At 41.6% G+C, this 132,629-nt stretch overlaps 2 protein-coding genes, 1 non-coding gene and 1 pseudogene across 7 annotated transcripts in view; 1 reads left to right on the forward strand and 3 right to left on the reverse strand.

Moving 5' to 3' along the window:
* The window catches only part of MCTS1 (MCTS1 re-initiation and release factor), an 11,953-nt gene extending 6,050 nt beyond the window's left edge, over nt 1–5,903 (reverse strand). The window contains exons 1-3 of the mRNA XM_004762056.3: nt 5,703–5,903; nt 4,366–4,518; nt 3,724–3,821 (exon numbers count right to left, since the gene is read on the reverse strand). Of these exons, the coding sequence (XP_004762113.1) occupies nt 3,724–3,821; nt 4,366–4,518; nt 5,703–5,713 (262 nt within the window). The 5' untranslated portion in view covers nt 5,714–5,903. The remainder of the gene's footprint in view (nt 1–3,723; nt 3,822–4,365; nt 4,519–5,702) is intronic.
* A 5,141-nt stretch (nt 5,904–11,044) lies between these two features.
* On the reverse strand, nt 11,045–11,634 carry LOC101673218 (annotated as a pseudogene).
* Nucleotides 11,635–24,473: 12,839 nt separating this feature from the next.
* Nucleotides 24,474–76,253, forward strand: CUL4B (cullin 4B). 5 transcript variants are annotated; one of them, XM_013061238.2, is made up of 22 exons: nt 24,474–24,609; nt 25,389–25,466; nt 39,799–40,341; nt 42,428–42,543; nt 52,725–52,828; nt 53,689–53,758; nt 54,556–54,629; nt 55,475–55,637; nt 55,780–55,869; nt 56,170–56,252; nt 57,743–57,810; nt 58,954–59,072; nt 59,677–59,869; nt 65,125–65,229; nt 65,718–65,828; nt 66,260–66,351; nt 67,799–67,906; nt 68,771–68,884; nt 69,711–69,816; nt 71,122–71,294; nt 72,800–72,952; nt 75,094–76,253. In XM_013061238.2, the coding sequence occupies exons 2-22, from the start codon at nt 25,406–25,408 to the stop codon at nt 75,187–75,189; spliced, it is 2,742 nt and encodes a 913-aa protein (XP_012916692.1). In that variant the 5' UTR covers nt 24,474–24,609; nt 25,389–25,405; the 3' UTR covers nt 75,190–76,253. The 5 variants fall into 5 exon arrangements, with proteins under 5 accessions (XP_012916692.1, XP_044924178.1, XP_004762114.1 ...); XM_045068243.1 differs by having other exon boundaries at nt 66,260–66,345; XM_004762057.3 differs by lacking the exons at nt 24,474–24,609; nt 25,389–25,466 and adding an exon at nt 34,698–34,950.
* Nucleotides 62,507–62,610, reverse strand: LOC123388575. Its single transcript, XR_006603050.1, has one exon. It is a non-coding gene; the product is annotated as a U6 spliceosomal RNA (small nuclear RNA).
* Nucleotides 76,254–132,629: the final 56,376 nt, after the last annotated feature.

Consider the following 132,629-nt stretch of genomic DNA (forward strand, 5'->3'; position numbering starts at 1 on the left):
CTTTGGTTAATAATAATGTAAGAACATTGGTTCATCAATAGTAACAAATGCAGTACATCAATATAAGATGTTAATAACAAGGGAAGGAGGGTAGGAAGTACATGGGAACTCTGTACTTTCTGCTCTATTTTTCTATAAACCTGCAACTGTCCTAAAAAAAAAAAAACAACTCTATTAATTAAAAACTATTTAACAGAGTGCACAACTTCAAAAGGAAAAAAATACATACGTTTATACATACATAGCAAATAGAGGTACCTGGGTGGCTCAGTCAGTTATCCTTCTGCCTTCAACTCAGGTCATGATCCCAGTGTCCTGGGATCAAGCCCTGCATTGGGCTCTCTGCTCAGTGGAGAGTCTGCTTCTCCCTCTGCCCCTCCCCCTGCTTGTTTTCCCTCTCTCTCAAATTTTTAAAAAAAGAAATACACTGATATACTAGCTATGGTTATCTCTAGGTCATGGAAATACAGATGATTTCATTTCTCTATTTTCCAACTCTCTATGAACATGAATTCCTTTTGTAATCTCAAAAAACTTATTTTTGTGTGTGTATGTGTGTCTACTAATAGTTCACAATCTAAGAAGTAAAGGCTTCCTGAAGGATTCAAAACTTTTTAGACCTCTCGGGGTTTTCTGGAAATAATAATTAACTGGTAAAATTTATTCACTTTTTAAAAATACTTTATTGGGGCGCCTGGGTGGCTCAGCAGGTTAAAGCCTCTGCTTTCGGCTCAGGTCATGATCCCAGGGTCCTGGGATCGAGCCCCACATCAGGCTCTCTGCTCCGCAGGGAGCCTGTTTCCTCCTTTCTCTCTGCCTGCCTCTCTGCCTACTTGTGATCTCTGTCAAATAAATAAATAAAATCTTTAAAAAAAAAATAAATAAATAAAAAATAAAAAAATAAAAATACTTTATTCATTTAACAGAGAGAGAGAGATCACAAGTAGGCAGAGAGAAAAGCGGTGGGGTGGGGAGGCTCCCTGCTGAGCAGAGAGCCCATATTCGGGGCTCCATCCCAGAACCCTGGGATCATGACCTGAGCTGAAGGCAGAGGCTTATCCCACTGAACCACTCAGGTGCCCCTCAAATTTATTCACTTTAATGCCCTACCACTAGCCCTCCTACTAGTTAGAGAACAAGTAAGTCTTCTTCCAACCGAGACCATATATTAAACATGGATTCAAATTTAAACATCTTATTTAAAAAAGGAACCTGAATGAACGCATTTATACATAATTTGCTTTCCAGTTCTCCATCCTCATTAGTACCTGCCCTTTAATAATATGATGATGATGATCCTGATCATGGTAAGGACAATAATACACAGTAGTAGTGGACGGTTTTTGCACAATTACTATATCACTACAGCGGCTATCTTATATTAAGCCATTACTGTGTTCCAAACACTGTGTTAGATGAATTATATGCACAGTCTCATTTAATGCTCACAACCCTGGGAGATAATACCATATATCCTTTTTCTTGAAGACTTTATTTATTTATCTGAGAGAGAGAAAGGGAGAATGCAAGTACACACAGGGGAGGAGGAGGAGGAGGAGAAGGAAAGGGAGAGGATTCCAAGGAGACTCAGCGCTGAATGTGGAGGCTGATGCAGGGATAATATATCCATTTTAAAGATAAGGCAATAGGGATGTCTGGGTGGCTCAGTGGGTTAAGTGTCTGCTGTTGGCTCAGGTTGTGATCTCAGGGTCCTGGGATCTAGTCCCAGGCTCCTTGCTCCTCGGGGAACCTGCTTCTCCCTCTGCCTGCTGCTACTCCCTGCTTGAGCACTCTCTCTCTCTCTCATCTTCTGACAAATAAATAAATAAAATCTTTTAAAAAATAAGGATAAGGCAATAAAGCTTAAGCACGTTAAGTGACTTGACCTGTTTAAGTGGCTTGGCAAAAATGACATGTGCTGGGAATTGAACCTGGTGTTCCTAACTCCAAGTATGCTTTTAACCACCATATTACTGTGCTTCTTGCAAATCAATAACTTTAGGATGTCCTAAAAGGTTGGTTCCTAGCAAAATATCATTAAATAGGGACATTTCTCTCTTCCAACTTATTATGCAAAGTCTTAGCATAGAGGAAAACCATAAGAATAGTTCAATGAACACTTGGACACCATCCACGTAGATTGAAAAACTCTTCATTAACCCTTTGCTCTACTTGCTCTATCTCTTTTTATTTCTACACACATATTTTGTCCTCCACCATTTGAAATTTCAGACATAATGCTTCACCATAAGTACATATCACCTAAAAATAAAATCATTCTCCTAAATAACCACAATATTATCATACCTAAAAATTTAACACTAGTTGTACAATATCATCTTTAGCCAAACCATGTTCAAATTTTGCCCCAAGGGTCTAAGAAAGTGTTTTATTTCTTTTGAGGCAGGGGAGGAGGGCTTGAATTTTGTTTTTCAAACCAGGACCCAATCTAGATTCATGCAAGACATTTGAGCATTTTGTCTTTGTTCTCTTTTAGTTAAAAAGGAATTAATGTCATCAAAATGTCCTAATGTCACCAACATATTTTCATTTTAAACTTTTCCCATTGCATCAGGACTCAGTTTCTCTCCATTGTACTTTTTTAATCCGAGGAAATCAATACTTAATCAAATAACTGTAAATAATCCTTCCTAATCTGTAAATAACCTTCCTAAATGATAAAATGCTTCACCTCTTTTAAGACTCGCCTTACCGCTCCAGACCTCCATTCTACCAGGTAATTCAAAATTGATCTCGTCTTACCAAAAACCAAACTCATTAAGTTACCACTACCATCTCTAGAGCCCTCCAGTTGCTCCCTTCCTTTCTGCCTCTTGGCTGGAATGCCAGAAATATACTGGTTTGAAAAGCGGAAATTTTGACTTCACAGTTAAAAACCTCTTGCGCATGAAGATTGTATCTCCTTTGGATTTTCTTTTGTAATGTACTCAGTCTAATAATAATGTAGGTATGTAAGAAACATTATTTCATAACACCTGAGCTTGGCACTCAACTAACAGTAACTGGGACTCCCACAATTAGTCAGTCCTTTCCTTTATACAGAGTTATCTCTACAAGACAAATCTACATACAAATTTAAAAGAAGGAAGTGCTCATAGCACTTATCACCGTTTGTGAATATTTATGTATTTATCGAATGTATACATGTATACATGTGTACATATATATATATGTAATTATCTAATTGTTATCTATTCTTCCAACAAGACTGTTAGCTTCATAGGGACAGGAACAATGTCTGCCTTTGATTCCTGTCATATTCTCAAGTAGCTAGTTCAGAGCCTGACACATGGTAAGTTCAATAAATATTTGCTCAATGAATGAATGTTCTTTCTTGGCCTTTCTGGAATGCCTAATAAGAAAATTTGCATTTTTTAAAATTTACTACAAGATGGGGATTCATTTTAGTTTTATATCCCTTATCACCTAGTATTAATAAGTTAACTTCCAGAAATCACTTCTAACTTTCCATGTCCCCAAATACATATTTTCTTTTTTTAAAAAAAGATTTTATTTATTTATTTGACAGACAGAGATCACAAGTAGGCAGAAAGGCGGGGGGGGGGGGCTCCCTGCTGAGCAGACAGCCCAATTCAGGGCTCGATCCCAGGACCCTGGGACCATGACCTAAGCTGAAGGCAGAGGCTTTAAGCCACTGAGTCACCCAGGTGCCCCAAATACATATTTTCTAACAAGACTTACATTTGTGAAGTAACCTTAGGGTTGGATAAAAAGGCCCTTCTCTTTGTCTAAAAAATAGTAATTCTCCATTTACTGTAAGGATTTCTACATGTTCATGGCTGTAAGACAAATGTCACAAAGTACCAAGTTAGATATTTTCTTTCTAAAATGAATATGTCAAACATCCTTTAGATAACAAAAAATATGAAACATACATCTACAAAGATACAGTAACCTCTTTTATATTTCATTAAATATCCAGGAAAAAAAATCACCATTTAAATTGTTTCACCTACCATAACAGTCCAATAGAGGAATAAAAAAAAATATGACCTACTACAATTTCATTTCACATCTTATTATCTTAATTTCATCATTAGGTAATTCAATAAAACAAATATCTACAGTACAAACTGAAATAAATTCAAGTTTGAATAAAAACACTTAACTCTAATAAAACAATCAGTACACAAAGCTACATTTTTCAGGAACAAAGAGAAACACTTGAAAATACAAATACTGATGTTTTAGTTTTTCTATTTATCTACTTCTATAATTAATCAACCAATGGTTAATGTGAAAATAATTCCATTTATTATGAGTGCAATCTAATCATACAATATTCAGCTACTCTGAGCTTTATATAGAGAAAAATAGACTTACCATCGCACTATTTTGACAGGATCTTTCTTAGGCATGATTTGATTAAGCCATGGTTCAATACCTGGAAATTGTTCTATCAACTGGTTCTTAATACCCTTTATAACTGAGGTTTTCAACTGGATGCAGTTGGACACATTTTCTTTTTCATCAAATCTGTCAAATTATTTTTGCAAGAAAAAGGCATTTTCAAGCAGACATATCAAAATAGCTAAAGGTATTGTTTTCATTAGTCATCTATTCCCAAGTAAGTATTTTAGATGTCTAAAATAACTATGAAATAAATTGTTTTTAAAAATATCATTTCCCTTTAATTCTGTCCAGCGCAAAACCAGTGTCTTAATACAATATTAAACTGTCATGTATACACAATGGAGGGGGGTGGTGGGGGTGGGGGGAGGATAGGAGGCATATTTCACATCCTAATCTGTAATCAGCTACACAAATGCCTTTCCTGGAAAACCCTTCTCAATTCTACCCAGGAAGAAACAGATCCCCACCTATAACAAAACCTGTGTGAAAAAACAAAAGTAAACCAAAACAAAACAAAAGCCTCTCAGGCGCTGAAACACAAAAGACCAACCCAAATATAACACAGAAAACTGGCCCCTGCTAGGCTATGCAATCTGCTGAGGTTTTGTTTTGTTTTGTTAAGTGATGATGAGGATTATTTCTAAGATCCCTATTTATTTTTGTTCAAAATGTCATGCACAAAACCCACCTTCCTTTGCCCATGTTCCCCCTTTGCTTTTTATGTCTACCAAGTCTGGAAGAAAAACCCACTAGGTAGGTTCCCAAAGAATTTTTGTCTTCCTTACACTGAACTGCCTATGGGGCAATCACGCTATTTTCAAGACAAGGTTAATCTGGCAGCTAGGCAATAGACATGACAGGCCGCTTGCTTCCTGTCACCCAGACTCCTTCACTCCCAAGACCCAGGAAGTCAAGCCTTCCCTTATTCAGTTCATAACTAATAAACATATGGCATTGAGTGCAGGGCTCTCCTCTGAGATAAAGAGGATATACCCTTAAATCACAGTGCAAGGATGTGATTGGTAGAACCTAGGAACAGGGATAGGATTGGGAGAGGGGGCAAAAGAGAAAGAGGGCTAAGGAAAAAGAAAATGAGGGTGGGAGGATCAAAACTCGATTGAAGATTAGGGATGGAAAGGTTACAGTGTTGCAAGTTGCGAGTGAGAGCCTAGTACTACAAAAACCTTAGGGAATAAGGATGGCAGGGGTGGGGGAGAGAGAAAGAGGTTCTTTGCTCTCGCCCTCTTCCCCACCCCCACCCCCACCCCCTTTGTGAGCAGCCGATGGAGTCCACAGCATGTCCTTACTTCTTGAACATGATCCAAGGTGAAGGGGACGACGATAGGGAAGGGCCCGGAATGGGAAAAGAGAATTGAAATAGCAAGGGTCCGGCAGATCCTCGTTACACGAGGAAGGCCGGCACTGACAGTCTGAGCTGTTGTCGTTATCCGGAAAGGGAGACAGCCAGCCGCACTTTACGGTTCTCAATGAAATTTGACTACTTCCGCTCCTCTGAGCACGTCGGCGCTTTGGCCGGCCCTTTTTGGGCTACAGATTACCCTCCAGCGAGGAGAGCTGGAAGGGCGGGGCTACAGAAGGAAGAAGAGATAGAGCAATCACTCTAGCTGCAGGAAGAGGAGAATGAAGGGGGTGGAGTAATCGATCAAGGCAGCATTTATGGCAGTTGCGTCAGTTACGGGCTCCTCAAAGGGCCAAGATTATTCCGTGTTTGGTTGCCACCTGCTTATCCACCTAGGCAATTTTTCAGTGGGAACGTTTTTGTTCCAAGAGACACTCGAACGGATCGGTGCTTACCAAACACCGTGAACCCAGGAAAACCTCATGGCATCTTGTTAATGTATTCGTGGGCTTGACCACGTTTCGCAAGCAATAATACAGGATATCCAGTTAACTTTGAATTTCAGATAAACAATGAATGTATATTTTTCAGTATGTCTACACCTCATGCAATATTTGGGACATACTTATATTTTTAAAATTTCCTTGTTATCTGAATGTAATTAGGCGTATGGTATTTTAATCTGACAATCACATTCACCGGCCACAGTGAGGTGCCCCCATAGAATTATTCACTAGGTTGCTGTCCCCTGACTCAACATACCTACAAGTTGGGCTATAACTCAAGGGAGCTAATTTCCCTGACGATAGAATGGCCTCTAGGCAAGCTATACAAGACTTATCTGACCGAAGAGGTAACAGTCAAAGAAACACGTTTTATTAGTTAATTTTAAAAAGAGCGAATCCAAAGTTTTGATCAGCAAAGAAACCATAGAAAAATACAAAACCTAACTAAACAGGCACCATCCAGGCAGTTGAGTGGATGAGCACTCATCTGTAAAACAAATACACCAGCCTCTCCGGAGAGCAAATACTCTATATTGGGGAGATGGGTGTTTGGAGCAATCATAATAAGCGCTATTATGTATTTGAATTGTACAACAAACTCACCTTGCCTTTATTCTATGGTAGGGACACTCTTCTTCTTCTTCTTCTTTTTTTTTTAAAGATTTTATTTATTTGAGAGAGAGAGAGAGAGAGAGAGAGAGATCACAAGTAGGCAGAGAGGCAGGCAGAGAGAGAGGAGAGGAAGCAGGCTCCCTGCGGAGCAGAGAGCCGGTCGCGGGGCTTGATCCCAGGACTCCAGTGACCTGAGCCGGAGGCAGAGGCTTTAACCCACTGAGACATCCAGGCGCCCCTGGTAGGGACACTCTTCTGATTATAATTTGGTTTGCCATAAAGATCTCCCTGACAAGAATTTGCCATTTTTAAAAATTCTATTTATTTATCCGAGAGAGAGAAAGAGTGAGAGAAAATGAGCAGGGGAGGCGCAGAGGGAGAAGTAGACTCCCATCTGAGCAGGGAGCCTGAGGAAAGGCTCCACCCCAGGACCCTGAGATCATGACCTGAGCCAAAGGCAGGTGCTTAACTGCTGAGCCACCCAAGTGCCCCGAATTTGCCATTTTTAATTCAAATCCTCATGAACAATTGTTTGTCTTTGTAAATTAATAAATTGCCATTCTGGTTTATACCTGTCTCTTATGAATGTCCTTAGTGTGACATTTAGAATATTGAATTTATGAACATACAAAACTGAAGCCCAGACCCCGAGCTGTGGTTGGTGGTGCTACACTGTCAGGCTTCTTGCCAAACAGCTTTCCTCTCCTGGCACATCACCCTGGGAGCCTGCCATGTAACAATAAATACATTATAACAACAATAAACAATTATTAAGTAGCTTGAGATGAATGGAAAAAAGAACCCATTGAATCTATACATGTTAATAGCATAGTAGTAACTATATATTCCACTAGTAAATAAAATTTAACTTGATAGACCCCAGAGTTAAGAATACCTAGATGGACTTTCTACTTTCTACTTACTTTTAAGAAAAGTAATAATTCAAAAGTCAAATATTTGCAGCACTAGAAATAATAACTGACTTTTAATTCTACAAAATCATGCATACTCTATCCAAATTATGACAAGTCTCATATGCATGAGACTAGATATATAGCAAGATGTACATACATGTTTTAATCTAATTTCATATACTCTGATGATCATAGAAACTGAATCTGAATTATGACAAATGCCAAGTTAGGTCATCAGTATTAATGAGGTATTTAGTTTTGTATGTGAGCATGAATACCTTCATTCATAACCCACCTACACAAATACATAAGCAGGGTCCAATTTTCACTGCAATGTGTTTCTGGTTTTATGTTGTAAATGGTATCATCTTAAAGTGGATTTTTTTCCCAAGGTTAATTGGGGCTTTGCTTCTGACAAAGGACTCATCTTCAAGTAAATCATTGCTGTAACAAACTATATATCATAAAAGAAGAAATACCCCAAACTAAACCTCTTCAAAACTTAAAATAATGAAAAAAATTAAAATAGTGGTGGCACCTGGATGGTACAGTTGGTTGAGCAACAGACTCTTGGTTTGCACCCAGGTCCTGATCTCCAGGTCATGGGATTAAGCCCCACATTGGGCATGGAGTCTTTTTTTTTTTTTCAGTGTTCCAAGATTCATTGTTTATGCACTACACCCAGCACTCCATGCAATACGTGCCTTCCTTTTTTACTTTGTTTTTAATTTTTATTTATTTTTTAAATTTCTTTTCAGTGTTCCAGAATTCATTGTTTATGCACCACACCCCGCGCCGGGCATGGAGTCTTCTTGAGGATTCTTTCTCCCTCTGCCCCTCCCACTCATGTGCTCCCTCTCTCAATCTCTCTCTCTCTCAAATAAATAAATACATCTTTTAAAAAATTAAAATAATGGAGTGCCTCGGTGGCTCAGTTGGTTGAGCATCTGCCTTTGGCTCAGGTCATGATCCCAGTGTGGGGCTCCCTGCTCAGCAGGGACCATGCTTCCCCCTCTCCTACTTCCCCTCCCCCGACTTGTGCTCTCTCTCTCTAATAGATAAATGAAATCTTTTAAAAAATTCAAATAATGAACTTCATTTATTCATGCAATAAGTAGTTATGAAGGACCTTTCTGTTTTAAACATACATGCTCTCTGTACTATAATTTGTGCATAAATATTCTGTGCAACCTAGAAGGTTCTTCAGTGCACATGCAGCATGGAACACAGAAAACCCAAGTCTATCATATATTTTACTAAAATATATAACCTAGCTATAAGAAACATTAAATGTTCAACAATGGTATTTGCTTCCTTAAACTTTTGAAAGGATTTTTTAGGGTCATCTTGACACAAGGCTCTAATATGCTGCCCAGGGAAATTTGCTTTAGAAAGACTGCCTTTTCATCTCCATAAGCTTCCTTGAGCAATAAGTGTGGCACCAAAACCCTTTAGCACCCAGTAAAGAGAGGTTTCTTTAGGAGCTAGGCCACAGCTCTGAACACTGGAGGAACCGCTTTCACTGCAAGAAAGAATTGGGCCACTGCCAGACCCCTGCTGGGCCTCACATCTCTCAGAATCTACAGCCTGTGATGTCTTACATTAAGGTCAATTCTCCCACAAATTGCCTCTCAGCCTTACACCTTAGAGCCCTCTGCAGCCCGGCTTTCTATCCCCACAAGGGCAAGGCATACCTAAGAATCACACCACTACCCCCACCACCAATCCCTCTGCAGAGCATAGGTGAGAAAATGCTCTGGGCCGGCCATTGCCTGAATCTTTCCATATGGAGCAATATAAAGAACACCAACAAAACAGCAGCTCCTGCCTCCGGTGCCAAATACAGCTAAATTTGGGGAGAGCTCAAATCTTCCCATGTATCTGAGGACTGTAAGGACTAACCACCCTGCCAAACTTGGGACAAGTTGAACTCACTCACCATGCTCATTCACATCCTTGTTTTTCTCTTTCACAGCCCAGTATGCAAGCGCCCAGTTCAACTTATTTGCTATGTGACCTTGGGCAAGTGACTTGAATTCTGTGCCTGTTTTCTCATCTACACAATAAAGGCTCTACTTTATGAGGGTGCTACAAGGATTAAATGAGTTAATGCATGCAAAGCATTGTTACTTTTTTTTTTTTAAGTAAGCTCTACCGCCAGTGTGTTTCTTGAACTCATGACCCTGGGATCAAGGGTCCCACGTTCTACCAACTAAGCCAACCAGGTGTCCCTATTATTGTCACTACTAAATTACCGTATTGTTATTGTTTTCCCAATATCCCTCTGGACTTCTTCTCCCCCCACCTGACCTGTCATTTCTACCTTAACTTCCAAGTGCTTCTGCTGCGCCTTCTAGAACACCACTCTATGATTAACAAACTCTCCTACCATCCTCCAACTCATCCCTGAATATTCATGGCTTTCCCGTGAGAATGGAGCTTCCCTTGCAGATCTTTCAAGTGAAAGTGATTTATACCAATACATGCATATACTACCCAGTCAGGAGGTGAGGTGGGCATCCTCTTCCAGCCCCATAACAACTTCCAGATAATTCTTCCTTCACCCTCAGGTGAAAAACCCCAATTCTTCCTTTAAGTTTCATACCATTTGGTTACACCTCAACACCTTTACTCATTCACTGAAGATCCTGGCATCCGGCTCACAGCCTGTCCAGTCCCCACTCCACCCCCATAAAGCATTGTTTACAAAAAGAAAAAAAAAAAACCCTCCACAATATATTTCACCCATAAAGTGAAAAAAGCAAAAGTAAAACTGCATGCATTGTATGGTCCTACCTATGTTCTTTAAAAGCACATCTGTACGATATATATGTAAATACACCAAAAAATTTCTGGATGAATACACATAAAACTATCACTAGTTATTAAAGTACTGGCAATGGCAGGGAGCTGGGGCCAAATGCCCTGGTCTCAGGCTTTGGGAACTCTTTGAGTTCCCCAAAGTTAGGGGTTCAGAGGGAACAGGGGTTAACCAAGACAGAGGAAGCAGCGGCAGGTTATAATTTCCCCTTCCCCCGTGGTTCATTCACAGCCCACCTGGCCCCTCAGCCAGGCCCTGGGAAGGGGGACAGGTGGTGGCACGGCTTCTTTGGGGCCAGGACAGGGGAGAGACTTGCCCTCCCAGCGCCTGGGTCTGGGGCCCAGCCAGAAGGGCCGGGCTGGTCCTGGAGAACGGGTGAGCTGCCTCCCTCTGTCTCGGCAGCTCCAGGGCTGAGGGGGGCCATGGCCTGGGAGCTCGGAGGCTGTGACAGCTGAGCGGGGCAGGACGGTGTGGGCACACTTCAGGAAAGCCTCTTCCCCATGAGGACGCTAATGGCCAGGAACATAAGCTCATTTTCCTGGACAAAGCGGGAGGCCTCCAGGAAAGTAAGATTGCGCTCAGGGTCCAGGTCTTTTTTGAAGCCACAGAGATGGGCCACGATGTGGGGACTAGCCAACATGCCGGCGTCTGCTGGCCAAGCGGCCAGCGAGTTGTACCAGGCACCGATGCAGGGCTCCAGCCACCCGTCGGCAGCAACTCCATGTCACTGACCCAGAGCGCCCCTGGCCGGCTATGGCCCAAACCCGGAGTGTCACAGTCTCCCCACCCACATTGACCACCCGGGGGCCAAACTCCTGGCCGGCTGTGTGCTCGGAGCCCTGTTTGAACTTATTCTCAATGAACTGATGAAGCAGACATGATTTGCCAGTTCCCGCACTGCCGATCACCAGGAATTTGAAGGGGAGGTTGGAGGTCGCGCAATAGGGTACCGTGGCCCAGCCTGCCCCCGAGGGCATCCGCTCCACTCCAGCTGCCTCCTGGATGCCTTCCTACTGCCAGGCCGGCGCCGCCACTTCATCTAGGGGATTTTTCTATGTGGGATCATAGATGAGAGACAGATAGATGTGCTTCGATGCCTTTGATGGCTATAGAGCATTCCATTGTATGTGCGTACCATAATTTAACTAGTCTCCTTCTGATTGTCACCTACAAGAGGACTGAAGGGTAGAATGGAGCCATAGAACTCCAAGCCTCCTCCACCTTCCACTGGCTTCCCATCATCAGAGGTCAGGGTCCTATGCTCTAACACTTGTCTTAACCTCAAAAGTCCTCAACTCAACTATACCAACAAGAGGTCACTGAGGACCCCATACACAACGCTGCCCCTGGCAGAAATTAAGAAAAAACTCATACACTGGGACTAACCCCTCCTAGAGGTTTTCATTCACCGTAACAGCAATCAAGAGAGGGCCTAGAGTGGGGCAAATTTCAAGCCTCCCGAAACTTCCTCGCCTCTATCTACAAGAATCCAGACATGCAGTGCTCCCTACAACCTCATCATTCCTACCTACCTTGAGTCCACCAGGGACTGCTTTGATTAGAACATCCATCTCCAGGATGGATTTTTTTTTTTAAGTAAGCTCTACCGCCAGTGTGTTTCTTGAACTCATGACCCTGGGATCAAGGGTCCCACGTTCTACCAACTAAGCCAACCAGGTGTCCCTATTATTGTCACTACTAAATTACCGTATTGTTATTGTTTTCCCAATATCCCTCTGGACTTCTTCTCCCCCCACCTGACCTGTCATTTCTGGGTGGCTCAGTGGGTTAAGCCGCTGCCTTCGGCTCGGGTCATGGTCTCAGGGTCCTGGGATCGAGTCCCGCGTCGGGCTCTCTGCTCAGCAGGGAGCCTGCTTCCGTCTCTTTCTCTCTCTCTCTCTCTCTGCCTGCCTCTCCATCTACTAGTGATCTCTCTCTGTCAAATAAATAAATAAAATCTTCAAAAAAAAAAAAAGAACATCCATCTCCAGACGCACCTGGGTGGCTCAGTGGGTTAAAGCCTCTGCCTTCGGCTCAGGTCATGATCCCAGGGTCCTGGGATTGAGCCTCAGGTCAGGCTTTCTGCTCAGCAGGGAGCCTGCTTCCTCCTCTCTCTCTGCTTGCCTCTCTGCCTACTTGTGAGCTGTCTCTCTGTCAAATAAATTAATTAAATAAATAAATAAAATAAAACAAAGAACATCCATCTCCAGTTATATTAGTCCCATAAGAAGCCCCAGACTCTCTAGTCAGCACCCCTCATCTCACCCAGTCTCATCTCTATGGCTCTCTACATCCCCCATTCTGTCTCTATCTCCCAACCTGCTATCTTCCCATCTCAGGAAATGGCAATGCCATCCACTTATTTTCTTGGGTCAAAAATCATCTGTGTCGTCACTCTCACATCCTACATCTAGTCCATCAGCAAATACTTTCACCTTTACTTTCAAAATATATCCAAACTCTGGGGAGCCTGGCTGGTTCCAGTCAGTAGAGTATGCAACTCTTGATCTTGGGGTCATGAGTTCAAGCCCCATGTTGCACCTAGAGCATACTTTCATATACATATATATGAAATATATATATTTTTTATATACATATATTTATTTATTTATTTATTTATCCAAAATCTCAGTGCTTTTCACTTACCTTCACCACTGTGACCTAGTCAAAACTGCCATCATCTTTCACCTTGACTACCAAACTAGCCTCTTAAATTTGACTTCTGGCTTCCATTCATGTGTCTGCCCCAACCTTTCAGTCTATTTTTGACAGCAGATGGGGTGAACCTTTTAAAACATAAGTCAGGCAGGGGCACCTGTGTGGCTTAGTTGGTTAAGTGTCTGATGCTTGCTTTCAGCTCAGGTCTTGACCTCAGGGTCATGAGTTTGGGCCCTGTGTTGGGCTCCACACTTAAAAAATAAATAAATAAAGCATAAATCAGATCACGTAACTCTCCTGCTCAAACCCCCCAGTGGCTTCCCATCTGGGTTATGATAAAACCCAAGGTTATCACCATGACCTAAAGACCCCACACAATCTGGCCCTCATCTACCTGTCTACTTCATCCTGTTGTTCCATAAGAATGCCAAGCATGGTCCCTGGCTTCTCAGAGCCTTTTTTCATTGGCCCTCAGATGAACAGGATTAAATTAATCATAGTCCTTGATTAATGAGGCTTCCTCATTATTAATCCAAGTATAGCTCATTTTTAGTGAGTAAGTATCCATGAACCCAATAACCAAATCTAACTACATGGTCTGCAATCTCATTCCCCTGCCTATCCCCCACCCCCCATTCTGGCAAAGAACCATCATCTTGGATCTGGTGTTCATCATTCTGTGGCGCTCTGTTTAATACAATTCTATCACACGTATGTATGTGTTTGTGTGCGTTTATACATACATATATAGATATATTTTTCTTTTTTTAGATTTTACTTATTTATTTGACAGACAGAGATCACGCAGGCAGAGAGGCAGGCAGCGACAGAGGTGGGGGGGAAGCAGGCTCCCTGCTGAGCAGAGAGTCTGATGCAGGGCTTGATCCCAGGACCCTGAGATCATGACCTGAGCCAAAGGCAGAGGCTTTAACCCACTGAGCCACCCAGGTGCCCCTAGATATATTTTTCTTAAAAGTATATACTTTTATAATAATTTGCTTTAACTTTATGAAAAGGTTATTCGGCTACATGTACTCTTTCAGAACATAATTTTTCTCCTCAATATTTAATTTTCTATGATCCGTCCAGGTGTATTTGCATGTTGCTGCAGTTCATTTATTTTGATTGTTGTATAATATTTCACTGTGTATATGAACAACACTTCAGGGCCCTTCTACTTTGTTCCCTCTAGAGTGTGCTTCTCTCAGATATTCACATGACTCCCTCCGTCACTTTATCCACGCCATTACTCAGATATCACCTCATCCTTGTACTATCTAAAATAGCGCTCCATTTTACTCTTTCTCTTTTATCTTTCTTTTGCCCATAGCACTTATCATCACTATGTTGAATATTATCATTTGGTCTGTCCAGACCCACTCTATCCATTCCCACCTTGCTCTGAGCCCTGCAACAGTAGGCTTCCTTGCCTTCTGGCTTCCCCTTTGGGTTTTGCCTAGGAGAGATACCCTAAGGAGATAGGAGGGTAGGAGAGACTGATGTTGTGGTATTTATTTCCCAGCTCCGTCCTTACCATGATTTTTTCAGGACCTGCCACATTTCTATCTAGTGAGTCTCTGCTATTGCTATATTTCTCTTCAGGTCTCAGTTAACTTCTCCCTCCCCTTGCCTCTTAATGCCAAGCTACGGTAATGTCTCCCGATCGCTCTCCTATCCTGGGTGCTTAATTATTGCTTGTCATCTCCCTTAACATTGTTCACAATTTTGTAAATACTCTTTCATTAAACTCATCAATTCTTTTTTTGTGGAGCCCAACATGAGGCCCGAACTCACAACCCTGAGAATCGAGACCTGAGCAGAGATCAACGAGTCAGATACTTATTAACAGACTGAACCACCCAGGGACCCCTAAACTTATCAATTCCTCTTTTGCCAGTATCCTGACTGACAGGACTGCCTTACAGTAACATTACTTATACATATTTGTTTTGTTGATTGTTTCTCCCACTAAGTTGTAAGCTCCAAGAGGGTAGGGACTTTGTCTAATTCCCTGCTGTATTCCCAAGGTCTAGAATAGTGCTGAACTCATGATAAGCATGCAAGAAGTATTTGTTAAATGAATTATTAACACATACAATAATACATTTAAAATGCTTACACACAAAAAATTGCTGGCGCATACCTCTTTCAAAACATTGCTATTATTTCTTTAAGCTATATACCTAATAGAATTAGAAGGTTGAAGTTTAAATGGATTTTTAATTTAATAGCTATTACCAAATTTCCTCCATTCTCCGAGGAGAACTGTTTGCCTCTAGGACTGGAGCAGGAAAATATAAGATCAGCCTGGGGTGTCAGAAATTTTTCAAATTTTCAAAAACTGAACAAACACACAGACAAAAAAACCCACAGCAATCCTGCAATGACAGGTATGTCAAAGGGATATAGGGGTTAACTCAAAGATCCCAATAGCCAAATTGGATCAACATGAGCAACAAGAAGATGGGGCTGCCCTCATCTTCCTGTTTCCGAACAGAACTTACAACCATCTACCCCATCCCATTCCATTTAACTTTTCTCATTCTGATAGCAATGCAAGAGCTATTCCTCCTTCTGAGAGGGATCTCTCCACATAATGAGTTACGTACCTTTCTGCTTTCTCAGAAATCTTACCATATCAATTATCCCTTTTCTCTCTTGATTTTTCAGCCTTCTTCCCTCCCACTCTCTCCTCCATTGCTCCCTCCCTTTCTTGTCTAATTCCCCTCTTCCTGAATCTGGACTGGTCTTAGTGACTTGCTCAACCAAAAGAATGCAGCAGAAGTGATGTTCTGGGAGTTATAAGGCTAGGTCGTAAGAAGCTTTGCAGCTTCTACCTGGGCTTCTTGGAACAGTCACCCTTGGACTCTTGAGGCATCGCTTAACAAGTCTGCCTACTCGGAGTCTGCCATTCTGTGAGAAAACTCAAGCTAACTGTGTGGAGGCTGTCTACAGAGAAAGATGCCAACCTTCCCCCAAATATCCTAGTTCCTAACTATTCAAGTCACCGCAGCTGCGGCCCCAGACATCAGTAAGCAGAAATGAACTGTCCCAGATGTCCCTTGTCTGAATTCTTAATGCAAATAATCATGAGATATAATAATGATAACTAAATTTTTGTTTTAAGCCACTAAATTTTGGGATTGTGTGTTACACAGAAACGAATGACCAGAGCAGTCAAAAATGACCTTCGTGTCACTAAATGTAAGATACGTTTTCATCCTCATTTATTTGTCCTGAGGGCAGCTCTTGTCACAGGTAACCATTCTCTCTCTCTTTTTACTTTTTTTTTTTTAAAGATTTTATTTATTTATTTGACAGAGAGAGAGAGAGATCACAAGTAGGCAGAGAGGCAGGCAGAGAGACAGAGAAGGAGAAGCAGGCTCTCTGCTAAGCAGAGAGCCCGATGCGGGGCCCGATCTCAGGACCCCAAGATCCTGCCCCCTGAGCCGAAGGCAGAGGCTTTAACCCACTGAGCCACCCAGGCACCTCTCTCTCTCTTTTTAAATTGAAGTCTAGTTGACACACCAAAGCCTATTGGTTTCAGGTGTCCATCATTTTGAGTCTATATTTTTATACATCATGAAACAATCCCCACATTAAGTCTAGTTACTGTCACCATACAAAGTTATTTTAATATTATTGACTATATTCTCTATCCTATAATTTACATCCCTATGACTTATTTATTTTATAACTGGAAGTTTATAGCTCTTAATCCCCTTCCCCTATTTCGCCCATCATCCAACCTTGCCCCTCTCTGGTAACCAACAGTTTCCTGTATCCATGATTCTGCTTCTGTCTTGTTTTGTGTTTTAGGACCCACAAAGAAGTGAAATCATATGGTGTTTGCCTTTCTCTGTCTAATTTATTTCACTCACCTTAATACCCTCTGGGTCCCTTCATGCTGTCCCAAATGGCAAGATCTCATTCTTTTTTATGGCTGAGTATTATCCGTGTGTGTGTGTGTGTGTGTGTGTGTGTGTGTGTGTGTGTGTGTGACGTTTTCCTTATCCTTTCATCTATCAGTGGACACCACTTAGGTCATTCCCATATCTTGGCTGTTGTAAATAATGCCCCAGTGGGGGCACCTGGCTGGCTCCACCAGTGGAGCACACAGCTCTTGATCTCTATGTTGTGGATTCGAGCCCCATGTTAGGTGTAGAGATTAATAAATCTTTTTTAAAAATAATACTTCAATGAACATAGAGTGCATATATCTCTTCAAATTGGTGTGTTTGTTTTTTCTTTGGGTAAATACCCAGAAATGGAATTGACTGGATCATACGATAGTTCTATTTTTTATTTTTTGAGGCATCTCCACACGGCCATTCCCTTTTTTTGAAATATTCCCTTTCCTTGGTTTATCTGACACACCACTCTCCCTGCTTTTCTACCTCTTTGGTTCCTCCTTATCCTCCTTTTTTCAACCACTAAATGCTAACATTCAACTTAGTTTAGCCCCTCTTCTCACTTTAAAATCTCATCCAGGGTGAGATTAAAAATCTTTCAATTTAAAAACATTAAAGTTTAGGGGCACCTGGGTGGCTCAGTGGGTTAAAGCCTCTGCCTTCAGCTCAGGTCATGATCCCAGGGTCCTGGAGTCGAGCCCCGCATGGGGCTCTCTGCTCAGCGCAGAGCCAGCTTCCCCCTCTCTCTCTGACTGCCTCTCTGCCTACTTGTGATCTGTCTGTCAAATAAATAAATAAAATCTTTAAAAAAAAAAAAACAAAAATAAAAACATTAAAGTTTAGAAACTTTAAAACCTTACCTGGATGGTTTGGACGGTTGGGCATCCGACTCTTGGTTTTGGATCAGGTCGTGATCTCAAGGGTTGTGGGATCAAGCCCTGAGTCCAGCTCTGCGTGCAGTATGCAGCCTGCTTCTTTCCTTCTCCCTCTGCACCCGCACCAAGAATAATTAAGGGGCACCTGGCTGACTCAGTTGGTTAAAGAGCTGCCTTGGGCTCAGGTCATAATCTTGGGGTCCTGGGATTGAGCCTGCTTGACCCTCTCTGTTTACCACTCCCTCTGCTTATACTCTCTTTGTGTGTTAAACAAATAAATAAATAAAATAATTTAAAAAATAAAAATAAATTCTCATCCAAATCCGGGACTTCAATCACCAGCTGTTCATATATCTCATAAATTCATATCTCCAGCTTTTCTCTGTGCTCCAAACATTTTTATCCAAGTGCTTACTATACATCTCCTCTTGTATGTCTCAAAAGCACCTCAAATTCAACATATTCAAAACCGAACTCTTCTCTTCCTCTTCCCCTTAAAAGCCAAAAACAATAATCTGGTCCTCTTGCAGTGTTCCCTATCTCAGTGAATGGCACCATCATCTATCCCTTTGCAAAAGCCAGACACCAGGGAGTCATCTTTGCCATGTTCTCCCTTTCTCTTATTTTCATGCACAACCCATCCTGAAGCCCTATCAATTTTGCCCACTAAGCATCTTTTTTAAAAATGTATTTAGACCATAGAGTGCTACCAATGTTACCAATTACGGATTTTTCTTTTCTTTATTTAAAAAAAATATTTTATTCATGTATTTGTCAGAGAGAGAAAGCCAAAGCATGAGCAGGGGGAGCAGCAGGCTCCCCACTGAACAAGGAGCCCCACGTGGGACTTGATCCCTCCTGGGATCATGACCTGAGCCAAAGGCAAATGATTAGCCAACTGAGCCATCCAGACATCCCACCTGTTAAGCATCCCTTAAAGCTCTCTTCTCTTTCGATGTCTACCACTCTCCCCTACCACTACGGTATCTTCTTTTCTCACCAGAAATGTAGTTGTAGCTTTCTAATTGAGCTCCCTACTTTGATGTTTGCCCCTCATCTAATGCCTTTTACAGACAGAATAGTCTTTTTCACTTTTAATCTTTTCAATAATCCCTACTGTGCTTAGAATAAAGACACAAATCATTAGCACAGCCTCTGAGGCCCTGCGCAGCCTGCCAATATCTATCTCATCAGTGTCATTTTTTTAAAAAAGATTTTATTTATGTATTTATTTGACCCAGAGAGAGAGAGAGCACACAAGCAGGGAGAGTGGCAGAAGCAGGCTCCCTGCCCAAGCAGGGAGCCCAATGTGGGGCCCAATGTGGGGCTCAATCCCAGGACCCTGGGATCATGACCTGAGCCAGAGGCAGACGCTTAACGGACTGAGCCACCCAGGCACCCCCGGAGGCTTCACCTTAAAGTGGGTGAGTATTGAGGTGATAGAAAGTCTGTCTGTTCCCCTGGATCCCCGCAGGACTTGAGGGTATTTCTCTCCTGGCCAGAGGAGCTTCTTTCTCTTTCTCTCTCTCTCTGTATATTTTGTGAAAGTCTAGATTATACATACCAAGGTCTGCTCTGTTTTTTTTTTTTTGTTTGTTTTTTTTTTTTTTCTTTCTAGAATCCTATACTCACAGAAGCCAAGTTTGGGAAGCACGTAGCTCCCTTCAGCGTGAAAATTTAGGTTTTTGCTTTGGAATGAGTGGAGGGATGCAGGGGCAGGGCTGGTCACAGAGGGGCCGAGCTGATCCTTCTTTTCTGAATGCAACTCCTTAATTGACTGGAGGGACCACCCCCCTACCACCGCTTTTTCTATTCATTCTGAGATTTGATTTTCTCTGCATTTGCTCCAGCAGTTTTTTCTTGCATGTTTGAGACAGGGCTCCTCCTCCTCTCATCAATATGACTACATCTGATTTCTATCCTCAAGGGATTCTTCACAATTTCTGAACTGTTGATGGTACACTTTCCTTTAATTACACCACTCTCGGTCCTTTTAAAAGATTTGGGGCAGAGAAGATAGGGATGAAGTTACCAGTGCCGGTGGCTGCCCTCTTAGTCTAATCTGACCAAAGTAATTTTCTTACGTCAATTTGCCTGAGGCAAGGAGAGTGGCTAGGACTTGCTCTGGGAGACAAGGGGAAATGGCCTCTTGCAGCCCAGGCTTCTGATTACTCAGGACTACTAATTAAGGCCCATTAGGATTTAGAAACCTAGTATCTGCATATCAGTGCTTCTGAGAGAGCCAAGCTGGCCGCTAGTAGTCAGAACCCTCAGAGTAGAAAAATTGCGCGCGCGCGCACACACACACACACATACGTGCCCCCTCAGGATAAATTAATTAGAAGGTGGCGCCCCCGGGGCGCCTGGGTGGCTCAGTGGATTAAGCCGCTGCCTTCGGCTCAGGTCATGATCTCAGTGTCCTGGGATCGAGCCCCGCATCGGGCTCTCTGCTCAGCAGGGAGCCCGCTTCCCCCTCTGTCTCTCTACCTGCCTCTCTGCCTACTTGTGGTCTCTCTCTCTGTCAAATAAAATAAATAAAATCTTAAAAAAAAAAAAAAGAAAAGAAAAGAAAAGAAAGTGGCACCCCTTTGGATAGGCCAATTGTAAAAAAGCTTGCCCTTCTCTGCTGATAGGGGCATTCCTGCATGAGGGCACAAGGCTGGCAGACTACAGGCTCCTCTCAGACTACAGGCTCCTCTCACCCTCCTCCAACATGTACCTTCAAATATGCACCCTGGGCAGGACATATCCTGCAGAACCGCGTACAGCAAATGGTAGCCTCAGCTAATGTCAATTACATCGCCCAGAGACAAAAAGCCTCCACCCTCTGGGGCTTCTCCCAATTCCACCCACCCCCACAGGGCTGAGAGGTCAAGTTCAAGCTCAAGTAGGCCTCTTGTGCCAGCAACCTCTGCTCCCCACCACCCTCTGCTCCAAGAGACGGGTTTTTGACTTCCCTAAGCCCTTGCAAATCCTACATTGGGGAGTAGCCAGAGATCATGCCTCCAGCAGCTGGGGGAGCTCTGGTTTTAAAGACTAGGCCCTCTTTCTGGAGACAGATCCACCCTCAGCATCAGGAGGAGAGGTCTTTAACACAAATGCCACTAACAGCCCTCAGAGACCATCAACCACCACCACTAGGCCTCTCCAGGAGTCATCCCCAGGAACTAGGGACAAGGCTTCTAATGACCATGCTAGAGGGCCACCTCCCTCGCCTGCCCCCACAACCTACCCACTTATCCAACCTGGATAACTTTCACAAGAAGAACCAGCTCTATCATGAGCATCCAGATCTCTCTCTGGTTCAGTTTCTACAAATAATAAACCTCTTTGCAGGAGTAACGTATGTGCAGCACTTAGAACAGTCCGTACTACGCTGCGAGTGCTTCTGCTAGTGCTAGCTAGCATCATTCAGTTAACCTGTCAACCTACTTCCCATTTTCACAAGTTATGCTTTCATGTAACACTTATCTCTTAGTTTCATGGAAGGTGGAGTCTACATTCCAGTTTTTTCCCCCTTACTGTTTTCAGGTGATTTCTGTATTTTGCTTCTTACCAAAAAAACATTATTTTATGTAGTCTTGTCTGTCAATGGATGGCCAGAAGGTATTAGATAAAAATCAGAAGCTATTCCTTATAAAAATTCTTTTTTATAAAGATTTTATTTATTTATTTGACAGACAGAGATCACAAGTAGGCAGAGAGAGAGAGAGGAGGAGGAGGAAGCAGGCTCCCTGCAGGGCAGAGAGCCCGATGTGGGGCTCGATCCCAGGACCCTGGGATCATGACCTGAGCCCAAGGCAGAGTCTTTAACCCACTGAGCCACCCTATTCCTTATAAAAATTCTAAATACAGGGGGTGCATGGGTGGCTCAGTCAGTTAAGTATCTGCCTTTGGCTCAGGTCATGATTCTGGGGTCCTGGGATTGAGCCCATGTCAGCAGAGAGTCTGCTTCTCCCTCTCCTTCTGCCCCTCCTCCCTTCTTATGATCTCTCTGTCAAATACAGAAATAAAGTCTTGTTAAAAATTCTAAGTACAGGGGCGCCTGGGTGGCTCAGTGGGTTAAGCCGCTGCCTTCGGCTCAGGTCATGATCTCGGGGTCCTGGGATCGAGTCCCACATTGGGTTCTCTGCTCAGCAGGGAGCCTGCTTCCTCCTCTCTCTCTGCCTGCCTCTCTGCCTACTTGTGATCTCTCTCTGTCAAATAAATAAATAAAATCTTTAAAAAAAAATTCTAAGTACATTTAAAAAAAAATTCTAAGTACAATAGAATAGAAGAGAACTTTCTAAACATAGGAAAGAGTATCAAATAGCCATGTGTAAGCATCATGACCAAGTTATCTCCCATCAGATTCAGGAATAAGGTACAGATGTCCTGTATGGTGTTTTGAAGATTCTAAAATGTAATAAACGGAGAAAATGAAACAAGTTGTATAAATCGAAAAGGAATAAAGAGAAGAAGAATAATTATTTACAGATGATAAGGTTATATACATTGAGAATCCAAGAAATGCAATTTAAAAACTATTAAAACTAAGAAGTCTGTAGAGTGGACATCTGTTGTTTTGGCTTGCCCAGCATTCTTTCTTCCGATTCTAGTAATAGCACTCCTCTTTCTTTAGAGAGCTCTTCCTCCTTCACTGTCCTTTCGGTATAGTCCTGGTGGGACAGGTAATGATAGTACCTTGCCCCATTCACCCTCCACACACATGGCTGTGTACCTAACCCAGGATGGGTTAATCATAATATCAAAGTGTGCTAGACACAGTGGCAGCTCCAAGGGTGTAGGCATGTGTCCCAGGCCAGAGGTACAAGACCTTCCTTGTCATAATCTAAATCAGAGGTAAAGAACTAGCTTTCTCTTTTCTTTGGATATTAAATTGTAAGGATGTGACCCCAAAGCAGTTGGCTTCCATGTCTCTACAACATGAAAGAGTCTTAGAGAATGAGGCAATACACAGAAGAGAGAGGCAGAGAAGAGAGATGGAGAGATGACTGAGAATCTGGCCATTGGAGTCTCTGGAACCTGGTGTGTCTGAGATCTGTCCTGTCCTTCCCAGATACAGAAGCCAATAAACTCCATTTTCCTCAAGCTTATTCAACTTGGGTTTCTGTCACTTGCAAACAAGAATCCTAACTAATATAAGTGGTATGTAAGATAAATATACCGGATCCCATAGCTTTTGTTTTTTTCTTTTTCTTTTTTTTTTGAAGTATTATAAAACTACTCCCTCTTGTTTTATTTTCCATCATTTATTATAAACATTTTCAAATGTACAGAAAAGTTTAAAGAATTTGAGTACCAATATACACACCACCTAGATTTTATAATTAGCATTCTATTATTATATTCCAATAGCTTTATTTTAACAATAACAAAAATAGAAATAGGAAAAAACCTATTCCATTCACAAGAGTAGAGAAAGATGTATGTGAAACAACAACCAGCAGAGACAAATAAAGCCCCCACAAAATTCTGGATTTTTTCTTTTCTTCTTTTTAAAACTTCATTTTTTTAAAGATTTTATTTATTTATTTGACAGAGATCACAGTAGACAGAGAAGCAGGCAGAGAGAGAAAGAGAGGGAAGCAGGCTCCCCGCTGAGCAGAGAGCCCGATGCGGGACTCGATCCCAGGACCCTAAGATCATGACCTGAGCCGAAGGCAGCGGCTTAACCCACTGAGCCACCCAAGTGCCCCTTAAAACTTCATTTTTAAGTAATCTCCACACCCAATCTGGGGCTCCAACCCACAACCCCAAGATCAAGAGCCCGAGGCTGGCTAAGGCGGGCTGGCTTTGGTTTTTCTAGACAAAGGACCAGGAAAGGCGTAACCCGGCAAGATAGAAATTTTTAGATAGATCTCCTCTATCCAAATGTCACGGAAAAAAAACCTATGGCTTCACCCTCACCCACGTCAGCAATGAGCAGAGTGGGGAGTCTAGGCGTCCACCCTTGCCGGTTTGAAATGAGGCTCCCATCCTTACCCACTTGCCCCACCCCTCGCGCCTCAGGGGAGACCACCTGAGGAGCTTGACGCCCCTTCCCCCCACCCCACCCCTGAGGTGCTGTCAGAGACGACCCAGCGGAGAGTCAAGATTTCAGTCACTGTAGGTTTTGCACAGAACAACCTTGGCTCATCTGCTGATGTTCCCTGAGTGGTATTTTTAAAGACAGAGAAACTCGGGACTTTAAGAAATGTGTCAAAATCAGCGGGCGGCCTGGGTGGCTCAATCGGTTGACATACTCATCAGTTATCAGACAAGAGCGAGTTTTCTGGTTTCGCTTTTGGCGCCAACTAGGCCCCTGTTACGTGAGTGGGGTTTTCCCTGAAGGGATTGGTCAGATCCACTGTCAATCAAGGATGAGCCTCCCTGAAAACCGTTAAATACACCGGAACTCCAGGTTGGGTGGGCAGAACTTAGAAGAAAGCCCACCAGTTGCTAGCTTGACCAACGGCTTCTAGTGACCAATTGTCCTACATATTCCAAGCTGGCGGGTTCCAATAATAATAGATGGAACGGCGGTAGCCAGAGCAAATTCTCTTGGTCCTGGGACGGTGAGTTAAACAGCCCCTCAGAGATGGTGGAAAGCAGAGAGGGTATCCTTTAGGAGCTTACTGGCTTGAGATCCTGTCTTCGAGCCAAGAGACCCGAAAGCCAAGGCTCGCCTTTGGCAATTTTAAGTTATTATGCTGTACTTCTTTTCGTTATTCCGCAACATTTAAAGGAGGTATGTTGCTATAGAAGTTACAGCCTTTACTCACTGGCGACATGGAGAAGTTAAGGAAAAGCATGTTAGAGCCATGGTTACCCGCTGAAAGAAAATTCTCAGCAAGGTGGTGACAGCGATGGGGCGGGGACCCCAACAACCGTGGCTCTGTAGCCCGATGAAGAGGCCCATATAGAAGATAGAGACCTGGTTCGGATTGCAGTGAGATTAATGAGACTCTCCGAAATAGCAGGAGGACACCCTGATGGGAGTCTGTTGGCTTTGAAGCCGCCCGCGGGTGGGAGGGGGGGGTGGGCAGTGAATGGGGGAGCACCAGCCATAGTAATTTAAGAGGGCATGGCGGATTTCCAATTTAAGATGTTAGCCTGAATAATTGTGTTTCCCCCTAAGTTAGCACTAAATTAAATTAGAAAACTAAATATTAGAGCTGTAACCATAAGGGATAACAGGTAAGGGTGTGACTAGCTGGCCAAAATTGTAGGATTTTCTTGAAGTTATGAAACAAATAGGATGCAATTGATTGAGAAGCCAGCGTCAATTAATCCAGAAAACTGATCAGATATGGGAGTGGACTGCTGTAAACATGAATTCTGTTTTTTAATGTAGCCTTTCACAGACCGACTATGTCACAATCCTCAGAATTGGGGAATGCGAATGATGATGCAGCCATCTCAGAAGATAATGGTGAGTAAATGAAGTAGTAAAAGTGAAATACAGAGTTAAATACAAATAATTGTTAAGAATACATCTAGGAAGGGGTGGCTGGCTAGTTCAGTCCGTAGAGCACGAAGCTCTTGATCTCAGGTAGTGAGTTCCAGTCCCACTTTGGGCATAGAGCTTACTTAATTAAAAAAAAAAAAAAAAGAACTGGGACACCTGGGTGGCTCAGTCAGTTAAGCCTCTGACTCTTGATCAGTTAAGCCTCTGACTCTTGATCTCAGCTCAAGTCTTGATCTCCAGCTCCTGAGTTACTGCCCTGCCTTGTGCTCCACATGGAGCCCAACTTAAAAAAAGGAAAAAAAAGAAAATCAAGCACAATGAAACCATTCATATGAAAAATTAATAGCAAGGTGGAAATAAATTTCTGGAGAGAGGATGGTGGTAAAGAGAGCATTTCTGCTTTGTCATGGTTGTTTTACAGTGAGAATGAATTCATGTTTATTTTGGCAAAAAACCTGGAAGTTTGATAATACTTAGTGTTGCTGATGATGTGGGCAATCAGCAGTCATTTTGAAGGTGAGAGTGTATGTACTACATTTCTGAAAAGTAAGATGGCAATCTATCAAAATTTCCCTTGGTTCTACTTCAAATATATCCGCAGAAATACTTTTCCACGTGCATAAAGATTTATATTACAGGATGTTCGTTGCTGCATATTTGTAGTTGAAAAAAAACTGGAAATAACCTCAAAAATAAGAAAGTGGTTAAATAAGCATGGTATGTCTTTACTATGAAATAGTTTGCAGCCCTTATTTTTTTTAAAGATTTTATTTATTTATTTGACAGATAGAGATCACAAGCAGGCAGAGAGGCAGGCTGGGGGTGGGGGGAGCAGGCTCCCTGCTGAGCAGAGAGCCCGATGTGGGGCTCGATCCCAGGACCCTGGGACCATGACCTGAACCGAAGGCAGAGGCTTTAACCCACTGAGCCACCCAGACGCCCCAGTTTGCAGCCCTTAGAGAGAGTGAGATTTCTACGTACTGTCATGGAAAGATCTCCGAAGTATATTAAGTTTAAAAAGCAAATTGTAGAGCCAAATGTACAGTAATGTTACCATTAAAAAATACCAAAGCTCCATATTTGTATATGTACAAATATATGTACATAAATGCTGAGAAATGCTATGCACCAAACCTAACAATGAAGGGACTTTTTTTTTTTTTTTTTTTTTTTTTTTTTTTTTTTTTAAAGATTTTATTTATTAATTTGACAGAGAGAAATCACAAGTAGACGGAGAGGCAGCCAGAGAGAGAGAGAGAGAGGGAAGCAGGCTCTCTGCCAAGCAGAGAGCCCGATGCGGGACTCGATCCCAGGACCCCGAGATCATGACCTGAGCCGAAGGCAGCGGCTTAACCCACTGAGCCACCCAGGCGCCCCTGAAGGGACTTTTTATTGTATATTCTTCTATATATCTTTTTAAAATTATTTATTTATTTGACAGAGAGAGATCACAAGTAGGCAGAGAGGCAGGCAGAGTGAGAGGGGGGGAAGCAGGCTTGCCGCTGAGCAGAGAGCCCAACGCAGGGCTCGATCCCAGGACCCGGGGGTCAGGACCTGAGCTGAAGGCAGAGGCTTTAATCCACTGAGCCACCCAGGTGCCCCTTCTATATATCTTTTTTACAAGAATGTGTTTGTTAAGTCATTTGTATAAGTTAACAAAACTGAAAGGTAACCAATAATAGAATTTAGTGTGTAGAAGTTTGCAACCACGAGTAGTTGAAAAAAAGCTAAAAAGGAAATTAAGTCAATCCAGTAAGGAAAGGGAGAAAAGAAACAATAAAGCGATAGCTAGATTTTTGTAAGTGATAGGAGTATGTATATTCATATATAGTATACTATGCTGCCCTTAAGAGTGGTAAGGCAGATTTATGTATACTGATAAGGAAAGATGTCCATGATATAATAGTAAACAAAATAAAGTCACAGAACAATTCATGTAAGTATGATCTATTTTTTTAAAGCAGTATGTTGCTAAATGTATCAAAAAAGACTTTAGGGGCACCTAGGTGGTTCAGTTAAATGTCTACCTTCAACTCAGGTCATGATCCCAGGGTTCTGGGATTGAGCCCCACCTTGGACTCCCTGCTCAGCAGAGAGTCTGTTTCTTCCTCTCCCTTTGCCCCTACACCTGCTTGGGCTCTCTCTCTCTTAAATAGATAAATAAAATACTTTTTAAAAGAAAAAGATTTTATTTAAAAAAGATTTTTATTTACTTATTTGACAGAGAAAGAGAACACAAGCAGGGCAAATGGTAGAGGGAGAAGCAGGCTTCCCGATGGGCGGGGAGCCTGACTTGGTGCTTGACTCGGGGGCTCGACGCTGGGCTCGATGCCCGGCTCAATACAGGGCTTGATCCAAGGACGCTGGGATCATGACCCAAGCCAAAGGCAGACCCTTAACGACTGAGCCACTCAGGCACCCAAAGATAAAGACTTGGTGCTTGACTCGGGGCTCGACGCTGGGCTCGATGCCCGGCTCAATACAGGGCTTGATCCAAGGACGCTGGGATCATGACCCAAGCCAAAGGCAGACCCTTAACGACTGAGCCACTCAGGCACCCAAAGATAAAGACTTGGTGCTTGACTCGGGGCTCGACGCTGGGCTTGATGCCCGGCTCAATACAGGGCTTGATCCAAGGACGCTGGGACTTGGCTTAACGACTGAGCACTCAGGCACCCAAAGATAAAGACTTTAATTAGCAAACTATTAACTGAAATTAGCTTTAGGGAATGGGTTTAGTTGGGGAATAGAAAGGTGAGGTATCACCTTATTTTGTGGTTAAAGGTTCTTGAGACCTGGACATCTCACAAAGAAGGAAAGAGGCAGAGGGAGAGGGAGAAGCAGACTCACCACTGAGCTGGCAGCCCAGGGTTGGGCTTGATCCCAGGACCTGGAGATCATGACCTGAGCCAAAGGCAGATGCTTAACCATCTGAGCTACCCAGGCGCCCTGAGACCTGGATATCTCTAAATGTACAGCTGATCATATTATTCTCTTCCCTGCTTAAAGCCCTTCAGTGGTTACCCATGACCTACTGGATCAAATCCAAACTCTGGAGAATGGCATGTAATGTATGATCTGAACTCCACCTGCCTCTTTGTCTTCATCTCTCACCATCCCTCCATCAAAGCCTACTGCACATCAGTGTCACAGTGTGGTAATACCTGCATTTGCTTAAATGATTCATGGTTTTTCTCATAGATCCGTACGTTTGTACACACTGTTCCCTTTCCCAAGTAACCCATAGGTTTCCAGATCTTGCCATCCTGATACTACAAACTAAGTTCAGATTTGTATAATTAATAAACAATTACAATAACTCTAAGTCCCCATCTTGCGGACCATGGAAAGTCTGTTCTTTCACTGGGTTGCATGCGGATTCCCCCAGGTTTCCAATGGAATCCATGAGAAATGCCTAAATGTTCCAAAAATCAGTCCCAGTTGTCATGCCATCTCTGCCAGCTATTCTTTCTCCAAACTGCTATGCTCTAGTGTTCAACAACTCACCACTTGGTCTTTATACTTTATTATTATTATTATTATTATTATATTTAAACTACCTTTTTGGGATACCTGGGTGGTTCAGTGGGTTAAAGCCTCTGCCTTCGACTCAGGTCATGATCTCAGGGTCCTGGGATCGAGTCCCAAGATGGGCTCTCTGCTCAGCAGGGAGCCTGCTTCCCCCCTCTCTCTGCCTACCTCTCTGCATACTTGTGATCTCTGTCAAATAAATAAAGAAAATCTTTAAAAAACAAACAACCAAAAACCCCTTCCTTTCCCCCTTTTTCTTTAAAAGGATTTCTCTATGCCCAGGGGCATCTGGGTGTCTCAATCAGTTAATCGTCTGACTCTTGCTTTTGACTCAGGTCATGATCTCATGGGCAGTGACATCCAGCCCCATGTCAGGCTCCATGTTCAGCAGGAAGTCTGCTTGAAGATTCTCTCCCTCTACCCCTCTCCTGTTCTCTCTCCCAAATAAATTTTAAAAATCTTAAAAAAAAAAATCTCTATGCCCAACATGAGGCTTGAACTCACAGAGTCGCATGCTCTACCGATTACGCCAGACAGGCATTTTGGTGCCTGTCTACACTTTAAACTAACTTATTATGGGTCACCTGGGTCTCAGTCGGTTAGATGTCTGACTCTTTTTTTTTTTTTATAGATTTTATTTATTTATTTGACAGAGAGAAATCACAAGTAGATGGAGAGGCAGGTAGAGAGAGAGGAAGGGAAGCAGGCTCCCTGCTGAGCAGAGAGTCTGATGCGGGACTCGATCCCAGGACCCTGAGATCATGACCCGAGCCGAAGGCAGCGGCTTAACCCACTGAGCCACCCAGGCGCCCCTAGATGTCTGACTCTTGATCTCAGCCCAGATCTCGCTCTCACAGTCATGAGTTCAAGCCCCATGTGGAGGCTACTTAAAAAATATAATAATAAAAATAAAAAATGTTATTATATAATTTTAATACATACAGAAGAACATATGTAACATGTAATTTATGGAGCATAATAAGAAAACAAACACCCATGAACCCACCATCAACCTAAGAACTAGAATATTACCAATGCTTTTGAATCTACCTAAATTCTCCCCCTTGCTTACCCCAGAGCAATCCCCTATCCTGGATTTTGTGTTTATTTTTTCCCTTCTATATTTTAATGGTTTTACCATATTTTCTACCCCTTATTTTTGAGCTTTACAAAAAGTTATCAACTGTATATATTCTGTAATTACTGCTTTTTTCATATAATTATTTTTGTGATTTATGCACATAGCTGTAATTAATTTTTTTAAAAGATTTTATTTATTTATTTGACAGAGAGATCACAAGTAGGCAGAGAGAGAGGCAGAGAGAGAGGAAGGGAAGCAGGCTCCCCGCCTAGCAGAGAGCCTGATGCAGGGCTCGATCCCAGTTCCCTGGGATCATGACCTGAGCTGAAGGCAGAGGCTTCAACCCACTGAGCCACCCAGGTGCCCCTGTAATTAGTTTTTCAATGTTGTATAGTAGTTCATTGTGTGAATATACCCCAATTTATTTAGTCATTCTATCAAAGAATACTCTCTTGCTGTTTTCTGAGGTCTGTATCAAAGGTGGTACAGACTAGGAACAGAAAATCCTTAGGGTGTTGTGCTACCACTATACGGTCTCCATATATCTATTATATACTTAGTATATTAGAGGGCAAAGGTCAGCATTTCTTTTTTCTGTAAAGGACTGGACAGGAAATATTTTAGGCTCTTGCTGGCCCTATGGTCTGTCCAAACTACTGAACTCTGTTGTTTTAGCACAAAAGCAGCCACAAAAAATATGTAGATGAATGAGTATGACAGTATTCCAATAAAACTTAATTTAAAAAAAAGATTTCATTATTTCAGTGAGAGAGAGAGAGAAAGGGTGAAGTGGTGAGGGGCAGAGGGAGAGGGAGAGAAACTTAAGCAGACTCCATGCTGAGCGTAGAGCCCGATGCGGGGATCAGTCTCGCGACCCTGAGATCAGATCTGAGCTAATACCAAGAGTCAGATGCCAAACAGACTATGCCACCCAGAAGCCCCTCCAATAAAACTTTCTTTATCAAATAGGCAGCTGGCTGGGCTCATTCCACTGACTATCCTTTCTCAAATTCTGCTCTAGTTCATCTGAATTCTGGTAGCATTGTCCAGTATTGTGGTCACATGTGCATCTCATTTCTTTCTCATTACCCTATTTCCCATGCTTATCTGTCCCCATGCAAGCTCTCCCCCCAACCAACTCCTGAACCACTGTGGCTCAAAGCAAGAATTATCATCAGTAGCCACAGCTCCAATGGCAAGTATGGGATAGGAGGAAGGCCTGGTACTAAGAGGCCTAAGCATTATTATACCAGTTTGAGACTGGGATGGTGCCTTGATTTCCCTCCTTAACACTCCATGGGTTCCAGTTAAGACAAACAATTCCCTGAGAACTAGTTCCCTTGCAGATCCTGCATATGTCTTGGTCTTTCTCATCTTCAGGATTTATTTTTTTTAACCTTTTTTTAAGATTTTGTTTATTTATTTGACAGAGATCACAAGTAGGCAGAGAGGCAGGCAAAGAGAGAGGAGGAAGCAGGCTCCCTGCTGAGCAGAGAGCCCGATGTGGGGCTCGATCCCAGGACCCTGAAATCATGACCTGAGCCGAAGGCAGAGGCTTTAACCCGCTGACTCACCAAGGCAGCCCTCACCTTCAGGATTTAAACCTGCACCCTGTTTTCCTTCTTTGTGCCCCTTGCCCGCCCCCCATTCTTCTTGCCTGGTTAATTCCCACTTACCCTCACAGATTTAAATTGAATTACTTTCTCTGGAAGCTATTATTTTCTCTGGAAGCAATTTTATTTTTTTTTTTAAAGATTTTATTTATTTATTTGACAGAGATCACAAGTAGGCATAGAGGCACAGAGGCAGGCAGAGAGAGAGAGAGGAGGAAGCAGGCTCCCTGCCAAGCAGAGAGCCCGATACGGGACTTGATCCCAGGACCCTGAGATCATGACCTGAGCCGAAGGCAGCGGCTCAACCCACTGAGCCACCCAGGCGCCCTGGAAGCAATTTTATAACTCCCCACCCCCACTTTTTCTTTACCCCACCCCACCTTCCTAGGCTGTGCAGGTGTTCCTGTGTTCCTGTAGCAGCTTTTATCAGTCTGTCCTCTAATTTTCTGCCTCACCCACTAGGCCAATTGAGAACTGTTTGAGGGCAAGGGTTGTCTTTGTATACTCAATGAGTGTGGGTCATAACGGGTCCTCAGGCAAGTTAGTGTTTGTAGGGATTTGGCTAATAGAGGGAGCTGGTTTCTACCTCTGGTGAAGATCAGCCATTGGCTTAGCGTCCAGCCAAAGAATGGACTGATTATGATTCTCTAGAAGCAAATTGCTACTGTCTCCTTGAATGTGCATTGCTTGATGCTGGGTCCTGCCTGAACTGAATCCAATCTTGGTCTCCTATTGGGCACTATGTTGGGTCATCTCAGTAAATGAGTAATTTTTTATTCCTCCTCTTTTTTCTCTCCTGGTGAGTGGGGCTCTGAATGTCTTTTCCTAACTTGACTATTACTTGAGACAATTTTATGGCATGTCTTCTTACTAAACTGGAAATTATGGGAAGTACCATATTTGGATTTGGAGAAAAAGTGGGTTTGGTTTAAGTCTGCATGCTTCTTGTCTTTGGAAAGTCATTTTAACCTCCTTCCCTGAGCCTGTTTCTCTCTGTAAAATGGGGATGGCACCTGACCTATCTCAGTGTGGTTATGAGGATAAAATAAGATTGTGTGTGAAAGTGCTTTGAAAAACTGTAAAATCAACCACAAATGGAATTTTGTATTAGTTCTGTATTCCCTTATGACATCTAGCACCATGCCTTGCCCAGAGTAGTTGCTCAATACATTTTTGTTGAATGACCAAATGAATTGGCAAGAAAAATAATGCTATTGGTGGGAATAAAGGACATTTAGTGGAATCAGGAAAAACAGAGCACTTGGCAATAGAAACATCCATATGGCGAATAATTAAGAGTTGGGCATTTATAGATAGCATCAAATCTACATTCCCAATGTCTGGTCTTTGTTTTGCTTATAAAAAATATTTAAATTTCTTTGAATAAGCTTTTGGCAGCTGAGATAAACTTGACTAGATCTTAAATATGCAGTCATCACAAAGCAGGATTGGCCCCAGGCAATACTGTGAGGTCAGCAAAATGTACTCTCAGAAATCTTACCTCCCTTGATGGTAACTTTACCCCCCACAACCCCCATCGTAAGGCCTAATCCAAGTTCTGTTTACCTCCAGGCACTTAGGACTTTTGTATTATCCTTTGTTTAAGGAGCATTCACCTTAAAGGGTCAGGAACTGAGCCTCCCTGACTAATCTGTATTTCAAAAAAAAGGAGTCTGGGAGGAGGAGACTATTTTTATCAAAAGGAATGAATAAATAATTGTGAAATTTCAGGCATTAAAGGGTACATAGGCTTATCAGCCTCATTCAAATCATGACGGTGCTTAGTTCACCTACAGCTAGGGTCTCAGTCTTGGAGGTATATTGTTCACCCTGAGAACTTCTTAGAAATAATGATAATCGAGGGGCGCCTAGGCGGCTCAGCTGTCAAGTGCCTGCCTTCAGTCTGGTCATGATCCCAGGGTCCTGGATGGAGCCCCACATCAGGCTCCCTGCTTGGCAGGAAGCCTGCTTCTCCCTCTCACCCTCCCCTTACTTGTGTTCCCTCTCTCACTGTATCTCTCTCTGTCTAATAAATAAATAAAATCTTTTTAAAAAAGAAATAGTGATAGTTGAGGCCCTTACTCAGAGGAGCTGGGAACTACTGATTTAAGCCTAAAATGGCCTTGTTCTTGCGAAAAAAAAAAGCAAAATGCCATTGGAAGATCAAATCTTTTTTTTTTTTAAAGATTTTATTTATTTATTTGGCAGACAGAGATCACAAGTAGGCAGAGAGGCAGGCAGAGAGAGAAGAGGAAGCAGGCTCCCTGCTGAGCAGAGAGCCTGATGTGGGGCTCAATCCCAGAACCCTGGGATCATGACCTGAGCCGAAGGCAGAGGCTTTAACCAACTGAGCCACCCAGGCACCCTGGAAGATCAAATCTTAAAGCATGGTGGGAGGGACTGTGAGAGTCATTGATAAAGTGAAGGGAAGGTTAAAAATAGGCCCAGCTACTCCACAATAAGCAAGTGCTAGGCAGCACCAAAGGAAGTAATCTGTGGCTGATCTAGTCTTCCACCCCAAACCCCAAGGAAAACTGCCTGGCCCTAATTGTTAGTCCTTAAATCTGCTTTCCAGATGGTTCACAGTTATGACTGTAGGTAAAGTCTCTGAACTAAGGGGCTAAGTCTTCAAATGTTTGATGTACCCAAGTCAGTAAGTCGTCAGTTGATATTTTATGTAGAGGATAAATGATTTTGTTAAAAATATGACATCTGTGTCATTTATTTACATTGTACTTAGCACCATGGGTTTAGCATTTGTTATCAAGCTCCTTGCTTTAAACTCTATGATGGGCAAAAGGTGAATTCACCTTGTGTAGCTGGATCATCTTTGCTTAAGCTCTGACCACAGTCATCCCATAGCCATCCCTTGCTGTTGATAGCATCACAAAGCCCTCATTATGACGTCACATTGGCTCCCTCACCCCAGCTTGCTTTGCCTTTCCTGTCTTTCCCTGCTTCAGAGATGGTCCTTCAGAAAGACAGATAGGGAGCATGGACTACCTTTCACCCACCAGCTGTGTTTTCTAGACACATCCCTAAACAATGCTTGCTGGAGAAACATTTTTAGTATTCTAAGCAAGCAGTGCCTCCTACTTCTAAGGAAAATCCCATCTGTGGATAGCAAGGCTTCTGTGTCCATTGACAAGCCCCTGCTCCGAGATGTCTGAAGACTCAGAATCAAACACCTCGGGGAATCCCCGTGATCAAAAGAAGGAAACAGGTCAAATTCTTTTTAGAGACATAACTGTTGAAATAGGGGAATGGAGATAAGAAAAATTAGTCCTGTCTTTGTATTTCTTCCTGTATGTGTATATTTACTTTTATAAATAGCTACATATTTTATTTGCTTGATTAAAAGAATACCAATAATAACTATACTTCATCTGGCAGCACTGTAAAGTTTAATTAATGTTTCTAAGGTATGAGTTGAACTCACAAGATGAAAGTATCTATATATGGAATATGTGTTAAGTGCCCAATCTGGTTTAGTCTGATAATGGCCATAATTGTATGGTGTCCTACATAGCATCTCTTGATTATTGTGGTTTCAGTGAGTTCAACTTTGAGAAATGTATTTTAATGTTGAGAATTTGTTTGACGTTGGTTGGCAAATGTTTAGGTGTATAGAATATATATGCTTCTGTTTTAATTAGCCCAATTATTTTATTCTTGATTTACAAGGTGTTTTACAAAGAAACATGGAAGGTTTTTCTTCTTTTTAAATTGGTCCAAGGGTCCAAGAAGGCACAAAGGTCTGGCCCTCACACATCATATAGTCATATCTAAGTTGGTTTGTGTCACAAAATCTAAATGTTAAATTTAAAAATTATTAAAATTACATATCCATATTAAGACATGCTAAATATGTAAGACATGCTAAATATTTTGTGACCTGTCACAAAATAAAGTAAGGTTGTTAGGATATCAAAAGAAGATTATTATTAGTTGCCAAGATAAAAAAGAAAAATATTTTTTCCACAAAACTCATTTAAGGAAAACTTAAATAGTAAGTTAGACTACCAGGTCATTCAAAGTGAGCTAGCACTTAAGAGCCAAGAATCTGTGCTTTTAGAGACAACATATAACTTGGAAGACTGAAGGCCTTTGATAATCATGTTGGATTGGGAGATATTATTATTATTAGAATGTAATTGAATATTAATTCTCAACTATACTTTATGTTAGTATGAAAGTTTATCTTTGAATGGCAAAAGCAGTTTTCTGTTTGTCCATTCCCTTTGAGCTATAGTAATATTTGTAATTTTAAAAATATCTAGTACTTTTATATACCCTTTAAGAAATATCATTACATGAATTAGAACAGGCCTTATTTTTTTTAGTCTTGAGAAGTCTTTGGTTAAATTGCCAATCCTTCTAGAAAAAGTATCAGTTTGAGCCATTATCAGCAAGCCCAGCCATACACCCTTCCAAGGAGTATAACTATACAAATTAGAACAACCCTATTCATTAAATCTGGAAAATTAGCCAGTTAATCCTCCCCTGTAAAGACATGGCATTATTTTGAGTCTCGTTCAAAGACATATTCAATTCAATAAGTATCTACTCTGCATTTACAGTTATTTAGCATCGTGTGAAATATGAGACACCATAAAGGAGAGTTTAATGTTTTAGGATAAGAGTTACAGTCTCATTTTAGGCAGCAAGAACAAAATGGTATATTCAAAACATAGTAGTCCATCTTCCCCCTTTTTCAGTGTCTAAAACAGTTCTCTGTGGCCCCAGGGCTTAAGTCCATCAGAGCCTTGCTCTCAGCCAGTTGTCACCAAACAGCACAAAGCTGATAGTGGCTCAAGGTGGTACCTCTTTCTAGGAGAATTTGTATTTTTTTAAAGATTTTATTTATTTATTTGACAGACAGAGATCACAAGCAGGCAGAGAGGGCAGACAGGGGAGGGGGAGCAGGCTCCCCGCTGATCAGAGAGCTCCACTTGGGGCTCAATCCCAGGGTCCTGAGGTCATAATCCCAGGGTCCTGAGATCATAATCCCAAGGCCCTGAGATCATGACTTGAGCTGAAGGCAGAGGCTCAACCCACTGAGCCACCCAGGCGCCTCTAGGAGGATTTACATTTTAACCAAGGACTTTTGAAGACCTAAAACTTTAAAAATAAATGAATAAAAAGTGGGCTTGTATAAACAGCTAGAAATGGATTTATTCTTAGAGTTCTGATGTGTCTATCACAAACTATACAATAGAAACTGCTTTTACACCACCCACCATCCTGTTACTTTCCTGCTTTTACTAGCCCAGCCTGTTCCCTCCTCTCCTTGCTATCTATCCTAGGGTACAGGGTAGACCAGACTTTTGGCTTTGTATGCCAGAGGAGGAAAGGAAACATTCTTCCTCTACCCTTCAAGGTCTCCAATCTGGATTAAGAATTAAATTTACACGAGATAGATTAATAGGAGGAAAAAAACCAAAGTTTTATTATGTGGCCACAGAGGCCTAATTCAAGAAATGACTAACACAGGCGGTTGCCATATATTATAGACAATGAGACAACGAATTTGTGAGGAACTGACAGGATAAAGAAAACAGGTGTTTGGGAGCTTTAATTAGTAGGGAATTCTAAGCAGAATTTAGACTGAGGTGAATTAGAAAAATATTTCTGCAGCTTTCTCAGCATTAAAGTCTCTGTCTCTGGTGATAAGGATTTTTTTTTTATATCATAGTACAGGGAGGATATTTTTCTTATGGGGAATTTGTTTCTTGATTTCAGTGGGACAGCAGGGGGTCTTCCTGTCCTTGCACCAGTTGCTTCCTAAGTAGCTTCTATTCAAAATAATCAATATGCCACTATGTTACATTTTGGGCAACCTGCTCTGGCCTCTACCCAGGCACTCTTGAGCCTCATTTTCCTTACTTCCAACCAGACATCTTACTTTCTAGCTTCGCTGCACTTTCGGTATTTCCATGAACAGGCCAGACCATTTCACAACTCCCTGCTTTGCCCATTTCCACTGCCCAGAATGCCTTTCACATTCTCCCCTCTTGTCTTTTTGGCAATTCCCACTTTGGGACCCAGCATAAACAATTCCTCTGTGAAACTGACTATTCAATAATTCCTCCAAATCTCTTGATTCATCTGTTTCCAGAGCACTTGGTACATCTGTTATAGAACTGTTACAGAAATTAGTTTTGAAACTGTCTTCCCTTACTGTCTTCCCAATGGCAGGGACCTGGGTATAGTGTGTGGCATAAACTCTTTCAGTATATGCCTGTTTAATGTTTCTGCAGTTAGAATGATCAACAGGTTGGCAGATCTAGTTTTATTTGACATTGTGCTGCCCCCCTCATGCCCTCAGGTTAAATTTAGGGCAGGAAATTTACAAGGTTTATTGTTGCTAACTTAACCAAATTTAGAGGTTTGTTCTTATGAGTTATCCATTTTGAAATTTGAGCTTGTGTAATACATTGGTAGAACACATTGATTTTTGCCAATGTCATTCTCCTAAAATGTGTTCTTCCAGTATGAACTGAGATTTGGTAAAAGAGGCTATGTTTACCCTGTAAATTGCTGGATTGATGACGGAGGAGATCAGGGTTGGGCTTGGTACTGGGAAGTGTGTGTGTGTGTCTGTGTGTGTGTGTTGGGGGGAGGTGTTAGTTACCTTCCTGTTTCTTGGGCCTTAGAATGCACCCGTAACTCTGGCCAGCCATCTTAGGAAATGCTCCTGTTAGGAAGGTAGAAAGATTTGCAGCTACATTGCTAAGAAAGGTATCAAAACTCAGGCCCTATTCATATTGGATCAGAGGTGTCTTTGACATAATTTATAGCTCAATCAAAGCAAAAACTCATTTTCTTTGTATCTTAAGATCTTTTTCTTTTCTATTTTAACATGACATTTCTGCTTAGCACCAGGCATAATGCCATGATTATGTTTTCCTCCATTCCGGGTTATTCCCCTTGCCTTACAACCCCTCCTTATTCCTTTATCTCTTTCAAAGTTTCCATTCTCGGTTCCCTAACTTTTTACTCCCTCCCTTCCTCTCTTCCTCCTCCTCTTTTTTCCCAGCTAGCTCACCCCGCCCCTCGCCGTCACCACCTTCCCTCCCCTTCAGGCTTCTTCCCGCTGCTTCTCCCGCCACCTTCCCCCCACCCGGCCCGCCTCGCCTTCAGAAAGCTCCAATCAGGAGCTCGGGAGGTGTCTAGAAAGCCCGCCCCCTCCTCCCTTTCCACTTCTCTTCCCCCCCCCTTTTCTCCCTCCCCCACCCCCCCCACTCAAGTCCTGCGGACCTGGGGGCTTCGGGATCTGGGCGCTATGAAAAGTGTCTGCCCAGTCACTTCCGGTAAGGGCGCTGCAGCGCGAAGCTCCCCGCGGGACCGTTAAGGAGGGGGTGGGAGTTACCGGCGGGCCAGGGGAGGACGGTGCTGCCGGGGAAGGGGAGCGGAAGAGGGAGGGGGAAGGACAGCGAGAGCGAGCGAAGGAGCACGAGTGTCTTGGGCGCCTTAGTTGCCGCTTTCCCGCCGCCTTCCCGGGAGTCAGCTCCCCCGCCCCCCGGGCGCCCGCAGTGTTCTCTCCACCCCCCACTTCGGAGGACCGACGCTGCCCCTCCTTCGCCGCCGCGTGACCGGAAGTGGCGCCATCTTTAGCCTCTTGTGCTATTGACAATAACAAGCCCTGGTTCTCTCCCCCTCCCCCTTCCCCCTCCCCCCAACCACGGCATCTCCCCTCCCAGAGAGAGGGAGAAAAGGAGGAGGAGCTGCAGCCTCACAGACTCACTGAGTCGCTCCTGCAGAGAGGGGGGAGAGAGACCGAAAAGCAGGGGAGGGGGACGGCACAGCCGTTTACCTGTCTGCCTCCTCATTCGCTCTCCCCCCTCGTTCTGCTCACTCCCGGTGTCAGCCTATCCGCCTTCCCAAACCCTCCCATTCCCCCGGTGTAGCCCCCCCTTCACTTTCCTTCTCGTCCTCTGTGTTTCTCCTCTCTTTCTTCCCTTCCCCCTCTAGCATTGCCACCTTCTCTCCTACACGCACGCAGGCATATAAACGTAGGTTTTTGATGCTCCTCTGCCTGTTGACCCCGCTATTTTCATGTTTCCAACAGGTTTTTCTTCCCCCAATCCCTCAGCTGCTGCTGCTGCTCAGGAGGTCAGATCTGCCACTGATGGTAATACCAGCACCACTCCGCCCACCTCTGCCAAGAAGAGAAAGTTAAACAGCAGCAGCAGTAGCGGCAGTAACAGTAGTAACGAGAGAGAAGACTTTGATTCCGCCTCTTCCTCTTCCTCCACTCCTCCTTTACAACCCAGGGATTCGGCATCCCCTTCAACCTCGTCCTTCTGCCTGGGGGTTTCAGTGGCTACTTCCAGCCACGTACCGATACAGAAGAAGCTGCGTTTTGAAGACACCCTGGAGTTTGTAGGGTTTGATGCGAAGATGGCTGAGGAATCCTCCTCTTCTTCCTCCTCATCTTCACCAACTGCTGCAACATCTCAGCAGCAGCAACTTAAAAATAAGAGTATATTAATCTCTTCTGTGGCTTCGGTGCATCACGCAAACGGCCTAGCCAAATCTTCTGCCACCACTTCTAGCTTTGCTAACAGCAAGCCTGGCTCTGCTAAGAAGTTAGTGATCAAGAACTTTAAAGGTAACCAAGGCCAAAATCCATAATCACCTACTACGGATTTGACACTTGAGCGGTCACGTGCTCTATTTATGTTAATATATTAAACAGTATAGAGGTGGCCTAATGTTTTATGCATAATCAATGAGGTGGAGGGAGGTCCTTTTTTGGGTGGAGGGTTCATTTTCCGGGGGTGGTTAGTATTCTTGTGCTGAAGCATACACCGAATGTTTCTGTGCAATATTTTGATATCTGGCTCAGCTTATATCTAATCTGTTATTATAACATTGACAATCAATATGATTGATCTGGATTATACAGGTGAGAAATTTGTATTCTAAAGAGGTTTATTTATTTCAGGTGCATAGTGAGCCCAGGCACTGCTGGGATTTTTATTTTATGCTTCGGTAGGCCACATTCTCTAGTCCCTAGAAATGCAGGTAGCAATGGTGATCTTTTCATGCTCAATGATGATTTATAGTTAGATTGATAATGTTGGGTACTATATTCTTGAAACTAATTGTGTAAGCATTTGGAGAAAAACATTTATGATCTCTGCATTTCTTTTCAAAGGTAAGGTTTGGAAGTGAAAAATACTGTGTACACAGAAGTAGTAACTCTGTGTACACTAGTCTAAAGATAGGAACAATTACTACATCTATTATTTTTTTCACTAAAATGGGTTTTAAAGTACTGACCTGCAGTTTTTAGGAAAATTTGTTCATTTTATGTTTGAGGTACGTGATCTAGAGTATTATGAATGTATTGGTGCATAGAAAATCAACAGTTTTTAAAGCGTAAGTGAGCTGAATTACTTTTTTCTGTTGACTGTTTCTGTTTTTCTGACTTAGTTTTTCAGCATCCTTAACTGGTAGGTAATAGATGATGTTTATTAAATGGAGAAGTAAATGAATGAAGTGAAGTAATATTTACCAGATAAGTGTCTTGTGGCTAAATATTAGTATTGAGAAAATTAGATTCTCAATGCTTGTGTTTTCAGCATTAGTGTGGAAATCAGAAACATGCTTAATTTTGTTTAAAGCCGAGGATTATAGTGTTTGTTTTTAACCTTCTCTTTTTTTCCTATCACTCTTCTCCCATCCCCAGGTTCTTAAGTGTTGTAATCTTTCTGATTTAATTAGACCTTTCTGAAGTAAATGTGTATTGTAATTGACTAGCGTGTTCACTGTTCCACTCAAAGTGTATCGATTTAATAGCCAAGAATTTTTAAAGAGATGAGCTATGATCCTAATTTCATTTGCATACTGGTCTCTGAGATTTTGTTTGGGTTTTTTCTTTCCCTCTTAAACTAAAAACATATCGTTAAGGTATTAGGATGTTTTAATTAAAAAAAAATACTCGTTGCTGGTCAATGAAGTTTAAAGCCTGGGTTAAGAGAGTCTTTTCCATTCTGAAAATGCTACATAGGTTCTGGAGTCATTTGGATGTTCTGATTTTTTAAAATTTCACTCTCCTCGTAGATGTAGTTTAAATTATAACCTGGGTGAAGATGTTTCTCTCCGTTTGTGGATGGTACATAAATGTGAGGGTCAAGCGGACTTGGATTAGAATCCTAGTTTTGCCATTAGCTGTTGATGACCTTGGGCAAGCCTTACTAAATGAGTCTTAGTTTTCTTGGTTGCAAGATAGGGATAAATAATACCTTCCTTAGAGCATTGTTAGGGAGATTAAGATGTTTGTAAAGTGCCTTGTGCATAGTAGACATTCAGTGTTTTAAATCTCAGGTGCTGAATTCATGTTGACTAACTTAGGTTTTACATGTGATGGAATAAGATCAAGATTGTTATTTTTTATTTGTGATTCTTGAATTTTTATTTTTTGAAGCAATACAGTCAATTGCAAAAAAAAAACAAAACCTCACCTTTCATTCTAATAGGTGAGTCGAAATGACATAAACAGTATTGTGGCATTTCAAATTTTATTCTTTCTGCTAAGCCTAAATACAGTAGCTACTTTAATATTTAGATGTAATAATTATAAAAATCACAATTTACCCTTAAAAAGCAGTAATACTATTATTTTACCTTAATGGATCCTTTCCTTACTGTATGCTACATATTCTGATATCAGCCTTGTACATATTATCTAGATAAGCCCAAATTACCAGAGAACTACACGGATGAAACATGGCAGAAACTGAAAGAAGCAGTGGAAGCTATCCAGAATAGTACTTCAATTAAGTACAATTTAGAAGAACTCTATCAGGTATGTATTAACATGGATAACCAGATTTGGCCAGCGTAAATTGAGGTGGTATGTATATGGATTTTACTTTGAAATGAGTCTTTATATAGACTTACAGTTTTCTTCTAATGAAAATTTCTTGATGAATTTGTGCACTCTTTTATAATCAGACTACATATTCTGACATACTGACATTCTGACAAACTATGAGTACGGTCATATTGGAATATATTAGGTTTATCTTAGACCCTTATTAGGATTTACAGTGAGGAGTACCTCGGTATAATCAAGGTTTTACCTATAATGGAGTCCTACAGCCCGGATCCCAAAGATAATTTCTGGTGACATGTCATTCCATTAGGTTACTTCTTGCTAAGTGGTGTTACTTGCCTATAGGAAAGACCTCAAGAAATGCAGATATTCTCTGTATACTTTATCCTCCCTCCTCCTTATTAGTAGTCCTTTGCTGTTTCTTTTTCTTGCTCTTTATGTTTGTTTTATTTTCTGGGCTACAAGACAGTCCTTAGCCAAAAACTGGCATCAGATTGTAATCCAGTGAGGTTCAGGTTTGTTTTTTTGCTTAACAAATGGGTCTATACTTGAATTGTTTAGTTTAAATATACTATTAAGAACAATTACTGATTTAGACTGCTTACTACCATGATATTTTGCCTACTATATATTTTTTTAAAGATTTTATTAGGGAGCACATGAACAAGCAGGGCTGGGGGGAGAACCAGAGGGAGAGGGAGAAACAGATCCCTGCTGAGCAGGGAGTCCAGTGCAGGGCTTGATCCCAGGACCCTGAGATCTTGACCTGAGTCAAAGCTAGACGCTTAACTGAGCTAACCAAGGACCCCGTCCTACTGTATTTTTGACACAACCACTTCAAGAAGTTACTTTCCATTGTAGCACAAGCAGTTTCATATAAAAAAAAAATTCGGAGTACCAGTAGCTTGTGGTTTTTTTTTTTTTTTTTAAAGATTGATTTATTTTAGAGAGCGAGGGCATATGCGATTGAGCAGGGGGAGGGCAGAGGAAGAATGAATCTCAAGCAGACTCTGCTGAGTGGGGTCGTGAGGACTCGGGGTCGTCCCCAAGATCATAACCCTGAGCCAAAACAAAGAGTCAGAAGCTTAACCGGCTGTGCCACCCAGGCACTATGTTTGTGTTTTTCTTATTGATAAGTACCTTCTAAGAAATTAATTTGTTTTGATTGATGAGAATTTGTTGTTTTTATCTATTCATTTCAGTTGCAGAGGTGGTATGGTAATGGGCAAACCCAACCTGGATTAGGAGTCCGAAGACAGATTTGGGATCTTCTTTTGGTGGCTATTACCCTTCTGATCTTGAGCGAGAAACTAGACCTCCCTTACCTTCAGTTTCCTCCTCTGTAAAACAGGGAAAAGAGTACTTGTCCTACCTACCTCACGGGGTTGCTTCTAAGAATCAAATTAAGATGTGAGAAACCCCTTGAGGCACCATGTTATAGAAATATAAGATGATGTTATCACTAGTGAAGCTCTTTCATAAGTCACAGTGTGGCTTTTGCACTTGTAATAAGTCAATTAAGATCACCAGTTTCTGTTGCTGTGAGAACTGAACGAGTCAGTGCATGCGAAACACTCAGAACGATGCCCAGCACGTAATAATGTCATACAATATTACCGCTATAACACAATGTGTCAGGTAGTAGCTGTACTAAGCTATTAAGGAGAAGCCCACCTTAGATGGCTGTGTTGGTATATTGCATATGTGGCTCCTGGGCTGTATAGTAATAAAAGTAGAATTACGGAATTAGAGTTGGAAAGGCCTTAAGAGATCATGTAGTCCCGTGGCGTTTCTTCATATAGTGCAGATGGTCCTCTACAAATCAGGTTTATCTTTTACTATCTTTTAAGCATTATAGAAACTGTGAAGTAGACATGGTAGCAGTTATTATTCCTCTATTGATCAGGAAACTGAGTGTCAGGGAAGTTAAATAATGTGCCCAGACTCCCATTGAGATGCCCAGGTTTCAAGCCAGTGCACTTCTCCTCCTGTGCTGCTTCAGTAATATGCTGTGGCACTTTGAGTACCTCTGTAGAGCAGTGTTAGAGGCAGACCGGTTCACTTTAGGGAAAAAACTGTCCTCAAAGAAAGTAATTTTTTCCTTCACGTGTGTGTATGTACGGTGTTTATTTGGGTATGGTGGTATACAGCAACTTTAGTTTCAATAATGTTATTTTATGTTTTATGTTTATAGCATATTGTTTTAAAGGATCACTTCTTTAGGAAGCAGGAAGAGCTTAGGAAAGCTCTCTGCTGAGCAGAGAGCCCAATGCGGGGCTCGATCCCAGGACTGTGGGATCATGACCTGAGCTGAAGGCAGAGGCTTTAACCCACTGAGCCACCCAGGTGCCCCCTGTTTATAGCATATTGATTGTGATTGTTACTGAACCCTATTTACTTTACCTTGAATATTTTCCTAGAGCTTTTGGGTTCAAAAATATTTTTCTGCTAAATTGATTCTCTTCAATTCTTTTATGTTTCAAGAGTTCATAGCTTACATTTTTTTTTCATTTTCTTCTACTTCAGAATTATTACCTGCTATTGTTCAGTTGCATTTCTTTAGCCTAAAATCAGCGTTCTTTCTGCTCTCTGCACTTTTCACAGTATTTTACTGTTACTGCTGTAATAAATTCAAAAGCATTTGTTTCTAGCTCTTTTGTTGTTTTTGACCTTAATCTTTATAAATGCTCCTCTGGATTATTCTCAGAAAGTTTATTTTGGAAGTTCAGGTTCAAAAAGGGATAAAAAGATAAGGGAGTAAAATTTTTTCATACCATCTGGGTTTCAGGTGCTTGTTGAATTTTGACTGGTTGAGATGTAAATGAAAAGTACTCTCCTAAAGAGGGGGTAGGTGAGGGAGGGAAATGGCCAAAAAAAAAAAAAGTATTCTCCTAAGTCTCCTAAAATCGAAACTATAGAAGTATGTAGTATACCAATGAAAAGTTCACCAAACCCCTCATTCCCCCATCCTCCCTTATATCTGAAGTAAATGCTTATTTGGCATATGTCTATGAAGAACTTTTTTCTGTGCATGCAAAATCGTTGTTTTAAATCCTAAGCATAGAAGTCCCTAGTGCAGATTGCTTGTACTGCCTTCCTAAGTTTTTAATTTATAGAAAAGAACATGTCGAGTGCCTGGGTGGCTCAGGGGGTTAAGAAACTGCCTTCGGCTTGGGTCATGATCCCAGAGCCTTGGGATCGAGCCCTGCGTCAGGCTCTCTGCTCGGCAGGAGGCCTGCTTTCTCCTCTCTCTCTGCGTGCCTCTTTGCCTACTTGTGATCTCTGTCAAATAAATAAAATCTTAAAAAAGAAAAGAACATGTTCTGAGTGCATTTGCAAGAAAAGTGAAAGATATTTTTTCAATGATTTTTATTTTTAAAAAATGGTCTTTTTGAAGATTTTATTTATTTGAAACAGAGACAGACATCGAGAGAGGGAACGCAAGCAGGGGGAGTAGGAGAGGGAGAAGCAGATTCCCCGCAGAGCAGGGAGCCCATCCTGAGCAGGGAACACGGTTCCATCCAGGACCCTGGGATCAGGACCTGAGCTGATGGCAGACGCTTAATGATTGAGCCATCCAGGTGCCCCGTTAAAAGTGATTTTATTTATTTATTTATTTTTTTAAAGATTTTATTTATTTATTTGACAGAGAGATCACGAACAGGCAGAGAGGTAGAGAGAGAGGGGGAAGCAGGCTCCCCGCTGAGCAGAAAGCCCGATGCGGGGCTCGATCCGAGGACCCTGAGATCATGACCTGAGCCGAAGGCAGAGGCTTTAACCCACTGAGCCACCCAGGCGCTCCAAAAGTGATTTTATTTATTTATTTATTTATTTTTAAGATTTTATTTATTTACTTGACAGAGAGAGATCACAAGTAGGCAGAGAGGCAGGCAGAGAGAGAGGAGGAAGCAGGCTCCCCGCTGAGCAGAGAGCCCGACGCGGGGCTCGATCCCAGGACCCTGAGATCAGGACCCGAGCCGAAGGCAGCGGCTTAGCCCACTGAGCCACCCAGGCGCCCCCAAAAGTGATTTTAAATGAGAATTGTACTTGAGTTTAAAAAATTACCTTTCCTAGACAACCTTGAAATCCCAAAATACGAGGAAGTGATTAATGTTTTGATTTGGGGGCACTTTTTTGGTTTGTTTGCTTGTTTCTGATTGACTACAGGTAGTATAGTTAACTGCACTGACTTTTGAGTTGAGCTGCCTTAGATTAGAGATCTGGTACTCATGATAACTTTGGGCAAGTTACTTCTCCACGCCTTGTTTTCCTCATTTGTAAAATGGGAAGACCAACATTACCTATGTAGCGGGATTGTTGAGTTGTAAACAAAATGCTGCAAAAACTACTTATTGTAATGTCTGCTACTTATTGGTGTCATCAGTGATGATGATAATAATAAGTGAGCCTTTTTAAAAGATACCTTTATTTTAAGATTGTACTTTATTATACAGCTCTAAAGCCACACATGTTTTAAAATTCTAAATCCACACTGGGTCAGAACAGCTGGCCGATAAATAGATTACATTCCAAATATGTGTCAGTAGATGCCATTAGCCAAATTGAAAAAAATAATAGAAAAAGGAGCTCTCTAGGAACAGTATCCTTTACTTCTTAAGAATATGTCTTGTTTTTTACATGTGGTATCTTATAATAGTTGGAATTTTGGCTATTGGATTATTTTCCTCTTGTTCTCAGCCTTTATATAAGTAGCTGTGTAGTGTTTTTAAATCAGCTACCTTTTTTTGGAGCTGGCTGGTTGTTTAGATATGAAAGTATAACATTTATTCTTAGTGTAAATGTCTAGCTATTTTCTTTGAAGGCAAGCCTAGTCCATATTTCAATTCTAATGGAAATAGTTTTATTTATTATTAATGGGAACTCTTGTTTGGTTAGCTTTTTGTGAAATAAATCTTAAATGATGAACTTTTCTGCTAATACCTCATTTATCAAGTAGATGACCGTAAGACTGGAAGCAAGGAGTGTGTCCATCTCAGCGTAGGTTATTACCCATTGTAAAATCTGGTAGTTATTTTTAATTTTTTTTTAATCTGGTGGTTTAAACAGAGGTTACAGAAGACCTGTTAGATTCTTAGCAGCGATGAGTAGCTTTTGTATTCTATATACTTTTTAAAGGTTTTTTTTTTTATTTGAGAGAAAAAGTAAGTGATAACACAAGCCAGTGGGGAGAGGCAGAGGGAAAAGCGGACACCCTGCTGAGCAGAGAGCCCAATGTGGGGCTCCACGTGGGGATGGATCCCAGGACCCCGGGACCACAACCAGAGCCAAAGGCAGACACTCAACCAACTGAGCGACCTAGGTGCCTCTTTTGTATTCTGTATTGATGAGTAGCTAATTGTGTTCTATGTAAGGTTGCTTAATTATCGTCCATCTTGATTTTTTTTTAAGATTAGTCTATTACATTTTGTAGTGCTTCTCTCTATTGAGTTAGTACTTAATATTATTCCTGCAATTTAAAGCGTGCAACTACAAATTCTTAGTCCTTGGTAATTTTCAGCTAACTTAAACCCTGTTACTAGATGTAAAAAGAAAAATTAGAGGGGCGCCTGGGTGGCTCAGTCGTTAAGCGTCTGACTTCGGCTCCGGTCCGTGATCCCAGGGTCCTGGTATTGAGCCCCACATCTCCCAGGGTCCTGGTATCGAGCCCCACATCGGCCTCCCTGCTCAGCAGGAGGCCTGCTTCTCCCTCTCCCACTCTTCCTGCTTGTGTTCCCTCTTGCTGTGTCTTCTATCAAATAAATAAAATCTTAAAAAAAGAAAAAGAAAAATTAGATTTCATGTCTGGCTTCACTGCTGCAAGTTCTTAGTTTCTGATATTTTTCAAGTATCTTATTTCAGCCATTTTTACTAAATGTAAAAAGATAATTTAGAGTTTATTGCCGTATTATTTCTTGAAACTTTATGGTGTGCTTTCCTTTCTTTAAACATATAGTTTGAAAAATAAGACCCAACCCATTAGGCCAGTGACCAGAGTTCAGGACCCTGATGAGAATTTATCTTTCTGGGTGTCTATTATTAAGTCAGAAAAGTTTCTAGATTTCCTGCCTTAACCATGTTTAATTATGTTTGTAGTCTTTGTGTTTTTTAATTCTTATTTTAATCCTCTTCATTTTTTATTCTAGCCATACTGCTCACCCTCATTTCCATTCCCTTGTCCCAGATCCAATCTTTTGTGCCTTTGCTGTTTCTTAAATCCTGTATTCCCCAAAGCATCAAATTTCAGGAACTATAGTTTTACATTTCATTTGCTACATGTTTACATTTCTTTGGAGTGTATGGTTTTGTTTGTATCAAACAAACATGTGTTTCTTTTTTCAGACATGTTTTTTGATGTGACATTTATGGATTTTGGCAGATAGGGGCTGGGATTTAGAGGAATAAAGGTTAGAAACTTGCTAGAATGTTTCTATTTTATATCTGATTACCTTCAAGAAGGGTTCAAGGCTTAGTCAAGGCTTAGTATTTTACCAGTAATGATTGGAAGTTTGAGTAAAAAGAAAGTTTTATTTAAGAGACTTATGAAACTATGTAGAGTCTGTTTGATACAAATAGTTGCATGTGAAGTGAGATACAAAATAGTTGATACTAATAGTGCATTTTAAAGATCTGGAATAAAATAGAGCTTATCCCAAACTTTAAGTAATGATTCAACACCTTCCTAGTCTTGTTTCTGTCCTAGCACCTAACAGGGTACAGAGTACTTACTTAGTAAACAGTCCTTGTTGAGTCAGTTACTGCTTCCTGTGTGCAAAGCTGGGTGGATGCCATGGGAATATAGAGATCACTTAGGCCTGACCCTGAGGTGCTTATTATATTCTAGTAGGTTCATGAAATTAGTAGTTTGTGACCAGCATTTTTCTGTTATTTTTAAAGAGATTTTATTTATTTGACAGAGCACACAAGCAGGGGGAGCTACAGAGAGGAAGGGAGAATTAGGCTCCCCACTGAGCAGGATGTGGGGCTCTATCTCAGGATCCTGGAATCATGACCCAAGCCAAAGGCACACGCTAAACCAACTGAGCCACCAAGGCACCCTAATAACCAGCATTTTTTTAAAAGGCAAAATAGAAAATAATCAGAGATCTTCGCACATAGTAACGATAAGCGTAGTCTCATGAAGATTTTGTTTCAGTTACATAAATTTTTTTTACGTACAATAGATTGTGACATAAAATATACTTCTTGTTGTGGCTTGTCAAAAATTTTTGGAAGCCCCTGTTTTAGGCACACATGACTGCTTCAAACAAATCTTGCTTTAAAAAGTAAGTAAAGCAGAGTGTTTAGATCATGGTGTGTATGGAAGATTATAAACAGACATGAGACTACTAAAATGGTAAGAATGAGCCTTGAATGCCATGCTGAAAACTGTGGTGGTGGGGAAGATAGAAAAGGTTTATTGGGTGAGGTGAATATTTAAGTTTTTTGAGTATTTAATGTATTCATCTGGTTCAAAACCCATAAAGTATTACAGAGCATGTAGTGAAAAGTTTCACTTCCACCCTGTTTTCTACCGATCTCCCCCCAGCTAGTTCCTCTATCCACAAACATTAGTTTGGGGAGTATCTTTTTCAGTGGTGTAAATAACTGTGTGTTTTTATTATTTTGTCTTTTTTACATAAATGATATTAGACCATGCAGCACATGGTTCAGTCCTTTATACTTTTTAAAAGATTTTTTTAAAGAATTCTTTTTTTTTGAGTAATCACAATACTCAGCACATGTCTTGAACCACAATCCCAGGATCAAGATCGCATGCTCCACTGACTGAGCCAGTCAGGTGCCCCAGTCCTTTGTATTTTTTAATACCTATTATGGAATTTCTCCATAATAGTATTTGAGGAGCTTAATGAAGGGTTGTTAAGGAAGGGAAATTACTAGATCTGGTCTATATATGTTAAGAAGCAGTCAATGCTAACTAGAGAAGCAGAGTGTTCAGTTCCAGTTTGACCTTCAAGACTCACCTTAGATGCTCCCATTCCTGCTTTTCTTGCCTCTAACATCTTAAGTAACTCTCTTAACTAAACATGGAGGAGATTGCATATAAAGCTCAGCTTAATTCTCTCTTTGTCATTATTCCCACTAGCTCTTCATTTTCCTCTGGTCTTTGGGATTCTACCTTTTTACCTCTGCTCAGGAAACCTTTCCTGACTTGCTCCAGTCCTAAAGAGACTGGGTTAGGGCCTTTGCCTCGATGCTTACCCTCATCATAGCACCTAACACAATGTTTTGTAATTCTGTGTTTTCTGATCAGTTTTCTCCTTACACTATAAGCCTCTTCTATGTGTAGGACACATTGCTGGTTGTAAGTACATTAGTTTTTCGGGTATTTAACCATATTGCCTGGTTTAAGCCTCCAAAAGCATTAAAAGAATATGTGGGTACATGAACGAGCACATAGGGTCTTTTTCTCATTAAGGAGAATTGGGGGATGAGATATACACAAATGGAGTATTTAAAATAAGATACAGTATTGGGACGCCTGGGTGGCTCAGTTGGTTAAGCCACTGCCTTCAGCTCAGGTCATGATCCCAGGGTCCTGGGAGTCCTGCATCCAGCTCCTTGCTCAGCAGGGAGCCTGCTTCTCTGCCTCTGCCTGCCACTCTGCCTGTTTGTGCACTCCCTCTTTCTCTCTCTGACAAATAAATAAAATCTTTTAAAAAAAGATACAGTATTGACTCGGTGACAAGTCAATGTGTTATGATTGGTGATAGTGCCAGGTGAGGCAGTTAAACAGAGCTTATTGGAAGAGGTGGAACCTAGCTGAGTAGTAAAGGAATATGGTATCTTGTGTGAGAAGATAAAGAGAAACACAGCAGAAGAGAATGGGAGAAGAGGGAACTGGAGAAGTACTGAAGTGGGAAATGTGGTTGAGATAAGTACAAAGACAGAATCTAAGCAGGGAAATGAGAAATGCTGAGAAAATGAGTCCTTCAAAAGGAACATTGGATACAATGAGAAGAATACTAAAGAAGGAAGGGGAAGAGTCCATAGAGAACCAGTGTGAACAGAAAGGCTCAGAAATAAGCATAAATCCACCCTTTAGGTACTTGGGGCCTAACCTAACCCCATGGAAAGTGGCCAGAGGAGAATCAGTGGTCTTATTCCTTCCTCCTTAGCTACTGGATCTAATTGGCCTGCTGTTCCTGGTGAGGTGCAGTGACTTTTCTGCAATGATATAAGTGGTTTTCTTTAAGCTTTCTTTTCATTTGCTAATTTGTTTACTGGCCCTGCATGCTGGGAATGTGACTTCCGAGTAGGTAAGTATTTATAAAATTCCCACTAACCTATGGAACTTGGATCCTCCCTTAGAGTCAATTTTAATTGATTTTCTGCCTTTTGTTGTGGTGAGGAAGGAATCCTGGTGTTAAACTTAAGTCATTACTAGTTGGAATTATAGATTGTATCAGAGTTCATCCAAAGAGTTTTACCATGCATGTTGTCTTAAAATTGAAAGTCTTTGACACATGTAACAAGAAACTAAAAGAAATCTGAAGTTTGTCCTTTTGGGATCTGGGTATAAAAGAAGACAAGTTAAAATATTAGAATGAAGTAAAAATAGTCATTTCTGGTGTAATTAATGTTTACTTAATTGTACAAATTCTCAAACCTTTATATTTAAACATTCATAATCTGAAATATTAGAGAAAAATACTTGGTGTTTACATCATATTCCTAATACTGCTAGCAAGAATCCATTGTTCAAAGAAAACCAAACAAAGTGTAAGTTTTAACTCAGTGGCAGTCAGACTGCCCAATCCATCGGATAAACATTGGTGAAACTGTTTTTTAAACTCAGAATGGAATTCTGCTTATGAAAACAACATTTTTAAGAACAAGACAGCATTGATGTGTAGTCATGTTATAAATTGAATGTCTCCACAGGGTAGGACTTGGCTTGATTCTGTCCATCCTTAACCTGAACAGCCATAATAAATGTATTAGTTGGTTTTTTTTGGTACATCGGTTATGAAAAAGTTCACTCACATTCATATTTTGTTACTTTACTGTGTTTTAAATGGTTAAATACCCTTTTTAATAAAACAATTTGAAATATTAAAATAATAAGAATTTGATATAAATTATCAATAACCCCATTTTCTCCTTAAACATATATGTGTTTAATCTTGCAGGCTGTAGAAAATCTCTGTTCCTACAAGATTTCTGCAAACTTGTACAAACAGCTGAGACAGATTTGTGAAGATCACATCAAAGCACAAATTCACCAGTTCAGAGAATATCCTTTTAAAAACCAAAAATACTATATTTTTATCAGTTTCCTCCTTCCTTATCCCTCACTATTTAACCCAACTTGAAATGAAGTTGCCTGTGTTTTGTAGATTTGTTACTGTTCCTTACAGTTCTGGAGAAATAAGAAAAGAGTTGTTGACTTTTCAACTTTAAGTTCCAAGTCTGCATTGTGATGTTAGTGCAAATAAGATGTCCTTATGTCTTTACCCTTTTTGTCCAGACAAATTTCCATTTAAGGAAAAATAATCTAAGGGAAATCGTAACCAACATAATGCTCTCTTATGTGTAAGACTTACTCTAAAATGTATTTAGTGGAACCTGAAACTTTTTTACAGTTTAAGGAATAGCATTTTGTTCTGTAAGTGCTATTTAGATTTTTTTTAAAGATTTTATCTGTTTGCAAGAGGGAGTGAGCACAGGCAGGGGGAGAAGCAGGCTCCCCGCTGAGCAAGGAGCCCCATAAGTGACTTGATCCTAGAACCCTGGGATCATGATCTGGGCTGAAGGCAGGCACCTAACTGACTGAGCCACCCAGGCGTGCCTATTTTTATTTAGTGTGTGATGCTCCCTATTTAAGACAAATATGCTCTTACATTTCTTTTTCTTTTTTTTAAAGATTTTATTTATTTATTTGACAGAGATCACAAGTAGGCAGAGAGAGAGAGGGGGGAAGCAGGCTCCCTGCTGAGCAGAGAGCCTGATGCGGGGCTCTATCCCAGGACCCTGGGATCATGACCTGAGCCGAAAGCAGAGACTTTAACCCACTGAGCCACCCAGGCGCCCCTGCTCTTACATTTTTTATATTATTTGTACTAAGCACTTAAAAATATCCTTGACGTGTCTCAGGGATTCATTGGATAGTGTTCTTTTTCTAAAGAAAATTGATAGATGCTGGCAAAACCATTGCAGACAAATGGTAAGCTGGAAAAAGTATTATGTTTCAGCTAAATATTGTAGTTAAATAAATTTTTTCAAATACGTGGATGTTAGTTTTAAAAGCTTTGCAGTGTGGTGGGGGGTAGTGCCTCAATATCCACTCTTTTTCTGAATTGAACACTAATTTGGTTTAAGTTTTCTAGTTTAAAACTGTAGGTTATAGGGAAACCACCATTTTAAATTGACTTGCACCTTAGGATCATTTTTGTCACACTTAACCAAAAAGTACCTCATTTTTTTAAAAGTTACATATTTGTCTGTTAGTCGTGATGGATGTCCTACCCACCTACTCCATTGCCTGTGAAGGTACCTGGTGGGTCCTGCCTAGTTCTTCACATCACCACTTTTTCCTTTCTCCTTAATCTGGTATTTTTTTTAATACTTTATATTCTGCAAACTAAAAAAAAAATCTAAAAATCCCCCTACCCAAAACCACACATGTACAATTTAGGGCACCTTCATCCTGAATGAGCTTTGTTACTGAGGAAGAATTATATATGTGTCCCCTTAATTCCCTGTTTTTATTTTCAGTTACATCTCAAGTTGCAGAGAAGTCTTAGGACCATTTTAAGTGTCCCTCTTCTAGAAACTACAGCAAGGATTAAGACAATAGAATAGTTTAATAAAAATGATTTGGGCATATTCTCAGGTAGATTTCTTTATCTGTATGTAGTAGTCTAGTATATGTAAAAGTAAACCCTGCAATTTTATTATTTAATCAAGAGCAAATGTTTCAGCTTAACAAAATATAAAAATCGATTTCTTTTTTGTTGGCAGATCATGATCAGGAGCATTTTTCTGTTTCTGGATAGAACTTACGTTCTGCAAAATTCAATGCTACCCTCCATTTGGTAAGGATGCCAGAAAAAAATGCAAAAAAATTTGTTACAAATCATAGTCAAATCTTAATTACACTAATGGAAAGAGAGTAAGTGGTACTATGAATATTCTCCCCAAAACTCAAATTTGGCTTCTAGACTTGTATTTATAGCAGTTTTACCTAGTTTTGCCTAGTCCAATACTGGTGATAGCTAACATTCCCTGAGCATATAATAACTTAATGAAGAAGTTTTTTTGTTAGCTAAGGGGATTAAAGTTTGCTCTGGACTGTCTAAGAGTGTGCATTATTTTGTTGCTTATCAAGAGTTTGCTCATTATGTGCTAACATTGCTATGGATTTTGTTGCTTACCAGGAATTTGCTCATTATCTGTTAACATTGCCATGGAAAATTCCATGTAAACACAAAAATAGAATAGTATAATGAGCTCTTTCCCCCACCTTGTGCCTATCATCTACCTACAGCAATTATCAGAGAGTTTACTGATTTTTGAGTACTGAAGCCAGATGACAAATGACCAATTAAGCCTTCATTACCAGTACAGTGAAAGCCATTTTGTCTTTGAACTAATTTTGTCTCATGATTTGACCAAGGAAGAAATCCACCAAAGGAAGTAATACAAAACTTAGTTATGGAGAAAGACAGGAATTTAGCTTCAGTTCTCATTAAAGACTAAATGAGTTTCCTGTATACTTTAACTCTAATAATGTGTAAAATTTAATTTGTGGATTTTATCTTTTTACAATTGCTGCTTCAGATCTCAAGCCCTAATTAACATGCAGTGAGAAGTTAAGCAGACCTCTCTAGAAGTGGTATTGTTGTCAATTAATTTTGATCCTATATATTTTTTATTTTAGGGACATGGGACTGGAGTTATTTAGGGCTCATATTATAAGTGATCAGAAAGTCCAGAATAAGACAATTGATGGCATTCTTCTCTTGATTGAGAGGGAAAGGAATGGTGAAGCAATTGATAGAAGTTTACTCCGAAGCCTTTTAAGCATGCTCTCTGATTTGCAAGTAAGTTAACTTCAATTACAGAGCTGATTGCTATTCCTAGTTTGGTGTTTAAAAAACAGATTCATAGTGCTGTTCATATAGAGGCAATTTAATAAATATTTATTGAATAAATGAACTCCTTTATTTTCATCCCTCCTCCCAGATTTATCAGGATTCTTTTGAACAACGATTTTTGGAAGAAACTAACCGGCTCTATGCAGCTGAAGGCCAAAAATTAATGCAGGAAAGAGAGGTATTTAAAAATCATGATTAATAAATCCACTATGTCTCACGATAGACCTTACATTCTAGAACACAAGCTGCCCTTGGCATTTATCTTGACAACATTGTGATGCTTTTTTTCTCATTTAGGTGCTCCTTTCTTTTCTCTCTTCTTAGAGGCTATAATTCTGGATCATAAACTATTTATAGTTTATATATGATTCAACCCTGTCACATTGGACAGGGCTGCTCCCGGGGTCTTTTGGACTTGACATTTTCTGAAGGATTTATGGGGAGGAAAACAATAATATAAAAAAAACTGTCTTTGTAGGTTCCTGAATATCTTCATCATGTTAACAAACGTCTAGAAGAAGAAGCAGACAGACTTATTACTTACTTAGATCAGACCACCCAGTAAGTATTATATTAGCCTAATAGACTTTAACCAGTGTCGTTGAATCACTTAAGGTACTTAAATTTTTAACAGTTATTTTCTCTGTACAAATTTTGTTTGCCCCAGTTAATTAGATTTAATCAGGTAAATCTAATGTGTGTATGTGTGTGTGTTTAAAAATTTAAATATAAAAATTTAAATTTAATATTACTACAGGAGCACCTGGCTGGTTCAGTTGGTAGAGCATGTGACTCTTGATCTCAGAGTCATGAGTTCAAGCCCCATGCTGGGGGTAGAGCTTACTTCTGTAAAAAATGAAAAAAAAAATTATATTAGAACCTGATGTGATCTTTGAAATCTAAAGGCTGTTTAAAGTTCAGTAGATGTTTGGAGGAGAAACTGTTTCTTTGCTTTCCTAAATATTACCGACCAAGGAGTTCCTGTAAGCAGCATAGATAACTACTTTCCTAATAAAAGCAGAGAAACTTGGAAAAAGCCAGCCACAGCAAGACCATGGAAATACTTATTTTTTAAAAAGATTTTATTTATTTATTTGACAGAGGGAGAGAAAGAGATCACAGGTAGGCAGAGAGGCAGGCAGAGAGAGAGGGGAAGCAGCTCTCTGCTGAGCAGAGATCCCAATGCAGGGCTCAATCCCAGGACCCTGAGACCATGACCTGAGCCAAAGGCAGAGGCTTAACCCACTGAGCCACCAAGGCGCCCCCCCTTCTTATGGTATGAGTAAAGTAATTCTGAGCACCAATACATTTAAACAGAGGATAGGGATATTGAAATTGACATAACACAAGCTATTTGAGGGGTGCTTGGGTTCCTCAGTTGGTTAAGCATCCCTGCTCTTGCTTTTGGCTCAGGTTATGCATGATGTCAGAGTATTGAGATGGAACCCTGAGTCAGGCTCAGGCACTGAGCGTGGAGCCTGCTTGGGATTCTTTCTCTCCCTCTCCTCCCCACATCTCTCTCTTTTTTTTTTTTTAAGATTTTATTTATTTATTTGACAGAGAACACAAGTAGACGGAGGCAGGCAGATAGAGAGGAAGGGAAGCAGGCCCCCCGCTGAGCAGAGAGCCCGATGTGGGACTCGATCCCAGGACCCTGAGATCATGACCTGAGCCGAAGGCAGCGGCTTAACCCACTGAGCCACCCAGGCGCCCCCCCATCTCTCTATTTTATTTTTTTAAAGGATTTACTTATCCATTTTAGAGAGAGAACTGGGGGAGAGGGAGAAAGCAAATCCGAAGTACACTCCCCTCTGAGTGTGGAGCGCCATGTGGGAGCTTGATTCCACAAGCCCGAGATAAATGACCTGAGCCCAAATCGAGAGTCAGGCACCTAACTGTCTGAACCAGCCAGGCATCCCTTTGTGCTCTCTCCTTAAAAAAAGGTGCAGCAGCATCAAGCTGTTTGTTCCCCCACCCCCCCCCCCCAGAAAGACTTTTAAGTTTTCAGCAAAGTCAAATGTCAGTAATTCTAAACCTTTTTTTCCTTGTAGGAAGTCATTAATTGCCACTGTAGAAAAACAACTTCTAGGTGAACACCTAACCGCAATTCTTCAGAAAGGTAATTGACCAGTTGGTAAAGAGATCACTTTTAAAATGGTAGCAGCAAATAAGTAAAAAAAAAAAAATTCTTAAGGATTACCCTTTTGAGAAGTTTGATACTTGTGGCTGCTTTTCTGAGAATGGACATAACCCTTTCTCCCCATGTATCAATGGTAAACTTTGAGGAGATGGTTCTTGGCTTAACTTAAAGATACAGGAACTGAAAATGAGAGGGGTCCACTAACACCAATAAAAAACCCCAAAAGAGGGAATGTGGGAATTCTTTCCTTAATTTGTAAGACCACAATAGAGAAAAGAATTTCTTCTTACACTAAAATGTACTCGTATAAAACCAAGGACTTCTTTTTTTTTCTTTGCTATATTTTTTAAATTTTTAAATTTTTTATTTTTTATTAACATATAATATATTATTAGCCCCAGGGGTACAGGTCTGTGAATCACCAGGTTTAAACACTTCACAGCACTCACCATAGCACATACCCTCCCTAATGTCCATAACCCAACCACCCTCTCCCTACAAAACCAAGCACTTCTAATCCTGAGTGATCATAAGGGTAAACCCTGAATTTTACTTTGACAGTGCCAGAGATAGGCAGAAACCTTACTTTCTGTCCAGCCATCTTTTGTTTTATATAAAATGGTATATTTTAGAACCTTAATGCAGAATACTATTAGTTCGTTCTGAAAATCAGATACATTGAATCTTGTTCAGACTTGGCTTATTAATGCATGGTTTTTGAAATACTACAGACCATATCCAGTACTCTGAAATACAGTGATGTATATACTAATTAGTGCCAGATGTAGTATGGCCACTGCACATACGAGTGAGTTATTTATAATGTGTATTTGAGTAAATAGGTTTTTACAAATTGGTTTATATCTGAGCTACCATGCTCAGTGGCACAAATAATTATAGAATTGTTCTTGTATTTATATAAACTAAGGCTTCCTATATTTAGTTTTCATTTGGAAAGGTGATTTATCTGTTTGGATTTAATAGAGAACAAATCTTTATATTAAAATTCGTAGACTAGTAATAGTTTAGATCAGTATCACAATAATAATTTAACTTAATTTTCATTAAAATGCCTGGCGTTTTTGTTCACTATTTTTAATGGCAAAATGTTTGAAAATCCAGGCTTAAATAACCTCCTTGATGAAAACCGAATTCAAGATTTATCTCTTCTGTATCAACTCTTCAGTAGAGTTCGAGGTGGGGTTCAGGTTCTCCTGCAGCAGTGGATTGAATATATTAAGGTAATAACAACCTGTCATTTTTTCTCTTATGTCTTAAAATCTATACACTCAGTACATATCAGCAAACATTTCTTACATGTTAGACCCAGTTGTTTTTTTTTAAGTAATGGGAGTTTTGAGGACAGTCAACGTGAGAATGATAGCTGTGTGACAGATCCACAAAAAAAGTTATCTTATTGATGTCTGATGGGATTTCTAGCTCTAATATTTAGAACAGTGAATGTGGGGGGACAAAAGAGGACTTTTTTGGGGTCCAAAATTTCTTTCCCTTCTTCAGTCTTACACTGAAGCCAGACTGCCATTAAAAAAAAAAAATTAAAACCTGACTAATTTAAAAGTAGGGACAAAAGCCTGGAGGCTCATAATAATGCCCCATTGTAATGCTGTACACCCAGTAGGGGTCATTCCTTCCTTTGTGATTATAGACAAATGGTTATTAGTCTTGATGTTTAATGATTTTATTTTTCTTTTCCAGACTTCCAGAACAGTTTTATTCTAACATTTTGAATTTTAAAAATATGTATACCTACTTAAAATGTGATTTGGGAATTGTTTTCATCAGAGATAATCCCAATTTTAAAAAGTGGTCATTTTTGTTTTTTAGGCATTTGGCAGCACTATTGTAATTAATCCTGAAAAAGATAAAACCATGGTTCAAGAATTGCTGGATTTTAAAGATAAGGTTGACCATATAATTGATATTTGCTTTCTGAAAAATGAAAAATTTATCAATGCCATGAAGGAAGCATTTGAGACATTCATTAACAAAAGACCGAACAAGCCTGCTGAACTTATAGGTATTTTTCCAGTCTTTTTTTTTCCCAGCTATTTAATGTTCTTTTACTCATAAAATTTCAGTCAGTTTGAAATTTTGACAAGGGTGTGTAGTTTAACACCTTTATTTGGGGTTGCTTAAGAGGTAGTTAGTTTCTAAGAACCTAGATATAAGAAATAAGTCCTTCAACGTAAAGAACATCTCAAGTTCACGTGTCAAACATAATGTTCTTTATAAGATAATACATTAAACCCTATTTGCTCTTATTTATACTAAGCTGGATACCTGTTTTCTAAGCCTGTAGCAATTTAGAGGTGGGGCAGGGTGCTACTTCTAGAACCCCACACTTCATGCTACAAGAGAGGGTAGCAAGAAATTAGTTTCTAGCCTGCAAGGACAAACGTCCAGGACAAAAAATAAGCTTAATAATTTGGGCCCATGTAGTATAAGGCTATGGTATACAGCAGTGTTTCTCAGATTTCCCTACTAAACTACCCTTTAATTTCAGAAAGAGAGGTACCCTGTGATGAAAGTCTAGTGTCTTCTGCCAGAAGGATGAAATTTCATTGGTCTACTATTTACCCTTTAATTTTTTAACAAAATTTGCCTTTTACTCTGTGATGCATCTGGTTTGTTTTAATAAGTAGTGTTTAAGATTGCTTAACATCAGTGTGAAATGGACACCCCAGAGGATGGGCGAGGTCTTTCAGTGGCTTTTTTTTTTTTTTTTGAGATGTACTTGACATACAATATTATGTGAGTTTCTAGATGTACAACATAGTGATTCAGTGTTTGAATGCATTGTGAAATGGTCACTGCAATAAGCCTAGTTACCATCTGTCCCCTTACGGAGTTAATACAATGTTTGTGGACTGTATTCCCTATGCTGTATATTACATCCCCATGACTGACTTATCTTATAGCTGAATTTGTACTTTATCACCTTTATCCATTTTGGCACCCCAACCCCCCTTCGCTCTGGCATCCACCAATCTGTTGTCTGTATTTGGGTCTGAATTTTGGTTTTGTTCTGTTTTTTAGATTCCACATGTAAGTGAAATCACGTGGTATTTGTCTTATTTCTCTTTCTTCATTTCACTTAGCATAAAACCCTTAAGATCCATGTTACTGCAGAAGGCAAGATTTCTTTCTTTTCATGGCTGAGTAGTATTCTGTTACACACACACCCACACACACCCTTCTTTATCCATTCATCCATTGATGAACACTTAGGTTGTTTCCCTACCTTGGATATTGTCGGTAATGCTGTAGTGAACATAGAGGTGTGCATGTTTTTTTTTTTTAAAGATTTTATTTATTTATTTGACAGAGAGAGATCACAAGTAGGCAGAGAGGCAGGCAGAGAGAGAGGAGGAAGCAGGCTCCCTGATGAGCAGAGAGCCCAATGCAGGACTCAACCCCAGGACCCTGAGATCATGACCTGAGCCAAAGGCAGTGGCTTAACCCACTGAGCCACCCAGGCGCCCCTAGGTGTGCATGTTTTTGAATTAGTGTTCGCATTATCTTTGTAGTGGAATTGCTCAGTCATATGGTGTGGCTCTATTAATTTTCTGAGGAACCTGCATAATGTTTTCCACAGTGGCTGCACCAGTTTGCATTCCCACCAACAGTGCACAAGGATTCCCTTTTCTCCACATCTTCACCAGCACCATTTTTTGTCTTTTCCATACTAGCTATTATGACAGATGTGAGTTGATACCCCAGTATGATTTTGATTTGCATTTCCTTGTTGATTAGTGATATTGAGCATATTTTCATGTGCTTGTTGGCCATCTGTTTGTCTTTGGAAAAAGACATTTATATCTTCTGCCAATTTTTTAATGGATTTTTTGGTTAAGTGAGTTGTATGGGTTCTTTATTTTGGGTTCTTTATACCCTATAGGATATATGATTTGCAGATATCTTCATTCCATCTTTTCCCAAAAAGGTTTCCTTTTCATTTTGTTGATGGTTTCCTTCTCTGTGCAGAAGCTTTTTAGTTTGAAGTCCTCTGTTTATTTTTGCATTTGGAGTCAGATTTAGAAAAAAAAAAAAACACTGCTTAGACCTATATCCAGGAGTCTACAGCCTGTTTTCTCTTCTAGGAGTTTTATAGTTTCAGGTCTTCATCCATCCATTAAAAAGACATTCAAGTCTCTAATCCATTTTGAGTTAATTTTTTTTGTATGGTGTAAGATCCTGATCCAGTTTAATTCTTTTGTGTGTGGCTGTCCAGGTTTCCCAATACCATTTATTGAAGAGACTTGACTTTTTTCCCATCGTATATTCTTGCCTCCTTTGGTATAAATTAATTGACCATATAAGCATGGGTCTATATCTGGGTTCTCTATTCATTGATATGTATGTCTCTTTATGTGTTAATACCATACTGTTTTGATTAGTACTATAGGGTTTTTTAAAAATTTGTTTGTTTTTTTAAAATATGGAATGTGGGGCTCCTGGGTAGCTCAGTCATTAAGCATCTGTCTTCGGCTCAAGTCATGATTCCAGAGCCCTGGGATTGAGCCTGACATCGGGTTCCCACTCGGGAAGCCTGCTTCTCCCTCTCCCACTCCCTCTGCTTGTGTTCCCTCTCTCACTGTCTCTCTCTCTGTCAAATAAATAAATAAAATCTTTTAAAAAATAAAAAATTAAAAAGATAACTATGAAATGCTTCATGAATTTGTATGTCATCCTTGCAAGGGGCCACTCTAATCTCTGTATCCTTCCAGTTTTTGTTATATATGCTGCCAAAGTGAGCACTGATTACTACAGTTTCGTAGTATAGTTTGAAATTGGAGCATGATACCTCTGGCCTTATTATTTCTCGAGATTAGTTATTTGGGATCTTTTGTGGTTCCATTCCTACTTTTAAATTACTTGTTATAGTTTTGTGGAAAATACCATTGGAATTTTAATAGGGATTGCATTGAATCTGTAGATTACTTCAGGTGGTATGGACATACTAACATTAGTAAGTCCTCTGATCCATGAGAATGATATATTTTTCCATTTCTTTTTCTATCTTCAGTTTCTTTCATCAGTATCTTGTAGTTTTCCATGTACAGGTCTTTTACCTCCTTGGTTAAATTTATTTTTAGGGTGGGCACCTGGGTGGCTCAGTCAGTTAAGTGGCTGCCTTTGGCTTAGGTCACGATTTCATGGGTCCTAGGATCAAGCCCTGTGTTAGGCTCCCTACTCAGCAAGGAGTCTGCTTCTCTCTCTCACCCTCTACCCCTCCCCTGCTTGTGCTCTCTCTCTCAAATAAACAGATGAAATCTTTTCAAAAAATTTACTTTTAGGTATTTTATTATTTATTTTTTAAAGATCTATTTATTTGAGAGAGAGCAGTGGAAAGGGGCAGAGTGAGAGGGAGAGAGAGTCTTAATGCAGACTCCACGCCGAGCATAGAGCCTGGCGAGGGATTCCTTTTTCCGAGCCTGAGATCCCGAGCTAAGCTGAAACCAAGAGTCAGATGCTTAATCCACTGCTCTTGTATTTTATTCTTTTTGATGCAGTTGTAAATGGGATTGTTTTCTTGAGTTCTCTTCCTGATAGTTCATTATTAGTGTATAGAAACACAACAGACTTTTGTATATTTTGTTTTCTGCAACTTTACTGAATTAATTTATTCTAATAGCTCCTCGGTCTTTAGGGTTTTCTTCTAGTGTCATGTCATGTGCAGATAGTGACAGTTTTACTTCTTCCTTTCCACTTTGTTAGGCCTTTTATTTCTTTTCCTTTCCTACTTGCTGTGATGAGACTTCAATACGATGTTGAGTAAGAGTGGAGATAGTGGGTATTTTTGTCTCATTCCTGATCTTAGAGGAAAAGCTTTCAGCTTTTCTGTTGAGTATGAGATTAGCTGTGGGTATGTCATATATGGCCTTTATTTTGTCGAAGTATGTTCGTGCTATACCCACTTTGTTGAGATTTTTTTATCCTAAATGAATGTTGAATTTCATCAAATGCTTTTTCTATGTCTGTTGATGATCATATGATCTTTATCTTTAATTTGGTTAATGTGGTATATCATGTTGACTGATCTGTGAATATTGAACCATCCTTTCATCCCCTAAATAAATCCCACTTGATCATGGTGTATGATCCTTTCAGTGTATTGTTGAATTCAGCTAGGAGGCTATGTGGAAAGTGCTGTGGTGGTATCTGCCAGCACCTTGATCTCTAGGGAGCATATTAGCTGTATCCTGCCTCTCCAGCTGATACGCCCTCAGGTCAGCAAATGTATCTTTCACACATAGTGTAGGTCCTTTTCAAACTGCTGTTTTTTCACTGGGTCTTGGGGTGAGCCAGGCAATAAGAGGGTCCCCTAAGAGTGGACTCTCCATTTCCTTTAGCACTTTGGGATCCCCGGAAATCAGTTCTGTTGGTTTTTTAAGTCAGATGTTTCAGGTGCTTCTTTCTGTGGTGCAGATCACTGGGGCCAGGGTGCCTGAAGTAAGACACCAACCCCTTATTCCTCCAAGAGAAGCACCTGTCTGGTGAAATCTTTCCCTATTGTGTGTTGCTATACCTGTGTGGTCTCTGCCTCTCCTACCTATCTTGAAGTGATCTTCTTATCCTTTGTTGTGGAGAACAGTTCATCTAGTTTTCAGATGTTTTTCCAAAGAAAATGTCCTGGGGCGCCTGGGTGGCTCTGCCTTCCGTTCAGGTCATGGTCCCAGGGTCCTGGGATTGAGCCCCAGAGCCCCACATCGGGCTTTCCGCTCAGCGGGGTATCTGCTTCCTGCTTTCTCTTTCTCTGCCTGCCTCTCTGCCTACTTGTGAACTCTGTCTGTCTAATAAATTAAAAAATCTTAAAAAAAAAAAAAAGGAAATGTCCCATGTAGCTGTAGCTGGGAGTGTGTTCATGGGAGGAGGTGAGTTCAGGCTCTTCCTGTGCTGCCATCTTGGACCTCCTGACCATCTTCAGGGGCTTTGATGACTCCAGCATGGTTCTGTATACACTATCCCCCCTCCCAAGATACCACTACCCCATTTTAATATGCATCAAGATAGTGGAAGTGGAAAGTACATTATGGGATCCAGGAGACTTGGGTTTGAGTTCAGGCTCTGGTATTTATTAGCTCTGTGGCAGTGAATAAGTCACTTGCTGTCCTTGACTTTAGAGACTTTAAAAAATGTATGTATACCTCTGGAACATTAAAAACTCAGTGTATCACACTCCTATTCAGGTATATATAGTGTCTGGTACCTTATAGATACTCATGATCCCTAAATATGATCACTAAACAATGAACTTTCCCCCCATTTTAGCTAAGTATGTAGATTCAAAGCTTCGTGCAGGCAACAAAGAAGCTACAGATGAAGAACTTGAAAAAATGTTGGATAAAATTATGATCATATTTAGATTTATCTATGGTAAGTGTTTTTTAAAATTTTTCTTTTGAAACAGAACACTCAGCAGAGAAACTATCAAGTATAGTCAATCAGGAGGGACAGTTTATTTGGGAGTTAGATATTGAAAATTGTATTATTTTTGTTGCATTTAATTCATTAGGGTACTTGAGGAATATTGCTTAATTGCCTTATGCTACTACTTATTCCATTTATTAAGAGCGTTGATTTTTGCTACTTGTTTTAATTTCTGTTGATGCTAAAGCCACCAACTGACTAAAGTTTTTTTTTTTTAAAGAAAAGTTAATGCAGTCTTAATTCTTTACAGCAAAGAACTTTTGGAATAACCAACATAGTATCTACCTTTAATGTCTGTTGCATAATGAACTAGGGACAAATGTATAAATTTAAATAACTTGGAGTAATGGTGTGATTTATTAAGCACATTAGAGCAATTTTTGTCAGAACTTTTTATTGGACTCTTATGAGTTGTATTTTATTATTTAACATAGGTAAGGATGTTTTCGAGGCCTTCTATAAGAAAGATTTAGCCAAGCGGCTGCTAGTTGGGAAGAGTGCATCTGTAGATGCTGAAAAATCGATGCTGTCCAAACTTAAACATGGTATGATTGTCATCTTTCTGTTCCTTTTCTTTGATCTCTGAGGGAAAATGTTGGCTTAATTTTTGCTCTTTAATTGCCTCTTTGATTAATCATTGTTCATATGATGAAAATGTAAATTGAGTAAGCTCATGAGGTTTCCAACCTAGTGTACATATCCAGAGCTGCTGCAGTTTTTTTAAAAAAATAAAGCATTGTTCTTGTTTTTATTATTTGTATAAATATTTCCATTTATCTTAAGCCTAAATAGTAGATAAGGTTACTGCAGGATTAAAGAGTTTGACTCTGAATTAGTGGGGCATATACTTTAGGGTAAGGATTTTTTCATTTTTGTGATAATATTTCATGCTAAAGTAAGTTTTATATTTCTCATTTTCAATATTCTTTGTTTTTACCACTTTAAAATATTATAAATGTATAAATATTTTTAATAGAATGTGGAGCTGCTTTCACCAGCAAACTTGAAGGAATGTTTAAAGACATGGAGCTTTCTAAAGACATCATGATTCAGTTCAAACAGGTAAAAGTGAGTTAAACTCTTAATTTCTCAAACTTAACTATATTTAGTTATCTTCTTGTGATTTGCACTGAAGAGGATAAATAGAAACCTGTATTTGTAAATACGTTATAGCAGCTTAGATGATACTCACATTAGAGCAAAAAAAATCACCAACAAAATGATTTGACCTACTTCAGAACTTATTCCCAGTATGTCTAGCCACAGTAACAAAAAGCAAAATGTGTTGACTGAAGTCAGGACAAGAAAAACTATAGCTAGATCATGAGAACAGGGCTTTTGCTAGCATCTAGTCGCTTTTGGTGATTGGTATGTTTAAAGCTGTCAGTAGGGAAGGAGGAGAGGTGATAGAATGTTTGTATAAGGCCTTTGGGGGACATTGAGAATGAAAAGCTAGATCTGTAAGGTGGTTTTGAAATACTTAAAAGCATAGGTAATAGTGATCACAAATTAGATTTTCCTCTCAGGGTTTTAGTAATGACTTCTTTACCACTATATTGCTGCTATGGTAGGAGCTGAGAGTGGGCCACACAAGAGCAAGATCATGGTCCTATAGTAGTGACAGAGTAGGGTTTATCTGCTTTGCCCTTTCCCCTTCTTCCTTCCCCTCCTCAGGTCACCCCCTGCAAACATGCAGTGGAGCAAGTGAAAAACCGGAGACTTGGGTTGGCTGGTGGGGTGAGGAATGGGGGTTTGCTACAAGGTGTTTCAAGTCACATAGAGGTCTCCAAAGGTGGGGACTACAGGTGGTGGGGGAAAAGAATGGAGAATGAGGGGTGCCTGGGTGGCTCAGTTGGTTAAACAACTGCCTTGGGCTCAGGTCATGGTACCAGAGTTCCAGGATTGAGTCCCGCTTCAGGCTCCCTGCTTAGCGGGAAGCCTCCTTCTCCCTCTGACCCTCCTCTCTCTTCTCTCTCTCTCCCACTTTCTCTCAAATAAATAAATCTTTAAACAAAAAAGAGGAGAATGAGATTCTACCTATAACAGCCCAGCCTAAAGTGAGAAATTAAGTCAATAATGCCTCTAACAAGGTCATGTCATCCTTGTGTGCCATTGTAATAAAATATTAGCTAGTATATTTGATAAAGGTTTCATTTATAGTCCTTTTATGACAGTTGCCTCTTAACTTTTTTTTTTAAGATTTTATTTATTTATTTGACAGAGATCATAAGTAGGCAGAGAGGCAGGCAAAGAGAGGGGTGAAGCAGGCTCCCTGCTGAGTAGAGAGCCCAATGCGGGGCTCGATCCCAGGACCCTGAGATCACAACCTGAGCCAGAGGCAGAGGCTTAACCCACTGAGCCACCCAGGCACCCCAGTTGCATTTTATTTTAAAGATGCTCAGTGTTTGCATCTAATTTTGTAATGGGGAACTTCTTGAATGGGTCATTTAGTATGACATGAAATGTACGCACTTTTATTCTTAAGATCTCAATGTATATGTTGATCTTATTGTAGTATATGCAGAACCAGAATGTACCTGGGAATATTGAATTAACTGTGAATATCCTGACAATGGGTTATTGGCCAACATATGTGCCTATGGAAGTCCATTTACCACCAGAGGTAAGAGTTGCTGTTCAGGACTTGAGTTATAAGCATAGAAATACATAAAGCTTCTGTTTTGCTTGTCTTTGAAAAATAAATACTTTCTAAAAGTCTGTGTCAGTAAGCACACCAGTACCAAATGCCAACTGTTTTAATATTTTGCTTTTCTTTTCATATGACTCTCGTACTTATATCATTAGAGCATAGTTTATGATGTTAAGTTTCTGGGTTCAGGGCCAATTTCTCTGACTCTTCTTTTAGTTCCCCAGGTCTACCTAGCTCTCAGAAATTTTGCTTATTTATCACCTGGGGGTTGGATTGCTGAGTGAGTGGGTAAATCCGTTCTAAGTTTTAGGGAACTGTCTTAAACTCGGGACTGAAGCTTAGAAAGGGGGTTAAGGCTAGAGATAGGTATTGAGACTCTTTCATGGAGATGATCATGGAAGCCAGGGGGGTAGAGATCTCCCTCATTAAGAGGAAGATAGAAATAGGAAGAAAAGGACTGAGACAGAACTTTGGAAAAGGTTCACATTTTGCATATGGTAGGAAGAGGAACCTTTGAAGGAAACCAGTGAAGAAGAAATAGTGAGATAAAGAAACCAGTATGGTTTGGAGGCACAAAAGCCATTGGAGGTAAATGTTTCAAAAGTCGGATGTTTAAATGTTGCAGAGATCAAAGAGTATAAAAACTGATTGATAATGCCATTAGATTTGGTAGTTGGGAGACCATTACCTTATATCAGAGTGATCAGTGGAGCTACTGGGTATAAAACCCGATACTAAAAACTTGTAGAAACTGTTACACATGAGGTAAATATAAAGAATGGTGAAAAGTGATACTGGATACAGAGCTTAAATGAAGCTGTATTTTATTTATTGCAGATGGTGAAACTTCAGGAGATTTTCAAGACATTTTACCTAGGCAAACATAGTGGCCGGAAACTTCAATGGCAGTCAACCCTAGGGCACTGTGTACTAAAGGCAGAATTTAAAGAGGTAAGTAGATGTTCCCCAAGGCTAGTTTTCATCTTTGTCTTTGATGTTGAGGTCCTCCTTTTTTTTCCTTGAAAAGTTTTTTTATTAAAGTTGACATACAATGTTTCACGTGTACAGCATAGTGATTCAACTCCTGTGTATGTTGTGCTGTGCTCACCAAGAGGTCATTCCTCTTCACTGGAAGGTTTAAGCTGTTTTAAAGTTTATCCTAAATACCTGACAGAGTTACTGCTTTTCATAGCTCTGTGTGTATCCTAAGAAGGTGATCTTCTTCGTGGTTGAATTGGCCCTGCTACAAAACCTAAAACCAGTCACCCTTTTCCTGCCATCCTTTCCCTACCTGTGGATGCAGAATTCTCATTGCTGCTTCTTGACAAGAAACTTCTTGTTGCTGGGAGCTAGAGAATAGAGTAGGTGTAAAGGAGAACAGTTCCCATATCTAATTTCAAAAAATCCCTGCAGCTTTTCATGACTAATTTGAATCCAACAAGTTGAAAATGCATTTGAAATAGTGATTTCTTGCTGCTTGTGAAAAATAATCTGTAATGACACGTAAGGCTGAGTTATTAATTTTCATTACTTTGTTGTTCTGTTTTAATTATAAGGCTTAAAAAAAAGACCTATAAAAAGGTCACCCAATCCTTCCTGTTTAAGGTAGGCTCACACCTAAACCCTACACTGAACATACTGGCTTTTCTGGATAATGTTAATCCATGTTTCTGAGTCTACTAATTGAAAAATGTTTTTCCTGTTAAAGATTAGATATTTGATTAATTTTCATGTATGTTAAAAAAATGATGGCTAAATACTGCTGTTTCTCCAACAGGGTAAAAAAGAACTCCAGGTCTCTCTTTTCCAAACCCTGGTGCTGCTAATGTTTAACGAGGGAGAGGAGTTCAGTTTAGAAGAAATCAAGCAGGCTACTGGAATAGGTTTGTGTTGAATCAGTCAATTAGCAAGCATTATTCGGTGTCTACTGTGTGCATTCCACTAGGTTAAGGGCTCTGGGGGGATACAGAGGAATAATCCCTCTCCTCAGCACTCATGGGGAAAGGGGGAAATGACATTTGTAATAATTTCACAACCAGTAAGTTACCAATCTGTGGTGCTGACTAGGAATGTGTTAGGATTTCAGTGAAGCAGGAGATGTCTGTGGGCTGGTATAATTGGGAAATCCTTCATGAAGGAGGTGATATTTGAGGTGGGCTTTCAAGTTTTAGTTAGGGAGATGGCAGAAGCTGCCAGGGGAGGTAGTGGGAGAAAAGGCTTAGCACTAGGAATGAGCACCGTGTGGGCAGGAGTCATGAAGTATTTAACTACAGCATCAGATAGTGAGCTACAAAGATAGATAGGTACGATGAATAGAGCCTACTTGTGGAAAGCCTTGCAGATCTAGCAGATGAAACCCGCTCTATAGGGTCTCAAGTATGAGACATAATAGAAGTGGCTTGTTTGGACAATTTACCTGGAATCAATAGATAATAGGGCAGCTTGTGGGTTGAAGAGATGCCAGTCCAGAAACTCGTGGGGGTAGTTCAGACATAAAGTGATAAGGGGCTTAGTTTAGAATGAGGCCAGTGAGAATGGAGAGGAGACATCTATCTCTAAGGGAGTAATTGCCAGGTCCGTGAAGGATGAAAGGGAAGGAATAGTTAAAGATGACACCAGGGTTGCACACCAGAGTGGATTGGTAGTTTCAGACTAACAAGTGGAAAGAGGACGCAGTTTTTTGGGGAAGATTATGAATTAAACTTTGGACATATTGGAGTAAAACAGCCACGTAGAGGTATTTTTTTTAAGATTTTTTAAAAAGATTTTGTTTGTCAGAGCACAAGCAGGAGGAGTGGCAGGTAGAAGTCAAAGCAGGCTCCCCACTGAGCAAGGAGCCCAATGCAGAACTTAGTCCCAGGACCCTGGGATCATGACCTGAGCCAAAGGCAGACGCTTAATGGACTGAGCCACCCGGGCATGCTTGGAGGTGTCTTTTGAATGTGCGATTAGAAGGAAGTGAGATATTATTTCTGAAGATTTGGTAGTTATACACATGGAATCATTTAAAGTCTTTAGAGGACCACAGGGAGAAAGGCATTGGTTAGGACAAAGAGGAAGTCACTGATGACCTTGGGGAGAAAAAGGAAACCATTTTAATAGAGGGATGGGGTAGTAGATTGGAGTGAATGTAGTGGTTTGTGTTGATGAACTAGTAACAAATAACAAATCCACTGTTTGTTCTTCAGAGGATGGAGAATTAAGGAGAACACTGCAGTCATTGGCCTGTGGCAAAGCTAGAGTTCTGGCAAAAAATCCAAAGGGCAAAGATATTGAAGATGGTGACAAGTTCATTTGTAATGATGATTTCAAACACAAACTTTTCAGGATAAAGATCAATCAAATCCAGATGAAAGAAACGGTATCTCTTTTGCATTCTCCTTGTTCTGATGCCCTGGAATTAGACGTGTTCATAATAAATATTTATATGGAGGATTTTACACCTGTACTACAGCCACCAACTAACATTTTCTGTGCCTGTATCTAGCTCAATATATTTCAGTACTTGATCTTGAAGTTTTTGGGGGGAAGTTCACTCAGGATTTATATTCTGTTTTTTTTTTTTTTTTTTTTTTGCTTAACGTTAAATCTTCTGAGTTTCCATGCCACTAAATACCTTCATAAAATGGCAGATGGCCACACAGTGTTCTTTTACATGGCCATTATAATTTATTCAACCAATGCCTGTTGAGCAATTAAATTAATAATTTCTTAGTCTTGTCAATAAAACTGCAAGAAACATCTTTGTACCTAAATCTTAATCTCTCTGAGACTTTATAATGAATTCATGGAAGTACTTCTTTGGGGTTAAAAAGTATGAGCATTGTAAGAGTCTTAAAAATGATGTCGTATTGTGTTCCAGAAATACTGGACCAATTTATACTCCATCTAGCAGTGAGAATGCCTGTCTTAATGGTGCCCTTACCAGCAGTAAAGACATTTTCTTTTTTAAATCTTTGCCAACTTGCTGAGTAAAATCTCTGAATGATTTATTTAGTATTTCTTTGATTAACAGTGAAGTTTCTGGGATTTTTTGCCATTTGAATTTATAAGAGACTTTTATTACAGAAACAAACATCTGCAGCATTTCCTGAAACGATTTGGTTTCAATTCCAAGGTTTAATATAGTACATGAGGAAAAGTTTTAATGTGGGATAGAAGTCAGTATCTTAGACAAGTTTTCCTGTCTTATTCACATTCACATCAAAGGTGCGATACTTTTAGAAGAGTACCGTATTCTTTTAAAATATTTATGCCATATCAGAAAGAAATTGGCTATAAAAAGCCCAAACTATTCTTTTAACTTAGGTGCTAAAGATGGACATTTTTGTTTTAGCATTAAAATTGATAAACTATCTCATAAACACCTAAATTTCTGTTAGTATTGAACAAATGTAATCACTAACACCACATTTCTGGTTTATGTATTATAAAATAAAAATTAATTTTTAAAAAGTTTGACTCTAGTTCGCTTAGCTAGTACCATTCTTTAAGTCACAGATCGGAGTCAGTCTGTTTTGCAGATAAGCTAATGTCCTACAGAAATCTGGTCAGTAACCCCTTGTGACACATTTAGAAGATTTTGAGGACAAAGTAAAAGAAAATGGTAAATGCTACATCAGCCATCTCTTACTTCTAAAAAGGCAACTTTAAGTGGTATTTTTCTGTTAACTAATATTGGCATTACTTCATTGGTACAGGACAATATAATTAGGACAGAAAGGAGTTGTTGTAGGTTTTTTTCTGTCATCATCTGTATTTATAAGGTTTTTTAAAATAAATCAGTATATTTAAATCATTAATAGGTTTTGTGTAAGCAAGTTTCACTTTAGGTACAGTTGCTAAGTTTAAAAACTTTTTTGTTAGGTTGAGGAACAAGCAAGCACTACAGAAAGAGTATTTCAAGACAGACAGTATCAAATTGATGCTGCAATTGTTCGAATTATGAAGATGAGAAAGACACTTAGCCACAATCTTCTTGTTTCGGAAGTGTACAACCAGCTGAAATTTCCAGTAAAGGTAGGTTCTTCTTTGTTTTTGAATTGAGCTTGTAATATGTGAAAGAGAACACATTACGTTTTCAGACACAAATCTTTTTAAAAACATAGATTAAAGCCTCAAGACCATTTGGAGGGACAAAACTCATTTCTCATGCTCATATGTGACACCCCCTCCCAAAAAGACCCCTTTGTTAGCATATGTGGGTAACTGTGACAAAGGGGAACACTAGAAGGGCTCTTATATCTGAAAGTTTAGCTGCTAAATGAGTGTGAAATTTTCAGGTTCATTCACAGTATTTCCTTTGAGCTTTGTGATTTTGTTACTTTTTTTCTTTTTGAAATCCCTTGATATTTTGATGGATTTGGTTACTTTAATCTTCTGTCTAGTTAGCTTATATAAGTGTTCATTAAAAACTCTCTACAGATAATTAGTCATCAGGCATCTTTTTGAAAAGTTTAGCAATTGTTCTGGCAACCTGAAATTGGTCATTTAAATGGATGTGCTCCGGTATAAATGTCCAATAATAAAGAGGTTTAGACAGTGTGGTGTTTTATTGGTCCGTTTTCCAAGTTTTTCTTAAGAAGGTTCCCAAACTTTTGTGATGATAAGTACTTTGTAGAGTTTGGATAGACTCTTGGCTCTTTAGGTTCTTAGGAGCTTTGGGCTTAGGTAAATCACTTCACCATGTTTTGCAAAATGAGGATGATAATAGTACGTACCTCATAGGTTCATCGTGGGGCTTAAATGAGATACGATCTATGTACAAAACTTAGCACTGGGCCTGGCATAGTAAGTGCTTGTTAGCTATTAATGCTAATAAGGCAGGCTTTCTGTCTTCTCCAAACCTAAGCCTGCCTTCTCATTACCACACTCTTAGCATTATGTTCTGCCTTAAACCCTTTCACCTTCAGCCAAAGAGGTCACTGAGGCAATTAAAGGATCAGTATAATAAATACTGGTTTTTAGAGGGACCTGGGTGGCTCAGTGGGTTAAGGCCTCTGCCTTTGGCTCGGGTTATGATCCCAGGATCCTGGGATCTAGCCCCGCATTGGGCTCTCTGCTCAGCAGGAAGCCTGCTTCCTCCCCTCTCTCTCTGCCTGCCTCTCTGCCTACTTGAGATCTCTGTCAAATAAATAAAATCTTTTTTAAAATTTAATAAATAAATAAATAAATAAAATTTGGTTTTTGACCGCCCTCAAATTACTTTTGCTCTTTACTCTTCTCTAATCAAGTGCACTATGAAAAATTCTGTCAGCAAGATTATATTCTTTTTATAGGCTACATGTAAAAGACAGTGAAATTTTGTCTTCTAAGAGCTAAGAATGCAATCATGAGAACAAGTTAGAAGTTTTCAACCACAAGTAGGATTCAGAAATCCACACTGTTATAGTAGGTAACAGGTAAAACTTAAATACAAGTAAACCTGAAATACCGAGACCTAAACTGTGAGGTAATTCACTTATCAGACCGTTTGTTATAGCATTCTTGTAAATAGTGTTTTTTATAGTACAGTTTTTAGCTTAATTTATAAAAATGCATCCTGACTTTGTGAACTAGCTTTTGCCCAAATTTAGGGCCTACTTATCTTCTCAAACTCTGTTGGCAAAACTAAATAGCAATTCTGTTTTTCCGAACTACGATGTATTCCTTGTGTGAAAGTTATGATTAAGTTAGTCTTTTGTATTTGTGCAGAGAAGAGCTGGTTCTCAAAAGACCTCTTTTTTTTTAAAGATTTTTTTTTATTTTGTTTATTTAATTGACAGACAGAGATCACAAGTAGGCAGAGAGAGAGGGGGAAGCAGGCTCCCCGCTGAGCAGAGAGCCCAATGCGGGGCTCGATCCCAGAACCCTGGTCATGACCTGAGCTCAAGACAGAGGCTTTAACCCACTGAGCCACCCAGGCACCCCTCAAAAAACCTCTTTAAGATAGAAAGTAACAAAGTATTGTGTAATGATATGACAAGATGTGACAGTATATGTATAGTATAAAAATATTTCTTAATCTGGTTTTATTTCATTATACTTTTTCTCTTTTAAAAAATAGGGAGATTAAATACATTAAATCAGTGAGCCCAAACTTCTTTTTTTTTAATGGGGTATTGGTACATGGCTTGAGCCTATGTATAAGGTTTACACTGAAAATTTGCCTTCTCTTACAGCCTGCTGATCTTAAGAAGAGAATAGAATCCTTAATTGATCGGGACTACATGGAAAGAGATAAAGAAAATCCAAACCAGTACAATTATATCGCATAAAACCTTGGCCTCCAAATATTTGGTATCATACACAGTAGCCAGTGGATAAACTAACCTGTTGATCCTATATTGTTTGACTTCTTTTATACTACCAATGACCAAATGAAGCAGTGTAATGGAAATAGTTGAGTCGACTTTTTCAGTGGTTAACATGCCCATTTAAAGAGTTAATACTTAACCTTTAAGAAGAATGTTGTTGAACTCTTTGCATGTTATTTAGTATGATGTGCAGAAAATTCTTAAGAAAGTACCTGGTCTTCATGATTCCTCTTTGGAACTGGGGAAGAGGTCCAATGGCTATTAAAAAAGGAGGGGGGGTTCTTATACACCATTAATTATGAAGCAAAGGGTTTATTTGCTTAAAATGTCATTTAAAGATACTTAAACTGCATGCAAACTTTATTTACTGTACAGAGTTCTGGATGTATTTATCAAATAGAAAAACCACCCTGGACTTGGTTGTTCACCTGTTTTGTGATTTCCCTTGAAAAGAAAAATAAGTTGTCATAGCTATTGATATTTTACTAAGTAATGTTCTGTTACACTGAAAGGGATGTTTAAAAAAAACTTATTTGGAAACAAGTTTTCAAGTAGAGGGACAGTTGCTTACATAATCTCTTGTATATGCACATCCTAAGATGTTCTGTTTGTGACCATGGGATGTGTGTATATGGCTTAGCCCTGTTTACTGTTCTGATTAACAGGTACTTATAAAAATAGCTGAAATAGAAAATTGCTGATCAGCTGTACTAGAAGAACATGGTAGGAGAGAAAAACCCAACTCTTGATACGAAAAATGAAAACAATATGAATATTGCAAAAGAGACCAAAACCCATGTGTTTTGTAAATTTTAATAAGAGCAAAAATTCATCAACTAGTTTTCAATTTCCTTTAGACTTTAATGTTGTTTGGACAGTTTTATCTTCAACTTGGACCAATTATTAGATTGTTACAGGCTTCCTAGGATTTAGCATTCCTGTTTTCTCTACCAAAGTTTTTTTGGGAAGCACCCCAACTCTCCGTTTTGCTAAATAAACCTTTCATCCTTCTAACTTCCTAAAGACATAGATGTAAAGGTCTTCCTTTATTTTCACCATATACCCCCTAGTTGGGAATTTCAAAATCTGTATTATGCTGATCTTACTCCTTTCAAAATTTCTTGAAGAGTTCTCATAGCCACTGGACATCTGCTTTTCAGGGGAATGTCCTAGGATTGTTCATACATAGAAAATAGCAAAAGTATTGTTACTCAAATTTGTAATGTGAGTAAAAAGGCTTCTCTTTAGCATCCGTGGGGTGTTGGTTGGTTGGTTGGTTTTGTGGGTTTGGTGGTTGGGTTGTTTTGTTTTGTTTTTTTTGCTTCCTTGTTTTTCCTTGAAGGGAACTGATCTTGGAGGAGAAGCAGAAAATTTTGTTTGGATTTTTTAAAAATCAGAATTGCTTTGATGCTTTTGGCAGCAGTATGTTCTCTTGACTGTTTGGAGGTGTCTGGAAGAATACCTAGGTCCTAACCGTCAACTGAGGAGACTTGGCTCTTGTGTCTACTATTGATTGTTTTCTTGAATTCTCAAGATTTGTGACCAGCTGTTATAAAAAAAAGTTGCCCGTTTCTCTCTAATTGCATCAACTTGCACACTGTTAACAGTATGTGGTATTTAGAATGCCTTCCTAATTCTTTTTGAGCAGCCATTGCCTCTATTTTCTCAGCTTCTCCCTGGTTTCCTTGCATGAACTCATCTGACAAGGAAATGCAGCTATTCTGTTTGTCCTCTCTCTACACTGGACCATTTATGTCCATGTCCTAATTCATCCCTGATGGTCTCTGAGATATATAGACTATTCCACAAGACTCAATAGTTACTCTTAAGGCATTTTTAGGTAGAATTGGTCCCTATTAGGAGGAGACTCTTGGTGTCACTTTTGTTATCTTCAAAGCTGGTCCCTTCCCTGAGGCTCTTAATTTTTTGAAAACTTGATGCTGTTTCAACTGAAAAATTGGCAAGAATTTTAAAAACAAGTTGAGGGGAGCTGTTTAAGACATTGAAAAGTAATTGCAAACAACATTGGGTAATTGTGAATTTCAGTTGTTCTGTATCAGTTAAATTTTTGTGCTCTTTTCCCTGTGTACGTGGTGGTTCTATTTTTCTCCAATAAAACTTTTATTTAAAAAAAGTTTCTAGAGATCTTTAAAATTCAAGCATTTTAAGAAAGTTGTGAAACCATAGAACTTTAAATCTTCCTAATAATTTTAGTGAATTCACATCTGTCAGTTTTGTTATTTTAAAAATTTCTCTTTTTTATTTTTGTGGTGGTTTGGTGGTAATGCTATAGGAGTATGGAGGAGGGTATTGGTAAAGGGTGAGTACAATTCCCAGGTGTTCTCAAGGTGAGTATCCATTCTTAAATGTCATATTTTAGAAAAATCAAGTGTAAGTATAAACACTATTTCATTCGAATTTCATTCATTCAAATATTCAATAGTCAAATAGTTTCTATAAAGTTAATGTGAAACTAGATGTACATTGAGGGAAGAATAAAAGGTTAAGTACTTTTATTTCAGTAATGGCACCTGATCTTCCTTTTCTATTAATATGACTTCTGAGCGATAGACTCTCATTGTAAGAGGCACATCAAGGACCTTACCAAGCCAGGAATCAAGCTTTTTTAACCCAGTTCCTGAGTCTTTTGAAGTCTTGCCATGATGTCTAGCCATACTCTGGAAAATTCTTTTTTTTTTTTTAAGATTTTATTTATTTATTTGTCAGAGAGAGAGAGGAGCGAGAGTGAGCACAAGCAGACAGAGTGGTAGGCAGAGGCAGAGGGAGAAGCAGGCTCCCGGCTGAGCAAGGAGCCCGATGCGGGACTCTATCCCAGGACGCTGGGATCATGACCTGAGCTGAAGGCAGCCGCTTAACCAGCTGAGCCACCCAGGCGTCCCACTCTGGAAAATTCTTAACCTTGTACATGTGTGTACAGTTCAGGAAATCAGTTTATTCTACTTAGACATCTGGGTCTCAAGATTTTCAGAAGCTTCTTTTTTTTTTTTTTTAAAGATTTTATTTATTTATTTGACAGACAGAGATCACAAGCAGGCAGACAGGCAGGCAGAGAGAGGGAGAGGAGAAAGCAGGCTCCCTGCAGAGCAGAGAGCCCGATGTGGGACTCGATCCCAGGACTCTGAGATCATGACCTGAGCCGAAGGCAGTGGCTTAACCCACTGAGCCACCCAGGCGCCCCTCCATAAATCTTTTTTTACATTAGCTGTTTCTTTGTTTGTTTTAATGACCATTCTGTTTAATGCTGTGAACTGCATGAAGTGTTATAAACATGTTCTGTTCTGTTGTCTACATAAATTTGCCAAAACATACTGTTCATTAAAAAGAAAAGAACAGTACTAATGGGACGCATAATTGTGCTTTATATGGTATCCTTGCTAATGCTTCATTAATCAGTACAAGTTCCCTACAAAAATTTGCTTTATATTTAAATAATGAAAAATTTGTTCACCTGGAAACACTTGATTCAAATATAACATTTTGTTCATTTATTTTCCTAGCTATTATAAATAGGTATTTCTTTTTTTGAACAGACATATAGTATACTTTTATATTTAACAATTCCTAGGGGCCCCTGCCTGGCTCAGTCAGTAAAGCATGAAACTCTTGATTTCTGGGTCGTGAGTTCAAGCCCCATACTACAGAAAAAACCCCAATCCCTAGAATTTACATCTAGCAGAGTAAAATAAAACAAAACTTACCTTTCTTTTGTAGAACCTTTTTTTGGGGGGGGATTTTATTTATTTGAGAGAGGATGAGCAGGGAGAGGGGCAGAGGGAGAGGGCGAAGCAGGCTCCCCACTGCATGGGAAGCCCCACACAGGGCTCCATCCCAGGACCCTGGATCATGACCTAAGCTGAAGGCAGACATTTAACTGACTGAGCTACCCAGATGTCCCGTGTAGAAATTTTTTATTTGATACAGAATATAATACACTGTGGAGACACATTAGAATGTAATAGTTCTATAGCTATAAAAATATCTCCCTCATAACCTCTAATTTTTTTTTTGAGGGGGGGTGTGGGAGATGCAGAGGGAGGAGTGAGACAATCTTAAGCACACTTCACACCCAGCATGGAAACAACATGGGGCTCAATCTCACAAACCTGAGATCATGATCTGAGCCAAAATCAAAAGTCAAATGCTTAACTGACTGAACCACTCATGTGCCCCATAATCTCTAATTGTAATAAAATTTTTTAAAACCTTTAATTAAAAAGGTTTGTAAATTACACAAAATTTTCCATTTTAACCATTTTTTAAATTTTTTATTTTTTTTAAAAGATTTTATTTATTTATTTGAAAGACAGAGATCACAAGTAGGCAGAGAGGCAGGCAGAGAGAGAGAGAGAGAGGGAAGCAGGCTTCCTGTGGAGCAGGGAGCCCGATGCGGGGCTCAATCCCAGGACCCTGAGATCATGACCCGAGCCAAAGGCAGCAGCCCAAACCACTGAGCCACCCAGGTGCCCCGACCATTTTAACCATTTTTAAAATTTTTATTTGTCAGGGAGAACACAAGCTGGAGGAGGGGCAGAGGGAAAAGCAGGGACCTGATGGGGGACTCCATCCCAAGACCCTGGGATCATGACCTGAGCCAAAGGCAGACGCTTAACTGACTGAGCCACCCAGGCACCCCAGGGAGAGAAAATCTTATGCAGGCTCCACGTGAAGCACAGAGTGCAACATGGGACTAGATCTCAACCCTGAGATCATGACTTAAGCTGAAATCGAGTCATATGTTTACGTGACTGAGCCACCCAGGAGCCCCAGTGTCTTTACATTTTTAAACCACTTATTTTAGGTCTTTAAGAAATTTCTTTCAGTAGGGGCTCCTGGGTGGCTCAGTTGGTTGGGCATCCAACTCTTGGTTTCAGCTCAGGTCATGATCTCATGGGATCAGGCCCTGGGTGGGGTTCTGTGCACAGCAGGCAGTGTGCTTGAAGTCCCTTTGCCCCTCCCCTGGCTCATGTGCTGCCCCGGTGCTTTCTCTCTACAATGAATGAATCTTTAAAAAAAAAGAATTTTTTTCAGTTATATTTTGTACTTTTCACCATATAAGTCTTTTAAATCATCCTGGCTAAATGTATTCTATGTATTTTGTTCTTTTCGGCTTTGTTATAAATGGAATTGTTTTCTTAGTTTAGTTCTCAGATTGTTCATTGCTAGCATATACAATTTTTGGAAGATTTTATTTGAGAGAACGAGCGAGAGAGGAGGAGCAGAGGGAGGGGAAAAGGAAGAAGGAGAAGCAGACTCCCTGCTAAGCACCACATGCAGGGCTTGACATGGGCTTGATCCCAAGACTCTGGAATCATGACCTGAGCCGAAGACAGATACTTAACTGAGCCACCCAGGTGCCCCTAGGATATACAATTTTTTAAGAGATTTTATTTTTTTTTTTTTTTTTTTTTTTTTTTTTTAAAGATTTTATTTATTTATTTGTCAGAGAGAGAGCAAGCGAGAGCGAGCGCAGGCAGACAGAGTGGAAGGCAGAGTCAGAGGGAGAAGCAGGCTCCCTGCGGAGCAAGGAGCCCGATGTGGGACTCGATCCCAGGACGCTGGGATCATGACCTGAGCCGAAGGCAGCTGCTTAACCAACTGAGCCACCCAGGCGTCCCAGAGATTTTATTTTTAAATAATCTCTACACTACACTAACAAGGGACTGAACTCACAGCCCTGAGATCGAGAGTCACATGCTCTGCTGACTGAGCCAGGCAGGCACCCCATATACAGTTTTTATGTGTTGATCTTACACCCTACAACTTTGCCGAATTTGTTTGCCAGTTTTAACATATTTTTGTGGATTTTTAAGGATTTTTTATATATAGCATCTTCATTTTCTACAAAGAGGTAATTTTACCTTTTCCTTTCCAATTTGGGTATGTTTTATTTGTTTTTGTTGCCTAATTTCTCTGTGTGGAGCTTCCACTATAATGTTGAATAGAAGTGGCTAAAGCAGGGATCCTTGTCTTGTTACTCATCTTAGAGGGGACAGCTTTCAGTCTTCCACCATTGAGAATGATACTAGCCGTGGGGGGTTCACAAATACTGTAATGTTGAGGAAGTTTTTTCTTCTTCTTTTTAAAAGATTTTATTTATTTATTTGACAGATAGCTCAAGTAGGCAGAGCAGCAGGCAGAGAGAGATGGAGAAACAGGCTCTCCACTGAGTAGGGAGCCCCATGCAGGACTCAATCCCAGGACCCTGGGATCATGACCTGAATGGAAGGCAGACACTTAACTGACTGAGCCACCCAGGCATCCAAGGAAGTTTCCTTCTGTTCATAGTTTTCTGTCTATCATTAAAGATTGTTGTATTTTGTAAAATGCTTTTTCTGCATCAATTAAGACAGCTGTGGCTTTTTTCCTTTGTTCTATTAAACTGGTATATTACATTTTGTTGGTTTTCATATTTTGAACCACCCTTGCATTCCTGACATAAATCCCACTTGATCATGATGTATAATTCTTTTTTTAAAAAGATTTTATTTATTTTGACAGAGATCACAAGTAGGCAGAAAAGCAGGCAGAGAGAGAGAGGAGGAAGCAGGCTCCCTCTGAGAAGAGAGCCCGATGCAGGGCTCGATCCCAGGACTCTGGGATCATGACCTGAGCCGAAGGCAGAGGTTTAACCCACTGAGCCACCCAGGCGCCCTGGTGTATAATTCTTTTAATATGTTGCTTAATTTGGTTTGCCTAGTAATTTTTATGATTTTCTTAAAAGATTTTACTTATTTAGGGACACCGTGTGGCTCAGTGGGTTGAGCCTTTGCTTTCAGCTCAGGTCATGATCTCTCAGGGTTCTGGAATCGAGTCCCACTTTGGGCTCTCTGCTGAGCAGGGAGCCTACTCCCCCCACCCCGCCTGCCTCTCTCTGCCTACTTGTGATCTCTGTCAAATAAATAAACAAAATCTTTTTTAAAAAATAAAGATTTCATTTATTTGACAGAGAACAAGAGCACAAGCAGGGGGAGTGGCAAAGGGAGAGGGACAAGCAGGTTCTGCGCTGAGCAGGGAGCCTGATGTGGAGTCAGTCCCAGAAACCCTGGATTATGACCTGAGCCACAGGCAGATGCTTAACCAACTTAACCACTCAGGAGCCCATTGATAAGGATTTCTGCATTATATATTCATAAGGGATATTGACTGGTCTGTATCTTTGTGTCTTTGGCTTTTCTCTCAATAGAAGGAGTTACAAAGTATTATTTCCTCTTCTATTTTTGGAAGACTTTGAGAAGGATTGGTGTTAATTCGATGCTTAATAGAATTCACCAGTGGAGCCATCTGGTCCTGAGCTTTTCTCTAAGGGGAAATTTTTAATTATTCTGTCTCTTCTCTTATAGATCTTTCAGGTATTCTATTTCTTCTTGAGTCATTTTTAGTATTTTGTTTCTAGGAATTTGTTGATTTTATCTTGGTTATCCAATGCATTGGTGTACAATTGTTCATAGCATTTTTTTCATCCTTTTCGTTTCTGTAAGGTTGGTAGTAATGTCCTACCTTCATTACTGATTTTTAGCAGTTGGAGCTTACTCTCTTTTTCTTAGTCTAGCTAAAGGCTTATCTGTTTTGTTGATCTTTTCAAAGAGCCAACTTTTGACTTTGTTGCTTTTTTCCTTTGCTTTTCTGTTCTTTGGTTATTTCCACTCTAATCTCTATTATTTACTTCCCTCTGTTAGCTCTGAGTTTAGTTTGCTCCTCTTTTTCTAGTTCTTCAAGGTATAAAAGTTAGCTTATTGATTTGAAATTTTTTATTTTATTTTATTTATTTGTTTCACAGACAGAGATCACAAGTAGGCAGAGAGATAGGCAGAGAGAGAGAGAGAGGAAGAAGCAAGCTTCTTGCAAAGCAGGGAGCCCGATGTGGGGCTTGATCCCAGGACTCTGGGATCATGACCTGAGCTGAAGGCAGAGGCTTTAACCCACTGAGCCATCCAGGTGCCCCTGATCTGAAATTTTTTAGTGTAGGCACTTAGAGTTATGCATTCTCCTGTTGGCGCTATTTTTGCTGTATCTCATTAAGTTTTAATACAGTATTTTCATTTATCTCAGCACTTTTTAATTTCCATTGTGGTTTCTTTTTTGATATATTTGTAATTTAAGAGTGTGTTATGTAATTTTTACATATTGTGAACTATTCACTTCCGTTACTGATTTCTAGGTTTTTCATTGTGGTCAGAGAAGATCCTGTGTGTGATTGAGTCTTTTTTTTAATTTATTGAGACTTGTTTTGTGGCCTAACATAGATTTTTCCAGGAGAATGAATACTCCATGTGGACTTAAGAGTGTACATAGTGTTTAAGTCCTGTTCTATTATTGACCTTCTTCTTGTATTCATTATTGAAAGTGGGGTATTGAAGTCTTCAGCTGTTATCATAGAACTGTTTCTTCCTTCTATTCTTTAAATTTCTGCTTCTTGTACGTTGGGACTCTGTTAGGTGTTTATATATAAAAATTGTTCTTTTTGATGGGTTGACCTTTTAATATATATTATTGCTCTGTCTCTTGTACACTTTTTTTTTTGACAGAGAGAGATCACAAGTAGGCAGAGAGGCAGGCAGAGAGAAAGGAGGAAGCAGGCTTCCTGCCGAGCAGAGAGCCCGATGCGGGGCTCGATCTCAGGACCCTGAGATCATGACCTGAGCCGAAGGCAGAGGCTTAATCCACTGAGCCACCCAGGTGCCCCTCTTGTACACTTTTTTACTTAAAAGTTTATTTTGTCTGATAGTAATAGAGCCATTCTAGCTCTCTTTTGGTTACTATTTGCATGTAATATCTTTATCCCTTTTTCCTCTTTCAACCTATTTATGTTTTGGGATCTAAAGCAAGTATCTATAAACAGCCTATAGTTAATTTTTTTTTAATCCATTTTTTCAATCTCTGCCTCTTTTTGATTGGAGAGTTTAAGCCATTTGCATTTAAAGTAATGACTGATAAAACTGCCATTTTGCTATTTGTTTGCTATACATCTTACATCTTTTGTTTCTCAACACCTTTATTACTGTCTTTTGTGTTTGATTTTTTTGTGTGATACATTGTTTGTGTGGGTTTTTTTGTAATACATGTTTTTTTATGTAATACATCAATATGTATTATTCCCTTCTCATTCCTTTTTTCTCTGTCATTTTACTTATTTTCTTGGTGGTTAGGAGATTGCAGTTGACATCTTAAATTTACAACAAACTAATATGAATTAGTAACCAGCTTAGCTACAGTGGGATACAGAAACTGTTCTATACAACTCTAACCTCCTCCTTTGTGTGGTTATTTTCACAAATTATATCTTTATACATTGTATGCCCGTTGACATAGAGGTAATGTCTTTTATCTTTCCTAAATCAGTCTTAAGTAACCAGTAAGGCATTAAGTTGAAAATAATTATCAAAGAGTGAGTTGTTTTCAGGTATTTAACTGTTTTGTGTTGATTAAAACTCCCTGCTATACATAAAGGTATTTTCTTCTTCTATGTCAGAGTTATTTTTTCAAAGATTTTATTTAATTATTAGCACTTGCACGGGGGGGATGTGGGGAGAAGCAGAGGGAGAGAATCTGAAGCAGACTCCCTGTTGAACACGGAGTCCAATGTAGGGCTCGATCTCACAACCCCAAGATTATGACCTATGTGGAAACCAAGAGTAGGAAACCCTAATGACTGTGCTAACCAGGCACCCCAAAAGCTATTTTTTAAAACCTTTTCCAGGGGCACCAGGTTGGCTCAGTTGGTTAAATGTCTAACTCTTGATCTCAGGTAAGGTGTTGATATTGGGGTCATGAGTTCAGGCCCCGCATTGGGCTCCACGCTGGGTGTAGAGCCTACTAAATAAATAAGTAGATAAATAGATAACTATAAGAACATACATACACACACACACACGTACATAAATACCGAAACAAAAACATTTGCCAGTTTTTATTAAGCACATCTATTTCACTGTTGATTTATTTAAATCATTGGTATGTTAATATCTTATGAAAACTTTTTTTTTTTAGATTTTTTCTTTATTTATCTGACAGAGATCACAAGTAGGCAGAGAGGCAGGCAGAGAGAGGAGGAAGCAGGCTCCCTGCAGAGCAGAGAGCCCGATGTGGGGCTCGATCCCAGGACCCTGGGATCATGACCTGAGCCGAAGGCAGAGGCTTAACCCACTGAGCCACCCAGGTGCCCCTCTTATGAAAACATTTTTAAAAGATAATTGTCTGAAAAAAATAATGGGAACTTCTTCACAGCGGTTAACATATTTAAAAGGGCAGTATGGAATTTGCTAGATTTTAAAAAAGATAACACCCCAAAAAAGCAAAGACAAATTTCCCCAGAATCAGACCTACATGTCTGTCCTAAAACATAGACAAGAGTAGCATGAAAACTTCGAGGATCCTGAAGTGAGGTTCAAGGGGCATCTGTTAGCCTTCTCCCTCGTCTCTTATGTAGGCAATAATAAACAGAAGGTCATCTCCTTCACAGCTGAAGTGGACTAGAAAAGTCAATTGTTCTGGACCAGTGTGTAGCATCCTACATGAAATAGATGATTAGGTTCTATCATCCAAGAATATGTATTTTGGAGATACCAGGTTCTGTCATAATACTAGAACATTTTGTTCACTTAATCCAATTTATCGTTCCAAAGCAGATCATTAAAATGTGCTGTTTAGAAGTGAGTGGGATGCAAGAAGAAATGGTGATCACATTAATTGTTGAAATGTTCATACATTCAAATAAACATGGACTAAAAGTAAAATGACTATTTTTGTTGGGGCAGGTAAAAATAAGATTGGCACTAAGCCACTAAACAAGCTAACAGAAGATGGAAAGAGCTCGGGATATAAATGTAGTAAGGCCTCTGTTCAGAAGAAGGGACTCTCTTATGTATGCATATTAAAATTAAAGAAATCCTACTCCTAATTTACCAAAGAGGAATGAAAACTTATGTTTACACAAGCCTATATGTAAATGCAGTAATTTTATTTATAATTACCAAAAACTTAAAGCAATCAAGCTGTCCCGCTGGTGAATAAACAAGTGGTTGGTACATACATGCAATGGAATACTAATACTGCTTGGCAATTTAAAGGAACAAATTACTGGGGGATCTGGCTGGCTCAGGATGTTGATAGAGCATATGGTTCTTGATCTCAGGGTTGAGAGTTCAATTTGGTTGTAGAGCTTACTTTAAAAAAAATAAAAGGAACACGCTATTAGTACATTCAGTAATGTGGCTCTCCTATGCATTATGTTAAGTGAAAAAAAGCTAGAATCAAAAGGCTGCATATGGTATAATTCCTTCTACATTACATCGTGCAATACGCAAAACGAGGAGTAGAAAACTGAGTAATGATTAGCATGGGTTGGTGTGGGGAGAGGCACTTGACCACAAAGAGGACAGTAAAAGGGAATCTCAGGAGTCAACAGAACTATTTTGTATCTTAATTGTGGAGTTACACATTGCATTTGTTAAAACGTGGAAGTATACACCAAAATGAACCTTACTGTGCATACATTACAAACTTTATAAGTAAGAAAAACAGGAGACTGAGCAAAGAGTATGAATAGGCTTTTCATAGAAGAGGAAGCCCTAGCAGCCAATGAATTTATAAGATAATCTAATCATAGGGACACAAAATAAAACAGGTCCAATTTCACATGCATCAGATTGGCAAACATGGAAAAGTCTTGATATTAGATGACAGTTATCAGCAATGTAAACTTGATGGTGGTGATATAAATTGGCACAAACTACTTGGAAACGTAACATGGTAGTGTTTTGTAAAGTCAAAGGTGCCCACATCTTAAAACTAAGCAATTTTTCCCCCTCAAGATTATTTATTTATTTAGTTGTTTGTTTGTTTGATAGAGAAACACAGGGAGAGAGGGAATACAAGCAGGGGGAGTGGGAGAAGCAGGCTCCCCACTGAGCAGGGAGCCTGCTTGTGGGGCTTGATCCCAGGACCCTGGCATCATGACCTGAGCTGAAGGCAGATGCTTAATGACTGAGCCACCCAGGTGCCCCCATAAGCTTTAGTTTTTTAAGTTTATTTTCTTTTAGTAATCTCCATACCCAGTGTGGGGCCTGAACTCACAACCCTGCGATCAAGAGTCACATGATCTTCTGACAGCCAGCTTGGCGCCCCCCGATTTATATAAATTTTAAATAACTTATAAGAAGTAAATAATTAAAATTCCTTTTTTAAAGTATAAATAATACTTTATAATGTTTAAGGGCTACACATAAACATGTGAACTAGTACATTTTGAAATTGCTTTAGAATGATAAACAGCACTTCCAGGACCGTGGTGATCTCTTGGGGAAGGGTGAAGGAGAATAAGGTAGAGGGGTACACAGAACTTGAATTCTATCTGTAGTCTTCTCTGAAAATATACAAACCCTATGATCAAGCATTCCACCTTCACAATGGAGAAGCCTGCTCCGAGTGCACTAGAAGACTTGTACGTGAATATTCATAGCAGTTTCCAACCAAGTTTGCTAACTAGGTTCTTTGAACATTCTGTATTATTAATTTTTTGTCTTTAGTTTTAACCTATCAAAAATTGAGGAAGGAACGTTACATTGCCCCACCTTTTATCTTGCTGTAGTGACCTTCTCAGTTCCAAACAATGCATTTTAAATTCTGTTTTGACTTACCTTAGTAGAACTACTCAGGCTTTTGGCTAGTATTTGCTTGGTATATTTCTTCATCGTTTAACTGTCAGCCTTTCTGTGTTCTCATATTTTAGGAGTATCTTTCCATATTAGGGGGATTTTCCCTTTCTTCCCCTTATTTGACAACCTCCTTTAACTGGCATATTATATCCGTTTGCATCTCTGAGGTCACATTTATTTGTATTTGTTTCTAACATCTTACTGGTTGCTATCTATCTGTTCTAATTTCCTTTGCTTTTTCTCCTTTCTCAGCTTAAAAAAATTGAATTTTATTTTCTTGTTCCATTTTCCCCCCACTATTAATTTGGAGATTATACATTCTATCTCTGTTCTTTCATTGATGACCCTTGATATGTTAGCATGTATGTTTAACAAGTTTCAAGTTAATACCAGTTCTTCCAAATAATATGTGGATATTAGAGCACTTGAGATAATAATCATCTCTTTCCCAGCTTACAAGGTAGTAGGCAGTATTTTAGTTTTGTTCTCATTTTTTAAATAAACACCAAATTAAAAGTCTGCTCAGACACCACTTCCTCAATGAGGCCTACCATAGCCACTGTATTTAAAATATCAATTTACTTGTTTAATATGCATATGGTATATTGTCTGTTTACTCCACTAGAGTAGAGTTTAAGCTCCATCAAGGTAGAGGCCTTCGTTTTGTTCCTTGATCATCTCAAACACAGAGCAGTGTCTAGCCATAATAGTTGCATTTGTTTCCTGTGGCTGCTGTACAAAAAATTACAAATTTGGTGACTTAAACTCACAGAAATTATTTCTCTCACAGTTATAGAGGCCAGAAGCTGGAAATAGCTTCACCGGGCTGAAACCAAAGAGTTGGCAAGCCATACACCCTGCAGAGGCTCTAAGGGAAAATCAGTTTCCTTGGCATTTCCAGTGTTAGATACTGAAGTGGCATTCCTGGCAGTCCTTGGCTCTTGTCCCCTTCCTTCCATCTTCAAAGCTAGCAGCATAGCACCTTCTCTGACTCTGCTTGTATCATATGGCTTTCTCCTTTGTAATCTCCCTCTGCCTCTCTCCTATCGGGACACTTGTGATGGCATTTTGGAGCCACTCAGATAATTCAAAATAATCTCATCTCAAACTCCTTAATCTGACATGCAAAAACCCTTTTTACACAGAAGGTGACATACATTTTAGGGATTTGGATGTTATGTTGGATAGACAGTCAGTCTACCACAGTAGGTGAAAAATACTTGCTGAATAAATGAAAAAATTATTTTATATAATGTATAAAATTTTATATTTATTGTATATATTATATATATACATTTGTATATATATTTTAAATCTTTTTTTCTGACTTATCTCAGGGGAACTACTGTAGTTCTGTTTTTAAATTTTTGAGGAACCTCCATACTGTTTTCTATATTGGCTGCACAAATTTACATTCCCACCAACAATGCAGGCTGGTTCCCTGTTCGCCACATCCTCCGCAACACTTGTTATCACTTGTCTTTTTGATGATAGTCCTAATAGGTACACAGTGATAACTCACTGTGGTTTGGATTTGCATTTCCCTGATCACTGGTGATGTTGAGCACCTTTTCGTGTACCTGTTGGCCATTCGTATGTCTTTGGAAAAATGTCTATTCAGTTCCTCTGCCCACTTTTTTAGATTGTTTAGTTTTGGTTTTTGCTTACTGAGTTGTATGAGTTTTTATATATTTTGGATGTATTAACCCCTTCTTAGATGCATGATTTGCAAATATCTTCTCCCATTCAGTAGATTGCCTTTTCTTTCTTTCTTTTTTTTTTTAAAGATTTTATTTTATTTATTTATTTATTTGACAGGCAGAAATCACAAGAAGGCAGAGATGCAGGCAGAGAGAGGGGAGGAAGCAGGCTCCCCGCTGAGCAGAGAGCCCGATGTGGGGCTCGATCCCAGGACCCTGAGATCACGACCCGAGCTGAAGGCAGAGGATTTAACCACTGAGCCACCCAGGCGCCCCAGTAGATTGCCTTTTCATTTTGTTGCTGGTTTCCTTTGCTGTGCAGAAGCTTTTTAGTTTGATGTGGTCCCCTTTGTTTACTTTTATTTTCTTGCTTTTGCCTATCTTCCAAGTCTCTACTTCATTTTGTAAACATATGGAATATACTTATAACTGTTTTAATATTCTTCTCTGCTCATTCTAACATTTCTGCTTTGTTTTTGATAAATTGATTATTCTCATTATGGCTTGTATTTACTTGCCTCATTTATGATTTTGATTGGATACCAGGCACTGTCAATTTTATTATGTTGGGTCTTGAATCTTTTTGTATTCCTATAAATCTTCTTGAGCTTCTTCATAGTATTCTGCACTACTCAGGCAAGACCTAGCTGTACTCTATTTGGTGCCCTGTAAATCATGAGGTTGTTCCATTCCGGCTGGTGGGATCAGGCACTGTTTCTGGCCTTGTGTGTGCACTAGGCACTGTGTCCTCTAATTCTTTCAGATGGTTCTTCCCCTGTCCCTGGTAGTTTTCTCACATGAATGCACTACTTAGCACTCCTTTGTAAAGTTTTATTTATTTATTAGAATGAAAGAGAGAGCATGAGAGGGGGTAAGGTCAGAGGCAGAAGCAACTCTCTAGTGAGCAGGGAGCCCGATGCGGGACTTGATCCTGAGACTCCAAGATCATGACTTGAGCTGAAGGCAGTCGCTTAACCAACTGGCGCCCAGGCGCCCGCTGCTTAGTACTCTGCTGAATATTTGAGGGACACCATCTGCAGATCTTTGGAGTTCTCCCTCTGTGCAGTTCTCTCCCCTCTGCTCTTCTTTCTTACGTGCTCTAGCTGCCTTGGTATCTCCAGATGCTCAGCCGTGTCTCCTTAATTCAGGAAGTCTGCCAGGCTGTCTTGGTTCCCCCTCCCTAGTAAATAGGAACAGCTTCACAGACTGGTAGCCCAAGCAACTGGCACAGGGCCGCAAACCCCAAAGGGCCCGTGTTTGGATTTAATGCTCTGTGGTCACCATCTTTAAATTCCTTATAATTTTATCTTCAAATGTGTGTTTTGTAAGTGAAGGCCCATGGGGCTGCAGCGCATGCACTAAAGGCTTGGGACCAGGGTTCACGCACGGCCCTCTTCCCCTCTGTCTCACTGCTTCTCTGGGACAGGTTCCCTCACCCTCTGGCACCTCAGCCTCCCCCTCTCTTCCCTTGCCCAGCAACTAATGCCACCCTCTTGTCTCTAGTGGGGACGGGCCTGGGCATAGAGAGAGTCAGAATTAGGTGTCTGTCCCTATGGTGTATCAGGGCAGGGCATGGTGGTGAGCATCGTGTCGCAGGCCGGCAGCCCATGGTACATTCAGCAGAAGATCCACAGGGATAAACCTCTTGCCTCCTTTTATCCAGGTTCCAAATCATCCTGGCCCAGAGTTTTCAGTACCCCTGAGGGCTACTCATCCACAGTCGTTGGGGGTGTCAGATTTATGGGAAGTGCAAATTCCTTGCTCATCTTCCCTGGGGCAGTGATACGGCAGCTGGCGTGAGGGGGAAGCCAGCAGCGGGTGTGCACTAAGCGTGCGTGTCATGCCTTGTCAGAGGGCATGGCTTCTGGGCACCTCTGAGGGTCTGCATTTGCCCTGAAAGGGTCTCATGCCTGAGGAATGCAACAATAAATAGCACATAAAAAAATTACCATGACAGGGATGCCTGGGTGGCTCAGTCGGTTAAGTGTCTACCTTTGGCTTCGGTCATGATCCTGGGGTCCCAGGATCCAGTCCTGCGTGGGGCTCCTTGCTCAGCGGGGAGCCTGCTTCTCCCTCTGCCTGCTGCTCCCTCTGCTTGTGTGCTCTCTCTGCTCTCTCTCTCTCTGACAAATAAATAAAGAAAATCTTTTTAGGGGCGCCTGGGAGGCTCAGTAGATTAAGCCTCTGCCTTTGGCTCAGGTCATGATCTCAGGGTCCTGGGATCAAGCCCCACATCAGGCTCTCTGCTTGGCAGGGAGCCTGCTTCCTCCCCCTCCCCTCTCTGCCTGCCTCTCTGCCTACTTGTGATCTCTCTGTCAAATAAATGAATAAAAACAAAAAAATCTTTTTAAAAAATCACCATGACAGGTTGAGCGACTGGGAGAAAGGGAAACTTCTTCCCTGCCTTTTGAATCAGGACCCCCTACCCTTTTTCTTAAGATTTTATTAATTTATTCGTCAGAGAGAAGGCACAAGCAGGGGAGCAGCAAGCAGAGGGAGAAGCAGACTCCCCACTGAGTAGAGAGGCAGCGCTCCATCACAGGACCCAGGGATCATGACCTGAGCCGAAGGCAGACGCTTAATGAATGAGCCACTCAGGCGACCCAGGCATCTATTTTTTTTGTACTGAACCCCCCAACTTTTGTATCCAGCCTGGGTTGGAGTGTACACCTTACTTTTTAACCATATTTCAGGGATCACTTTTCCTACATTGCCTGATGGGTCCTAGAAAACTATTGTTTGATGCATTTTCTATATATTTTTTTCTTGGTTGGTTAAGGCAAAGGGTAAATCCAAAGGGTGGTAAATCTCGGATGGAGGCAGAAGTCCTCTACATTTTCATACATTTATCTTGTGTACTTGGCATCAGTGTTATGCAACTGCTTTAGGAAATGTTTAATATTAGATTAATGGCAAGCTAAAGTCAATAGTAATATTTGGAATCCACAGGGATAAACACACATATACATTAGAAAGGGAGGGGTCCAATCTTATTAAAATTCAAAACCTATAATTCCCAGGGAAATCATTTCAGGAAATTTGACCAGAATCTGTCCTTGGGTTTTAATATCTGCCCTAGCATCCTAGCCTGTTCCAGCGAGCCCTGGGTTCCAGGATTGCACATGAAGAGTTAATCCTCAAATGGGTCATTCTGTTCAACTTCCCTAAAGATCCATGGGACAAGATGTAATTAGTCCTATAAGACCATTTGTCCAAACCAATTGTCCAAAAGCCTAATCCAGAACACAGTGTTTTGAAAGGACACACATAACCTATCATGCCCCACACAGTCTGGCCAGGATTGCATTTGAAGAGTCAAAGTCAACAATGGGCAATTTCCAGTGAGCAGATTAGAAATGTTGCCAAAAAGCCAGGGAAGTGCCTAGCAGCTCAGGAACAAAATCCAAGGGCTAGAGACAGTGCTGCTGGTTCCCTCCCTCATCCCACCAAGCGAGCAGGCCCACCCGTTCCCACCTCTGCCCAGGTGTTTACTCCTTGGTCACTAAGAAAGTCCAACCCATGTAAAGGTTTTTTTTTGTTTGTTTGTTTTTTTAAGATCTTATTTATTTGTCAGAGAGAGAGAGAGAGAGAGAGAGAGAGAGAGCATGCACAGGCAGGCTCAGGACCTTGGGATCCTGACCCGAGCCAAAAACAGAGCTTAACTGACTGAGCCCCCCAGGGGTCCCCCTTGTAAAGGTTCTGACCATTAACCTTTAACCAGCGAAGTAAAAGTACAGTGATTTGAGACAGAAGATCTGAGTTCTGGGCTTCACTGTTTTCATTTAAGTAGGGGGGAAATAATTTTCTTACCTTCCTTTATGTGTTTATTGTAAGGATGAACTTAAGAGGGGCAGGTTGATATAGTGTAAAGAGCATGTTGGAATCCAACAAAATGATGTTTCCAATTCCAGTATAAACACTTCATAGTTGTGTGACTTTGGGGAAGTTACTTAACCTTTAAGCATCCTAGTTTCCTAATCTAGAAGGAGATAATATCTGTATCACAAAGACATTGTGAGGATTAAATAAGATAATGTTAAGAAGTGCTTGACCTCTAATGGGCACTCAAAAAATGGTAATATATTCCAAAATCCAGATGATAATATTTAGTAAAATCCTATACAGATGGAGAAAGGGGATACACAATGGGAGGGATTCACTGACTTTTTTCTTTTTAAGAGAATGCGACCCTTCTTTATAAAGATCGATTATCCTGGCTTTTTGCTATAACATCTTTAAATACAAGATTTCACAGTAATCATTTTCAGAGAAGCTTGGGATGGTAACGTTTCAGAAAAGGATTGAAAAAAGACTTGGAAGGCGGGCAAAGACCTCTAGCTCTACCCACATCCCAAAATAAGATACTCTGGGAATGAGCCTAGGACACTTATTTCCTCAGTTGAGATAGATGGTTCTTGATTTTTTTGGAGTGGGGGGAGTCCTTCATAAGCAAAGCATACTTCACATGTTGCATGATCTTGTATTTACCCAACAGAATGTTCACTAGTCAGAGCGGCTGGGTGGCTCATTTGGTTGAATGTTCAACTAGATCTTGGCTCCAGTCTTAATCTCAGGGTCATTGGTTCAAACCCCATGTTGAACTCCATGCTGGGTGGAGCCTATTAAAAAAAAAAAAAAAGAATGTTCACTACTCTTTATGTAGATTTTTGTGCAACCCTGGTAACTTTCACATTCTAGTTTCATTTCATTTCATTTTATAACCCTACATCGCTTCTTATTGGAACTTTCTACACTCCCTCTGCTTTTATATGTATCAGATATATGTTAATAATGTTCATTTAAGGGGTGCCTGGGTGGCTCAGTGGGTGAAAGCCTCTGCCTTCAGCTCGGGTCATGATCCCAGGTCCTGGGATCGAGCCCTGCATGGGGCTCTCTACTTAGTGGGGAGCCTGCTTCCTCCTCTCTCTCTGCCTGCCTCTCTTGTGATCTCTGTCTGTCAAATAAATAAATAAAATCTTTAAAAAAAAGTAGTGTTCATTAAACTGCTCAAACCAAAGCAAAACCACAGCAAACATGCCAGAGACCAAAATGATGGTCAGTAACCATCTGCGAGTGGCAGAAAGAGTTGGCCATGTTTTCTCTCCATACAGCTTTGTGAGTCTGAGAAATGTCTCAGGTAGAGAAGTTTCTGTGGATAGGGAACTTACTGTATGCCAGGCATTGCCTCAGGGGCTGGGAATGCAGTGGGGAGCAAGACACACCTCGTCTCTGCTCTTCCCAAATTCTTTTTTTTTTTTTTTAAAGATTTTATTTATTTATTTGACAGAGAGAGAGAGAGGGAACACAGGCAGGGGGAGTGGGAGAGGGAGAAGCAGGTTTCCCGCAGAGCAGAGAGCCCGATGCAGGGCTCGATCCCAGGACACTGAGACCATGACCTGAGCTGAAGGCAGAGGCTTAACCCACTGAGGCACCTAGGTGCCCCATGCTCTTCCAAAATTCTTAGTCTAGCAGAGGAGACAGATCAGGAGATGGGCAATTGTCATACAGTGTGGTGAAATGAGGGGGAGCTATAGAAGCACAGAGGAAGGTCACCTAACCCAGACTTGGGAGCAGAGACTTTTGGAGGAAGTAATGTCTAAGCTGAGACCAAAAGGATGAGTAAGATTTCGTCAGGTAAAGATGAAGGGAAGAGGGTCTTATGTAGGGAATGTGGCCTGTTCAGGGAACAGAAAGTACTTCTGTCTTGCTGGATTCAAAGTGTGTTGAGGAAGGCTGGAGAGGTAAGTTGAGATCCAGACCACAGGGCCTTGTAAGCCATGACGAGAGAGGGAGTAGGTGGGTGCTCTGGAGGGAGACAGTGGAGGCTCAGCTGTCTCTTCTACTTAGTACTGTGAACTTGAACAAGTTATTTAAGATTTCCAGCCTCAGTTTTCTCATGTGTAATGAGGGCAGTATTCAAGTAATATCTACCTCATAGGCTTAAGTGTTAATGAAATAGTGCACATAAGATACCTAATGCATAGCATGTGTTCAATAAATATTAGAAATTATTTCTTTTTTTTTAAAGATTTTATTTATTTGAGACAGAGACCAAAAGCAGGGGAAGAGGCAGAGGCAGAGGGAGAAGCAAACTCCCCGGCAGCAGGGAGCCCCATGTGGGGCTCAATTCCAGGACACTGAGATCATGACCCAAGCGAAGGCAGACGCCCAGCCCACTGAGCCACCCAAGCGCCCCATTAGCAACTATTTCTATATTATTTCTTCTAATATGAAGTTGACATGTTTTGGCTGTTAGAGATTTAGATAGATTTAGACAGAATATATGTATATATTGCATATGTATATACATATATACACACATTTTTCCACATTACATTTTTAAAAAGATTTTATTTATTTATTTGACAGAGAAATAGAGATCACAAGTAGGCAGAGAGAGAGGAGGAAGCAGGCTCTCTGCTCAGCAGAGAGGCTCGATGTGGGGCTCGATTCCAGGACCCTGAGATCATGACTTGAGCTGAAGGCAGAGGCTTAACCCACTGAGCCACCAGGCACACCCACATTACATTTTTTTACCTTACTTTTGTTGATTATGAAACAGAAGTATTATACATTGACATAGTGCTATTTGGATTCCTTTTCTTTTTTTTTTTTTTTAAGATTTTATTTATTTATTTGTCAGAGAGAGTGAGCACAGGCAGACAGAGGCAGCGGGAGAAGCAGGCTCCCTGCTGAGCAAGGAACCCGATGCGGGACTCGATCCCAGGACGCCGGGATCATGACCTGAGCCGAAGGCAGCCGCTTAACCAAATGAGCCACCAGGTGTCCCTTGGATTCCTTTTCTTTTCTAATTTGTCTGTCATGGCTTTAATATCTTAAACATCATTATGCCCCCATAGTGATAGTGTCTTCTGTCTTACTCTGCGTTCTCCCTGCGTCTATGCCTTGTGGCTCTGTAAATCTTAGTTGATAGCCTTAGGAAAGTGCGCCCCCTGGCGTTCGTCTTGTGTCAGTTCAAGAGACAATGTCCCATTGACTGTGGTCTAAGGTCCCTGTCTACTGCCTGTGAATGGAGACCTTTAGTCCCAGAGAGTATGGGGGCCGTTGAAGCTGTAGATTTTACAATAGAAAACCTCTGGCTATTATAAAATAGTCTTGTCCTTTCAAAGGTATCATACATTTCTAATTAATATATAGCCCACATTAGTTGATCCATGGCCCAAAGATTATAACATATAAAACGACTTTCCTAGAAAAAAAAAGTCATAAGGATTTGGAGACCTCAGATCAAGGCCTTAGAATCCACTATTACTGTGTGGCCTTGGGAAAGTCCCCCCAATTGGGCCTTCCATTTCTGAGATGAAAAAGACTGGATCCGTGTTTCATGAAATATATTTTTTAGAATACTCTACTAATTTTGAGGGATTACATACAAAGAAGAGAGGAGAAGCTACAAATAAACTGGGAAAATGAGGGTTAAACAAAATTAGTGTTTCTTTACCGCAAGGCTTCTCAGATTTTTACAGTGCTAACACAGTATTACAAATTTGCAAGAACATGGCTAGAGCTTCCCAATGGCAGTCGACTGCAGAACCTTTTGCTGGCAGAGCATCCTACAGGGCCAACATACTATTTTTTTTAAGATTTATTTATTTGACAGATCACAAGTAGGCGAGGCAGGCAGAGAGAGAGGGAAGCAGACTCCTCTCTGAGCAGGGAGCCCAATGTGGAACTCCATCCCAGGACCCTGGGATCATGACCTGAGCCAAAGGCAGAGAGGCTTTAACCCACTGAGCCACCCAGGTGCCCCCAGGGCCAACATTCTAAAGAAAACATTCTTGAAAATGCTGGTCAATGCTATGATTTAATTTGGTGAATCTTCCTGATCACTGGGTTCCTTTGCTAAGTAAAGACAAGGTCAAGCCACCAATCTGCTAATGTTAGGACACCAAGTCAGTGATAAAGATAATTTAACAGCAATCAAGAACATAGCCTCTTAATAATAGTAACAAAAACAATAATAGTTCATGTTTATCGAGTGCTCTGCCAAGCACTGTGCTAAGTGTGTTATGCATGTTACCTCATTTCATCCTTACAATAACCCAATGAGTCTATTACTATTATCCCCATTAAAAAATTTTTTTAAGATTTTATTTATTTGACAGACAGAGATCACAAGTAGGCAGAGAGGCAGGCAGAGAGAGGGGGGAAGCAGGCTCCCTGCTGAGCAGAGAGCCCAAAGCAGGGCTTAATCCTAGGACCCTGAGACTATGACCTGAGCCGAAGGCAGAGGTTTAACCCACTGAGCCACTCAGGCGCCCCCCACCATTAAAAATTTTTTAAAGTGGGTGCCTGGGTGGCTTAGTTGGTTAAGCGACTGCCATTGGCTCCTGGAGTCCCGGGATCAAGTCCTGAATCAGGCTCCCTGCTCAGCGGGGAGTCTGCTTCTCCCTCTGACCCTCTCCCCTCTCATGCTTTCTTTCTCACTCTCTCTCAAGTAAATAAATAAAATCTTTTTGAAAAAAATTTTAAGTGAATTTATTATTTTTATTATTTTGAGAGACAGAGAGAGCAGGGAGGCCAGAGCCAGAGGGAGAGGGAGAGTGAGAATCTTACGCAGGCTCCACGCCTGACTTGGAGCTCCATCTCACATGCTTCATGTAAAGTTTTTTCCTGCAAGATAAACACAACACCAGGCAAAGTGGGTGCAAGGCAAGATTTATTAAAAACACTCTCCGGCGAAGTTTCAGGGCTCAGGAGAAGGGGAGCCAGGAAAGTTGCGCTGGGAGGAGGTGGGCACCCTCGGGCGAGGTTCTGCGACTCTGGAAAGCAGAGTGGCGGAAGTCGCACCCAAGGCAGGGAGGAGGGGGCTTTTAAGGGGTCTTGGGGAAAGCTCAGGGGTCTTTTGGCAAGTTTCCCTTATTTGGATATCCCGCCGCTCGTCGGATTCCCATTGGTCCACAGGAGCCCGGGGTGGGGGGGTCTCAGATTCCTGCTTGGGCCTTTGTTCTCCTGTCCGAGCTCAGGTCTTGTGGCGGGAACTTTCACCATCTTTAGTAGCCCTTCCTGCCAGCCCAACATTCCGACCTTTTGCTTAATATAATGGTGTCAGGGGCGTGGACTCGGTTCTGGCTACTTCCTGCTGACAGGGGGCGTCGTCATAAGGGTAGTCGGAAGTGGGCAGGCGAGAGTAGGGCTGGAGGAGGAGTTGATTGACAGATACTCAGGCAAGTTCTTGTAGGCGACCCTGCAAGTACCGGAAAAGACAGGGAGCAACTGAGATTAGGAGGAGGATTATGCATACAGGTCCCGCCAGAGGGAGCAGCCAGGTTACCCAGTTGTAGGGGTCCAGGCCCCAGGAGGACGTGTCTCACCACCGTGCTTGGATCCGACCCCTGAGTTCTTTGATCCTGGAGGTAACTATATGATTGGTTAACAAAGTAACAACATTCTTCATTTAATAATAGGCAGGTCCCCCCTTTTTCAGCGGTCAGAAGGTCTAGGGCCCGTCGGTTCTGTAGAGCTAAGGCTGCCAGGCTGGTGACTTGCGTCTGTAGGGCTGTGAGGGAGTCAGCAACCCGTTCCGTGTCATCATTCAGGGCTTGGGAGAGTTTGTAAGAAAAGTCTATGGAGGTTCCTATCCCCGCTGTTCCAGTTGCCACCCCTGTGGCTATTCCTGCCCCTGTTATGAATGGGAGGAAGGCAGCCCTTCCTCCATGGTGTTGGGGAAATAGGATGGACAGCAGCTGGGATTCAGAGTAGATGGTGGTAGAAGGAGATAGTAGAATGAATATACAGCCCAGGGAGTCGTTAGTGGTCAGGCAGCGATAGATTCCCTGAGGGCACAAGAGAAATATTCCCGAGGGAGTACAGTACAGGAGGGAGGAATTAGTGATATGGCAGCTGCGGGGGTAAGGGAGGACACATTAATAATAGGTATGTTTCCCCCGATGGGGCCCATATGGACCGTATTATTTGTGGCCCTGAAGTTGGGGAGTGGCCAGTCAATAGGGAGGGGTATCACCAGGACGTAGAGTGAGGTAAGGTAGATAGGATAAAAGAGGCGGGGAAATGGCTGGAGGGCTATGATTTCTAAGAAAGGGCCGGCCGTATAGTAATTCAAATGGGCTTAAGCCTGAAGACCCACGGGGCGTAGCCAGGAGTCTGGTGAGAGCCATAGGCAGAAGTGTAGGCCAGGAAAGATGGGTTTCTAGGGTAGGTTTGGTGAGTTGGGCTTTGAGCAGCCCGTTGGCCTTTTCTACCTTACCGATGACTGTGGGTGGTAGGGGATGTGAAGTTTCCAGGTTATACTGAGGCTCTCAGCTACCTGTTGGGTTACACTGGAGATGAAGGCAGGTCTGTTGTCCGACTGGAGGGTCCGGGGCAATCCGAACCTCGGGATGATGCGCTCGATGAGTATTGTAGCCACTACATCCGCTGTTTCCCGGGCCATGAGGTATGCCTTGATCCAGCCTGTGAATGTATTTTATGGCGAGGCATGGGAGTGAAGTCCAGTTGTCAGTCTTCCCCCAGCTGATGACCTCGGAGCTGTTGGGTAGGCCCTGGTCTGCGGATTCCTCCTTGTGAATTCATGGCGGAACAGGTTTTGCAAGCCCTGTGGACAACTTCTATTACCTTAGATAAGGAAGGATGATAGAAAAATGGCTGAAGAAATTAGTGGAGAGCCTATGGGCCACTATGGAGGGATTGGTGGATGTCAGTAATCAAGGTGTGCACCAGATTGCCTGGCAGGGCAATCCTGTCCTGGATGTAGATCCACCCCTTATCTGGCAAGGGTATAGGCAGTAAAGTTGCAGGGTTTAAGCGGGGAGAGGTAGAGAGAGAGAGATGCGGGTTCTCTAGGAATAGCAGATGGAATAGCTGGAGACGAGGAGTCAGATGGGCCAGGTATCGGTGGCTAAGGAGCTCTGTGAGTCGGCAGGAGAGTAGACCGTGATGGGCTGCCCTAAGGTCATGTTGAGGGCCTTAGAGGGGGGTACTTGATATCCCTTGGCCCCCAGAAAGTTAAGTAGGGTGGAGGTGTCGTCTTGGGAGACCGAGAGGGAGGGGCTACAGAGGAGGAGGTCATCCACATATGTAGTAGAGTACTGGCCTTAAGGACGCACTGCTGTTAAGTCTGTAGGCCTGGCCGAAAATGTGAGGGCTGTCCCTGAACCCCTGGGGTAGAACAGTCCAAGTTAGTTGTCCAGAAGCATGCGTGTCAGGATCCTCCCAGGTGAAGGCAAAAAGAAAATAGGAATCAGGGTGCAAAGGGACGGTGAAAAGGGCATCCTTTAGCTCCAGTACAGTAAAGTGAGAGGTGTTTGGGGGAACGCGAGACAGTAGGGTTAGGAACGACTGAGTGGAGGGGGACCACGACCTCGTTGATAAGCCTAAGGTCTTGTACCAGTCGATAAGCCCCTGAGGGCCTGCGTACTGGGAGGATGGGGTGTTACAGGGGGAAATGATGGGGATCAGGAGTCCCTGACGTTAAAGCCGTTCTATGATAGTTTCAGGCCCTGGCGGTGGGCTAAGGAAATAGGGAACTGAGCTTGAAGGAAACTTAGAGTTATCCTTAAGCTGTACTCTAACCGGGGTAAGGTGGGAAGTGATGATGGGTTCTGAGGTGTCCCACGCCTGAGGGTCTACAGTAGGTAGGTCATCTGGAGTGAGGGTCGAGGGAGTGGAGAGGTGTAGGATGAAACGGGTTGAGGTGGATAGAGGGGAGGAAGGGGAGAGGCCGACAGTTGCCCTTAGTTTCTGGAGAATGTCCCTACCCAGTAGAGGGACCAGGCAGGAAGGAATCATAGGAACGAGTGGGGTAAGGGAAACCCATCCAGGCTACAGGTAAGGGGAAGGGTCACCCTAGGATTGGAGGAGGTCCCATCGATCCCCATAACAGTAATTGGTGAGGTTCGAGTAAGTCCCGAGTAGGAAGGCAGAACAGAGTAGGTAGCCCCCGTGTCCAGCAAAAAAGAGATGGACTTACCCACTACCTGGAGCATAACCCTGGGCTCGGCCTGGGTGAGAGGGGTGGTTGAGTCTGGGCTTCGTCAGTCGTCCTCCAATCCAAGCAGTTGAAAGGCCATACTTACTGTCTCGGGGGGTCCCACATGTTGAGGCACCGAAGATACCCTGAGGTTAGGGCAGTCGGATTTCCAGTGGCCCATCAAATGGCATTGAGGGCAAGGCCGAGTTGGCGGCTTTGGATTGGGGCACTGGCGAGCCCAATGTCCCTCGGCCCCGCATTTGAAACAGGCCCCCCGGGGGGGTGCAATTGGTTGCCCCTCTCTGCTGGCTCCTGGAGCCGGCCGGCCGCAGGGCTGCTACCAAGGCTTGGGTTGGGTCTGCAGCTGAACCTTTTGCTGGAATATGGCTTGTCGTTTAAGCTCAGCCGCCTCCTCACGGGAATTAAAGACCTTAAATGCCATTTTCACCAAGTCAGAAATGGGGGTCTGAGGGTCCTCCTCAGCCTTCTTTAACTTTCTCTGTATATCCGGTGCCGATTGAGAGATAAAATGAGTAGCCAGTACCATGGCCCCCGCAGGAGAGGCAGGGTCCAAGCGAGTGTACTGGGTTAAAGGTTCGGTCAACTGGTTAAGAAACATGGTGGGGTTGTCGTAGGGGCCTGGACAATCTCCCTAATCTTGTCGTAATTAACGGCCTTATTAGAGGCTGCCCGCATGCCGGCTATGAGACACTGGACCATGCGGTCGTGGTGCCAGTGGCCATCTTGGCCATCCTGATAATCCCAACCTGGTTCTACAGCTGGGACCGCCCGGGCTCCAACTGGCATGGCAGCATCAGTGAGCTGGACCTGATCCACGTACTCCTGGGCAGCAGCCTGGATGCGTTCCCTCTCCTCTATGGTGAGGGTGGTGGTCTGGACCACATGTAAATCATGCCAGGTGAGGTCATAGGCTTGGGCCAGATATTGGAATTCTTTAATATAGTTATCAGAACTGACCGAAAAGGAGCCCAAACGTTTCTCAATTTGGGAAAGGTCCTGTAGAGAGAAGGGCGCATGAACTCAAACAACTTCCTCAACTCCAGCAACCTCCCTTGGGGGGCAGACTAACTCGGGGGGGCTTTCGAGCCCTACTGCGGCTGGAGCCACACAGACACATTCACGCAGTCAGGCACTCTTCAGATTCAAACAGATTGGACACCCTCCCCTTTCGGTATCCCTGGCTAATGGGAGGTGATCAGTCTCCCCTTCCATTCTTTACAAAAGGATCTAGCTCAAACAGTAGCCCTGCAGCTGTTACAACAGAATTCAATTAAGCACAAAAGGTGTTTACCAACAGATTTCAAAAGTGTAAACCTAGTTCTGGCGACCAGCGCTCTGGTATTTTATCCCATTCGGTTAACGGTTACCAAAGACTTTGAAAGCTACCTTAAGAATTACCCATTAAAACTCTGAGAGACACAAGTAACCATCAGTTCTAGTCATCTCTTTGCTAGCAGATTTTAACAAATAACAAGAGCCTATTTGACCTTCAGTAAACTTTGATTGGAGTTTCCCATTTACTGCGGATAAATTTGTCAGGAGTTCGGATAGGAGTGGGGAGGGGGAGAAGGAGGGGTAGACGAGAGCGCCGGTTCAGAAATCCTGAATTTAAGGGACCTTGGGGTGAAGGATCGCGGTAAGGAGGAGGAGGAACCAGAGGCCCTTTTGTCAGTGGGTGGGTGAGGCTCTCCGGGGGTTCAGAGAGAGGAGATGGGGAGGAGAGGTCCGAGTCTTTGGGAGCAGTGGGTGGCAGGGTAGGGGGAGGGGAGCGGGCCAAGAGGACCTGAAAGGTGGAGCAGTGAGAGCAGAGGAAGGGGTGAGAGTGCAGAGTCCAGAAAGCTGGACATAAGGGACCTTGGCCCATCTGCCTTGGTGTCTGCCAAGGTTATTTAGGTCCATGAAAATCTGATAGTTAAACGTGCCTTCCGGAGGCCATTGGGACTGATTGTCTAATCGGTATTGTGGCCAAGCGACAGTACAGTAACGTCGTTTTCTCAGGTCCTGGTCCAGTTCCAGGGTTTTAAGATTGGCCAGCAGGCCTAAAACACCCCCGGGATGTTTTAGGGTCGAATTTGGATTGGGAGGTCCCCACGATTCGTTGCCGGGCAACCCGAGGGCTGGAGGAAGGCGTCCCCTCATCCACCACTGGGTTGCGGAAAAACTGTGTCAACTGCCGTAGAGGTTAGGACATCTCCCAGCCTCTCGGAGTCACGGAGGTCACCTGGTGACCGGCGGGGTCCACCCTGACGCAGCCACGATTAGGGCAGGGCTTTCCAGAAGGAGGCGCGGAATCGGGGAAACTCACCACAGCTTCGGAAGTGACGTTCGGAAAGGCAGGTCCGGTTCGGCCAGGGAAAGGAGAGAGCCTCCCCACTGTGTGGGGGCTCAATCTCCTTCCCGGGTTTCGGCACCAAATGTAAAGTTTTTTCCGGCGAGATAAACACAACACCAGGCAAAGTGGGTGCAAGGCAAGATTTATTAAAAACACTCTCCGGTGAAGTTTCAGGGCTCAGGAGAAGGGGAGCCAGGAAAGTTGCGCCGGGAGGAGGTGGGCACCCTCAGGCGAGGTTCTGCGACTCTGGAAAGCAGAAAGCAGAGTGGCGGAAGTCGCACCCAAGGCAGGGAGGAGGGGGCTTTTAAGGGGTCTTGGGGAAAGCTCAGGGGTCTTTTGGCAAGTTTCCCTTATTTGGATATCCTGCCGCTCGTCGGATTCCCATTGGTCCACAAGAGCCCAGGGCGGGGGTCTCAGATTCCTGCTTGGGCCTTTGTTCTCCTGTCCGAGCTCAGGTCTTGTGGTGGGAACTTTCACCATCTTTAGTAACCCTTCTTGCCAGCCCAACACTTCAGATTATGACTTGAGCCAAAATCGTGTCAGATACTCAACTGACTGAGCCACCCAGGCACCCCTAAAAATTATTTTTCAAGATTTTATTTTTAGGGGTGCCTGGGTGGCTCAGTTGGTTAAGCATCTGCCTTCGGCTCAGGTCATGATCCCAGGGTCTTGATATCGAATCCCCCATAGGGCTCCCTGCTCAGTGGGGAGCCTGCTTCTCCCTCTGTCTGCTGCTCCCCCCGCTTGTGCGCTCTCTCTCTCTGACAAAAATGATACTTTTAAAAATGATACTTTTTTTAAAAAAGGATTTTATTTATTTATTTATTTGACAGAGATAGAGTGAGACAGAGCACAAGCAGGGGGAGCAGCAGACAGAGGGAGAAGCAGGCTCCCCGCAGAGCAGGGAGCCCTATGGGGGACTTGACCTCAGGACCCTGGGATCATGACCTGAGCTGAAGGCAGATGCTTAACCGACTGAGCCACCAGGTGCCCCAAAATGTCATTCTTCAACAAATGTTTTCACAAGACAAAACTCATTTAAGAAGTTGTCTTTGTTTCTTTTGGAAATTTCACCACATTTGGATGCTGAAAATCATAGGCCGTCTTAAATTTTGTTTTGTTCAGGTACAGAATATAAATGTACCCAATTAAAATTTTATCCAATTAAGAAATAAGAACTCTATCAAAAAGTCAAGTGTTGGGGTGCCTGGGTGGCTCAGTGGGTTAAAGTCTCTGCCTTTGGGTCAGGTCATGATTCCAGGGTCCTGGGATCAAGTCCCACATCAGGCTCTCTGCTCAGCAGGGAGCCTGCTCCCCCCTCCCCGCTCTCTCTGCCTCTTTGTGATCTCTGTCTGTCAAACAAATAAATAAAATCTTAAAAAAAAAAGTCAAGTGTCTTTTCACAAGGCAAGATATCCCAAAGCACAATTACAGAATTTCATGATTCAGTCCTATTTGTTTTTCACTGTAATCTGTCTCAATCCTTTTTTAGGGAAACATTTTAATGCCTTCCTGTTTTCATTAACCGCAACTCACTAAAAGCTTCAAAAGCCAAAGGGATTTTTTTTAGCCTTCTATTTGTTGAATATTTCGATTAAATATTTTCATGTGATGGTAAACAAAAGACCCTGAAATTTAGAGAACTCTCTTTTTAAAAAATCCAGTGCCATTGTAGGACACTTAGGTGGAGTAACAAAGTAGTTCTTCAGAAGATCAAATGTTTCTAAAATCTGATGCTGCCATGCTAAGTTTTTCTTATTTTGGGAGGTAGTCAACATGAACTTTGTCACATACAAAAAATGTTCAGACATTAATTGTGTCTGTAGAGAAAATACATAATATTGCAGTTTGTTTGGGAAGCCTGGGTGGCTCAGTGGGTTAAGCCTCCAACTCTTCGATTCGGACTCTACTTTTTGGCTCAGGTCATGATTAGGGAGGAGACTAAAGATTCTGTTCCTCTACCCCCCTGCTTGCTCTCTCGCGTGGATTCTCTCTCAAATAATTAATCTTTGAAAAAATATTACAGTTTGTTTGGATGCAGTTATCAGTTATATGTGTACTATGACCAATCTCAATGTTCCTGTGATTATAGACTTATTAATTGAGTGAAACATTATTTTTACCACATTTTCCTCTGCTAGAATTTATGTTCACATTATCATTGAAAAAAAACAAATAAATGTATTAACTTCCAAAACTGTTATTTGATCCAACACATTGGATGGAATCATTGCACTATTATTAATTTAACTTGTATTTGAAGCACCTAGAGACCCTGATGTAAAGTTGGTATCATGGGACCATTTGTTTGCTAAATTCAGCCAACACTTTAATAGCTGCCACTTCATTTTTCATACATACACAAGGAAATTAAGGATGAAAAATAAGAAAATGAGTTTCGAACAACCATATGATCTTGAAAAATTATGCTTTATAGTGTTATATGTAAATCTTTTCTACCTGCATGTACATTATTAAAGTAACCACCAACTTCTTTTTTATTTTAATTCCAGTACAGTTAACATGCAGTGTTATGTTAATTTTAGGTGTAGAGTTTAGTGATTTAACAGTCCCCCCTCCCTTGCTCATCAGGACAAGCACTCTCCTTCATCCCCATCACCTATTTCCCGCACCCCCTGACCCTCCTCCCTTCTGGTAACCATCCATGTGTTCTCTGGAGTTAAGAGTCTGTTTGTCTCTCTCTCTCTTATTTTTTCCTTTTTGTTTCTTAAATTCCACAATGAGCGAAATCATATGGTATTTTTCTTCCTCTGACTTGCTTTTCTTACCATTGTATTCTCTAGCTCCATCTGTATCATTGCAATGGCAAGATTTCATTCTTTTTAATGGCTGAGTAATATTCCATTGTGAATAACTACTGAATTCCGAGGTAGATGCTGATGTTTTGTCATCGGACAGGTATCTTCTGGTTTTTGTGTGATCAGTTCCATCTCTGTGGCCCGCATGGGTGTCAGATGTCAACAGACATCTTGGGTGAATTACATGTAAATCATTAAATTCAGTACCTACATTTTCATAAATACATATGTTCATTTATTTGTGCGCAGTACTGCCAAGAGGATTTACTGCAAAACAGAAAAGCACTATCAGTGAGTAAAATAAATAGCTGTAGATTTATACCACGCATAGATTGCATAACCATTGTTGCTAGAATGTTCAGACTGCCCTCTCTATGTGCTATATGCAGGGCTGCTTAGTCTCTATTCCCTACACATACTCCATGTACACCTAACACTGTGATTTCCCACACTTCCCATTGACCCTGCCACCTGGTGAGCCAAGAGCTTGTGCGACTGACTATACACTTGATCTTAGCCAAAAGGCCGAGAAGTGACGTGCGACTGACTATAGAAATTGGAAGTTCAAAGTGGAAATCTATTAAGCCGAAATCAAATTGTTTTGGCACAGCTATTAATTATAATACCTGGTTCAAAGCTGAAAAGCGTGAGACAAACTTCACACCCGTCAGAATGGCTAGGCTAAAAAAGACAAGAAACAACAAGTGCCGGTGAGGATGTGGAGAAAAGGGATGTCTCGTGCATGGTTGGTGGGAACGTGAACTGGTGCGGTTGCTGTGGAACACAGTATGGCGGCTCCTCAAAGCTTACAAAAAGAAATGCCGTGGGATCCAGTAATTCTACTTCTGGGTATTTACTTGAAGAAAATGAAAACACTGATTCAAATATATATATATGCCCCTATGATTTTGTTTTTGCTTTTTAAAGATTTTATTGTTAAGTAATCTCTATACCCAACATGGGGCTTGAACCTACAACCGAGTGAATGAAATAACTGCATGACATGACTTAAAGGTCCTGAAGCAGAATTTTCTGTCTTTCTTTCTAATGTGTTTTATTTGGGAAATAATGGGGAGCAATGTTGGGAGTAGTTGTGTTGTATGAGGTTGGGGGGCGGTTTGTGTATAAATTACCTAATGTAAGTCACCTCTGGCAGCGTAGACTTCTACTACAGGACTTCCTAATGTGTTTTGTGCCATGCACCTCTTTGAGAATTTGATGAAGCTTATGAACCCTGACATAGAATAGTATTTTAAATATACACACGTATATAATATATATAAGATTACAAAGGAACCTAATTATATCAAAATATAATTATTAGAATATTCAATAATATGTGATATAATATGGGCTTCTCTCTTAACATATAAAATAGAAAGGGGTGCCTGGGTGGCTCAGTTGGTTAAGTGTCTCCCTATGGCTCAGGGCGTGGTCCCAGGGTCCTGGGATCGAGTCCCACATTGGGCTCCCTGCCCAGCAGGAAGCCTGCTTCTCCTTCTCCCACTACCCAAGCTTGGGTTCCCTGTCTCACTGTGTCTCTCTCTGTCAAATAAATAAATAAAATCTTTAAAAAAAATACATAGCAAGATCTAGAGATGTAAAAAATAACAACATTGAAGTACTGCTGAGCATAAACCATGTGTGCAGATACTGACAGTCACAGTCATGTGATATCAAACACAGCCACAGTTTCTACTGGTGACTAAGTCATAGGTTTTGCTAAATTTACTGTGGGTTGTTGCCTATACCCATGATTTAAGGAAATCCTCAATTTCAGTAAAACACTGGTTCGGATAAAGATGCTGTTTTTTCCCCATCCCAGGTCATGAGCCCCTCTGAACTCCATCTACGGACCCTCAGTTAAGGACGCCTGGTGTAGAGTCAGGGAGTTCAGGACATTAACTAGAAGAAAACCTAGTATACCTGTATTTATTTCTGTAACTTAGGATCCCATTTGGATTGTCCTTCCTTTACCACAGCTCCTCGGTATGTGTTACTAAGTCGCTGGTTCACCCCCCAGTGTGGTGGACACAGAATGTACGATCCAGATCACCATTCGAGGAAGGACCTGGCGCCATGCATGCTCAGACACCAACAGGCACCCACTTAGGGTCTGCCTCCACTCCAGGTTGTGGGGTCATGCTCTTCCTGGGACAGTCCACATCCCGTGATTGAAAGAGAGGAAGGTATAAAGACCCAGCCTTGTCAGCCTGCTGTGGGATAGATACTCTGATGGGTATGTTCCAGACCTCCCTGTGAAGTCGGCCGTGGCTTTGTTTGGCTGACATCTCTGTCCAACTTTTCCCTCCGTCTGATCCCATCTCCCACTCATTTCTGTCATAGATACTGACCTCGAAACATCATGCCCCCAAATTCCACCTCAGCATCTGCTTCTGGAAACCCCAATCTGTCACACCCCGCTTCCTGCCCTTATAGCAACCACCAATAAAGTCCACAAAGTCTGGGGTAACATGTCAGTGCAAACAGAGACACTTGTGCGTGTGTGACCCAAACTAGCTTGCCCACCCCGTGCTTCCCCAAGATGTGCCCCCTTGGCATGCAGATTATTCCAAGCTGGAAACAAGGCCCAAAACACTCAAGAAGAAATATTGACGTCCCTGCCTAACTGCATGAAAGACTTGGGATAGGGGACCTGCTCCAGAAGAGAGTGGCCACCATAAATAACTACAGTATATTACGAATTAGGGGCCCAGACAGAGAAGAATTTAGCAAAGTCCCTTTGTTAAGATTCGTCTCTGTGTCCTATTGTTTCTAGATGGCCCAGCTAACATATGTTTACCAAATGTTTACTTTTTCATCTTCCTGTGAGTTGCTTTCCTTCCCTTTGTAGTCCCAGACCCCTACCCCATTCTCCTTAGTTGAGGATGATGTATATCCCTCTTTGTTGCCTGCCTCTGGAATCTCATGTGTATGTGGGTTCCCCATACTTACATAATCAAATTTTATTTTCTCCTATTAATCTGTCTCATGTCAACTTAATTCTTGTATCAGCCCAAACTCTGAAAGGTAGAGGAAAATCTACCCCCTTAGCACCTATATCCTGTCCCAGCACCACAGGAAAGGCCCCGTTGTTGGCCCGGGGGACACGAAGCAGGGAGAGCTTCATGGAGTGGCCTGAATTGGGGGTGAACAATTCAAAGTAAGGAGAGAGAATGGGGAAGAGAACTAAGACCCACTAAGTTTACCTTCTACATATCGGGCTAGCTGCTGGGAATGTTGTCTGTCTCATCAGTGCTCTGCTCACAGTGACTCTGTGGGCTACGTGGTTCCACCACCACCAATAACAAAATAAAAATAAGTCCACTGATTGAATGCAGTACTTATTATCTGTAGGGTACTATTCTAAGGCTTCCCACTCATTACTTTTGGGGTCCATTATCAAAGGAACGAGACTGAGACAAGTGAACGTTATGCAAAGTCTTATTCTATACCAAGCATTAGAAGTCAGACTGACCGGCCAGGGCCACCTCCGAAGAGAGGGATGATGCCTCGATCTTGCTGGCTTTTTAGGGCATAACCGCAGACCCAAAGTATGTGGCTTCTATTGTTAAGGCGTTTACTCCTGGAATTGATACCCGGAACCATACCAGGAATTACTGGGGCATTTATTCCCGGAATCAAGTCTGTGGATGTAAACAACAATATGGCTACCTAGGCAATATGGAGTTGCTCTGGCTAAGCAGGCCCTAATAGTTAAACAGGTTTTAACATTAAATCAACCCTAATATTCCCCCCTTTTCTTTGGAGATTAGTCAATTTCTTGACTTTCAGCCCATTTTATGTCTTTCTGTTGTAAGGAGTTATATTGAGTTTGTAGGACTGACATTTTTATTGCCCCAATTCCTCTTTTTTTGTACAAGTGACATTAGGGCATTAATACCCAGAAGCAGCATTCATCTCCCAGAGCTACACAGAGCCCCTTCTTTTTTAGGAATAGTATGCTAAGTCCTTCTTTATTAAAGCTGTGGTTCCTATTGCTGTGGACCCTGCTATTCCTGCCACAACTAGTGCCGGAATTAGGATGGGAACCGCACACTCTGTCCATTTAATTCCTGCAGTAAGATGTTGGAATCCTTTGGGTCCTCCATAGGATGATAGTAAACGGTCCCTTCCAATGAGGCTTCAAGTTTCCCACTTGGTGGTGGCATATCCAAACCAGGTCTCCGGGTTGGTAAGGATGTGGTTCCACCCCCGTCTCCGTCTCAGTGTAGGCAGTTTGGATCCCTGCGTGGGCTCTTTTTAAGACAGACTGTAGCACCTGCAGTAACTGGAGTACAGACTGATTGGTCATTTCCACTAGGGCAACCTCTTGTAGCCAAGGGCAGAGTGGAGGAGGTCTCCCGAACATTACTTTAAATGGGGTAACCTTGTTTAAGTAGGGTGTACATCATGCCCTAAGGAGGGCGAAGGGAAGGAGATACATCCATCCACCGCCAGTTTCCAGAATTAACTTGTCAAGATCTCTTTAAGAGTCTGGTTCATTCTCTCTACTTGTCCAGAGTTCTGGAGCCGGTAAGCACAGTGTAGTTTTCAATTAGTGCCCATGGCCTTGGCCAATGCCTGTTAGACTGAACTCACAAATGCAGGGCCGTTGTTTGACCTGATCTCGAGAGGCAACCCAAACTTAGGAATTATTTTTTTGTAGTAGTAGTTTTTTGGCTACTATTCCTGCCATCTCATGTTTGGCAGAAAAAGCCTCTACCCAGTCTGAAAAGGTATCCATAAAACTAACATATATTTGTGTCCAATGGGTTCTGTTATTATCCCTACAGAATATTAGGCAAGATCATCTAAACAAGCTATTGTGCAACTTTTCTGAAGTCTATCTCAAGTTGTCTAGCTTAGGTAAATAAACATTTAAAGACAACAAAATCTAGAACTTAATATCCATAAAGGTGTGTTACTGAAACATAATTTTTCTCTCTAAAATAACCCTCATTTCCAGACGTAGCTAAATCAGGACTAATTTATTTGAAAAACAAGTCCAGTTTTAACAAATTGGCCTAATTATTTACATAAGTTCCACAAGAACAGAGAGTGATCATATAGATCTTTTAGAATCTGCTATGCTAGAACTTCTTTTTATTTATTTATTTATTTGACAGACAGAGATGACAAGTAGGCAAAGAGGCAGGCAGAGAGAGGAGGAAGCAGGCTCCCTGCTGAGCAGAGAGCCCAATGTGGGGCTTGATCCCAGGACCTGAGCTGAAGGCAGAGGCTTTAACCCACTGAGCCACCCAGGCACCCCTTTGCTGGAACTTCTTATAAGGAATCTCTAGGTTGAACTTATAATAGCCTCTCCAGGCCAGAAGCCAAGCCAAGTACTTGCCATCAGACATGCCTGCAATACTGTCAATTTTGGTGAATTCCTCTTTCTGAGGTCCCCAATATATCCTGAGGTCCCTGCACCTTCCAGGAAGTGACATTCTTTACTCACATGGTGAGGCTGTTGGGAACTCTGTGAGCAAGGTATCAGGCCAACAGTTTCAAGGGGCTGTATTGCTCCAGGTTTTATAAAGTCAACCTTACTTCCTTTAAGCTGTCTAGTCATATCTGAGTCTTTTTCAAATTTGACATTCCAGTCTAAGCCTTGGTAAAATAACCAGTGTTTCCAGTGGTGTCCTGTTACAAAGAGAACAGATTTTTATTGAACTTATGCAAATGACTGATTGTCGTGGAAGAAAGAATACTTGCTGAGACCTTTTAAGTTTTAGAGGGTTCAGATAGAGAGAAAAGTTGAATGTCTTGATTTGTTTACAAATGAATATTTTTACATTTCTGTAAGTCACAGACATTTTAAGAAAAAAAGCTTTTTTAGTCTGGAAGAGCAAACATTAGAGAACCAGCAATGTTTAAAATAACAGATACAACATTAAGAGACATAACATTACAATCTTTTAGTTCATCTTGTCCCATGTTACTAATTCTGGTTTAGTTTGAATGCAGCTCTTATTTCTGGAAATTTTTACCCATTTAAGCTCCAGGATTTCAACATATCAAAGACCTGTATTTGTCCTGAAAGTCTCCCATATGAATTTCCTTTAAGGCAGAATTCATTTTACAAGAGAATTAAAACAATTACAAATGACAAAAACTCAGAATAGATATGATTAAATATCAAGTGATGACCCTTATCAAAACATTAAAACTTTAGGAAATGCATAGAATCTCTATAATAAGCTATAACATTTACCCAAATGTAACCCAAGGTTTATCATTGGTTTAGCAGTACTTCCTGGATAACTTAGCATACCAAGGAAAAGTCTTATGAGTCAAAAAGATCTCATTTATAATTTAAATCTTATTGACAACTGTTAAAATCTAAGTTTTAAAGTACATGCTTAAATAGGATTAAGGATGTTTAAGATCTGATAAAACAAAACATAGAAACTGGTTTCTCTGGGCAGGCAAAGAGAAAACCATTTACATTCTCTCTCTCTTTTTTTTTTTTTTAAGATTTTACTCATTTTATTTGACAGACAGAGATTACAAGTAGGCAGAGAGGCAGGCAGAGAGAGAGGAAGGGAAGCAGGCTCCCTGCTGAGCAGAGAGCCTGATGCAGGGCTCAATCCCAGGACCCTGGGATCATGACCTGAGCCGAAGGCAGAGGCTTTAACGCACTGAGCCACCCAGCGCCCCATTTACATTCTCTTTTTAACAGCGGATCAATTAATACATACTAGTTAACATTTACTTGAGTGGATCATCAATACAGATTTGTCACGACAGAAGGCTTTAATCTTTCTTCCTTAAATACTATGCCTCATTTGAACAAAAACATTTTACAGGAAAAGATTTATTAGTCTTTTTTTTTCTTGTGAATAAATCCATCAAAACTGATCTAATATGGTCAAATTTTCAACATATTTCATTGTTTCCTTTTAAACCTATAAACCAAGGCAAATAAAAGTCATTTTCCCTAAGCCTCCTACGACTTATTATATACCCTCAAGTTTAGTTTTTATTATCTCCTTTCATGTTCTGGTGCAACCAGACATTTTTACTTTAAGACAAAACTACTTACTCTCTTGGGCCCTCTTTTTGTGTGTGTACAGTTTTTTCTAAACTTACTATCAGTCAACTGTCTTTTTTCTGGTTTTTCAGACAACATTAAAACTTTTAATAAAAACCTTGTGGGTTTTTTTGTGTTTGTTTTTGCTTTTGTTTTGTTTTGTTGTTGTTGTTTTGTAGTCTGTCCGGACCATACCTAAATTTTTTTTTCCTGAAGATTTCCCTTCATAAACCTTTTACAACTTTCTTTTGCATCCAGGTTTTGTCCCAAGTCATTTCCTTTCAAACAACCATCTCATTTAGGACAAAATTACCTTTTATCTTTAACAAAATGTACTCCCATTCCTTATCTTTCTTATGTATCTCCTATTTTTTTTTTAACATATAGGGTTATTTCCCTTACTTCCATCAGTCTTAGTTACAGTTAGCAGAATTTTCTATTCTTAGAAACACTTCAGTCTCTAGTGATGGTTATGTACTAACCAATTGTGAATAGTTACAACAGAATTCTGTAGATGGCAAATTTATGAATCAGTTAAGCACAAAATATGTTTACCAACAGATTTAAATATTCTTAGTTTCTTTTCAGTTACAAGTCAAAAGCACAAACCTACATCAAATACTCAATGCATTAGCATTTTATCCCATTTGGTTAAGACCGAGATGTCCAACAAATTTAATTTCATTTGTCATCCAACCAAAACTTTAAAGTTTCAGGTTACCAAAGACTTTGAAAGTTACTTTAACAATTACCCATTAAAACTTTGAGACAGACAATTAACCATCAGTTTAGTTATTTCTTTGATAATAGGTTTTAACAAATAGCATGAGCTTATTGGACCTTCAGTAAATTTTGGTTAACATTTCACATTTACTGCTGTAACTTTAAAGACATGTCTATCTTAATTAAACCAACAAACTTAACTTAGTTCAAATACTGGTTTACTTTTCACCTGGACCACTCCACTTTTAATGTTTACCTGAGACATGGGTGGGAAGATCTGGAGTGGGGGGTGTTAGGTCCAGGGGCTGCTCTTTTGCTCCTTGACAGTGAAGAGAGAAGGAGCCGTGGTGCAGGAAGCACCGAGGACAGTCTAGAGGCAAGTTATGCAGGCCGAGGTGCATCCAAGCATCCAAGCTGGTGCAGAAACAGAAGGGGGAGACAGAAGAACAAAGTGCCGCCAGAAGGCAGAGAAAGGATTCCTAGTTTTAGAGAGTTTTCCTGGGTAAACCTTGTCACCCACCTGGGTGGTTTTACCTTGAAAATCCTTGAAATGCTGGAGAACAAGACTTAGGGGTGTCATAGGTCCCTCTCTGCTTGCCCCATTTCTTCAAACACAACAACACAACAGACAACAAAAGACAAGACAAAGACAACCACAGACCAGACCCAGTAGCCCTTCCTCAACCAGATATCAAGTCTAAGGGTGTGCAAGATACAATCCCAACTCAAAAATACGACCTGCCGCTGGTGGCGATTTCCTCAGTCCCCTGACCGCCTAGGGGGCTTCAAACCCCTGGTGACCACCTAGGGGGACTAGAACCCCCTGACTGCCTAGGGGGACTCGAACCCCCTGGCAATCTCCCAGTGGAGGGATGAGGCATCCCCGCATCCACTCCAGCCCTGGGGAGCAATGCTGCATCCAGCTTCTCCCTGGTGGCCTATACCCTGGAGCTCCACAACCAGACAGACCAGATCCTGCAGAATAAAATCTCGAGATCTTACCTCCGGAGGCTTTTCCCAGAAATTCTGATGCTGACTCAGTTCTCGTCGTTTAATTGCGGACGAGCCCCCAGAATGTTGGGTCCGTTATCAAAGGAACGAGACTGAGACAAAGTGAAAGTTATGCCAAGTCTTATTCTATACCAAGCATTAGAAGTCAGACTGACCAGCCAGGGCCGCCTCCGAAGAGAGGGATGATGCCTCGATCTCACAGGCTGGTTTTATAGGGCATAACCGCAGACCCAAGGTATGTGGCTTCTATTGTTAAGGCGTTTACTCCCGGAATCGATACCCAGAACCATACCAGAACTACTGGGGCATTTATTCCCGGAATGAAGTCTGTGGATGTAAACAATAATATGGCTACCTAGGCAATATGGAGTTGCTCTGGCTAAGTAGGCCCTAATAGTTAAACAGGTTTTAACATTAAATCAGCCCTAACAATCACTATCTCATTTATTCCTTAAGGGTCCTCAAGGCCTGGGGAGTTTTCAGATCTTGGAGACATACATCAGCTCCCACCCTCTAGCACTGGGGTTCCATGGACTGCACTTAGGATTAACTTCTGTGATAACTGTTCTACCAGCAATTTCACAAGACTTTACTACCATGCAGCAGCCCAGATTCGAGCCAACCCCTCCCCCCAACTGTAGAATAGAGGCCAAATGATCCCTTTTTCTGTTCCTCCTCTGCTGACCCTGATTCACTTAGGACCCTCTGAGAAGCTGAGGCCCCGGGAAAATTAGCTGCTCCTACAGCTGAGTGGCAAGATTTTGAGTTCAGACCTAGGTCAGCCTGACTCTTTAGCCTTTTTCTTGACACTGGTCATGTGTTACCTCTACTGGGCAGTGATGTTCCTTTCTTTCTTTTTTAAGATTTTATTTATTCATTTTAGAGAAAGAGAGAGAGAGAACACAAGCAGAGGGAGCAGCAGGCAGCGGGAGAGGGAGAAGTAGACACTCTGATGAGCAGGGAGCCTGACGTGGGGCTCCATCCCAGGACCCTGGGATCATGACCTGAGCCAAAGGCAGTTGCTTAATGACTGAGCCACCCAGGTGCCCCTGGGCAGTGATGTTTGTTTTCTGGTTTTGTTTTCAAAAAAAAAAAAAAAAAAAGATTTTATTTGTTTTATTGAGAGAGAGAAAAAGCACCAATGGTGGGATTGGAGGGGCAGAGGGAGAAGGTGAAGAGCAGACTCCCCACCTGAGCAAGACCTGAGCTAAAGGCTCACTGACTGAGCCACCCAGACATGCTTCTTCTCTGTTTCTGATGCCCGATGGCATTGTGATTTCTTAGGGGTCACAACCATAGTTAATAAAGTGTTAATGAAATGTCCTCATTTAGGAAAAACTTCACAGGTAAAACCATGTGCCTTTATTTACAGAAATTTAAGGCTTTAAAATAAGTAACAACTCACCAAGAAAAGGCAGGAGATAATGATTTTTTCACTACTCAGTGACATTGATAAAAGAAATATATTTTTGCATTTTATCAGTTCTTAATTTTGATTACCATTTATTACTTCTCTGAATGTGTTCGTTTTTAAAAGCTTTGTTGAGGTATTACTGACATTCAATACACTACACATATTTTAAGTGTACAATTTGATGAGGTTTGACATATGTACATACGCGACACAAGTGGGGTGTCTCTATGTCGAAATTGACTAGAGCCAACCCAAGAGAGCCCCACACTTTGGTGCAGGCTCCTGCGCTCATAAAGGGTACCAGGTGAGTAATTACGCCAGGTAAAGACCTCAAAGCAACTACTGCGATTGAACTCAGAAGTACCGACTTTAGACATAAAGGACAACACTTTATTGTTCTTTCCTCCAAGAAGCCATAATTAACTGTTAAGGATTGCATTCCACTCTTGGCGCCAAAGCCGAGAATAAAACAGCGTCACAAGGCAAAAACATGCTGCATTTAGAAGCTAGGCCTCCAGGGGGGAGAAAGCTCCTGGAGAAATGCCTAGAAAGCGGCAAAGCCTCCGGGAGTCACTCGCTCAAAATACAATAGTCGCTTTGCCAAGCAAGGTCTCCTTGACCGCTGGCACCGAGCGCAGCCTCCCACAGCGGCAGCCGGCCCTCCAAAGGTACCAGACGCAAGAGACACAAAAGGCCAATGTCTCGTCCGGTCGATGCGCCGCTGTTCCCGAAACGCCGACCCACAAGTGCAAAGGCGCACCCGCCGGCCCAGATCCCCCTCCTTCCACCGCCCCTTCCGCTCCGGCCCGCCCGGCCCACCCCGCGGAGAAGCCGAAGGAGATTTGCCGACGACGCTCCCCGCGCCTGTAACAATACCAAGAAGGGGTGGGGAAGGGAGGCAAAGCTCACCACTTCTGGTTTAGTTTCATTTTTATTAAAAACTTCACGTGATTGCCCGACTCTTGACTCAGCGATTTCGCCAAACAGCCTCCTTTAATTTATTGGTTTGTCATCACCGCCTTCACCTTTTCTTGTACAGTGCTACCTACCAATTCCGAACATTTAAGCGGGATTCTCCCATTCGATACAACGAACAAATAAATTAGCTGTTCAATTCATTCAGCCAATTCGTTTCAAGCTCCCAAATGAGAAGCTAGGGGTTTTAAATAATTGCCACACGTTTTCTTCAAAGGATCATCGGGCCTTTTTTTTTTTTTTTCTTTCACTCTTCCACCTTAGTTCTGCATTATTATAGATCCATTCTTAAGTAAATGAAATAATTAAAGACTTCATAAACAGTTGTCCTGGAACTTTTTCTCCCTCCCCCAGAGATGCATCCCAATAATGACAATGCAGATAAGTTTTGGGTAAATTCAATCTTTAGAATACAAAGCTTGGTTTTTGTTTTTAAACGTTTATTTTAATCTTTATTGTTTTTATTTTGTTTCAAGTTTTTTATTTGCTTTAGTCACCTCTACATCTGTGTGGGGCTTGAAAATCAAGAGTTGCATGCTTCTCGGACTGAGCCAGCCAGGCACCCCTCGTTTTAATATTTATAATGAAAATAATACTCATTATAGAAAATGTGGACAATCAGACAATTCAAAAGACAAAAAGGCTATTATTTACAATCTCAATGCTCGGGAACAATTCCGGTTAATGATTTGGTGTCTTTCCAGTCTCTTTATTATGGAATTTTTTAAAAAAAATTCAATCGTTGGAAAGAAAAATTGTTCTCTACCACTCAAGGATCTTTTGGCTGGTCTAAGAATTAAACTGGCAAGAGACAGATTGAACAGGTTAACAGGAGGGGGCACTTTTCCATCTCCAAGAATATGAGACCCCAGGCAGTTATGCAATTGAGGTTTATATACCATCTAGCATTAAGGAGAAGGGATTAAGTTTCTGGATCTTTAAAGGGAAGAAGACAATTCCTAGGAAAACGAAAAAAGAATAAATGTTTGGTGAACAATGTTTCCTGGGTCATACAGAAACGATGGGACATAGAGAGAAATTTTTACAGATTTTGCTAACTTCCTCTGTGTCCACCACCCCAAGTTCATAGTATATTGTAGGTATCTAAGGGGACTCTTCCCTTCCTGGAGTGGGTCTTCTATTTCAATTCTTTTAGGGAGTTAGAAGGAAGGGAGAGAAGAAAAACTTCTTGAGTCTTCCATTTCTTCAATATAATCAGCTTAAAATTATCCACATGCTAAACAGACATTTTGGGGTGGCTAATATTCCTCCCCTCCATAATTATACAGTTTCCTTTCCAACTTTCCCCCCTCATTACAACAATGGCATCTTCCCATTATATTAAGAACACAACTTCTTGGGGCACCTGGGTGGCTCAGTGGGTTAAGCCTCTGCCTTCGGCTCAGGTCATGATCCCAGGGTCCTGGGATCGGGCCCCACATCAGGCTTTCTGCTCTGCAGGGAGCCTGCTTCCTCTTCTCTCTCTGCCTGCCTCTCTGCCTACTTGTGATCTCTGTCAGATAAATAAAGAAAAAAATCTTTAAAAAAAAAGAGCACAACTTCTTAAGATTTTATTTATTTATTTGACAGACAGAGATCACAAGTAGGCAGAGAGGCAGGCAGAGAGAGATGGGAAAGCAGGCTCCCCACTGAGCGGAGAGCCCAATGCGGGGCTCGATCCCAGGACCCTGGGACCATGACCTGAGACCAAGACAGAGACTTTAACCCACTGAGCCACCCAGGCGTCCCAAGAACACAACTTTTAATAACCACTTAATAGTCCACTGTATTCATGTAACAGGCATCATCTACTCCTCCATTTGGTGACATTCTGGCTCAAAATTTTCAATTGAGCAAAACTCTTTAAAATAACGTAGAGGTAAATTCTTTCCACTCTCAGATCCAATCTATTCTTACAGGCGAAGGGGTGAAGAACATTTCCCTTTTTCCCTTCTGTGATTCTTGGCCTGGCCTAATAATCAAATTGACATAAGACAGATTAACAGGAGGAAAATGAACAAATAAAAATATGAGACCCCCCCCCCCAGGCACAGGCAGGTCCTAGAGGCTGGCGTTGTCTTCCTTGGCTGAGGAGAAAGGGGGTAGTGGCCTCGGGCTTCACGGGGGAGGAGGACAATTCACAGGAAGAAGAGAAGAGCTATTGTTGGGTAAACAAATATTTGCCATGCCAGACATCTCTCTGATAGAAAAAGTTCACCCTGGGGGTGCCTGGGTGACTGTCAGTTAAGCATCCAACTCTTGATTTCAGCTCAGGTCGTGATCTCAAGGTTGTGCTGCGTTCCAGCTTGAGATTTTTTCCTCTTTCCCTCCCTCCGCCCCTCCCTACCTCTCTCTCCCTCTCAAAAAGAAGAACAAAAAAGTGATCTCAGGTTAACAGCTCTCCTGCAGGTACAGACGTCCTATCTAAATTCATTTAAGTGGTTAAGCAGAGAGGTAAAAAGCTTTTCCTGAGTTTGCTGAGTTTTAATCGCCTTCAGCTCAAACCGTTCCACATCCCCAAGTGACACACATTGGGGGACTGTGCTCTGCTCCCCTTCCTACATTTTTGAGTTCTCCTTTATTAGGTTTATGTAAGGCAAACCACGCCGGAACTTTTGCTTAAGTTTGGCAGTTGTTGGAGGTTTTCCTGCAAATGTATGTTGGACCACCCCCAACTCTGTTGTTCTAACCATCTTCTGTGTTTTCCCCAAAGCGCTTCATCGTTTTTTTAATTTTTTTTTTTTTTTGAAAGAGAGAAACCACAAGTAGGCAGAGAGGCAGGCAGAGAGAGAGAGAGAGAGAGGAGGCAGCAGGCTCCCTGCCAAGCAGAGAGCCCGATGCGGGACTCAATCCCAGGACCCTGAGATCATGACCTGAGCCGAAGGCAGAGGCTTTAACCCACTGAGCCATCCAGGCGCCCCTCCAAAGCGCTTCAATACATCCGTAAGCGCCTAGATCAGTGGAAGAGTGGTTTAACTGCCTTCCCACTCATTTCTTGCCCAACGAGGTGAGGAGAGAAGTGTGGGGAGAATGGGCAACCGCTGGAACAGCAGTCAGTGCTAAGGAGGGGAGAAGCGGGCTGAGCGCCAGGGGACGCGCCCCCAGATGTCAACAGCCCACCCAGTCCGAGTGAAATGCAGCCTGTGTGTCACCCTGGGCAGACTGACCCTGAGCCACACAAGGTCTTCCTCTTACAGCTCTACCCCAGGATCCGGCCAAGCATGAGCACAGAGAAGAGAATACACTCATGCATTCAACAGTACTTCCTGAGTATCTAGTATGTTCTAGGAATTGTTCCTGGTGCCTAGGCCACCTCAGGGAACAGAAAAGACAGATTCCTGCGCCTGGGTCCTTAGCATTTTAGTGGGGGAAGACGAACCCTAAACGATAAACATAATAATAAAGACATTCTATTTTATGTCAGGAGGAGACAAGTTCTGGGGAAAAAACAGACAAGGGGCACCTGGGTGGCTCAGTGGGTTAAAGCCTCTGCCTTCGGCTCAGGTCAGGATCTCAAGGTCCTGGGATTGAGCCCCACATCGGGCTCTCTGCTCAGCGGGGAGCCTGCTTCCCCTTCTCTCTCTGCCTACTTGTGATTTCTGTCAAATAAATAAATAAAATCTTTTTTTAAAAAACGGGCAAGAAAAGGGAGTTGAAAGTGTGTGTGTGAGAGAGAGAATGAGAGAGAGGCAGAGAGAGTATTAACTAGAGTAACCAGGGTAAGCTTCATGAAGAAAGTGGCAGGTAAGCAAAGACTTGGAAAAGAAACGAGAGAGTTGATCATCTGGGTATTTAAGGAAAGAATGTTCTGGAGAAAACAGCCAGGATAAAGCCCTGCAGTGGGATTGTACGTGAACAGCAAAGTGGCTAACGCACAGGGAGCCGGGAAAAGTTCACTGCTTCCTCGAGTAAATGGTTGGATATGGGATTACAAAGCAAGGTGTTAGCAAGGTCGAAAACAACCCCACCCGCAGGGCAGATTGCAGGGATGAGGGCCTGAACCGTGGCTGAGCTGGAAAGAAGTTACCAGACGAGGTGCTGAGTGGGCTTTCTGAGACGTGATTGGTGGAAGGCGTGGGACGGGCAGACAGGACTCACAGCCGAGCCCTGCCCCCAAACTGGCCCATAGTTGTTACCAAGACTGGCAGGTTTCTAGAAGGCTACATGAGAAACCTGTCTGGAGACCATCGAAAACTGGCATTTGCCCTTATTCTGGGACTTTTTAAGTGGCAAAGGCAGCAAATAAACCGACCCAAACCCCCAAACAACAAACTACATTTTCCACCAAGATCTTATAAAGGCCAGCTTTAAGGGCAAAATACTCTCCTTCCCTAAAATCTGCGAGTCTTGCATACAGGTGTTGTTTTGTTAGTTTTCTACTGGCTACTTTGACAGATCACCACAAACTTGGCGGCTTAAAACCACACGTATTTATGATCTTACAGTTCTGGAGGCCAGAAGTCCTAAAATCAAAGTGTCTGCAGGGATGCATTTCCCCTGCAGGCTCAGGGGCAGAATCCGTTTCCCTGCCTTTTCTGCATTATATAGGCTGCCCGCATTCCTTATCTTGCGGTCGCTTTTCGTGATATCACCGTCCTTTGGATTTTCATTTATTGTAAATTCCCTCCTCTAAATTGCCTCCTTCTGAGGCCCAAGGAATTTCAAAAAGCTGCGGGACCCAAGTTGATAGAGCGCTTAGAGGTCATCTGATTGAACTTTTCTGCTGGTGCTGAAACTCATTCTACATTTTTCTGGACAAATGCTCCTTCGGCTTCTTTTAAACACTTGCGGCAACTCACAACAAGTCACTATGAGTTAGTACTTGTTAAGGTCTTCCTGGTCCACTGTCTTCCTACTGAACCGAATCCTGGCTCCTTGGAAGTCTGAACAAACCTTCCCGTTTTCTCTCTGGAGCTCCAGAGAACAGTCTTTCTCTTTCCCCGTGTTCGCCCTGCAGGTATTTGAAGACTGCTACCCCCGCTTAAACTTCTGTTGTCCAGACTGAGCATGTGCCCATGGGGAGATTTTCCGGTTCCTCCCCACTCTGGTCACCCTTTTCTGGAGGCTCTCTAGCTTAGTGCCCTGAAACTGCGGTACCCAAAACTGAATACATGACTCGGGGGCAGAATCCACTGGGAGATAGCACCTTCTTTGACTTGAGCTTTCTGTCTTTTAAAGATTATTTTATTTATTTGAGAAAGAGAGTGCTCACAAGCTGAGGGCAGAGCCCAACACAGGGCTCAATCCCGGGGCCCTGAGATCACAACCTGAGCTGAAATCAAGGGTTGGATGCTCAACCGACTGACCACCCAGGCGCCCTTTCCCCTTAATGATCTGTAAAAGCTACTTTTTTTCCTGTTAATTTTCCTCTAAAAGTGTGTGTGTGTGGTGTGTGTGTGTATGTATACATATATGTATACACACACATATATTTTAAAGATTTTATTTACTTATTTGACAGAGAGAGATAACAGCGAGAAAGGGAACACAAGTAGGTAAAGCAGGAGAGGGAGAAGCAGGCTCCCCGCTCAGCAGGGAGCCTGATGCGGGTGCTCGACCCCAGGACCCTGGGATCATGACCCGAGCTGAAGGCAGATGCTTAACGACTGAGCCACCCACCCAGGAGCCTCTAAAAGTATATTTTTAAGCAAGTAAAAAATGCACCACAGAATTTTCTGGTTATAAAATGTAGCGTATAGACCACATACAAATGACTCACCTGGCTATTCTCCAAAGATGCAGACCCTTGAGCCCAACTCAGACTCCCATTCTCCAGTAGTGAGGCTCAGGAATCATCTGACATTAAACCGCAGGTCATTCTTACGGACGCTAGAGTCTGAGCCCCCTGCTTTAGGACTTCCACACAGTGATCTAGAACAACGGGTCTCAACTCTTACCACCTCTCATGTCCAGCTCATACCTCCTATTGAGTCAGATTCTCTGGGGCTAGGACCTTGGTATCTGCCGGTTTAAAAATGTTCCCCAGGTGATTCTAACATGCAGTCGTTACTGAGAACCACTGATTTCTATGTTCTTCAGTAGAGATTTGAGGGTCAAATAATCTTTAGCCACCTGTCAAATCTCAAGAAAACCCTTTGAGCTCATAATATGTCACCTGTTTACTTTGGACCTCGAGTTACTTGTCTGAGAGTAAAAATAGACTTATTGTGAGGAGAGATGTGAGGTGCCTCTTAGTCAGCACTAAAAACGTCAGTAGTAATTGCCATCATTTTCATTCCTGCAAGGAAATTTGGTGACAGCCATGTGTGTGACAGTGTTAAGTTTTGCTGGCCGTGCTGGGGGTAGATAAGCTACTAGAAGGCATGACCCTCAAGGAACTGTGTCTAGTTGGCGAGTCCAAACAAACCCGGGAGAACCTAGAGTGAAAAGTCATACAAAACCCTGTCATAATAAAATATCAAGCAATAGGACACATGGTAGGTAAGTACTAGTCCAGAATCTTAACAGAGAAAGAGGTGGGTGGGGTCTCCAGGTAGGGTTTGAGGTGCATTTTGGAGACATTTCAAGATCTGAATGATGGTGAAACAGATGGATAGCTTCCTGGCTGAAAGATACTACTTTCAGATGACTTCAGGTCAGGTAATTAAGTTCCCCAATGAAGAGTGACTTAAGTTTATACAGACATGTATTATCTCTCTTAACAAGAAGTTGGGAGGTGGGCAGTCCCAGTGGGAATTGTGCAGCAACTCAGCAATATTAAAAATATTTTTGTCTTTTTTGCTCTGACATCCTCAGGGCGACAAAGATGTCTTCCCTCATGGTTCCAAGATGGCTGCCACAGCACCAAACATTGCATCCTGACTCTAGTATCCCAAGCAATCGATGGATGCAGGCCTTTGTCACATTGGTCTCTTTTTCAGAGAGGGAAAAATCTCTTTCAGAGCTCCCTCGGGGTCCTCCTCCTGTCTCAGTCAGAACTAGGACACTTTGTCCCTTTTATAGCCACCACTAGCAAAAACTTGCATGGCTGGCTTAAAACAATTGTGATTCATCCCTTGGAGCTCAGCATATTGTCACCTGTAACGTAATCAAGGTTGTGTCACTAAAGAAGTAGGGGGAACGCCTCTTTAGTAGGAAACAAGCCATGTCTGCCGCAGACACAATGAGCATTGGCACTAAATGAATGAAAACTTATGATAATCATTATAGCAATTCAAACTGACAAAGATGTGCACGTTATTTAAACTTTCTGTGCTTCAGTTTCCTCGTCTGTAAAACAGAGATAACAGTGCCTGCTGTATAGAACTGTCATGGAAATCCCGCGAGATCGTACATGGAAAAGTCATATAGGAGACATATAGGACCTGCTAGCTGTTATTCCTTTTCGGGTGTCTCCGGCTTAGAGGTGATTCTAGAGGACTCATGGATGTGCTCTTTGAGTGTTCTCATTTGAGCTTCTATTTTTATTTTTATTTTATTTTTTAAAGATTTTATTTATTTATTTGATGGAGGGGCAGCGAGAGAGGGAACATAAGCAGGGGGAGCAGAAGAGGGAGAAGCAGGCTTCCCACTGAGCAGGGAGCCCGATGCAGCTGGGTCCACGCCCTGAGCCGAATGCAGATGCCCTGAGCCGAATGCAGATGCTTAACCAGCTGAGCCACCCAGGCGCCCCCGAGCTTCTAGTTTTAGAACAAAATCCACCAGTCTTTCATCATAAGGCAGGACCCTGAGAAAGAACCTAGGATTTTAGACTAGTACCGCTGAAAGTGAACACGGTGATTTTCTTGCGCAGTGTTTTTTTTTTTTTTTTTTTTTTTGTAATTTTCTAGCAACAGGGCCATGAAAACTTGTGCTCTAAAACGAAGAAAACTGGAGCCATTGTCTTCCTTACACATGCCGAGATACCTCCCCTGAACCCTAGGGTGCCATGGAACACACTTTGAGAAACACTGACAGGAGTTCAAACACATAGTAAAGTGGGATTAAGCGGCCAAAGAGATGAAGTGGCCTAAAAAGGCCACTGAGATCAGGAACCGGCTTTCCGGGTTTGTAAGCTGAGGAGAGTGAGCGAATGTTCCGTGGGAGCAGGGGGCTAGACGGGGCATTACAGTCAAAGCTCTGTGGGGCCCTGCAAAGCCCATCATTTAGGTGTTATCTGGAGGGCTGGTGACTTCATCCTGCTTTACAGGTCTTCAGGTAGACCTGTCTACCCCTGGAAGCCACCTTGGCTCGCAGAAACCACTGTGTCTGGGGGACAGAGAGACGCCGATGGAAAGGGATGGAATTGTTTTTCTGGACTTCTGTTAAATCCGTAGTGCGGGGGTAGGCCGATGGGCGGGCCTTCCTTAAAGCCCATGGTAAAGCCAGCAAGTGCTTAGGGGAACAGTCAGCTGGAAAGAGGGAGTAAATAACATCTGGACGAGGGAAGTTGCTAGGAAACTCCCACGGTTCAGCTCCTAAGAGCGCTAAGGTCTCTGTTTGATCAATTCTGTATCAGCACTGAGCAGCGCCCTCCGAGTTTTCCGGGCCTCTCTCACTGACAGGAAACGTCAATGAGTGGGGACTTTTATTTATTTATTTTACTAAGTTAATTTTTTAAAAGATTTTATTTATTTATTTGACAGAGATCACGAGTAGGCAGAGAGGCAGGCAGAGAGGGAGGGGGAAGCAGGCTCCCCTGCTGAGCAGAGAGCCCAATGCAGGGCTCCATCCCAGGATCCCGGGATCATGACCTGAGCCGAAGGCAGAGGCTTTAACCCACTGAGCCACCCAGGTGCCCCGAGTGGGGCCTTTTAGAGCCCAGGGTGAGCTAACCAAGAATAGAGCACTAGACAAGGAGTACAGAGGTGAGTGTTTTAGTCCCCGTTTGGCTGCACACCTGGGTAAACAAGATGAGCTTCCTGGGCAAAATGAAGAGGTTGGCGCAGACGAGGGCCCTTCTGATTTGAACACGTCCATCGCTTCAAATCAAGGGTCTGCAACAAGGGGCCGCCATCTTGTGCCAAAGAGCCGGCTGCGGCCTTCTCAGTTACACCTGCAGAGTCAGCTTGTCGTCACCATGCATACTGTCACCAGGTGGGGTTAAGGATTTCTCCTCCAAACCCCTACTGAAAAGGAAGGGAAATGGCACATTATTTCCTAAGCAGTACATCATTTCAGCTTGTGGGTCACACTGTTCTGGGGTCGCTCTCCTGCATAATCTGTTGTGTTGAGGGGCGCCTGGGTGGCTCAGTGGGTTAAAGCCTTTGCCTTCGGCTCAGGTCATGATCCTAGGGTCCTAGGATCGAGCCCCGCATCGGGCTCTTTGCTCAGCGGAGAGCCTGCTTCCTCCTCTCTCTCTCTGCCTGCCTCTCTGCCTGCTTGTGATCTCTGTCTGTCAAATAAATAAATAAATAAATCTTTAAAAAAAGCAAATTTATAAATAACATATAAAAAAAAGAGAATGTAGGGATCATGCGGCATGTAAGTGTGTGTGTGTGCGTGAGAGAGAGAGAGAGAGTGAGACTCAGAAAGAGAGAGAGACCAAGAGACAAAGAGAAGGCGGTAAAGGTAGAAAGCAGACATTTGTCGATCGTCAGCTGGCTGGTCTAATGGAAAGAAGACGGCCACTTTCCCTGATGTGACTCAGATGGAAAAAAAACTGAGGAAGTATGCTGCTGGGGAGACCATTCCTCCAGCTCAGCACTTAGGTCATAGAGTCTCCAAAAGCCAGAACCTATTATTAGATGTGCCATTCATTCATTAATCCAATATACATTTACCGAGCACTTACTATGAGAAGAGATTGGTGAAAAAAATGGCCACGTCCTTTGCCCTGAGGAAACTTGCAGGCTCCTGTGGGGTCTGGGCCAATCAACAATTACAGTGTAATGGATGCCACGATGAGGGAAGTCCAGGATATTGGGGGAGGGGCACGTTGGTAAAACCCCCCTAATTCAGCCTGGGCTGGTTAAAGAAGGTTAAAGACTTTCTTTGGAGAAAGTCGTTTCACCTGGAGAGGCAGAAGCCAGCCTGCTCTAGGAGGAGGTGGGAAGAGAAGGAATGTTCTAGGCAGGAGGACTACAGGCTTTTGATTTTTTTTTGTTCTTTGTGCTTAGCGGTGTTTCACAAATATTCTTCACTGGAAATACGTCACATTAAGATAGAAGGAATTTTAGAATTTAAAGGATAGCAACGGCCCTCCCTTACTCAGTGAGCACCAAGGAGAACTTGCCTAGGTCTGTGACACGCTGACGGGGAGGGACGGGAACACTGTAATGAGCTCCACTGATCACAGTATGGGAAATATTTGTTAATTCTTTTCTATATGTGAGCGTTTCCCACGTACCTCACTTAATCCTTATAATAATCCTACGTGATAGATAACACTGTTATCACTTCCATTTTACGGTTGAGGAAACTGAGGTCCAGAAGTCACATGGTTAGGAAGTGGAAGAAGCAGGAATCAGAGGCAGTCCAAGGCCAGAGCTCCCTCTCTTCCCTCCTAGGCTGAGCTGCCCCTCCCTAAAAGAGTGAAGCGATCCACACAGGAGACCAGTGTTTTAACTGCGCCCTCTTGTAAGAAGCAACTTCTTTTTTTTTTTTTTTAAGATTTTATTTATTTATTTGACAAATAGAGATCACAAGTAGGCAGAGAGGCAGGCCGAGAAAGAGAGAGAGAGAGAGGAGAAAGCAGGCTTCCCGCTGAGCAGAGAGCCCGATGTGGGGCTCGATCCCAGGACGCTGGGATCACGACCTGAGCCGAAGGCAGAGGCTTTAACCCACTGAGCCACCCAGGCGCCCCAAGAAGCAACTTCTTGCCATCAGCTGATATGCTCCTGTCTTCTCCAACTCGGGCTGGGGGGGAACAGGGGAAAGTGTTCATTTGGGCATGGAGAGGGATATCAGATGCGCAAAACATGAAGGTTGCATAATCATCTGATGGCTGAATGGGCTCCCAAAACCCACTTCAGCATCACAACTGCTGGGCCCCACTTTGCTCTGGCCACACCAGCAATGTTTATCTTGTGCTAAGTTTCCAATTTTCCACACGAGCGACTTCAGTCTAGACGGTTTATTATAATTCCCTTATATTGATGCTGTTCTATGATGCAATTCCTATATGCACCACAAGGTGGTGCTGCAGGCAGATCTAGGGATTTGTTTGAAGGGAGCGGTTTAAGCGTATTTGTGTTTTTACGAATTACGATATGGCTACGCCATTAAATATTAAGCAGCCATTTGAAAGGATCAGATAGAGCTATATGGCTTTTAAGAAATATCTTCAAGATATGCCATTAAGTGAGAAAAGCAAGTCAGTAAGCAATGTGTAGAGCATGCTCCTGTTTGTCTGATTAAAAAAAGAATATAAATACATATGCAGGTACATGAATAATTTTTTCTGAGAGCATTAAAAAATAACGTTAACAGTTATTACTCTTAGGGGTGTGACTGGAGCTTAAGGAAGGGGAAAGGATGTTTCCTTTTGGTTTTATCCCTTTTTAAATTTTTGACGTTCTAAATAATTTGCATTCATTCATTTAAAATCATTATTAAACAATGAATCTTGGAACAGTAACAAAATAAAATAAAATTAAAAAAAAAATTTTAAAAATCATTATTGCAAAAACAATGCAATTGCTGTAAAAATGTAAATACTGCCGAAGTTAATCCAAGTCCCTTCCGCTCCCCCACCTCTCAATTCCACTCCCCAGAGGATAGGTAGCCACAGAGGCGAGTTTGGGACCTCACTATTCAGAGTATGGTTTCCAAAACATCAGCAGCAGGATCGTCTGGGAAGCTGCTAGAAAAGCGGACTCTTGTGCTTCACCCCAGACCTGCTCAAACTCCATAGTGGGGCTCAGCAAGCTGTGATTGATTGATTGATTGATCGATTGATTTTTTTTTTAGCAATCTGTGATTTAAAAGGTTCTTTTGGTTATTTTGATGCATGCTCAAACCATTTCGTTTTAGCAGGTAAAACCATACCTTTAGGGGGATGGTCAAGAAGAATCCCACTGGAGGAAACTAAGAACTCAAAACAGCAGGTCTCCATTCACCCAGAGAGCTCGGGCTCAAAGGTTGGCAGCCTCTTGAGTCCACTGTGACCTCTGTTGGCGTTGAGTGAGGATCGTATGATCCAGAAAAGGGGACATGCTAAAGTGAAAATGGAAAACGGAGTGGAGGAGAAACTTAAGGGAGGAGGGCTAGGGAAAGGAAAGATGACAGAGCGAGAAAGCAAATAAAATAAAATAGGATGGCCGCGAGGTGACGCTGATACCCCAGGGCCACTCATTCATTTATTTCATAGACCTTTTTTTTCCAAGAAAACTTTTTATTTTTTGTAAATTTTTTAAAAAAAGATTGCATTATGTGTTTGAGAGAGACGGGGAGAGAGGGAGAGTGCAAGCAGGGAGGAGAGGGAGAAGCAGGCTCTCCGCTGAGCAGGGAGCCAGATGCGGGCTGGATCCCAGGACCCTGGGATCTGACCTGAGCTGAAAGCAGATGCTCAACCGACTGAGCCACCCAGGTGTCTCCGAACTTTTCTTTTTAAGTTGAGGTATAGTTGACACACAATTTTCATTGCTTTCCTGTGTACAACATAGTGATCGAACAAATCGATGTTATGTTACACTCACCACGAGCATAGCTACCATCTGACCCAGTACAGCACTATCACAATACCATCGACTGTACCCCCTGTGTTTCATAAACATTTATCACATTTCCATTCTGAATCTCTGTATCTTTACATCTATTTCCTTCCTCTGAGCCACACATTTCATTGTCTATCATTTACCAAATCTGATGGGACCATTATTTCTCACGCCATTCAGAGTGTTCACACTTAGGGATGTGTTTGCCAGCGATGCCCTGCTCCCTGGCCAAAAAGTCATGAGCTCTCAAAGCTGCAGAGTCATAGGGGTACCTGACTGGCTCAGTGAGCGGAGCGTGCGACTCTCAGTCTCGCAGTTGTGGGTTCGAACCCCACAGTGGGTGTAGAGATTACTTAAAAATAAACTCTTCTTCCTGAAGATTTTTTGTTTTTAAAGAGTCATAGGGGCACCTGGTGGCTCATTTGTTAAGCGTCTGCCTTCAGCTCAGGTCATGATTCTCGGGGTCCTGGGATTGAGTCCTGCATGGGGCTCCCTGCCCATTGAAGAGCCTGCTTCTCGCTCTCCCACTCCCCCTGCTTGTGTTCCCTCTCTCACTGTGTCTCTCTGTCAAATGAATAAATAAAATCTTGAAAAATAAATTTAAAACACTCATAAACAGGGGCACCTGGCTGGCTCAGTCAAGCGTGCGGCCGTTGATCTCAGGGTCATGAGTTCGAGCCCCACGTTCGATGTAAAGCTTGCTTAAACGAATAAATAAATAAAAACTGAAAAAAAAAAAGAGTCATGAACTACCTATGGGGGTAGAGGGTGGGAGGGGTGTGCTGAGGATTTCTGCACACTGGGGAAGTAGGCGGTGTGGTAGGAGAGGAAGTGCTCATAAAAGCACTCGGGATTCAGCAGTAGCAACAATCATGACACCAGATGTGAAGCTCAGAGGGATCTCACAGCGTTTCTCAAACATGGGTGCTGGTCCCAAACACAAGCTAAGCTCCTTCAGCTGGGCTGGGGTCATGGTCCCTGCCTATGAAAGGGAGTGGTTCTCAGTGTTTCATACAAAATGGTGGTGAGTAAGGAAGCTCAGACCAAACGAAGATTTGAGAATGTTTAATTGATTCATTCTAACAACACACCCACCATTTACTTACTTCAGAAACATTTTCTTTTTTTTTTTTAAAGATTTTATTTATTTATTTGACAGAGAGAAATCACAAGTAGGCAGAGAGAGAGAGACAGGAGGAAGCAGGCTCCCCGCTGAGCAGAGAGCCCGATGCGGGACTCGATCCCAGGACCCTGGGATCATGACCTGAGCCGAAGGCAGCGGCTTAACCCACTGAGCCACCCAGGCGCCCCAGAAACATTTTCCTGGGTGGCTCAGTCAGCTAAGCGTCTACTTTCAGCTCAGGTCATGATCCCAGGGTCCTGGGATCGAGCCCTGCAAAGGGCTCCCGGCTCAGCGGGAGCCTGCTTCTCCCTCTCCCTCTGCCTGCCATTCTGCCTACTTGTGGACTCACTTGAGCTCTCTCTCTTAAAAAAATAAAATCTTAAAAAAAAACAAACAAACAAACAAACAAAAAAACCCATTTTTCTGTCCCCTGAGGTTCCTGTCCCAGTCAGGGAACTAATGTTTATTTTTGGTCAGGGGGAAAGGTTGTGATGGGAAGGGTTAGCTTACAAGGCTGTTTAGATCTCACTGTCTTCCATTTTTTTATTCGATGATACCTGCAGAAAGTTAAGGGCAACGATTTATTAAACCGGACATTGGACTAATTGTGACACTGTTTCCTTATATTTTCAGTAAATGAACATTTATTTTTATTTTTTTTTTAATTTTATTTATTTATTTGACAGACAGAGATCACAAGTAGGCAGAGAGGCAGGCAGAGAGAGAGAGAGGAGGAAGCAGGCTCCCTGCTGAGCAGAGAGCCCAACGCGGGGCTCGATCCCAGGACCCTGGGATCATGACCTAAGCCGAAGGCAGAGGCTTTAACCCACTGAGCCACCCAGGCGCCCTTTTCTTTCTTTCTTTTTTTTTTTTAAGATTTTATTATTTATTTGAGTGAGTGAGAGAGAGAGAGAGAGAGCATGAAAGGAGAGAGGTCCGCAGGAGAAGCAGACTCCCTGTCCAGCAGGGAGCCCGATATGGAACTCCATCCTAGGACTCCAGGATCATGACCTGAGCCAAAGGCAGT

Source organism: Mustela putorius, unplaced genomic scaffold (assembly GCF_011764305.1).
Source record: "Mustela putorius furo isolate JIRA1106 unplaced genomic scaffold, ASM1176430v1.1 tig00003901_pilon_pilon_pilon, whole genome shotgun sequence".
Taxonomy (NCBI): Eukaryota; Metazoa; Chordata; class Mammalia; order Carnivora; family Mustelidae; genus Mustela; species Mustela putorius.

What these genes read in the sequence shown, in the direction of transcription:
- CUL4B (XM_013061238.2), top strand. Translation starts at nt 25,406, where the DNA reads ATGTCACAATCCTCAGAATTGGGGAATGCGAATGATGATGCAGCCATC. An exon ending in TACTTAGATCAGACCACCCA is followed by an intron (nt 56,253 to 57,742) that starts GTAAGTATTATA and finishes TTTTCCTTGTAG; the next exon opens with GAAGTCATTAATTGCCACTG. An exon ending in AGTGGATTGAATATATTAAG is followed by an intron (nt 59,073 to 59,676) that starts GTAATAACAACC and finishes TTTGTTTTTTAG; the next exon opens with GCATTTGGCAGCACTATTGT.